This window comes from Hyperoodon ampullatus, assembly GCF_949752795.1.
Source record: "Hyperoodon ampullatus genome assembly, chromosome: 8".
NCBI lineage: Eukaryota > Metazoa > Chordata > Mammalia > Artiodactyla > Ziphiidae > Hyperoodon > Hyperoodon ampullatus.
In genome coordinates, this window is record NC_136921.1 from 86,706,946 (window position 1) to 86,828,841 (window position 121,896).

Consider the following 121,896-nt stretch of genomic DNA (forward strand, 5'->3'; position numbering starts at 1 on the left):
AGAAAGACCACAAAACCAGTATGAAATAAGTTTCAAAGGAATAGGATTGGAAAGATGTACTCAAAGATCTTGTACCAACACTTTACACGTAATGGAAGTGTATGTCTCTTGTTTCCAAAGTCTGTTTCCTCTGCCTTATAAACTCTGGCCTTAGTACCTTCTGACCATGTATTAATAACTGGTAGCACTTATTGAGCATTTGCTACATGATTATACACACACTTTCACACACACACATTCTCATCCTAGCTCCCCTATAATGTGGGAACTATTGTGATTACTAAGTTAAAAAACAGAAACTAATTTGCACCAATTTCTGTGGTGTAAATGCTTCCACCATGGCCAATAGCAGACTACCAGTGTGATGTCACTGAACATGGAGTTGGGAAGATAAACATATAATGGGCTCTCATTGAGCTGGTGCAAACCAGGTCCAGCATATTGTCACTGTGCTTAGGGACATTAATTGACTCACAATCTAGGAACTGCACCTAAGCAGTCTGATGATACAGTTGTGTTCTTAAACACTATACTACACTGCCTTTATGATCTTAGTCAGCAAGTCAGTTTTTTACTCAGATAAGCCTACATACAGTGCCACAGGCATAGAAGACCATAAGGTGTTGTAACTCTGTAAGAAACAGAGGAATTAGGGTTAGTCTTCTGGCTTCTAGGAACCTACAAAGTGATTCTAGAACTTTCTGTTGTCCTGGTTGACTCAAACTTCAGGAAGAAACAAATTAGATATGGAATGTAAGTGTCCACTGGCTAAAGATGGTAGCTGTAAGTGACTTAACCTACAACTGATCAGGACTTCCTTGTGGCATCTCTATTAACAAGGACTCCGCCTGAAATCCACTTAGCAATCACTACCTTTCTCCTTCCTAGGTCCTCCCCTAACATTTTCAGGGCCTGAGGCAATAGGTGAAAATATTTTTACATAATAAAATCAAGCTAACAAGATATTAAATTATGTTCACAACAACATGCACAGACAGCTTGGATTTCAGAATTCTCAAGACTTCTCAGAATTCCATGTCAGAAGGTGGCAGCCAGGAGACAGCCAGCCCACAGCCCATTCCTCTCCTCTTCCACCGCTCCATCTCTTACGAGCCACTAAGGAACATTTGTGGATTCTTCAGCCTACATGCCTAAGTTTTATCCCCCTGCAAATAGACACCTCTTGGCCACCCTTAGATATTAGGGTGCGTTTTTGGGAAAATGGGCCTGACTGGAGAGGCTCATGCAGGCCATGGAAGCAAGACTCCCAGAGTCTTGTGGGTAGACTTCCTGCTAAAGTCCTGAATGCTGTCAGCAGAAACTGCAATCCTTTAATGCCTTTCGATATTCTTATCTGCCTCTTTCCTGTTAACCCCCTAGTCATAGAGGTCCTGCCTCAGTACTTTGGGTACTGCTGGAGAGAAACAGGTTTCTCCTGCTGTGTTCTACATCACTGGGGTAGTTGGGCACTCACTCACTGCTCCCTTTTTTCCCAACAGAGGTTGCCACCGCTGGATAGTTCAGCCCCAGGCAGTGTTGCCTTGGAGGTGGGGGGGCAGCACTGGGAAAGTCCCTCAAACTGCCAACGAGACTTGGGTGTTTTTTGTTTGTTTGATTTTCCTTCTCTGATGGTGGGCTGAAATCTCCCCTTGGAAAGTCTGGATTTCTGTAAATTTTCTCCTAACCATGTGTATCTGCCCAGGTCAGCACTCTCCAGGGTTTTTTTCTGACTGACTGGACAAGAGGGTTTGGGACAGTGTTGCTTGTTCCACAGCCCGTTACTGGATTAACAGGTCAGTGAGACTCCTTCTGGGTCCCTTGACATATGGTGCTTGTTCCCACAGCAGTGCTTTTGTTTGTGGATGGATGTCTAATTCATTGTTTAAATGGGAGGGACAAAAAGGAGGAATGTCTTACTCTGCCATGATGCTGACCAACTGATAGTTTTTAAGATAGTTCTATTGTCTCTAATCTTTCTTTCATTGAAAGTAAAATTGGTTATTACTGAATACTATTTTATGACCCCAAGAGTGTTCACTGCTAGGATATGCTTTTGAGTATCAATAGGTTCATCACAAAATTGTGCATACTAGGAAGCAGAGTAAACAGCTGATATTTCAATAATTCCTTGTAAATAATACTTTTCATGAATGGCTAGTGGTACAGCACATTTTGTAACTATAGGACCAGCCCAGGAGCCACTGCAACACTAGTTCTTTTCAAGAAAATTAACTGGAACAAAAGGAAGGCTACAGAAGTTTTTGTTCTGTTGCTTAACATGGTAATAGTGAGATTGGATCAAGATGGCAGGTGGAATCAATCCTAAATTCCATAAGGTGCTAGAGTAGAACAAGAAAATCTGCTATGGCACTGAAAAATGAGAGGGCTAGCAATGGAACTGAAATTTTGAGGAATGCCAAAAAGATAGAGAGCCCATGGGATCAAAGTTATTGGCAAATAAAACAAGATAAAATCACAACACAGAACAGGTAGACTACTGCAAAGGGAGGAATGGTTTGGAACCCAGAATCAATAGATGCAAAAAAGCAGGAGGGTGTCCATGGATGCTGGGCAGGGTGAGTCATTAGGGAGCTGACTGAGAAAAACTAAACAAGTCCCATCCTCCAAACATGGGCCAAGTTGGGGGTTGATGGGGTGTCTGTACCCAGCCTATAACATAACAGTGGGTGAAGCCAGTGGAGCTGGAGAAGTTGGGCAGTGCTCCCCAGGTACTTGCTTACCGTCAAGAAGAAAAGAGAAGCCTATACCCATAATCAAAATACTGATCTATCCTTACCTGGCAGCACAGCCTACCTCTCTCATCACTGTCTTTGATAAACAGAACAAGATCCATAAAAAGGGGCTCTCAAATACAAAAATCACATACTAAATAAGCAACTAAACAAATTACAACTATGAATTGCCAAAATAGTTCAAGAAAGGCCCAAAGAAAAACTTTGAAAAAAAAAAATCCACAGAAGAGGACAATAAGTGTATTTGATATCCCAAAGGCATAGAATAAGATATAGCCATTAAATAAAAACAAAAGACAGGCTGAATGGTAGAGGGATACATCTTAAGAGCAAAGCTGTGAGCAGGATGATCTGGCAAGACTCTCATTACACAACCTAGAAGTACAGATGGAGAAAGTATCAAGGAAAGCTAAAAGACACAGGGATAGGGCCAAATATTCCAATATATGACTAAACAGGAGAAAAAAGAATGTAGAGAGACAGTAGAATGGATTTTTTTTTTCTTTTTTGTCTGAAAAGTCTTAGAATTAAAGGGTTCATCTCCATATGTCACAGAACCAGATGAATTTTTAAAAGGAAAATTTCAAAATAACAATGATTAACAAATCCTAAAAGCTGCCAGGTGCCAAAAAACAGGTTATGTACAAGTTAACACTGTTGTCATCAGGCCTCTCTTTGATAATTATGATGACAAAGCAAATTGCTTTGACCCAAGAATTCTAGACTTCCAGTTTCCAGTCCTGCATGTAAGAAGGTTATACATTGCCAGTCCATCATAACAGTGAGTAAACAGCTAACAAACTGAAAGTAACTCCTCCTAGATCTGTAAGGGAAGTAAAGTAAGGTCACAGGACAAGGTACTGTCTCCAAAATTGGAGAGACTGACAGGCATATACAGAAAACCACAACATACTGGAGCAGTAACCTCTGTGGGAACCAATGCTGGGGGTAGGGAAACCTGAATCATAATTGACAAATTGCTGGAGGTTCAGTGTGGACAACTCTTGAGTTTAAAACTCCAGGGGAACCCGTGCGCCTAGAGCCCGTGCTCTGCAACGAGAAGCCACTGCAATGAGAAGCCTGCACACTGCCACAAATAGTAGCCCCCGCTCGCTGCAACTAGACAAAGTCTGCATGCAGCAATGAAGATCCAACACAGCCAAAGATAAATGAATAAATAAATTCATTTTTTAAAAAAGTGGGGCTTCCCTTGTGGTGCAGTGGTTGAGAATCTGCCTGCCAATGCAGGGGACAAGGGTTCGAGCTCTGGTCTGGGAAGATCCCACATGCCGCGGAGCAACTAAGCCTGTGCGCCACAGCTACTGAGCCGGTGCTCTAGAGCCTGCAAGCCACAACTACTGAGCCCATGTGCTGCAACTCCTGAAGCCCGCATGCCTGGAGCCTGTGCTCTGCAACAAGAGAAGCCACTTCAATGAGAAGCCTGCGCACCACAACAAAGAGTAGCCCCTGCTCACTGCAACTAGAGAAATCCCATGCACAGCAACAAAGACCCAACACAGCCAAAAATAAATAAATAAAATAAATTTATTTTTAAAAAAAAGAATATCACGTAAATGGAATCACGCAGTATGTAACCTTTAAAAAAAGATTTTTTTTAAAAAGTGGAGGAGGAGTTACAAGATGTTGGAGTAGAAAGACCCTGAGCTTCTCTCACGGGCACACCAAAATTACAACTATTTACAGAACTATCAATGAAAAAGACCAGAACCTACCAGAAAAGATCTATAAAGAAGGAACCACAACAAAACAGGTAGGAAGGGTGGAGTCGTGGTATAGTCAAGACACATACTCCCGGGTGGGTGACCCAGAAATGGGAAGAATAATTACTATTGCAGAGGCTCTCCCTCAGTGAGGGTCTGAGCCCACACATGAGATTCCCCAGCCCAGGGGTTCTGCACCAGGAAGATGAAACCCCAGAACATTTGGCTTTGAAGACTAGTGGGGCTTTAATTTCAGGAGATCCAGAAGCTATGAGAGATAGAGGCTCCATTCGCAAAGGGTACACACACAATCTCACATACTCTGGGACCCAGGGCAGAAGCAGTCATTTGAAAGGAGCCTGGTTCAGACCTACCTGTTGATCTTGGAGAGTCTTAGAGAGGAAGGTGGCAACTGGAGCTCACTCTGGGGACATAGATCAAGGGATCAATCCAAGAAGAATATATAACAATTGTTAACATATATGCACCCAAAATAGGATCACCTAAATACTTAAAGCAAATATTAACAGACATAAAGCGAGAAATTTATAGTAACACAATAATAGTAGGGAATTTTAACACCCTACTTACATCAATGGACAGATCATCCAGACAAAATCAATATACAAACACTGGCCTTAAATGACACATTAGACTAGATGGACTTAATAGCTATATATAGAGAGAACATTCCATCCAAAAGCAACAGAATACACATTCAAGTGCACATGGAACATTCTCCAGGATAGACTGATTCCAGGCTAGGCCACAAAACAAGCCTTGGTAAACTTAAGAAAATTGAAATCATATCAAGCATCTTTTCCAACCACAATGCTATGAGACTAGAAATCAACTATGAGAAAAAAAAACCCCGCTAAAAAAACAGAAGCATTTGGAGGCTAAACAATATGCAACTATATAACCAATGGATCACTGAAGAAATCAAAGAATAAAAAAAATACCTGAAGACAAATGAAAACACAATGATCGAAAAACCTATGGGACACAAGAAAAACAGTTCTAAGAGGAAAGTTTATAGTGATACAAGCTTACTTCAAACAAACCTAACCTTACACCTAAAGGAACTAGGAAAAAAGAATAAAACCGAAATAGAAGGAAGGAAGAAAGATCAGGGCAGGTATAAATGAAATAAAGCTTTAAAAAATAAAGATCAATGAAACTAAGAGCTGGTTCTTTGAAAAGATAAACAAAATTGATAAACCTTTAGCCAGACTCCTCAAGAAAAAAAAGGAGGGGGGGCCAAACCAATAAAATTAGAAATGAAAAAGGAGACGTTACAATCAACACCACATAATACAAAGGATCATAAGAGATTACTGTGAACAATTATATGCCAATAAAACGGACAACCTAGAAGGGATGGACAAATTCCTAGAAATGTACAATCTCCCAAGACTGAACCAGGAAGAAATAGAAAATATGAAGAGACCAATTACCAGTAATGAAACTGAATCAGTAATTAAAAACAAAAATGAACCCTCCCAAGAGATAAAAGTTGAGGCCCAGATTTGCTTCACAGGTGAAGGAACACTTATGAACTCATTCTATGAGGCCAGCATCACCCTAACACCACAACCAGACAAAAATACCACACACACATGCACACACACAGAAAATTACAGGTATCACTGATGAACATAGATGCAAAAGTCTTCAACAAAATATTAGCAACTGAATCCAACAATACATTAAAAGGATCAGACCCCATGATCAAGTGGGATTTATCCCAGGGATGCAAGGACAGTTCAATATCTGCACATCAATCCATATGATACACCACATCAACAAACTGAAGACTAAAAACCATATGATCATCTCAATAGATGTGTTAAAGTTTTTAACAAAATTCAACATTCATTTATAGTATAAACTCTCCAGAAAGTGGGTATAGAGGGAACACACCTCAACATAATAAAGGACATATATATGACAGGCCCACAGATAACATCATACTCAATGGTGAAAAGCTGAAAGCATTTCCTCTAAGATCAGGAGCAAGACAAGGACGCCCCCTCTCACCACTCTTATTCAACATAGTATTGGAAGTCCTAGCCACAGCAATTGGACAAGGAAAAAAATAAAGGAGATCCAAATTGGAAAGAGAAAACCAAAACTGACACTCTGCAGATGACATGATATTATACATAGAAAATCCTAAAGATACACCAAAAAACTATTAGAGCTAACCAATGAATTCAGTAAAGTTGTAGAATATAAAATTAATACACAGAAATCTGTTGCATTTCTATACACTAACAACAAACTATCAGAAAGGGAAGTTAAGGGAACAATCCCATAACATCAAAAAGAATAAATTACCTAGCAACAAACCTACCTGAGGTAAAAGACCTGTAGAAAACTTGTAAGACACTGATGAAAGAAACTGAAGATGACACAAACAGATGGAAAGATAAACTGTGTTCTTGGATTGGAAGAATTAACATTGTTAAAATGGCCATACTACCCAAGGCAATCTACAGATTCAATGCAATCCCTGTCAAAATACCAATGGCATTTTTCACAGAACTAGAAAAAATAATCTTAAAATTTGTACAGAAACACAAAAAAGACCCCAAGTAGCCAAAACGGTTTTGAGAAAGAAGAACAAAGCTGGAGGAATCATGCTCCCTGACTTCAGACTACACTACAAAGCTACAGTAATCAAAGTAGGATACTGGCACAAAAGCAGATACATAGATCAATGGAAGAGAATAGAGAACTCAGAAATAAACCCATGCACTTATGGTCAAGTAATCTACAACAAAGGAGGCAAGAATATACAATGGAGAAAAGACAGCCTCTTCAATAAGTGCTTCTGGGAAAACTGGACAGCTACATGCAAAAGAATGAAATAGAACATTTTCTCACACCATATACAAAAATAAACCCAAAAGTGATTAAAGACCTAAACATAAGACCAAAACCCATAAAACTTCTAGAAGAAGACATAGGCAGAACACACTTTGACATAAATTATAGCAATATTTTTTGCATCAGTCTCCTAAGGCAAAGGAAACAAAAGCAAAAATAAACAAATGGGTCCTCAAACTTAAAAGCTCTTTCACAGCAAAGGAAATGATCAACAAAGTGAAAAGACAACATACTGAATGGGAAAAAATATTTGCAAATGATATGACCAATAAGGGAGTTAATATCAATATCTATATCTATAGATATATAGATATATACATACAGCTCATACAACTCAATTTCAAAAAATAAACAACCCAATTAAAAAATGGGCAGAAGACCTTTTTCTAAAGAAGACATATAGATAGCCCATAGGCTCATGAAAAAATGCTCAACATCACTAATCAGAGAAATACAAATCAAAACCATCCTCAGGTATCACCTCATACTGATCAGAATGGCTACCAACAAAAAACACAAATAATGAATGTTGGTGAGGATGTGGAGTAAAGGGAAACCTTGTACAATGTTGGTGGGGATGTAAATTGGTACAGCCACTGTGGAAAACAGTATGGGGGTTCCTCATAAAACTAAAAATAGGACTACCATATGATCCAGCAATTCCACTCCTGGGTATATATCTGAAGAAAATGAAAACACTAATTCAAAAGGATATACTCACCCCAATGTTCATAGCAGCATTAGGAAGCAACCTAAGTGTCCATCAACAGACAAATGGATAAAGAAGATATGGTATGTATACATACATACATTCATACATACATACACACACACACACACACATACATAAACACCTATGGTGGAACAGTACTCAGCCATAAAAAAGAATGCCATCTGTAACAACATGGATGGACCTGGAGGGTATTATGCTTACTGAAATAAGTCAGAGAAAGACAAATACTGTATGTTATCAGTTATATGCAGAATCTAAAAATAAAACAAACTATTTAATGTAACAAAAAGCAGACCCACAGATACAGAGAACAAACTAGTGGTAACTAGTGGGCAGAGGGAAGAAGGAGGGGGAAAGATAGGGGTAGGAGGTTAAGAGGCACAAACTAAATAAGCTACAAGGACATAAACTACAGCACAGGGAATATAGCCAATATTTTATAACTATAAATGGTGTATATATAATCTATAAAAATTTTGAATCACTGTTATACACCTGAAACTAATATAATATTGTAAATCAACTATACCCCAATAAAAAATAATTTTTTAATAGTGTGCAAAAAAAAAGTGAGGGAGAGAAAGTTTTTCTCAGACAAACAAAAATTGAGGTAATTTGTTGTCAGTAGACATGCCTTGCCAGAAATGTTAAAAGAAGTTCTTTAGAGAGAGAGAGAAAAAAAAGTGATACAGGTCAGAAACTGATCTACATAAAGAAAGGAAGTACATCTGAGAAAGAATAAGTGAAAAATCTTTATTTTTCTTATTTATTTTTATTTATTATTCTTAATTGATCTAATAGATGTTTGTTCAAAATAACAGCAACACTGTACTCAGATACATGTATATATAACACACATATAGATATACATGCTATGCATGCTTATGTACAAGTGAAATGCATGACAGCAATGATAACAAACAAAAGGGAGGAATTAGGATTATTCTGCAATCATAAAATACTCTCACTAGATTAGCTGTAAATTTACACTACAAACACTAGGGCAACAACTAAAAGAGTTAAAAAATTTTTTTTAAATAAAAAGAAGTATAACTGAAATGCTAAGAAAGGAGAGAAGATGGAATCATACAAAATGCTCAAGTAAAGCCAAAAAAGGCAGAAAAAGAATGGAGATGGAGGATGAAGATAGGAACAAATAAAAAGAGCAAGAATTAGAAAACAGTAACAAATATGGTAGGTATTAATCCAAGCAGATCAATAATCACTTCAAGCATCAGTGGTCTGAATGCACCAATGAAAAGAGAGTTTGTCACACTGGATCAAAAAATAAGACCCAACTATATGAAAACCACTTTAATATCAATAAGTAAGAACTCCACTTTAAATATTAAGACATATATGGATTAAAAGTAAACAGGTGGAGGGAATTCCCTGGAGATCCAGTGGTTAGGACTCTGCACTTTCACTGCCAAGGGCACAGGTTCAATCTCTGGTCAGGGAACTAGGATCCCGCAAGATACACGGTGCAGCCAAAAAAAAAAAGTAAATGGGTGGAGAAAAATATACCATACTAACACTAATCAAAAGAAAGTAGGGGGCTTCCCTGGTGGCGCAGTGGTTGAGAACCGGCCTTCCAATGCAGGGGACACGGGTTCGAGCCCTGGTCTGGGAAGATCCCACATGCCACAGAGCAACTAAGCCCGTGCGCCACAACTACTGAGCCTGCACATCTGGAGCCTGTGCTCCGCAACAAGAGAGGCCGCAATAGTGAGAGGCCCGCGCACAGAAACGAAGACCCAGCTCAGCCAATAAATAAATAAATAAATAAATAAATAAATAAATAAATAAATTTAAAAAGAAAGTAGGAGTAGCCATATTAATTTCAGACAGAGCAGACTTCAAAGCAAGAAAAGTTATCAGGGATTAAGAAGTGTATTACATAATGATAGCGGGGTCAATTCTCAAAAAAAGATATAATAATTATAAATATTATGCACCTAACAACAGAGCATCAAACTATGTGAGGCAAAACTGATAGAAATGCAAGGAAAAAAGATGAATCAGGGACTTCCCTGGTGGCACAGTGGTTAGGAATCTACCTGCCAATGCAGGGGACACAGGTTTGAGCCCTGGTCCGGGAAGATCCCACGTGCCGCAGAGCAACTAAGCCCATGTACCACAACTACTGAGCCCGTGCTCTAGAGCCCAAGAGCCACAACTATTGAGCCCACATGCCACAGCTGCTGAAACCCATGTGCCTAGAGCCTGTGCTCCGCAACAAGAGAAGCCACTGCAATGAGAAGCCTGCGCACCACAGCAAAGAGAAGCCCACGCACAGTAACGAAGACCCACTGCAGCCAAAATTAAAATATAAATAAATAAATTTTTTTTAAAAGATGAATCAGGGCCTCCCTGGTGGCGCAGTGGTTGAGAGTCCGCCTGCCGATGCAGGGGATACGGGTTCGTGCCCCGGTCTGGGAGGATCCCATATACCGCGGAGCGGCTGGGCCCGTGAGCCATGGCTGCTGAGCCTGTGCATCCGGAGCCTGTGCTCCGCAACGGGAGAGGCCACAACAGTGAGAGGCCCGCGTACCACAAAAAAAAAAAAAAAAAAAAAAAAAAAAAAAAAAAAAAAAAGATGAATCAACCATCATAGTTGGAAACTTCAATACTCCTCTCTCAGAAGTGGACAGATTCAGTAGGCAGAAAATCAGTAAGGACACAGTTAAACTCAACAGCACCGTCAGTCAACTGGATATAATCAATATCTATACACTACATCCCACAGCAACAGAATACACATTGTTCTCAAGCTCACACTGAACATTCACCAAGACAGACCACATTCTGGGCTATAATATATATGTTAACAAATTTTAACAGATAGAAATCATATAATGCCTTCCCTCAGACCATGATCTAATTAAGCTAGAAATCAATAACAGAAAGGCAACTGGAAAATCCCATAATACCTGGAAATTAAACAACATACTTCAAGTAACACATGGGCCAAAGAAGTCTCAAGAGAAATTTTAAAATATTTTGAATTAAATTAAAACACAGGGCTTCCCTGGTGGTGCAGTGGTTGAGAGTCCGCCTGCCAATGCAGGGGACACGAGTTCGTGCCCCGGTCCGGGAAGATCCCACATGCCACGGAGCGGCTGGGCCCGTGAGCCATGGCCGCTGAGCCTGCGCGTCCGGAGCCTGTGCTCCGCAACGGGAGAGGCCACAACAGTGAGAGGCCCGCATACCACAAAAATAAATAAATAAATAAATAAAATAGCATGTCATTAAAAAAAAAAAAAAAAAAAATTAAAACACAACTTATCAAAATTTGTGGGATGCAGCAAAGCAGTGTTCAGAGGGAAATTTATAGCATTGAGTGAATATATTAGAAAGGAAGAAAGATCTAAAATTAACTATCTAAGTTTCTACCTTAGAAAACTAGAGAAAGAAGTGCCAATTAAATCTGAAGTAAGCATCAGAAAAGAAATAATAAAAACTAGAGCAGAAATTAATGAAATTAAAAACAGGAAATTAATAGAAAAAAAATCAATGAAACCAAAAGCTATTTCTTTAAGAAGGTCAATAAAATTGACAAATTTCTAGCCAGGTTAAGAAAGAAAGAGAAAAATTATTAATTACTAATAACAGAGATGAAAGAAAGAACATCACTAGATATCCCAAGGACATTAAAAGGACAATAAAGGAATACTGTGAACAACTCTATGCCCACATATTTGATGATGAAACCTAGATGAAATAGACTAATTCCTTGAAAGACACAATTTGCCAAAACTCACAAAAGAAACAGATCATCTGAATAGGATTATATCAAAGAAATTGAATCAATAACTAATAACCCTCCAAAAAAGAAAGCCCCAGGCCCAGAAGGGTTCACTGGTGAATTCTACCAGACATTTAAGGAAGAACTCATACTAATTTTCTACAATCTCTTTCAGAGGATACAAGAAGAAGGAATATTTCCTAACTCATTCTATGAGGATAGCATTACCCTAGTACCAAAGCCAGACAAAGACATTACAAGAAAACTATAGACTAACATCTCTCTTAAATATAGATGCAAAAATCCTCAGTAAAAAACATTAGGGGGCTTCCCTGGTGGTGCAGTGGTTGGGAGTCTGCCTGCCGATGCAGGGGACATGGGTTTGTGCCCCGGTCCAGGAAGATCCCACATGCCGCGGAGCGGCTGGGCCCGTGAGCCATGGCCGCTGAGCCTGCGTGTCTGTAGCCTGTGCTCCGCAATGGGAGAGGCCACAACAGTGAGAGGCCCGCGTACCACAAAAAAAAAAAAAAAAAAAAGGAAATCAAATTTAACAATGTATAAAAAGAATTATACACGACAACAAATTGGGATTTATCCAAGGCAAGACTGGTTCAACGTTTGAAAATCAATGTAATCCATAACATCAACAGCTTAAAAAGAAAAATCACATGATCACATCAATAGATGCAGAAAAAGCATTTGAAAAAATCTAACACCCATTCATGAGAAAAACTCTCTGCAAACTAAGAAGAGAGGGGAACTTTCTCACCTTGATAAAAAAAAAAAAAATCTACAAAAAACCCTACACTAACATCATACTTAATGGTGAGAAACATGAAGCTTTCCCATTAAGATGGAAGAGGAAGAGCTTTCCACTAGGAGGAAGAAGGCAAGGATGCCCCCTCTCAGCACTCTTTTTCAACACTGTACTAGAAGTGCTAGCTCATGCAATAAGATAAGGAAAGGTATACAGATTGGGAAGAAAAAATAACACTTGTTTGTTTGCAGATGACATGATTGTCTATGTAGAAAATCTGAAAGAAGTTGACAAAAACAACAACAACAAATCTCCTGGACCTAATAAGTGACTACAACAAAGTTGAAGGATACAAAGTTAATGTACAAAGGTCAATTCCTTTCCCATATTCCACACAATTTGAAATTAAAAACAAAATATCATTTATATTAGCACTCCAAAATGAAATATTAAGGTATAAGTTTAAGAAAATATGTATAAGATCTATAAAAGGAAAACTACAAAACTGATAAACAAGATCACAGAACTAAATAAATAGATATTCCACATTCATGTATAAGACTATATTATCAAGACATCAGCTCTACCTACTTTGATTGATAGATTCAATGTAATCCCCATCAAAATCCCAGTAAGTCGTTTTGTGGACATTGTCAAACTGATGCTAAAGTTTATATGGAAAGGCAGAAGAAAAATAGCCAACATAGTGCTGAAGAAGAACAAAGAGGACTGACTTCAAGACTTACTACAAAGTTATAAAGTAATCAAGACAGTGTAATATTGGCAAAAGAATAGACAAACAGGTCAATAGAATAGAATAGAGCCCAGAAATAGACCCACATAAGTATAGTCAACTAGATCTTTGACAAAGGAGCAAAAGCAATACAATGGAGCAAAGATAGTGTTTTCAACAAATGGTGCTGGAACAATTGAGCATCCACATGCAAAAAAATGAATCTAGGCAGAGACCTTATAGCCTTCACAAAAAGAAATTCAAAATACATCATAGACCTAAACATAAAACACACAAATATAAAACTCCTAGAAGGTAACACAGGAGAAAACCTAGGTGACCTTAGGTATGGTGGTGACTTTTTAGATATAACACCAAAGACACAATCCATGAAAGAAATAATTAAGTTGGATTTTATTAAAATTAAAAACTTCTGCTCTCTGAAACACAATGTCAAGAGAATGAGAAGACAAGCCACAGAATGGGAAAAAAAATTTTTGCAGAAGCCACAACTGACAAAGGACTGTTATCCAAAATATACAAAGAACTCTTAAAACTCAATGATAAGAAAACAATCCAATTAAAAAATGAGCCAAAAATCTCAATAAACACCTCACCAAAGAAGATATACAGATGGAAAATAAGCATATGAAAAGAAGTTCCACATCACGTGTTATCAGGAGAATGCAAATTAAAACAACGAGATACCACTACATACCTATTACAATGGCCAAAATCTGGAATACTGACAACACCAAATGCTGATGAGAGAGTGGGGCAAAAATAACTCTCATTCATTGATGGTAGGAACACAAAATGGTACAGCCACTTTGGAAGACAGTTTAGTGTACAAAACTAAACATACCCTTACCATACGATCCAGCAATAATGCTCCTTGTTATTTATTCAAAGGAGCTAAAAACTTCTGTCCATACAAAAACCTACACATGGATATTTGTAGCTGCTTTATCCATAATTGCCAAAACTTGAAGGCAACCAAGATGTCCTTTAGTAGGTGAATGGATCAATAAACTGTGGTACATCCAGACAGTGGAATATTATTCAGTGCTTAAAAAAAAAAAAAAAAAAAGTGTTCAAGCCACAAAAAGACAGGGAGGAATCTTAATTGCATATTACTAAGTAAATGAAGCCAATCTGACACACTATGATTCTAACTATTTGACATTCTGGGAAAGGCAAAACTATGGAAACAAAAACATCAGTGGCTGCCAGGTATTGAGGGGAGGGGACATATGAATACGTGGAGCACAGAGGTCTTTTAGGGCAGTGAAAATACTCTGTATGGTACCATAATGGTGGATGCATGTCATTATACATTTGTCCAAACCCACAGAATGTACAATATCGAGAGTGAACCCTAATGTAAATTACGGACTTTGGGTGATAAAGATGTATCAATGTAGGTTCACATCGAGTGTAACAAAGGTACCACTCTGGTGGGGGATGCTGATAATGGGGGAGGCTGTGCATGTGTGGGGACAGGGGGTATATGGGAAATCTCCGGACCTCCTAATTTTGCTGTGAATCTAAAACTGCTCTGGAAAAAAAATTAAGTGTTTTTTAAAATAGTAAAAACAAAGAAAGGAATTAAAATGGCACACTACAACATACTTATTTTACACAAAAGAAAGGAGTAAAGGAGGAAGACAGGAACAATGACAACCAAAAGAATTGAGACATAGGAAACAAAACCCAACTATCAAAACTAACAAGCGAGTTCAGCAAGGTTGTAGGATATAAGGTCAATGTAGAAAAATCAGTCATATTTCTATATACTAACAGTGAACAATCTGAAAATAAACTTAAGAAAACAATTCCATTCATTAAAATATCATAAACAATAAAATCCTTAGGAATAAATTTAACAAAAGAAGTACCAGACCTGTTCACTGAGAACTATAAAACTATAAAACTGAAAATACTAAAATTATGAAACATGAAATTTTAAAAGATCTAAATAAGTAGAGGGAGATTCCAAGTTCATGAATTGAAAGACAAGATTGTTAAGAAGGCAATTCACCCCAAATTGATTTATATATTCAACAAAATCCCTATCAGAAGACCAACTGGCTTTTCTGAAGAAACTGATAAGCTAATCTAAAATTTATATAGAAGTGCAAAAGATCCAGCCAAAACAAATTTGAAAAAAAAAGCTGGAACACTTACACTTTCCTATTTTAAAACTTAATATGAAGCTACAGTAATGAAGGCAATGTGGTGCTGGCATAAGTATAGTCATATAGATGAATGGAACAGAACTGAGAATTTATAAATAAACCCTTACATGTATGGTCAATTCATTTTTGACAAAAGCACCAAAGCAATTCATTGGGGGAAGGATAATCTTTCCAACAAATGGTGCTGAGACAATTAGACAGCCACATGCAAAAAGATAAATTTAGACCCTTCACACCATACAAAAAATTAGCTCAAAATAGATCATAGATCTAAATGTAAGAGCTAAAGATAAAATTTTCAAAGAAAACAAAGGAGAAAATCTTGATGACCTTGGTTTAGGCAGAGTTTTTAGATGATACTAAAAGCATGATCCATAAAATTTAAAACTTGATAAATTGGACTTAATCAAAATTTAAAACTTCTGTGTTTCAAAAGACACCACTAAGAAAATGGACTAGGAGAAAATAATTGCAAATCTGATATAGAACTCATATCCAGAATGTATAAAGAACTCTTAAAACTCAATAATAAAAGGGCAAACCCCAATTTAAAAATAGGTTGAAGACTTAAACACAAATATCTACAAGCACATGAAAAGATGCCAACATCTTCAGTCACTAGGGAAATGCAAATTGAAACCAAAATGTAGTATCACTTCACACCCATTGAATAACTATAAGATAGACAATAATAAAGTGTTGCTGAGAGTGTGGAAAAACTGTAAATTCATACATTATTGGACTATATAAAGTAGAAATATAAAATGATATATTGTACTTTGGGGGAGGTGATGGAAATATATTCAATATTAAAATTGGATTGTGGTGATGGTTAAAGAGCTCTGTAAAGAATACCTCAATAGAGCTGTTAAAAAGAAAAATTAACTTTACCACTAAGCTAACTTCCCATTTATAGTACTGGAACAAGTTAGACAACACCACAAGGAAATAATCAGATATAAAATGTGGGACATTATGTAAGACAATGACTTACAATGTTAAGGACAAACAAGCAAGGGATTATTCCAGAATTAAAGACTAAATGTACACAGCAATCAAGTATAATGCATCATTCTTGATTAGATTTTTGCATTGGAAAAAACAAAGACATTTCTGGTGTTGTTGAGGAAGTTTGAATTTTGACTATTAGATGATACTATGAAATTATTGTTAAATTTTTATGTGTGATAATGGTATTGTTCAGGTGCAGCATGTCCTCATTCTTATGAGATATACGTGGAAATATTTAGGGATGAAGTACTATGTGCAACATACTTTCAAATGGTTCAGCAAAAACAAATATGTATTTATAAAGATAAAGCAAATATGGAAAAATGTAAATAAGTGAACCTAGTTGAAAGGTATCCAAAAAGTTCATTTTACCTCTTCAAACTTTTCTGTAGGTTTAAAATTTTTTTAAATAAAAAGTGGGGAGGAGACCTTCAAGATGGCGGAGGAGTAAGACGTGGAGATCACCTTCCTCCCCACAAATACATCAAAACTACATCTACATGTGGAACAACTCCTACAGGACACCTACTGAATGCTGGCAGAAGACCTCAGCTTCCCAAAAGGCAAGAAAATCTCCACGTACCTGGGTAGGGCAAAAGAAAAACGAAAAAACAGACACAAAAGAATAGGGACAGGACTCGCACCTCTGGGAGGGAGCTGTGAAAGATGAAAAGTTTCCACACACTAGGAAACCCCTTCACTGGCAGGGATGGGGGGTGGGCAGGAGGGAAGCTTCAGAGCCATGAAGGAGAGCGCAGCAACAGGGGTGCGGAGGGCAGAGAGATTCCTACACAAAGGATCGGTGCTGACCAGCACTCACCAGCCTGAGAGGTTTGTCTGCTCACCTGCCAGGGCGGGCAGGGGCTGGGAGCTGAGGCTTAGGCTTCAGAGGTCAGATCCCAAGGAGAGGACTGGGGTTGGCTGCATGAACACAGCCTGAAGGGGGCTAGTGTGCCACAGCTACCCAGAGAGAGTCCAGGAAAAAGTCTGGACCTGCCAGAGAGGCAAGAGACCTTTGTTTTGGGGTGTGCAAGGCAAGGGGATTCCTTCCCAGTGTGCCCACAGAAGGCAGAGCACTGCACAAGCGAGCTCCAGAGACAGGCGCGAGCCGCGGCTATCAGCTCGGAACCCAGAGACGGGCATGAACCTCTAATGCTGTGGCCGCTACCACCAAGAATTCTGTGTGCAAGCGCAGGTCACTATCCACACCTCCCGTGCCCCCGCCAGGAGCCTGTACAGCATACCACTGCCAGGGTCCCGTGATCCAGGGACAACTTTCCCAAGAGGACACACGGCGTGCCTCGGGGTGTTGCAATGTCAAGCCTGCCTCTGCCACCTCAAGATCGCCAAGCATTCCAACTATGACTACTGTACTCCCTCCCCAGGCCTGAGTGAGCAAGAGAGCACTAATCAGCTTCTGCTTTAACCCCCTCCTGTCTGGGCGGTGAATTGACTCCTGAGGGCAGTCTACACCCAGAGGTGGGACCAAAACCAAAGCTGAACCGCAGGAGCTGTGCGAACAAAGAAGAGAGGGAAATTTCTCCGTGCAGCCTCAGGAGCAGCAGATTAAATCCCCACAATCAACTTGATAAACCTGCATCTGAAGAATACCTGAATAGACCATGAATGTTCCCAAAATTGAGGTGGTGGACTTTGGGAGCAACTGTAGACTTGGGGTTTGCTTTCTGCGTCTAATTTGTTTCTGGTTTTATGTTTACCTTGGTTTAGTATTTAGAGCTTATTATCGTTAGTGGATTTGTCTATTGATTTGTTTCTCCCAGTTTTTTTTAAATTTATATATATATATATATTTTTTTTTTCCTTTTTCTCTCTTTGTGAGTGTGTGTGTGTATGTTTCTTTGTGTGATTTTGTCTGTACAGGTTTGTTTTTACCATTTGTCCTAGGGTTCTGTCTGTCCGTTTTTGTATTTTTTTTTTTAATCTTTCTTCCTTTTCTTCTGAGCCCTGTGGTCTTGGTGCTCTGGCTGGGTGTTGGGCCTGAGCCTCTGAGGTGGGAGGGCTGAGTCCAGGACACTGGACCACCAGAAACCTCCCAGCCCCACTTAATATCAATTGGCGAGAGCTCTCCCAGAGATCTTCATCTCAACACTAAGGCCCAGCTACACCCAACGGCCAGCAAGCTCCAGTGCTGGATGCCTGATGCCAAACAACTAGCAAGACAGGAGCACAACCCCACCAATTATCAGAGAGGCTGCCTAAAGTCATACTAAGTTCACAGACACTCCAAAACACACCACTGGATGTGGCCCTGCCCACCAGAAGGACAAGATACAGTCCCACCCACCAGAACACAGGCTCCAGTCCCCTCCACCAGGAAACCTATATAAGCCACTAAACCAACCTCACCCACGGGGGACAGACACCAAAAATACCAGGAACCTGCAGCCTGCGAAAAGGAGACCCCAAACACAGTAAGTTAAACACAATGAGAAAACAGAAAATATGCAGCAGATGAAGGAGCAAGGTAAAAACCCACCAGACCAAACAAATGAAGAGGAAATAGGCAGTCTACCATTAAAAGAATTTAGAGTAATGATAGTAAAGATGATCCAAAATCTTGGAAATAGAATGGAGAAAATACAAGAAACGTTTAACAGGGAACTAGAAGAACTAAAGAGCAAACAAACAGTGATGAACAACACAATAAATGAAATTAAAAATACCCTAGAAGGAATCAGTAGCAGAATAACTGAGGCAGAAGAACAGATAAGTGCCCTGGAAGATAAAATAGTGGAAATAACTGATGAGGAGCAGAATAAAGAAAAAAGAATGAAAAGAATTGAGGACAGTCTCAGAGACATCTGGGACAATATTAGACACACCAACATTCGAATTATAGGGGTCCCAGAAGAAGAACAGAAAAAGAAAGGGTCTGAGAAAATATTTGAAGAGATTATAGTTGAAAACTTCCCTAACATGGTAAAGGAAATAGTCAAGTCCAGGAAGGGCAGAGAGTCCCATACAGGATAAATCCAAGGAGAAACACACCAAGACACATATTAATCAAACTATCAAAAATTAAATTCAAAGGAAAAATATTAAAAGCAGCAAGGGAAAAGCAACAAATAACATACAAGGGAAACCCCATAAAGTTAACAGCTGATCTTTCAGCAGAAACTCCGCAAGCCAGAAGGGAGTGGCAGGACATATTTAAAGTGATGAAAGGGAAAAACCTACAACCAAGATTACTCTACCCAGCAAGGATCTCATTCAGATTCGATGGAGAAATTAAAACCTTTACAGACAAGCAAAAGCTAAGAGAATTCAGCACCACCAAACCAGCTTTACAACAAATGCTAAAGGAACTTCTCTAGGCAGGAAACACAAGAGAAAGAAAAGACCTACAAAAACAAACCCAAGGGCTTCCCTGGTGGCGCAGGGCTTCCCTGGTGGCGCAGTGGTTGAGAGTCCGCCTGCCAATGCAGGGGACACGGGTTCGTGCCCCGGTCCGGGAGGATCCCACATGCCGCAGAGTGGCTGGGCCCGTGAGCCATGGCCGCTGGGCCTGCGCGTCTGGAGCCTGTGCTCCGCAACGGGAGAGGCCACAACAGTGAGAGGCCCGCGTACCGCAAAAAAAAAAACAAAAAAAAAAAACCCAGAACAATTAAGAAAATGGTAATAGGAACATACATATCGATAATTACCTTAAACGTAAATGGATTAAATGCTCCAACCAAAAGACCCAGGCTGGCTGAATGGATACAAAAACAAGACCCATATATTTGCTGTCTACAAGAGACCCACTTCATACCTAGGGACACATACAGACTGAAAGTGTGGGGATAGAAAAAGATATTCCATGAAAATCAAAAGAAAGCTGGAGTAGCATTTCCCTTTTCAGAGAAAATAGACTTTAAAATAATGACTATTACAAGAGACAAAGAAGGACACTACATAATGATCAAGGCATCAATCCAAGAAGAAGATATAACAATTGTAAATATTTATGCACCCAACATAGGAACACCTCAATATATAAGGCAAATGCTAACAGCCATAAAAGGGGAAATCGAAAGTAACACAATAATAGTAGGGGACTTTAACACTCCACTTTCACCAATGGACAGATCATCCAAAATGAAAATCAATAAGGAAACGCAAGCTTTAAAAGACACACTAGGGACTTCCCTGGTGGCACAGTGGTTAAGAATCCACCTGCCAATGCAGGGGACACAGGTTCAAGCCCTGGTCTGGGAAGACCCCACATGCCATGGAGCAATTAAGCCCATGCGCCACAACTACTGAGCCTGCACTCTAGAGCCTGAGAGCCACAACTACTGAAGCCCGTGTGCCTAGAGCCGATGCTCCGCAACAAGAGAAGCCACTGCAATGAGAAGTCCATGCACCATAACAAAGAGTAGCCCAGCTCACCACAACTAGAGAAAGCCCGTGCGCAGCAACGAAGACCCAATGCGGCCAAAAATAAGTAAATAAATAAATTTATATTAAAAAAAAGAAAAGCTGCCCATTCATTAAAAATCGATCAATCAATAAATAAGACACATTAGACCAGATAGACTTAATTGATATTTATGGACATTCCATCCCAAAACAACAGAATACACTTTCTTCTCATGTGCTCATGGAACATTCTCCAGGATAGATCATACCCTGGGTCACAAATCAAGCCTCGGTAAATTTAAGAATATTGAAGTCATATCAAGTATCTTTTCTGACCACAACGTTATGAAACTAGATATCAATTGCAAGAAAAAAAAACCTGTAAAATATACATACACATGGTGGCTAAACAATATGCTACTAAATAACCAAGAGATCACTGAAGAAATCAAAGAGGAAATCAAAAAATACCTAGAAACAAATGACAATGAAAACACGACGACCCAAAACCTATGGGATGCAGCAAAAGCAGTTCTAAGAGGGAAGTTTATACCAATACAATCCTACCTCTAGAAACAAGAAAAATCTCAAATAAACAACCTAACCTTACAGATAAAGCAATTAGAGAAAGAACAAAAAAACCCCAAAGTTACCAGAAGGAAAGAAATCATAAAGATCAGATCATAAATAAATGAAAAAGAAATGAAGGAAACAATAGCAAAGATCAATAGAACTAAAAGCTGGTTCTTGGCAAAGGTAAACAAAATTGATAAACCATTAGCCAGACTCATGAAGAAAAAAAGGGAGAAGACTCAAATCAACAGAATTAGAAATGAAAAAGAAGTAACTGACACTGCAGAAATACAAAGGATCATGAGTGATTACTACAAGCAACTATATGCCAATAAAATGGACAACCTGGAAGTAATGACAAATTCTTAGAAAATTACAACCTTCCAAGACTGAACCAGGAAGAAATAGAAAGTATGAACAGACCAATCACAAGCAATGAAATTGAAACTATGATTAAAAATCTTCCAACAAACAAAAGCCCAGGACCAGATGGCTTCACAGGCAAATTCTATCAAACATTTAGGGAAGAGCTAACATCTATCCTTCTCAAACTCTTCCAAAATATAGCAGAGGGAGGAACACTCCCAAACTCACTCTACGAGGCCACCATCACCCTGACACCAAAACCAGACAAAGATGCCACAAAAAAAGAAAACTACAGACCAATATCACTGATGAACATACATGCAAAAATCCTCAACAAAACACTAGCAAACAGAATCCAACAGCACATTAGAAGGATCATACACCATGATCAAGTGGGGTTTATCCCAGGAATGCAAAGATTCTTCAATATAAACAAATCATTCAATGTGATACACCATATAAACAAACCATATGATGATCTCAATAGATGCAGAAAAAACTTTCGACAATATTTAACACCCATTTATGATAAAAACTCTCCAGAAAGTGGGCATAGAGGGAACCTACCTCAACATTATAAAGGCCATATATGACAAACCCACAGCCAACATCATTCTCAATGGTGAAAAACTGAAACCATTTCCTCTAAGATCAGGAACAAGACAAGGCTGCTCACTCTCACTACTATTATTCAACATACTTTTGGAAGTATTAGCCACAGCCATCAGAGAAGAAAAAGAAACAAAAGGAATCCAAATTGGAAAAGAAGAATCAAAGCTGTCACTGTTTGCAGATTACATGATACTATACATAGAGAATCCTAAAGATGCCACCAGGAAACTACTACAGCTAATCAACGAATGTGGTAAAGTAGCAGGATACAAAATTAATGCACAGAAATCTCTTGCATTCCTATACACTAACGATGAAAAATCTGAAAGAGAAATTAAGGAAACAATCCCATTTACCACTGCAACAAAAGGAATAAAAGGCCTAGGAATAAACCTTCCTAAGGAGACAAAAGACCTGTATGCAGAGACTGATGAAAGAAATTAAAGACGATACAAACAGATGGAGAGATATACCATGTTCTTGGATTGGAAGAATCAACATTGTGAAAATGACTATATTACCCAAAGCAATCTATAGATTCAATGCAATCCCTATCAAGCTACCAATGGCATTTTCCACAAAACTAGAACAAAAAATGTCACAATTTGTATGGAAACACAAAAGAGCCCGAATAGCCAAAGCAATCTTGAGAAAGAAAAACGGAGCTGGAGGAATCAGGCTGCCTGACTTCAGACTATATTACAAAGCTACAGTAATCAAGACAGTATGGTACTGGCACAAAAACAGAAATATAGATCAATGGAACAGGATAGAAAGCCCAGAGATAAACCCACGCACGTATGGTCACCTTATTTTTGATAAAGGAGGCAAGAATATACAATGGAGAAAAGACAGCCTCTTCAATAAGTGGTGCTGGGAAAACTGGACAACTACATGTAAAAGAACGAAATTAGAACACTTCCTAACATCATCTACAAAAATAAACTCAAAATGGATTAAAGACCTAAATGTAAGGCCAGACACTATAAAACTCTTAGAGGAAATCATAGGCAGAACACTATGACATACATCACAGCAGGATCCTTTTTGACCCACCTCCTAGAGAAATGGAAATTAAAGCAAAAATATATAAATGGGACCTAATGAAATTTAAAAGCTTTTGCACAGCAAAGGAAATCATAAAAAAGATGAAAAGAAACCCTCAGAATGTGAGAAAATATTTGGAAACTGAGCAACTGAGAAAGGATTAATCTCCAAAATATACAAGCAGCTCATGCAGCTCAATATCAAAAAAGCAAACAACCGAATCCAAAAATGGGCAGAAGACCTAGACATTCCTCCAAAGAAGACATACAGATTGCCAACAAACACATGAAAGGTTGCTCAACATCACTAATCATTAGAGAAATGCAAATCAAAACCACAATGAGGTATCACCTCACACCAGTCAGAATGGCCATCATCAAAAAATCTACAAACAATAAATGCTGGAGAGGGTGTGGAGAAAAGGGAACCCTCTGGCACTGTTGGTGGGAATGTAAATTGATACAGCCACTAAGGAAGACAGTATGAAGGTTCCTTAAAAAACTAAAACTAGAACTACCATATGACCCAGCAATCCCACTACTGGGCATATACCCTGAGAAAACCACAATTCAAAAAGAGACATGGGGCTTCCCTGGTGGCGCAGTGGTTGAGAGTCCGCCTGCCGATGCAGGGCACACGGGTTCGTGCCCCGGACCAGGAAGATCCCACATGCCGCGGAGCGGCTAGGCCCGTGAGCCATGGCCGCTGAGCCTGCACGTCCAGAGCCTGTGCTCCGCAATGGGAGAGGCCACAACAGTGAGAAACCCGCGTACCGCAAAAAAAAAAAAAAAAAAAAAAAGAGACATGTACCACAATGTTCATGGGAGCACTATTTACAATAGGCAGGACATGGAAGCATCCTAAGTGTCCATCGACAGATGAATGGATAAAGAAGATGTGGCACATGTATACAATGGAATATTACTCGACCATAAAAAGAAATGAAATTGAGTTATTTTTAATGAGGTGGATGGACCTGAAGTCTGTCATACAGAGTGAAGTAAGTCAGAAAGAGAAAAACAAATACCATATGCTAACACATATATATGGAATCTAAAAAAAACAGAAAGGTTCTAATGAACCTAGGGGCAGGACAGGAATAAAGATGCAGATGTAGAGAATGGACTTGAGGACACGGGGAGGGGGAAGGGTAAGCTGGGACGAAGTGAGAGAGTGGCATGGACATATATACACTACCAAATGTAAAATAGATAGCTAGGGGGAAGCAGCTGCACAGCACAGGGAGATCAGCTCAGTGCTCTGTGACCACCTAGAGGGGTGGAATAGAGAGGGTGGGAGGGAGGTGCAAGAGGGAGGGGATATGGGGACATATGTATATGTATAGCTGATTCACTTTCTTATACAGCAGAAACTAACATACCATTGTAAAGCAATTATACTCCAATAAAGATGTTTAAAAAAAGACATTAAAAAGACTTAAATAAGTGATAAAACATGTTCATGGATTAGAAGGCCCAATAGAATAACATTAATTCTCTCCAAATGCCCTGCAGAATCATGGCAACTCCAATCAAAATCTCAATGTGTTTGGTTTGTTTTTTTAGTTTTGGGCAGGAAACTGACAAGCTGTTTTTAAAATGGATATGGAAGAACAAAGAACCAAGAAGAGCCACGAGCTCTTGAAGAACAACAAGGTGAAAGGACTTGCTATACTATATATCAAAACTTTTAAAAAAGATATAGTAATGAAGAGAGTGTATACAGCACAGGAGAAGACCAATAAAACAAAATTAAAAGTCCAGAAATAAATCTTTGCATATATCAATGCTTAATATATAACAGAGAAAGCACTTCAAAGCAGTAGGAAAAGGAAGGTTTTTTTCAACCAATGGTGCTGGGACAACAGACTAACCATATAAAGAAGCAAAAAATAATAATAATAAATTACCTCATACCACATGCCAAAGACAGTTCCAAGTAGGATGAAACTTCTGTGAGAGGCAAAACTAATAAAGCATTTAAGAAGAAAATATCAGCCATATTCATAACCTGGAGAGAGAAAAAAATTTTAAGTGAAATATGAACCATGCTACCATAGGGAAAATTGATGTATTTGAACATATTAAAATTAAAACGTTAATCAAAACATTGTGAAAAGACAAGCCACAAACTGGGAAAAGATTTTGTAACACCACTCATAAAGGAATAGTATCCAGAACATATAAAGAACCCCCTGCCAATTATTAAGAAAAATGGACAAAACCTGAACACACATTTCACTCACCAAAGATGAAATCCAAATAGCCAATAAACTTATAGGCATTCTCACATGCTATGCGGTGGAAAGTAAATTAGTAAAGTCTTTTTGAAGAACAATGTGGCAATATATATGAACATATAAAAGGCGTCAGCTTCATTTGATATAAGGAAAATGCTAATTAAAATCACAAGATAACATTATACACTCGACAGATTGGTAAAACTTAAAGAGCCAATAAACTCTTGAAGGAATGTAAATCAGTACGAGCATCTCTGGGAAATAGTTTGGCATGATCTAGCTAAGTTGAATCTTATAAACCTTGTGCCTCTGTGGTTCTGCTCTTAGGTATATATCCTTTTAAAAATGCATACTCCAAAACACACATACAAAATATCCAGAGCAGCACTGTCTGTAATATACCCAAACTGGAAACAACCCAGATGTCCAGAGTAAAATGGCAAAATAAATTGTAATATATTCATACAATGGAATAAGCAAATCATAGCTTATATAGCAACTTATAGGGATGAATCTTATAATGTTTAGAAAAGGAAGCAAAAGTATACAGTATAATTTGATTCACATAAATTTCAAAAACAGGAACTAAATAGTGTGTTTGGGAATGTATATGTGGGTGGTAAAACTATAAAGAAAAGCAAAGAAATGAAGAGCAGGGATGGTGTTAAAGACAACAGCAGGGGTTATAATGGGAGGATCCTGTGGGGGAACTTCTAAGGTATTAGAAATGTTCTCTTTCTTGACCTGGGTAGTTACATGGGTGTTCACTTTATGACTGTCTGTTTAAAAAATATCTATGTGTGTGTCTGTGTATACATATACACATAGATGTTTCATGTATTTTCTGTATATCACACTCTAGTAATAAGATACACAGATAGTAAATATGGAAAGACATTTGACCTCACTAGTAATTAGTAAAATGAAAACTAAAACACCTATCACGATTTGCCTAAAATGTAAAAGACTGACAATATCCATTTTTAGCTGCAGTTGCAAAGAAATAGGCATTCTGCATATGCTGTCAGAAGGAAAGTAAATTAGTAAAGACTTTTTGAAGAACAATGTGACAATATATATAAAAATGTAAAACCCATTATCTCGTGAAGTACCAATTCCAATTTGAAATATCCATCCTAATGAAATACTAGCACCATGTACTCAAAATACGTGTACAAAGATGTTTACTGTTCACTGCAGCATTGCCTGCAATAGTGAAAAAAATGAATAAATGTCAAAAAGGGAGTTTTTGTGAAAACTCCCTTATTGACATTTAACCCATACACTGGAATACTATGCAGCTGTTAAAAATTAATCTTTGTGAACTGACCTGGAAAGATCTTAAAGACTTCAAGTGAACAAAAGCAAGTCACAGAACAACACATACATAGCATAATCCTGTTTTTAAAATATAAATATGTACATACATTTATATACATATATATGTATGAAAAACAGACTACAAATTTATACTCTAACCTGTTAGCAGTGATTACCTCTGGGGCAGGGAGGTTAAAGGGAGAAGCAGGGTAAAGAGGGTACTTTCACATCTTTCTCTCTCTCTCTCTCTCTCTCTCTCTCTCTCTCTCTCTCTCTCTATATATATATATATATATATATATATATATATATATATATATATATTTTTTGTCCTGAATCTTTTGTAAGAACATATCCATGGACTACTTGCTTACTTTTAACCAGTGGTAATAGCAAAACAACTGTATTGCTATTTATTCCATTCCAATGTGAACAGCTGAATACATTTGGAAATAACTTGCTTTCGAAGCGAATTCTTTTGTTCCTGGAGGGCCTCGAGAGAGCCTATAGTGTGTTACAGGGCTGTCAGCCATCAATTGATGAACCATGTGTAGGATATTAAGTGACTTGGTCCAGCTCCAGGCTCACTCCTTGAAAATATTTGCATACATTCTCATATGCCGGCTCATTGGCAATAGCAATAATGTTTTCCCAAAGCACTTTGCTAAAGTAAATAAATTCTGATGCTATACATCAAATCACAACCAGAGCAAAGTGTTGATGTGGCTGTCAAGATGCATGTTTAGATCTAAATTAGCAATCACACCCTTGGTGAGTGACTTTTGGAATAAGTTTGTATTTGGATTCATAACGAAGAGCCTAGACCCCACCGAATTATGAGATAGAGCTTTTCTCTTTCTTCTGCACTCCTCTCACTCCACCACAGCCCTTTCCAAATCAAATGATGTCCTATAAAAGTGGGAAAGAGAGAAACCTGATCATTAGTTATTGGGAATCGGTAGTGAATCAAAATAAAAAGTACTATTGGTACCTTTATGAAGGAAAATCCAACTCCATGCATACATTTTGGTGTGCATTTTATTTTTGATTGGAATCATATCCATATGAATGAAAATTGCCAAAGTATTCTTTACTCTTTTGAAAGCTAGGCCCTTGCCTTGCTGTGTCAGAGGAAGGCAAAACTAAGCCAGTAATGCTGGAGACATCCCTGTTTCCATATGCACACGGGCAGGAGAGGAGCTGTCTAGGAAATGCCTTTTGATTGATGAACACAGGAGAATCTATACACACATGAAACATAAATGGAAACATATCAGCATACACACAAGTCATTAACCTGGTCCTCCGGCATCCACTGGCATGCATCTGTTCCAAAGGGTCTCTTCTTCAATGGTCTCAGCACTTTGCCTCATTACACCTCTTATCAGCAAATACCTTTTTATTCCAGAATGGAAAACAAGCTAGGAATTAAATACATCCAATACTGAATGCTTTATTTCAGTTAAGTCACCAATAAGAGAATGAATTTAATTTTAATACATTTATTTTCATGTGATTCTTAATAAAGCACTTTCAAAACATTCTGTACATTTCAAGCCACTCAGAACTGCATTACATTCTATAAATGTGATTTGTCGGGATGAGGTGCCAAGATGTCTCTGTACAAAGATGTACAATATGTACAGTCACTATAAGTGCAAGCTGTGCAAAGCAGTCTAGGACAGTAATTCATGCCAAGGCTTAGAAAACATTTCAACACATAAAACTAAGATTCAAACTGCATTGTATTTTTTTTCCTGGGCAAATGATTAGTTTATAAACAAATATATGTATATGTCATATAGAAAGAATAGTTTGACCCCTCAGCTCAGTCAGCACCATGCAGCTGACTGGATGCGTTACGGGGCTGCTCTCCTAGGCCTCTCTCTAGGGCGCCATTTTGCCACACTCGATGGTTGTCTCATCACTGAGCTGCCGCCGCCACCTTTGGCTGAACGACAGCAACACTAGGAGGTTTAAATTTGGGGAGATAAAGGCCAAACTTGTTTTCGATGCCAGCAAAAGTGGCTGTGGCGAGTCTGTATCCACCGATGTGGTCGGGATTGGCAGGAGGAAGGTCTGCGATGCGCGACTTTGGTGTTGGTTCTGAGCCAGAGGGTTTGCTGTTGATAGGGAAAGCCAATGGTTAGTGGGCTCGAGACTGATAAAGATGGAAAACTACTGAACACTTTCAATCTGACCCACGTGCCTCAAAGAAGAGTGTCTGTCCAATGAGTTCCTTGTCATTTATGCTGCATTAGTCATTATTTACAGCTACTTTGAAAGCAACACATTCACATATTTGATTAAGAAGAGAAATGGCCTCAATTTCATATACATATATAGAACCACAGAAAAGAGACCAGAAAAAATACACTCAAATATTACCACTCTGGGAAGTAGGAATATGGATGATTTTCTCTTTTCTATTTTTCTGTTTTCCCAATCTTTTTACACTAAGCATAAATTAATCATAGAAAATTTACATCTTTCTTTTATTTTGACATAATTTTAAAAGCTTTTTATGTAATAGACTCACGAAGGTTATTACTAAAATTACTTAAATAGATATAATTCTTACTTTTCCAGGATGTAAAAGTATAGAAAAGCCTGGAATTGTGAGACTACTGTTCTTACTTTCTTTGTGTTAAGTCCCTCTACTTCTTGGTTCAACAGCTAATTCCCTACTTGGCTTCTGAGCAGGAAAGGGGTTCACAGGTTTATGAGGAAAAGACTCAGATACAGAATTTGATCTTCTGCTGAAAAGCTGGTAATTGCTTCCTTTGGGTACAACCTTCGCCAGCAAATTCAAGTGATTCCTCTTGTCCACAGCACAAGCTTCAAGTACTAAGCTTCAAAAGGCTCAATTTCTGGCCTAAATGTCACCAGTGATTTTGTCCATGGGCATAACCTCTCTTTGAATTTTTTTTTTTTGCAGTAAATCAGTTCTAAGAATGTCTATACCTATCGAATAATAAATTATGGTGAATAATGAAATCTTGGGGGTGTGAAAGGGCTTGACTGAGTCTTAGAAAGTTTACAGAAGTGTAACTAATACAAATTTATATTACTTCTGGAGAAAAGGCCATATATAATAAAATCCAAATAAGGAGCTAAATCCATGAAGCTCAGTATCTGCTTACGCTTAGAAGACAGTTATTCACATTACATTTTTTTTTTTTTTTTTTTTGCGGTATGCGGGCCTCTCACTGTTGTGGCCTCTCCCGTTGCAGAGCACAGGCTCCGGACGCGCAGGCTCAGCGGCCATGGCTCACGGGCCCAGCCGCTCCGCGGCATGTGGGATCTTCCCAGACCGGGGCACGAACCCGTGTCCCCTGCATCGGCAGGCGGACTCTCAACCACTGCGCCACCAGGGAAGCCCCACATTACATTTTAATTTGCTACCTCCCTAAACTTTCCCCAAGTAGCTGCTTAATACTTGTACGATGTCACCCTGCCAAGGTCTTACTCCTCCGACACTGAAGCTTCTCAAGTCCACTGTCTGTTTTAAATGTATTGGTCCTACAGGATCCTCTGTCCTGTCAGTTTCTGTTCCAAAACTGCCTTAGTAGGCTGAACAAAGACCTGTTCTGGGTTTTGGTGCTTTCTTTATAAGGGAGTTGAAAAGCTGCACTTACAGGCCTCCAAAATCAATGTAAAACCACCGCTGGAGAAGTTCATAGGTGACCAAAGTAACACCAAACTGGGGAGAGGATCGAAACACTCGAGCTGAAAGAGAAAGACTGGGGCAGTTAACAGCAGGATGACTATGGCAAAGACAACCAGTGGGTAATGGGACCAGGACCCCAATGCCAGCCTTTCCACATGGCCCCAGCCCCTACCTGCGGTCCCTTTCCAAAATGCAGAGGGCCCTTCTTCCCGGAGTATCTTCCTGAAACAGTCGATGACACCACTGTAGGTCGTTTGGCCAGCGCGGGCGGCCACCTGCAGTCTTGTCTTGATGACATCAGCAGGGGTCACCAGAGAAGCGGCAGGCACACCTTTCAGGAGAAAGGCACATTTAATTCATCCAAAGTGCCTTAACAAAGGATAGACATACTGCTAAAACTAACAATACAATTAGCAGCTTTAACTCGAGGCTTCTTAAATAGATACCTGGGCGCTAATGGAAAAAAGGATCTATAAGCCTATTAGCTGCTTCAATGGGGTCAGAGCAAAGCTCTTTTTTTTTTCTTTCTGAATTAGGAGAATCACTCTATATTGCATGATCCTGAAGAACTGTGAGAGGGAAAAAATGCAGCAGTGTTACTAGGACAATCCCCAAGTGTTCTCCTTTAGGTTTCAATTATTTTACCTCCTTTCTTTTCTTAAATAAGATACAGTATTTTCATGTATAATAGAAAAAATGAGGATAATGCCAATTTAATGAGCTGCTAAATATATCTGATACCAAGCTGTAGTGTTTTTTGCTGATTCCTGTCACCTTACTGTGCAAGGTGAATATCAACACTCATATATCCACTCACCCGTTTGAGGGGCTAACCTGAGAGTTGACTGTGCCCTTTTCAGACATGCTTACATGACAGAAGTCATTACAACTGAAGCAGAGGCGGCCAGGCAAGCAGTTAAGGAACGTAATGGAACTGATCATCAAAAGGCCTTGTCATCCGTCCCCTGTGCCCCAGCTCCCCGAGGCCATGTTAAGATTCATCAGCAGCAGGACACACGAGATGGATTTCACAACCACACCTTTCACTTATAAAACAAAACAGGGAACAAAGGAGCAAGATGATCTTCCTCAGGGGAAAGAAATTCAATTTGGCCTGAATATCACCGAATGGTCACTAGGCAGATGGAGCTGAGACTCTGGGGGGCGGGGGTTCTGTTAGAGACGATGCAAACATCCCCCCCCAGAGCCCTCTACATTGTTCAGACAGAACTAGGTAAACTGCCGCCTTTGGAATGTTCTGAATTCTGAATGTTCTCAGTGCCTGCCAGCAAAGCTTTACAGGTAAAAATTAGAACAATTCATCTCTCATTCTGAAAACTGACATCGAATGTCTGTGGGCAAGAAGCTGGTGCTGACAGTTCCATGAAAATGTTTACTTGGTTCCATCAACCACTGGCAAAATGCCTGTCCATGATTAGACTGTTCTTTGCTGCTGCCTGGACAGCAGAGAGGAAAGACTGGGGGGAAGATTTGCTGGCCCTCACTTAAAATGGGGAGGCTTGCATAGCACAGGGAGATCAGCTCAGTGCTTTGTGACCACCTAGAGGGGTGGGATAGGGAGGGTGGGAGGGAGGGAGATGCAAGAGGAAGAGATATGGGAACATATGTATATGTATAACTGATTCACTTTGTTATAAAGCAGAAACTAACACACCATTGTAAAGCAATTATACTCCAATAAAGATGTAAAAACAAACAAACAAACAAAAAATAAATAAATAAAATAAAATGCATCTTTAAAAAAATAAAATAAAATAAAAATAAATAAAATGGGGAGGCTTTGGTGAACACCCAAAAGGAACTGGATGAACACTCGGTGCCAAGACTGAGCAGGCAGCTTTACTGGCTTTCAAAATTATAACTGCAAGTGACTGCCCCAAATAAGGGCTCAAGGCTCCCTGGAAGAGTTTCTTGATCATCACAAGTCATTCCCTGTCATCGTGGATGAGAAGAGTAACATGCCCACCCAACACCCCTGGAAGCAAGGGCCACACACCACACTCCAGGGAGTGCTCGGGCTATCCTGCTGTGCTTAGCCAGCAAACCAGAGGAGAAGGTACCCAGTGAGCCACACGGCAGTGCCAGGAGCCAAGTGGTAAGAGCCACCCTAAGCACCTGGGGACAGCCCTGGGTTTGTGTTCATTCACCATGCCTGTTTCTCTCCCTGATCAGCTGTAATGGGGAGCAAACATGCGCCCTTTCCTTCTTCTGTCACATCTGAGGGCTGGTGCAATAAAGGACGCCTGGTCCTCCCCTGCTATCCCGAGTCAGCTCCCTCACAGCTCAAGAGGAAGGCTGGAGCGTGAGATCAGGAGGAAGCGTCTTAGTACCTTCCTGCACTTGTTGGGCTCCTCTTTCAGATGGAATCTCTTCTGTGCTTAATCTGGTATCTTAGACCAGATGAAGATTTTCATTCGTTCTGTTAACATTTACTGAGCTCCTATTATTACTATGTTGGCCATGTAGGGAAGGCAAGGATGAACAGAATGAAACCCCTGCCCTCAAGGAGCTTCCAGTCCAGTACAGAGGGTAAAACTTATGCAAACCACCATTAATAAAAGACAAAAAGTGTTAAGCGACAGAGAAGAGATGCCAACGGAGTGCAAGGTGGTGTGCTGGGGAAGTATGGCTCACTTTGGTCTCATGAGGACAATGGCAGAAGGAACAGGAACAGCTTCCTGAAGCAAACTCAATTTTGAGCCAAATCGTGTTGATTCCAATATACAGAATTAGAAAGTGAGAGCATGCTTAGACCTGTGCGTCAGGATGAGGTACAACAAAGCAACTGGTTTGATGAAGAATTTTTCCACCTTAATGCTTAGCTTGGCTGCACCCAAGGTTTCAGGGGTAGAGGAGGCTAAGAAACATGTTACTGATGAAAGCCCAATTGAGATGGGCAGAGCTAAATTGGCTCTGAGTTGCTACGCGGCATTAAGCTGTTTATCCACATTATGCAAATGTAATTAACTCTCATCAGAATTACAGCACACCTCGCAAAGGAGAAAAAGCGATCATATTTAAACTAAGTCAGATACAAACAATAACCTTTCCAGAAATAAAGGGGGAAAGCACATACAGATTTCGTACTTCTTAAAGAGAATGTAGGGGGAGGAGGGGACTCTTCTGGTTTAAAAAAAAAATTGTAGTTACCTGCCATGGCTCCAGCTGTAAGGAGATATATACCTCCCACGTGTCCGTTTTCATCAGCCAGAAGTAGTTTGCAGTGAGCATAAACAGGAAAATAGATTGCAGAGAAGGGAATGTCTCGGAGGAAGCACGCTTTGGCACCCTGTCACACAGTGAGGAAACAGTGCAAAACAGTTGTGTAAACAAGGTGTGAATGCCCACGAGGGATCCAGGGTGACAAGCCTGAGATGTCCCTCAAACAGCATTGGGACTGATGTGGAAGGGAAACGGGAGAACCAGCCGGGCACAGGGAAATAGAGACATTGCTCAAAGTTTGAGAAACACTGGTGGACCCAGGAGTCCTAGAGTTAGTTAACTGGGTAATGATGGTATTCTGACAACTAAGAATTTTCTGGCATTTCCAGTATAGATTCAGATTTTAAGGTTAATAAAAATTCAGTGCTCAAATCTCTAGGCTGCTTGTTCTGTTTGGCTTTGGTGAGTGCCAGGGGGAGGGCATGTGGGTGGGAATAGACTTAGAAACCCAATATTAATAGCTTGATTTCAAAGCAACCAGCAAAGGCAGCCCCCAAAACTAACAAATTACCAATTCAACCCACCTCAGCTTTGAGTCCCTGAAGTACCAGGTAAGAAGCTATGGACAGGAGCAGTGGAAAAGGAAAGTGACTATTTTAGGGAAGCAGAAAAAGAAACCACCAATCTTCCCTCCTCATTCCCCGTGTCCTAAACAGCAGAGGACGGGGGAAACCCAGACCAAATATATTAGCAGGAAATTTCCGTGGGAGTAGAAATCCAGCCAGGTACAGCTTGTCTCAGTGACTGAGGTTGCAATGAACACCTTCCTCAACCCCACTGTTCTACTCCCCAGGCTTTAGCTAGCCAGGCAAAAACTCCGTCTTTGGTACTTGTTTCCCCGATGGCTCTGTTTTTAAAAGACAAACTCAAACATTAAAAAAAAAAAATTCCTGGGACTCTCTGAAAGATGATACAGAGAGAAACAACTTTAATAAAATCAGCTCTCGGGCTTCCCTGGTGGCACAGTGGTTGAGAGTCCGCCTGCCGATGCAGGGGACGCGGGTTCGTGCCCTGGTCCGGGAGGATCCCACATGCCACGGAGCGGCTGGGCCCGTGAGCCATGGCCGCTGAGCCTGCACGTCCAGAGCCTGTGCTCCGCAACGGGAGAGGCCACAGCAGTGAGAGGCCCACCGCAAAAAAAAAAAAAAAAAATCAGCTCTCAAAGGGAATTCCAAAAAGGATGGAAGTTGGGGGCGGAGGGGAGGGAATATGTACAAACCTCTCTCAGGATAGGCATCATTGGTTTACTGGTCTCCTAAGAGCCTTGTAGCTGTGTGATTCTAATCTAGAGAATTTCTGATTTCCAATTTGTAGCTACAGAAGCCAATTTATACATTTCTACTGTGATGGATCTATAAATAAATCAGATGCTGTGGAAACACAGTTGTCTATAAAAGCTAAATTTACGTATACTGCCTTTATACCAGGCAAAAGAATAGAAAGAAATATTCTTCCTTGTTTAAGAAAAATAATAGCTTCTGCTCCATTACATCTGATCTGTAATGATGGGAGTAAGTACACCTGTGGGGAAGGACTCTGTTGACTGGCATTTTGCTGAAGTACAGCACACCCTGGTTTGGTTTGGTTTTGTGTTTTTAAATGGAATTCATTATTGACAAATCCCACCACTTAACTTCTTAAAGACCTGAATCCTACCAAACTCTACTACTGTTTCACTGTGGTCAAATTATTAAGACAAAGAGAAGCTCCTACTGGGAAGATAACAATAGAGATAACTCAGACTCAAAATAAACGTAAGACTATTTTGAAGTCCTAAACCAGCCCAAAAAAGAACACCAAAGAAACTTCCCAAGCCCACCATCAAATAAAAGGCTGTGAGCCTGCAGCCAGCGGGTCTGCAGGGCTGGCCTCCCTGCTGGCAGCTTCATAAAGGCCTGAAGATGACAACAGGAGAGCGTGTTTGTATATCCCACTGCCTCTAATAGAAGTGTCCTGGTTTTTCCTTTTTGTTTGGTTTTCTACTCCAGGGACTACCCTGCTGGACAAGATTCCTTTTCCATTTGGCGGGGGAGAAGTCTGGTTCCACATTTTTTCACATTTCTATTGAGTACATTACAACCTCTCTACTGAGATAACCCAAGGGAATCTACCCACCTTGTACAGACCAAAGAGTCCCAGGTCCCGGAGCACATTCAGGGCACTGACCCTGGGTCCTGTGGTGATCTCTCCAGCTACCTGCAGGCGAATCTTGACTATCTCCAGAGGGTTAGTAAAGATGACCTGAGAGCCGCCAGCCTGCAGGCAAGAAAGGAGAGATAGAGCAGATTTCCAAATCAGCCCCACTGGAAGTACAGGCAAGAAAACTCCGGAGATGCCTCCACATTGTACCACTTTACGCTTCCCTCTTCACGGGGGAATGAGAGTCCGATGCTTTGGCCCATGCTGGAGGGGCTCACAGGGATGGCCCGAAACTCTGTCTCAAGCTTTGTTTCTATTTGAAAGGTCAAGAGTGTTTCCCAGAGCAGTCTTTCCAGGGTTAACCCAGCCATATGCAAAATGGCAAAACTAATAAACTCATTTGGAAAACAAAAGTGAAGCCAGATGTGGCAGCATGAGAGCCAGTGAAAGGGAAAGAGATGGTAGAAGATTGATTGGTATCTTTTACCAAGCTGGAGCTAAAATTCGGATCTACAACAGTTTCTTAGCAAGCGTTCTCCTCAGCTCAACCACCTGCTTCTGCTTCACTGGACTGCAGAGCAATTAACACAGAGGTGTTTCTGCCCCACAGAGGTGGCTTAAGTCAAAGGGAAAAGTCTCCTCTAGTTCAAATTCTAAAATGTACTATCCTGAACAAAACTCTGAGACAGATCTACAACTACACCCACACAAAAGAAGATAATTTGGAAGGACAATTGCAGTATCATTTCAAGACCAAACCAGAAACACTGTTCAAAGACAGAGCTGGGAAATGGAACATCTAGTTACCATGAGAATGAGAGGGCAAATCAAAGCCACACTCCACACTCCCTAGCGGTGGGTGGGTGACTGACAGAGATATTTGAATTTGGCTAATGAAAGTGTATTTGCACCTGAAATCTGTTAACTAGTTGGGGGGAAATGTTTAACAAAACTGCTACCAACTCCTTTTTTGGTTTCTGTGAGAAAGAAAAAAAGTGTTTATGTGTATGTGTGCACATATGGATATATAAAAATAAATAAAAATTTAAAAATATAAATATATATACATCTCCATTCATGAAGTGAAAAAAATCTCATTTGCACATCTTCATCTCAAGTGTAGCTGTTTACATTATATAATCAGAACCACATTCGTATAATCATATTACATTATATAATCATAACTTCACTGTAATAGCGTGTCACATGTGAAACAGGAAACAGGTACCTCACTGGTGATTCTAATTCCACAGGTATGGGTGGACTACAAACAACACCCATAGAACTCACAAGCAGGGGCTTCCCTGGTGGCACAGTGGTTAAGAATCCGCCTGCCAATGCAGGGGACACGGGCTCGAGCCCTGGTCCAGGAGGATCCTACATGCCGCAGAGCAGCTGAGCCCATGCGCCACAACTACTGAGCCTGTGCTCTAGAGCCCACGAGCCACAACTGCTGAGCCTGCGTGCCACAACTACTAAAGCCCATGCGCCTAGAGCCCGTGCTCCGCAACAAGAGAAGCCACCACAATGAGAAGCCTGCCCACCACAACGAAGAGCAGCCCGTGCTCACCACAACTAGAGAAAGCCCATGTGCGGCAATGAAAACCCAACGCAGCCAAAAATAAATAAAATAAATTTATAAAAATTAAAAAAAAAGTTATAAAAAAAAATACTCACGAGCAACATTCAATGCCACTTCATTACTCTACCTTCACCCACATTCCCGTTCAATTTTTCTAAAACCCACAGCCCTCCCAGACCCCCTTTTCCAAGGGGGAGCAACAAGTCCCAGCCCATTCTCCTAACTGGCCAGGGGCTATAAACCAACTAAATACTCTTGCTCCAATTCTGATCCCTTATTCCTATCAACATCCACAACTGCCAACAGTGACACAAGATTCCTTCCCTCTTTGTGAACCACTTACTGTCTTGGATTCCTCAGGGCCCTAATCCTCTTTTTGTCCACCAAGCACAGAGGGTGCAGCAATTTGCTGTCTCTCTGTGGACTTCCTGCGACTCCCAACTCGACACAATCCAGACCACTGGCACACAGGCCCCTGAATGATGACTGACCCAATTTTACGTGTTGGTTTGCCTGTGTTTCTCTCTCTTTTAATCTAGGGCACTGCCGGCAGGAGGAAGTATTTCAATGTTTGTTTCAATCGAAGCAAACAATACTTTCAAAAGGATTGCTGGGTGAAAAATTATGTCAAAATGATAATCCAAGTAATTGCTCCCCGTAGCTAGCATTAAAGGCCAAACAAATAGAAAAAGTTTACTACTTCCCTGAAATCTCTTGTTTAAATAATTGTTGCAAAGGCTGTCTTTGGGAAAATGCACTTTATGCTCTAAACTAAAGCAGATTAAATTTTAAAAAGAACCAATTTTTATTATAATCCCCCAAATCTGCCACCACCAGATGATGTCAACCCCTGGGCGCTACTCATTAAACGTGGATGTTATGTTTAAATAAATACAAGGTTCTTTCATGTTTTTAACCATTAGTAAATTATAACATCCTGCAGAGCAGGAATACTCCAACTAGCACTCCCCCCAGCCACAGCTCCCTCCTCCTCCTCGCTCTCTCACAGACCCTTTTGGAAATAACTGCCAGTTTACTGAGGTTTGTATTTCTTTAACAACTCTTCAAATTTCTTTCTACGGGTACATGTAATAGGCTTTCAGTTAAAACAGTACAACTAAAAGAAAGAAACACAAACACATTAACCACTGCATGCTTTGAAGATCTGTTACCCAGCACATATACTAAGTCCCAGCAACTCAATGGAAACAACCACAAAACTAAACCTATATATATATATATATATATATGAAATATGAAAAATGAGTGTGTAAACAATGAAACAATGACACTATGATCAAGGCACACACCGTGAGTTTGTTTCACACCTATGTATGTACTCTACTATGATTGAAGGAGAAAATTTCTACTAATTTCACCGTCTGTATATGCTTTAAAAATTAATAATCATTTTTAAGAACTTTATGATAGACCTAGGAATATGTAGATAAATACTATTCCAGATGAAATGGAACAAGACCCCATGGGGCACTCCTAGGTAAAAATCCTTTCTGGGTCCCCTGTTTCTAGTTTGTAGGCTTCATTCAGCCTCCTTGACCTTCCCTTAGTTCCAAAGGGCAGATTCAAACAGTTGCTTTTCAGGGAAGGGAGGGAACACAGAAACAAAGCAGGAGCAATCAGGAAACAATACTGCAGCCATGGGGCAGGTTCCTGATGCCTCCTCAAGGAATATACGTAACAAAATACCTTTGAGTTCTTCTGCAGGAACTAAGGCCCCTACCCAGGTGGAGGATGGTAACTTCAGGTTGAGCACAGGATTCCTGGAATACTGCCTGGTTATCTCACCACCAACCAATCAGAAGAAAGGTACACAGTGGAAGATAAGGAAGACTCTGACCCCCTCCCCAAATGATTCACCCTTTAAAAACTTTCATGGTTGAGCAGAATATTTGAAGGTGGTTTTTGGACACGAGTCTGCCTTCTGCCCAGACTGCTGGCCTCCTAAAGCAACCTTTCCTTTTCCAACCAACACTTGCCTCTCAAGGTACTGGCTTTCAAGAGGGGAGCAGCTGAACCTGACTTCAGTAATACAGAAACACTGAGTAATAAAGATTGCTATCTAATTTGTTTAAAACTTTGGATATTTTATAACACTTGAAGGAAAATATACAAGGCAAATACAGATTGTCCTTTTTTAAACGCTGAGGTTAACCACTCTCATACATATTAAACTGGGAACAGGGGGCAGGGGGAATAAGATCTGCAATTAATTCAGTCACTCTGGTAAGAAATGTAGTGACAAAGAACAAGGATTATGATGTTATCACATCCTTAACTTTTTCCCCTCTGAGAAACAAACACCAGGAAAGTATCATTTCTCCTCTATATTAAGATGCTACTAATTGTTAAGTGATATCCTGAATTTAATAACAGCTTTCCACAGGGAAAAAACACTACTTACAGTAAATATAATCACTTAATACACAGAATTTCAGAAATGTTAAATTGTGAAATATACAGTAACTTTTCAATAAAAAAGTACCTGTATTTTTACAAATATGCTAACGTTTGCTATTCTAAAAAGCAATAAAATTAAACAGAAAAAAAATTTTAAATGCCCATAAGTAAACAGTTAAGTAGAAATAATTATATGCTCTTAATCAGGCAATAAGATTAGGTAATAAATCATGCCAAGTGACATAAACAGAACATAAAGTATTAGGTACCCATTGATTACAAATATATCAAAATTTACCTAAGTTTATCAAAACCAGAATAGCTTTAGAGATGAAAACATTGGTTGCTCCCCTGGAAGGAGAAATAAATAGCTAGGAGAAAGAATTTGCAAAGCATATGCTATTATATCTTTTAAATTCTGAATCATATGAATGTATTAACTATTCAAAAACAAAAAACAACCCCCCCATGAGCACCACAAATAAGAAACAGAACTGGCCTTAGAAACAATGGCTCTTTTTACAGACTAGGTCCTCTCTCACACATTCTTTCCCATGGTAAACTTGGTAATTCATACACTTTAAATGAATTTTTAAAAACTAGTTAGCACTTGTTATCTGTGGATCCAAAACTTTTAAAAAGCTTATCAACATATACATATATGAACATCAAAAAAATCTAACCAATTAAAGCTAGTGATCTGAAATAATAGACACCAAGATAAATAAAATTTCAGGTTAAAGCATGATGATATGCAACTATGACATAAATATATATGGACGTTTAATGTGTGTGCATATGTATGTGTGTTCATGTTAAGTATGCAAGCATAAAGTTAAGACCACACTGGTTCCTGGGAATGGGAGCTGGAGAAACTATTTCCAAACAGCTCTTTACAGAGATGTGCAAGCTCAGCTTGCCAAGAAAGACATGGCTTAGGGAGCTGGCTAGCTACCAATTGTGGCTCCCAGGATTAGTAAATGCTCCAACTAACAAGTGGACCTCTTGCTGCACCTATATGGGCATGGGTATGGGTGTGTGTGTGTGCCCATGTGCACATATAGGCCAAAGACAGAAGAGTAGAAAGATTCCAGGTTTGGAAGGCTGTTGACCTATATGGTTGTTAGCTTTGTAACCTTAGATAGGTCATAACCTTTCCATTCCTTGTTTTCCTAATATGACAACAGAGATTCCAACAACCTCACAGAGTTCTTGTGCACTAACCTAAGGTGAGAGCGCTATGCAGATTGAAAGCAAAATACCAAGGGAAGGGATTTGTTCTCCAGGAGGTATGTTCATACAGGGCTATGAAAACACCTGCAGCATAATGGGGTTACATCAGTCCTTTGTTGAGCAATAAATACATTTTGAATTTTATGACTTATCCATTCAGAAGTATCTACTCCCTGAAAGAGGTAATGTGATCAGTCAGGTAAGTGCTCTGGCTAAATTTAACAACATAAAAACCAGAGAGATGATTAAAAAATACATGTAGGTCAGTCCCTTTAGACTTTTAAACTTCCTGCTTTGCTGACTCAGAAAGACATTAAATTTTTTCCCACTTAGGTTTATGAATGTGTCTAAAAAACTCTACATCATCTTTTTCTTTTATAAAACCAACACAGAGACTATTAAGATAATTAATAGGCAAGTCACAGCCTGGGAAAAATATTCATAACACATACACCTGACAAAGGACTGTATCCATGATTTATAAAGAACTCCTACAAATCAATAACAAAATATGAATAACCTAATAAAAATAGGCAGAAGACTGGAACAGATACTTCACTGAAAAAGACGTAAAAAGCCAATAAACACATGAAAGGATGCTCAATACCTTTAGGCATCAGGGAAATGCAAATTAAAATCACAGCAAGATATCACTTCACACCAAGCAGAATGACTAAAACAAAAAGACTAAAAATATCAAACATTGTTGAGGATGTGGAGTAACTGGAATATTTGTACACTGCTGATGAGACTGTAAAATGGTCCACCCACTTCAAAGAACCAACAGGCAGTTTCTTTTAAATTGAACATACATCTACCCTAGTCTACTCTTAGTCACCCAAGAAAAATGAAAACATATGTTGACAAAAATATTTGTACAAGAATGTTTATAACAACCTTATTTATAATAGATAAAAACTGGAAACAACCCAAATTCCATCAATAGAAGCATGGACAAGCAAATTGTAGTTAATTCATACCATGGAATAATGCTCAGTAAAATCAAAAACAAATAAGCAAAAAACCCAATACTGATACCCACACAATAACAAGGATGACTCTTGAAAACACTCTGTTAAGCAAAAGAGGCCGACCATAAAAGAATGCATTTTGTGCGCGTTGTTGATATGAAATCCAAGAAGGAACAAAACTGTTGACAGAAATCAGAACAGTGGCTGCCTGGGGGAGGGGAGGAATGATTGACTGGAAAGAAGCATGAATTAATTTTCTAGGGTGAAATGTTCTTTATCTCACTCTTGAGTGGTGATTTCATGGGTGTATACAATTGTTAAAACTCATTAAGCTGACAGCTAAGTTTTTTTTAATACATTAATTATACCTAAATAACATATATGTGTATATATATTCAGATATATGCTAAATTTCTATGATATATATCTATGTAATATTTTAAAAAAAGAAAGAAAAGCCACTACAAATTTGAATGGGCTCATCTAGATTTATTTTGACACATGGAGAAGGCCTTGATTTGATTCCCTAAGAGCATTATAGAACAAAAGGAGTTGGTCTTTTCTTTAAAATCAAAATATTTGGGTGTACATGAAAACTGCAGCATATATTAGCTGTGTGATTTGGGATGAGAGTTAGCCTGTCTGAGCTTCTGTTTCTCATCTACCCATTTTTTTTTTTTTTTTTTTTTTTTTTTTTTTTTTTTTTTTTTTGGTACGCGGGCCTCTCACCGTTGTGGCCTCTCCCGTCGCGGAGCACAGGCTCCGGACGCGCAGGCCCAGCAGCCATGGCTCACGGGCCCAGCCGCTCCGCGGCATATGGGATCCTCCCAGACCGGGGCACGAACCCGTATCCCCTGCATCGGCAGGCGGACTCTCAACCACTGCGCCACCAGGGAGGCCCTCATCTACCCATTTTATAGGAGGTGGTAATAGTGCATGTTAAAGTAACTGGAAAAATTCTAAGTTGACAACAAAGTATTGATATTATTCCTGCACACAACAGATACCATAATTAAACACTCAATTATATATATATATTTTTAAATAAATTTATTTATTTTCATTTATTATTTTTTGGCTGTCTTGGGTCTTTGTTGCTACCCACGGGCTTTCTCTAGTTGCAGCGAGCAGGGGCTACTCTTCATTACGGTGCGCGGTCTTCTCATTGTGGTGGCTTCTCTTGTTGCGGAGCATGGGCTCTAGAGCACGTGGGCTTCAGTAGATGCAGCTCGTGGGCTCTAGAGCACAGGCTCAGTAGTTGTGGTGCACGGGCTTAGTTGCTCCACAGCATGTGGGATCTTCCCGGACCAGGGATCGAATCCGTGTCCCCTGCATTGGCAGGTGGATTCTTAACCACTGCGCCACTAGGCAAGCCCTAAACACTCAATTATATTTATGTCTGATATGGACATGTAATATATGTATGTGTAACATATATATATACATTTATACATATATAAAGGGAGGATGCTCATAAGCAACCATAACAGATATTTACTGAGTAACTGTATCCAAATGCATACACTCTTATCTCATCCCCACCTAAAGAAGGGTGGAGAAATTATTAAATCTAAAGTTCGAGTTACAGATACAACAACAAAAAAATCATATCACATCTAAATCATAAATTCTGAACTATTAAGTCTTTTTTGAGAAGATTTTAATATAGATATAAAATAAGTTTGGTTAATGTTCCCAATGAAGATTTAAAATTTGAAAACACACACTCTGTTTATAATTCTGTTCCCAAAGGTTATATCTATTTCCAAAGTGAGAAGCTCTGCTGTGATTTTCTGCTGCCCTTAGAAAGTGAGAGCATTTCTAATCAGGAAGTCAGAGCCAACAAAACTTCCATCTGGTTTAAAAAATAATGTGCATGATATGGTCACCTTATCTATGATAAAGGAGGAAAGAATATACAATGGAGAAAAGACAGCCTCTTCAGTAAGTGGTGTCAGAAAAACTGGACAGCTCCATGTAAAAGAATGAAATTAGAACATTTCCTAACACCATACACAAAAATAAACTCAAAATGGATTAAAGACCTAAATGTAAGGCCAGACACTATAAAACTCTTAGAGGAAAACATAGGCAGAACACTCTATGACATAAATCACAGCAAGATCCTTTTGGACCCACCTCCTAGAGAAATGGAAATAAAAGCAAAAACAAACAAATGGGACCTAATGAAACTTAAAAGCTTTTGCACAGCAAAGGAAACCATAAACAAGAGGAAAGACAACCCGCAGAATGGGAGAATATATTTGGAAACTGAGTAACTGAGAAAGGATTAATCTCCAAAATTTACAAGCAGCTCATGCAGCTCAATATCAAAAAAACAAACATCTGAATCCAAAAATGGGCAGGAGACCTAAATAGACATTCCTCCAAAGAAGACATACAGGTTGCCAACAAACATGTGAAAGGTTGCTCAACATCACTAGAGAAATCATTAGAGAAATGCAAATCAAAACCACAATGAGGTATCACCTCACACCAGTCAGAATGGCCATCATCAAAAAATCTACAAACAATAAATGCTGGAGAGGGTGTGGAGAAAAGGGAACACTCTTGCACTGTTGGTGGGAATGTAAATTGATACAGCCACTATGGAGAACAGTAGGAAGGTTCCTTAAAAAACTAAAAACAGAACTACCATATGACCCAGCAATCCCACTACTGGGCATATACCCTGAGAAAACCACAATTCAAAAAGAGACATGTACCACAATGTTCACTGCAGCACTATTTACAATAGCCAGGACATGGAAGCATCCTAAGTGTCCATCAGCAGATGAATGGATAAGGAAGATGTGGCACACGTATACAATGGAATATTACTCAGCCATAAAAAGAAATGAAATTGAGTTATTTGTAGTGAGGTGGATGGACTTAGAGTCTGTCGTACAGAGTGAAGTTAAGTCAGAAAGAGAAAAACAAATGCCATATGCTAACACATATACATGGAATCTAAAAAAAAAAAGGTTCTGAAGAACGTAGAGGCAGGACAGGAATAAAGACGCAGATGTAGAGAATGGACTTGAGGACATGGAGAGGGGGAAGGGTAAACTGGGACAAAGTGAGACAGTAGCACTGACATATATACACTACCAAATGTAAAACAGATAGCTAGTGGGAAGCAGCTGCATAGCACAGGGAGATCAGCTCAGTGCTTTGTGACCACATAGAGGGGTGGGATAGGGAGGGAGGGAGGGAGGGAGGGAGACGCAAGAGGGAGGGGATTTGGGGATATATGTATACGTATAGCTGATTCACTTTGTTATACAGCAGAAACTAACACAACATTGTAAAGCAACTATACTCCAATAAAGATGTTAAAAAATATATATAATGTGCGTGCATACGTGTGTGTGTGTGTGTGTTTATGTCTGTACATGCACAAAAGCACGTCTATAAAAGCATTAGGAGGAAATATACCGAAATGTTAACAATGAAAAATAAAACTTTCATTTGGTAATATCTCTGCTCAAAGCAAAACACTGGAAAAAATTAAGGTTAAAAATTTGTGTGAAAGATCAAAGACCTAAATGTAAGATCTAAAACTATAAAACCCTTAGAAGAAAATAGAGGTATAAATCTTCATGATCTTGGATTAGGCAATGACTTCTTAGATATGACACAAAAAGCACAAGCAACAAGAGAAAATATAGATAAGTTGGACTTCATTAAAATCAAAGTCCAGTTCTTCAAAGGACACAGTCAAGAAAGTGAAAAATATTTGCAAATCACGTATCTGGTAAGGTACACTAAATACATACAGAACTCTTGTGTGTATACAGAATACCCTAAATACATATAGAACTCTTACAATTCAATAATAAAAGACGAACAGGGCTTCCCTGGTGGCACAGTGGTTGAGAGTCCGCCTGCCGATGCAGGGGACACGGGTTCGTGCCCCAGTTCAGGAAGATCCCACATGCCGCGAAGCAGCTAGGCCCGCGAGCCATGGCCGCTGAGCCTGCACGTCCGGAGCCTGTGCTCCGCAACGGGAGAGGCCACAGCAGTGAGAGGCCCGCGTACCGCAAAAAAAAAAAAAAAGACGAACAACCCACCTAAAACATGGGCAAATATTCTGAACACATTGTTCTCCAAAGATAAACAAATGCCAGTACATTCATGAAAAGATGCTCAACACTGTCAGTCATTAGATCACAGTAAGATACCACTTCATACCACTAGGATGGCTATAACGAAAAGACATAATAATAAGTATTGGCAAGAATGTGGAGAAATCAGAACCCCCATACATTGCTGGTAGGATTGTAAAATGGTGCAGCCACTTTGGAAAACAATCTGGCAGTTCCTCAAAATACTAGTTAGAGTTACCATATGACCCACCAATTCCTCTCCTAGGTATATACACAAGAGAAATGAAAACATATGTCCACAAAACTTCTTACATGAATGTTCATAGCAGCATTATTCATAACAGCCAAAAGGTGGAAACAACCCACGTGTTCAACAATTGATGAATGGATAAAAAAAAAATGTGGTATTATCTATATAATGAAATATTATTCAGCAATAAAAAAGGCCTGAAATACTGATACATACTACAACATGAATAAACCTTGAAAACGTTACACTGAGTGAAAGAAGCCAGACACAAAAGGCCATATATTGTTTGATTCCATTTATATGAAATGTCCAGAAATGGTGAATCTATAAAGACAGAAAGTTTACGAGTAGTAGCCTAAGACTTGATGGGGAGAGGGCGGGAAAATTGGAAGGCAATAGCTAAAGGGTGCTAGGTTTCTTTTGGGGACGGGAATGTTCTAAAATTGACTATGGTGATAGTTGACAGCTCTGTGAATACACTCAGAACTGCTGAATTGTACACTTTAAGTGTGGGGAATTGTATGATATGTGAACTCTTATCTCAATAAAGCTGTTATTTTAAAATTTTTTCCTGAAACATAGCAAGCATTTGATGAATGAGAGAATGAATGAAAGACTGAACGAATGGAAACATAAACTAAGTATGAAAGAATATAGATTAGCGACAGAAGGGGCTTGAATCTCAATTTTTCCATTTACTAAGTGCTTGATTTCACTGAGCTTTTAGTTTCTTCGACTCTAGCTGGGAATAATAATGAGATAATGCCTATAAAGTGTTCAGTCCAGTGCAAGAGGCTCAAGAAACGGTAGCTATTATTACAATGAATTATAATCATAAGCACATATTTTCTTTGGTGACATGTAGAAATGAAGCAAATAACGATAAGGAATTCTACTTTCAAACTACCACAGTGGAATATGATTAGATACAAGATTAGGTTTTATCTGGTGAGAATGGTCAGAACTACCCTTCTTCTATGAGATATAAACATTTCCTAAGTCTAGTTCCTTGCACAGGAAGAAACTCTAAATCCTTCTCAGCCTTGACAGCTTGTTGGATGAGAATGAATAAATGGAAGAAAGAATGAATGAAAACATACCAAATATGAGTTAATAGAGATTTGGAGACAAACGTGGTTTGACTCTCAACTTTGCCATTCACTAAGTGCTAGATCTCTCTCAGGTTTTATTTTCTTCAACTCCAATTGGGAATAATAATGACAGAATGCCTATAAAATGTTCAGCCCAGTAAGAAAAGTCCCTACAGCTCATTAGCATTCTAGCAGATTAGAGCTACAGTAAAAGCAAAAACCAGCATCAATGATAATAGTAATACTGTAGTTAAGCTGAGTGGTAGGCTCATGGATGCTCATTTTATTATAACTTTTTGTTTATATAATGTGTTCTCTTTTACATATATCTAATATCACATACTTTTAAAAACAGATCATAAAATAAAACAAACAACAAAAAAACACATAGTGCTTAAGGACTGGATATTTTCATTTCTTGGTCACCTCAATGATCTAGTTAGTGTACATCATATTTCCTAAAGGACGGCACAGTCATTTTCAGAGCAGTAGAATTTCCCTCCCATATGTAGGGAACTCAAGACCCTAGTCCTAGCTGATTCTTCTGCTATGGAAAAAAAATCTATAAAGTCAATACTAACTGCTCAGTTTGAGCCATTTCTTCTGAATTAATCTGCATTAGGTCAACACATTAGGTATTGGGTTGGCAAAAATGTTTGTTCAGTTTTCTCCGTAAGATGGCTCTAGTAGCACTTAGTTGCCTTTAACGTCACTCAAAATAATTTCGTTAGATTGTAAGTGACAGCTGTCATATCAGCATGCATTTAAAAAAAGACTTATCAAAATTGGTGAATTTTTGTGTAGGCATTTTAATATTGAAGATGGAAGAAAAAAAGCAACATTTTCGGCCTATTATGCTTTATTTATTATTTCAAGACAGGTAAAAACGTAACTGAAACGCAAAAAAAGATTTGTGCAGTGTATGAAGAAGGTGCTGTGACTGATTGAGCATGTCAAAAGTGGTTTGCAAAGTTTCGTGCTGGAGATTTCTCTCTGGACGATGCTCCATGGTCGGGTAGAGCAGTTGAAGTGGATAAGATCAAATCGAGACACTGAGAACAATCAACATTATACCATGCAGGAGATAGCCGACATACTAAAAATAACCAAATCAAGCACTGAAAATCATTTGCACCAGCTTAGTTATGTTAATCGCTTTGATGCTTGGGTTCCAGGTAAGTTAAGCGAAAAAAACCTTCTTGACCGTATTTCCGCATGCAGTTCTCTACTCAAACGTAATGAAAACGTTTGTTTTTAACACAAATTGTGATGGGTGATGAAAAGTGGATACTGTACAATAATGTGGAATGGAAGAGATTGTGGGGCAAGCGAAATGAACCACCACCAACCACACCAAAGGCCAGTCTTCATCCAAAGAAGGTGATGTTGTGTATATGGTGGGATTGGAAGGGAGTCCTCTATTATGAGCTCCTTCTGGAAAACCAAACGATTAATTCCAACAAGTACTGCTCCCAATTAGACCAACTGAAAGCAGCACTCGACAAAAAGCATCTAGAATTAGTCAACAGAAAAGGCATAATCTTCCAACAGGATAACGCAAGACCATATGTTTCTTTGATGACCAGGCAAAAACTGGTACAGCTTGGCTGGGAAGTTCTGATTCATCCGCCGTATTCACCAGACATTGCACCTTCAGATTTCCATTTATTTAGGTCTTTATAAAATTCTCTTAATGGAAAAAATTTCAGTTCTCTGTAAGACTGTAAAAGGCACCTGGAACAGTTCTTTGCTCAAAAAGATAAAAAGTTTTGGGAAGATGGAATCATGAAGTTGCCTGAAAAATGGCAGAAGGTAGTGGGACAAAAGGGTGAATTCATTGTTCAACAAAGTTCTTGGTGAAAATGAAAAACGTGTCTTTTATTTTTACTTAAAAACCAAAGGGACTTTTTGGCCAACCCAATACATCTTTAAAATTGAGTGATGTTTGGAAAAACAGCTGCACTCCTCTCACCTGGTGGCACTGACAGCATTCAGCCAAACACCCACAGGACACTCCACATTCTATCACCACCCGTACCCAGGATCCTGAGGGTTGGGTTCTCCTGATCAGCCTCATGGGCAGCCACTCTTCCTAGTGTTTATCTGGTGGCTGCTTACCATGTTTCATTCAGCAAAAAGAGTATTCCTATATTCCACGGTGCCTGATATTCTATCAGCAGAGACTCATCCTTTTTGTTTAAGGTTATTCTCTGTTGAAATATGTAGACTTTCGGGAGAAGTAGCAGATTGTGCTTTAACAATCATTTATACTGTAGTGTGATTGAATTCACCAGTAGAAACTCAATAATTTACATTTTCTTTCCTCCCTGAAATGAAGATATGTAGAGGAAAGAGGGAAGCAGAAAGTGTTTGTGGTGAAGAACTGCATACAACCTAATCATCCTCCTATAGCCCAACCTGCCTATTTTTCACGCTGTCAATTTCCAGCTAGACAATCCATTGAAGCGTCCAGAAATGAGTCAAAGCTTCCAGAAATAAATCTCTTAAGGAAGAGATTTAGACTGTCAGCACAACCCTCGAGGCACCCCAGACTTCAAGAGAAATTCCCAAAGTTCAAACCTAGAAACAGGGTCAATACCTAGGAAGAACAAAGGAACCAAATACCTGATTATAATTTAACCACTTAGGTCACATGTCAGACAAGGGAACAAGTCAGGCTCATGGGCAAAAACCTCTGGATATCACAAATGGAAACAAATAATTAGCTACATGGAACACAGAGAGCATGACTTGGAAGATTTCTGACAAATGTACACAGTGTTGCGGCAAAGCTGAGTTAGGAAATTTCTTAACCAAATTAAAACTAAAACCACTGAGAAAAAGAATATTTATGATACGCAATGGTTCTTTCATTAGAAGAAAAACACTTACAGCATCTAATTGGGGCAAAGGAAGAGGAGAAACAACAGTAAGAACTAAGCAAAGGTCTTAGTCTATGTCCATTATTTGTCCTCCATGAAAAAAGTTAGCCAAAGACATGAGTTTTCTCCCTGAGAATGCACTTGGGCATGTGTGCAGGTATAGCGGCAAATGCACAAGTACACACCTGTGTGCGCACGCACACACACACAAAGAGAATGCGCCAAGCTACCTCTTCCATAAGAACTTTGGTTGCAGAAAGATGAGGACCCAGGTATGTGCCAGGCTGACAAATATCATGAAGGAGAATCCAGAGCACCCTCTCTCTCTGACCCTCAGGGAATCTCCTCTGAATTAAAAGCTGCAATGGTCACTGACCTCATCACCTCAGGTTCCACAAGCAACTGAGGAGGGTTTAGCCAAGACTGTCAGCCAAGTCAACTGGAAGTCATTAAGGGTTTCAGGGACAAAATGGACTAAATAAATCTTTAAAAAAATCATGTACTACCAAATGTGAAAGGAACACCACAAATAAGATGAGTTGAGCTGCAAACTTAGATTTGAGAATTAGTCTAAATCCAATGTCATGCTCACACTTTAAAGACAGAATCTCTGAGTTCAGAATTGTCAATAGCTTCAACATAGTTATGGTTGTTTGCTCTGGTCCCTAAAAGGAGGAAAATTATAATCATACCACAATGGCTTACTCAATCCTACACCTAAAATACAAGGGTCCAATTAATCAGTCACCTCACACTTATTTTAAAGTTCCAGTCAATATAAATATAGGGTAACTTTATCCACTATTCTGTTTTCTGTGGTATTTAAAAAGAAACAGAATTAGAACTCTAAAAAGTGTAAAAGGTAAAGTTTTAGGAGCTTCTAAGAATACTACCTCTACAAAAATACCTCTTTTCTGCCTCAAAACCAGTGAGATTATGCAATGAAATTTTAAAAATCATTCCTTATTATCACTGAGAAAATCTGCTTAGAGTCCCTTGAGTTCAGGGGGCATGTCACTCAGATAGTATATCCAGTGTGCAAAAATCCTAAGGAACATATTTGCCATGAGAAATCATCAGTATTAATACTTACACAACCTCCAGCAAGGATTTCTGCTAAAAGTGGAATGGAGCCATCTCTCCTGGTAAATTTGTCCCGGACAAAATCATTGACCTAATTAGAAAGACAACATCAGTTAACCAGAATTCCCAATCATTACCTTTAGTGGTACATTACTGGTTTTCCCAAATCAGCAAAATATTTGTCTCATATAAAATTTAAAATTAGCAAATGACTACAAATAAGTTTAAAATTTTACAAGTGCCTTGATAGTGTGCTAGTCTTACCAGCATAAGGTTTCACTTTTGGCTTAATGATAATCTAAACAAATGACATAAATTCAATGAGAAAGAAACTTACAGTCAGTTTAATGGCCTTTTCTGGAGCAACCCCTATAAGTTGTGGTATCAGACCTAGGTAAACAGAGAGAATTGTTAGCAGTATAGAGGTACTAGACGTGAATATACAAGCCCAACAAGGTGGTTTTCCCCATATTATTTACCCATCAAACATTTTAGGGTTTTTATTAAAATGGGAAAAGTGGCTTATCCTAAAAACTATGCATATGTATATAATAATTATTCATGTCAAAACAATGTTATACTTCTTGAGCCTATAAATCCTTTTCTTAAGCATGCCTCCTTTAAAGCCTGGTTATCTAACACTTCCCAAAAAGTATGAGGAAGGAATGGAACACATGGATCTTGTCTACTCCCAGAACACTGCCAATAGCAGTGAAACCAGATTACCTCCCTTTACAACCAACAACATACTAACATACACAGACACTTTAGAGAAGCCAATGTTGTATGCTTGGAAAAGCTCTGCAAAGTGTCCTGTTAAGTAGACCCAGATTTTGCCACAAATGATGCTACCTGCGTAATAGCATACAGTGGCTTGGCTATTACAGAAAACCACTCCCATCATTTTCTCTTTACAGAAACCCAGAATTCGGTACTCATTTATTTAAAAGAAAGCCAAAACTGCAAAGAAAAATGCAGTTTTAAGTAACATTTAATGGGTATCTTCTACAAGCAAAAACAGCCCATTGTTAGCCTATTTGCTAATATATGTCAAACTTAAGACATTTCAAAAGATTTCTCCTAAAACAAAGGAAATCATTATTCTTAGAAAGTTAAATTTTCCAGGCTGGCTGCAAAAGAAAAAATATATAAACAACTTAACATCTGTAGCTATTCATAGGGCTCAACTTTCTAAAGCACACAGATTATCCAAATCGTTAAAATACATTTTTTGCATACATCTTTTAAAGATGCTAACAATAAACATACTATATCCTTTAAATCACCCAGCCAAGGGGAAGTTATGTATGTGTTTGCATGCTCGCTGCTGATCTTAAGCCTACTTTGAGGATACTGCTGAGTGATTTTCTACAAGTTGAGAGCCAGCAAGTAATCGTACATACAGCCTACTGTCAGTCAAACTGAATTATCAGTGACAAACACAAATGTGCACACACCTTTAATGGGTAGCAAACTGATTTAAAAGAATAAATCAGCAGATGGCAGTCTTAACTTTCTAACTCTCATGATTATCAGGCCCTATTACTTTTAATCTGACTCCCATACAACGGTGTCAGCATGTGTGTTTGTTTTACTACTTGCCTCAATAAGGCTCACGGAATTTTAATAAAGTACTGATTTATGTCATTTTATCATTGTTGACTATAAAGAAATTTAGGCTAATCTGTCAATAATTTTGTCAATCATCTGACAAAATAATGGACCACTTCTAAGCAATATATGACAATCTCAACAATCACAGTGTTCAGGTACAGGACTCCTACAATCTCTCACTTAAAGGACTGATTTTATCAGCTCACATTCTGAATCAAGCTAATGATCCCTTCACACCCTCCACCCCCAACTTGCTATATTGGACCCATTTAATTAACATGATATCTCTCCCAAATGAAATCTTCTGTAAGCATCCATCCATTGAGAAGGCTAAACTGTGTGGTGTATGTCTAGGTTCCTTCTCTTTTAAAGTATACCAAGGAAGAAGAAAGATTCTTACTCAACAAAGAAAGACTGGAGATGTCAAAGAAGAAAACCACCGTAGTGCCACTTAACCTTCAGATTCCCTATTAAATAAAATCTAGATATGCAGTGTTTAATATTGTCTAAAACAAGCACTCATATGCACAGATCTGCATTCTAACAATGCACACCTCTTCCCATGGAGTAAATGTCGTACAGCTAGAATTCAGACGGGCTAGAGTTCTGCATATCTGAATAAAATTCATCACATTCTTTCTCAGGGGCAGGGTATTGAGCCTAGTTTGATTCCAGAACAACTCTCTTCTCTTGTTCTATACACAGTGCCCAAAATGAACATCCTCAGGACCCTCTCCTGCAAGTATAAGTATATTAGAACTACATTTTCACTTGAGTATCTGCACATAATGCCAATCAGAAGTGTTTTTCCTCCTGGTCATGAGCATAAAGCTTTGCTCAGGCCCAGTTTTTCTTTCCGAGGAAGAGGTTCTAAACCAAACAGTTCAGCAGAGCTCAGAATGAGCTCAGGATTAATGGGACTGTGTGTGCAAACAAACAAGTACAGTAAATTACATAAATGCCCTGGAATTGAGCATGTAGAAAGTTTTTCGAAGAATTCTAAGTGGTGCCCAAAGGGATTAAAAAATTAATCTCCCTCCCAAAGGAAACCCTAAATTCTAATGTGAAAACATGTACATGAAAGTCTCCCTCTCCTAAGAGAACAAGTTCCTACAAAGCCGATGGGGGTGGGGAGGATTCTGCATGGGGCTTGCTGCCTCTGATGCTGACAGCAGTGTGCTCAGCTTAGAGTTGGTGGTAACATTCCCTGCAAAAGAAAATCTCTCTGCTTCCACTCAGTGCCTCTGAACTACAGGGAGAAAAGGAGCAAGAATGAGACTTGGAGCAAAAAGGTTTTCTTTTCTTTCTTTCTTTTTTTTTTTTAACCTTCAGATGACTCACTGGTCTCCTTGGAAGAGACAAAAATGTGCAATATTTCTTTCAGGTGAAACAAACAGATAGAGTGTACACTCACCTTCAAGTGGCAGCCTGGTTTCTATTTCACAGAGGAGAGATATATTTCTCCTCTCTAATTCTTTGAGAAAAGAAGCTCTCTATTTCTTAGCTGTCATCCTCGTATTCCACCTGCAGACATGTGCCTTAGTTTGTAAGAGCATGGTGACCACCATAGACCCATGCTGGGGAAAACGCAGGCTTTAGATTGCAGGAAGAAGAAATAAAGAACTTGTCTGCAGACTAATATTGCTAGTTACCAGCAAGAATGTAAAAAGGGAAATGAGCAAGGAGGAAATAAAAAGAGAGAAACAGCCCTAGTCTGTCTGAAAAGGCTGCGCACTGATTTTCACAATCAGTTGAGTCTGAAACCTGCTGCTGGTGAGATAAACTCACTAACTTCAGCAGCTGAGATCTGCTTGCTCACCCCGGTAGAGTCCAAAGAAGCCCTCATAACGCAAGACTTTCTTAAAACAGTCAAAGCTGTTTTTGTACATCAGCTCCCCGACAACGGAGCCGGTGCCACGCTGATTCTGCATGCGGGTCTTCACCAGGTCTATTGGGTACACTGCGGTGGCTCCCACAGCTACAAATGAAACAATTGTAAGGCTTAAAAGAGAGCACAATTAAACGGAGAATCTGTAAGGACAACAAATCTCTAAATCAAAGGACTAGAAAACAGAACACAGTATATATCCTCGCAAAAGAGATTTTACGTAATTTTCCCTTCTTCCATACACAGCTGAAGGATCACAGGCTAGCAACCACCGGGATCCATAAAGACAGCTGCTTCAGAGAACAACTGTAATGGATTTTCAAGTCATCACCAACATTAGATAATCAACACTCAATTTCCTTTAAAAACATTAAACTCTTATATATAACACATTTCTTTATATTTTCCATTAAATGCCTACATATTATACAAGTTACCTCTTAAAATAACTATATATCTACACATAGGTGGCTGCAATTTTAAAATTTAGTTTACTACAGCATTTTGGTAAATTAACCTTAGTTACAACTATAATATTGGAACCAAATCTCAACATGACCCTCCCCCTACTTACAGCATTCGGTTTATAAAAAAAAAAAAAAAGCCCAGGCTTTAGAATTTCTCAGGGACTGAAAAATTTATAACATGAATTAGAGTATTATATTTTTCAACTGTTGAAAACTAAAACATGCTTTACAACTTCTAAAACAGATTGAAAAGTAAAAATAATAGTTTCATCAGTTTAGGCTTCTTTTGAAAAATCATAAGTATTTTAATCACACTACTAGGTTCTTCTCAATAAAGCAACTTCAGATTTTTTATACATTTTCTATGGAGAGATTTAAGCAAAAAAAGCCTCTCAAATTTTGCCCAGGAGCAGGGAAGAGAGGTTCATTTTAACAAATAACCTTCAAGTCTAGATATTCTTCAGCCAGTAAAAGATGAGGTAGGGGGGAAACAAGCAGAAAAGCAAAAGCGAATCACTTTGAGAGGTTGTTTTATTTCATAAGGTTCTGGGATTTGTACCCCAAATCTTGATCTCTTACCTGCCCTCACTCCTAACACCAGAAACACAGTCTTATTCTCCATTTCTTCGTACTGGCTTTAACCAGTATAATTAAGGGGAGTGCAGCACGCATCCAAGACTTTCACATGATTACAGAGGTTTTGTGTTGAAGACAGACTGGAGCCAGAGGGGGCATGGCCGTGCTATGACAAGTCCTCTGATCGTAGGTAAAAATAAAGAATACTTCAGAAAGCCCTGCAGTCGTGACCCTTGGGAACAATGAACTGAACCTTTGCTGATCTGTCCCGGTCTAGTGAGATAATATTACATGAACGCAAGCTTGAAACAGCACATAGACATGTCACTCACCTCCAGCAATTGAGCCCAGAGTGAATCTGTAAGCAGACTCGGCAATCTGGAGCCAGACAGGCCTGCCTAAACTGTGAGATTGCTGTGGGGAAGAAGAAAACATGTAAAAAATTTTGGAAAAGCATATGGCGAATGAAAAAAACTATAATTTGGCTGTGTTAAGATTTTGAAATAGATACTTCTATTATTAGCATTTAAAAACCATATCTGGCCAAATAGACTCAGTAGCTTTTTCCCCCCATTTGCACGAGCCTATTAATGCCTCATTTATCTGCTACTACTTGGGAATACACTATCATCCTACAGAAGTGAATCTTCCAGGTAAGTAAATATTTCAGGTTTAAAATCATTTCCCCCTTCTTTAACCAACTTAAAATTTTAAAATCTTTCTAAAATGTATAAAAACTATCGCGATTACTAAATCAGATAATATTGATCATAATTTTCCACCTCTAATGACTGAAGGTCAACATATTCATACGTCCATCAATTTCTGCATCAAGATCTAATGCAGCTGTTTGTACTATCTTCCCACGCTTGACAACTATTACTTCTTTTACCAACAGCCTCCTAGTTTGATTTTGCCGCTTCTCATCTGTCAGGGCTGGAGAAATCACATAACTAGAATTGTGAGGATTATATGTAAAGCAAGGTCAAGGACTTCTCTTTTGGGCTAAAGTGAAAAACTTCAATAGCTGCTATTTCAAGGGTTCAGAGCCTTTGCCCCTTTATTTGTGGCTTTGAAGCTCAACCACTGAGGTTATCAATAGATAAGTATAGTATTTCTCACCTATGCTACCGAGCATTTGCTCTCCTAGACCTGTGTATTCCTCAACTCTGCCTACGCAAAGGAAACACCTGAGGGACCTTAAAATATATATCCCTGAGGCCTGGGGTTTATAAATTTTTAAAAGGCTTCAAATCATTCTGCTGTGTAGTTAGGTTGAGAACCACTGTCCTAGCCACATTTGTAGTTCTAACATAAAATCTATGTTGAAAATAAAGCTAATGGGAAAAACCTATTGTGGTTCAGAATGTTATTTCACTGGTATCCCACAGCATAAAGGACTTGAAATAATCTGTCTATAGTAGTGTGTCAGTCTTGTTCTTTAATATTTTCATTATGAAAATAACAGTTATGTGTATAAACAGTCTGAAATGAAGGAATAAAATACTGCTTTATCATAAGAAAACTTGAAAAATAGCAACTTGAATGAGCTTTCAAAACACAGCATAATAAAAATGTTTAGATACTCTCACTAGAATAATTTAGAATAATTTAATGGAGAGGGACTCCTTGCCTAAAATCTAAAGGAAAGAAAAAAGTAAGCTAGTCTACTCTCATTTGCTTTCATTTGTACAATCTCTTCAGAGTTCAATTAAGGAAGCTAAATATGGCAAAACCAGATATTTATAAACAATTTGGGAAGCAGCCTATAGAAAGGTTTTATCTGTCTTCTTGTTTTGTAAATTTTGCACCACAGTAAGCATCATTTCTCTTTGAACAAAAGCATGTGATATCTAAATATTTAATGTTTGATTGTGATCTCCGTAGGCAGAGACCTTTAAAAGCTCATTATGCCTGTCATAGTGTTGTGGTTCAATATATTCTATAGTGAAGGAAAATAAGTAATGTTTGATGAAAAGTCAATAAGAAACCCTTGGAAAATCTGGCAATTAGTCAAACACCATTACTTCAAACAAAATCACTACATATTTTATAAATGTCAACTGTCCCAATATACCAACTTTATTATAATGAAATTAGGTGAAAGCATACATCTATCACATCCAAAACTGAATTTAATACATGGAAGAAACCATCATAAAAAAAGGCGAAAAACTGCACAAAGACATAATCATGATTTTGTAGGGAATACATTTTTTCCTAGCAAGTTAGCCCAAGCAACTGCATGGCCATCCATTATGTTTGATCTACATGCTGTAACAAAAGTGAGCAATTAACAATTTAATATTGACATTTTATTTGAAATTTAATAAGGGAAAGAGTAGAATATTTTAACAAAACCTTGAGTATAAGCCTAATTTTGACTCATTCACAGAACAGCAAAAAATATGCCGTCCACAAAGATATTTTTTGTTCCATTTATTACTATGATAATAATACTAACTTTAGACTGTTTAGAGATTTGTTGTCCCCCAAAAGGTGAAAGTACTTGACCAAGCACTCAGGACTGTTGCCCTGATGCAGCCCTCAGGGGTCCAGTGTTTTTCAATCTTCTGTAAATAAATTCCCTTGTGAGACCATGGAAGGATGCTTACTCTCAGCAATTTCTACCCACAGTGAGACCACACTGTACTATTTTGCCAGTCAGTCCATTATACATACAAAGGTAAGAGGGCCACACTATGGACAGGACAGGAGACTTGCCAAAGGTCTCACTGTGAAATAGGGAATAAGCAGAGCAATGGCCCTTGTCACTCCACTGCATTCTCCATTATAACTGAACACTCCTGCCAGGCAAAGATTGTAAGCACTTAACTCCAATATATGACTTCATTTATAAATTATATGCATGTTTTACTGTACTAATTATATACATAAAAATCTAATATATATTATTAAATTACATATAATATACATCTAAACATACAAAAATAGAAATTATAAAAGAATGAGATGAAATAAAATGATTTTTTAAAATTTTATTTTGCATTTATTAATGCAAAACCCTTCTCGGTATCGCTTTAAAATATTATATTAACTGAATATGCTTCAGTTAGTTTTTCAAATATTGATTGAACACAATGAGGGTAATGAGTTAATTCTGATACTCTGTTTCAAAGACAATCCAGTTGAAAACGAACGCAATCTGTATCTCTGAGGTAAAGATGATGTTCAACATCACATTTTTTTTTTACATCTTTATTGGAGTATAATTGCTTTACAATGGTGTGATAGTTGCTGCTTTATAACAAAGTGAATCAGTTATACATATACATATGTTCCCATATCTCTTCCCTCTTGCATCTCCCTCCCTCCCACCCTCCCTATCCCACCCCTCTAGGTGGTCACAAAGCACAGAGCTGATCTCCCTGTGCTATGCAGCTGCTTCCCACTAGCTATCTATTTTACATTTGGTAGTGTATATATGTCCATGCCACTCTCTCACTTTGTTCCAGCTTATCCTTCCCCCCTCCCCGTGTCCTCAAGTCCATATTTTAAAGAAATTCAAGTTATGGCATTTTGGCTTAGATTTTAAAATCTTTTATAACCAATGCGGCTGTTATACTACCTATATAGTATATATGTTTTTAACTTCTAAAAATGCACACATAAAACTTTTTTTCCGAAATCGAAGTTTCTCAGTCACAAAACTGGGTGAAAATAAATCCATTCTCATAGATTATGAATTATTTTCACTCATGACTTCTTTCAAAAGAATATGTTAAATTTAAAACTCACTGACTAAAAAGAGCTATGGTCCCAAATATGAATCAAATATTGGGGAGGGGCAAGATAAGGGTATGGGCCATATGATATCACTGATATGTGGAATCTAAAATACGACACAGTGCCTTCCCTGGTGGTCCAGTGGTTAAGACTCCATGCTTCCACTGTAGGGGGCACAGGTCTGATCCCTGGTCAGGAAAATACGGTTCTGCACACCGTGTGGCACAGCAAAAAGCAAACAAACAAACAAACAAAAACCCCGAAACAAATGAACATTATCTACAAAACAAAAACAGACTCACAGATATAGAGAACAGACTTGTGGTTGCCAAGGGGGCCGGGGGTGGGGAGGGGCGACAACTGGGAGTTTAGGATTAGTGGATGTAAACTATTATATATCAGATAGATAGAGTGTGTGGGATAGTGTGGTCTTTGTGAGCTTCCACCATGGCGTACCAGGGCCAGGGCCAGAAGGTGCAAAAGGTGATGGTGCAGCCCATCAATCTCATCTTCAGACACTTGCAAAATATATCTCGGATTCAGGTGTGGCTTTAAGAGCAAGTGAATATGCAGATACAGGGTTGTATCACTGGTTTTGATGAGTATATGAACCTCGTATTAGATGATGCAGAAGAGAGTCATTCTAAACCAAACTCAAGAGAACAACTGCGTCGGGCTTCCCAGGTGGCACAGTGGTTGAGAGTCCGCCTGCCAATGCAGGGGACACGGGTTCATGCCCCAGTGCAGGAAGATCCCACATGCCGCGGAGTGGCTGGGCCCGTGAGCCATGGCTGCTGAGCCTGTGCATCCGGAGCCTGTGCTCCGCAACGGGAGAGGCTAAAACAGTGAGAGGCCCGCGTACCACAAAAAAAAAAAAGAAAAAGAAAACAACTGGGTCGGATCATGTTAAAAGGAGATAACATTATTCTGCTCCAAAGTGTCTCCAACTAGAAATGATCAATGAAGTGAGAAATTGTTGACAAGGCAATGCAGTTTGCTTAGGTGTCCTTTGTTAGAAGTGTAATTCTAAAGCATTTATTCATATTGTTTTGCTCACCTTTATGTTATTAGCAGATGACAATAAATGCTGTGGGATTGTTTTTATTTTTTTTGTTTTTGTTTTTGTTTTGTTTTTTGCGGTACGCGGGCCTCTCACTGTTGTGGCCTCTCCCGTTGCGGAGCACAGGCTCCGGACGCGCAAGCTCAGCGGCCATGGATCACGGGCCCAGCCGCTCCGCGGCATGTGGGATCCTCCCGGACCAGGGCACGAACCCGTGTCCCCTGCATCGGCAGGCGGACTCTCAACCACTGCGCCACCAGGGAAGCCCTGTTTTTATTTTTAAAAAATGGATAAACAACAAGGTCCTACTGTATAGCACAAGGAACTATATTCAATATCCTGTGATAAACCATAATGGAAAAGAATATGAAAAGGAATATATATATGTATAACAGTCACTTTGCTGTACAGCAGAAATTAAACGCAACATTGTAAATCAACTACACATCAACGAAATTTTTTAAAAAACTAAAAACAAAGGCAGGGTAAGTGATTAAGAGACACAAGCTACTATGTATAAAATAAATAAGCAACAAGAATATATTGTACAGCACATGGAAATATAGTCATTATTTTATAATAACATTTAATGGAGTATAATCTATAAAAATACTGAATCACTATGTTATACACCTGGAATGTAATATTGTAAATCACCTATACCTCAATTAAAGAAAGAATCAAGTAACCACTAATTCCCTTACTCATACAAAAGCTTTCTCCTGTATTCAAGAACATATATTTTCTTTATATGCTCTTCCTTTAAAGAATGTTTATAAGCCCTACAAAATCCTGTGAAAACTGTAGGATTATACTGTCTTTAATTCTTAGCTAAAAACATCTCTAACTATAAATACCCAAATGCCTTTTGAAAATGCCACCTCTGCCCTTATTAAATTGCATTCTATTTTTTAAAAAAAATACAATATACAGTCACTAAGGGGTTTTTTTTTTAGGCTTAGCTATCACTATAACTTATGGTTCACTTATATTCAGGTATGTAAATTAATATAATTAATGCTATGGATTTCATTTCATGAATATTCATAAGTAGAATGCTACTGTAGCTGTCATCTCTATTAATGACTGTGTACTGAATTTTTTAGCATTTAGGCTGAAAGAAAATCTCAGCACTAAGAAGATCACCTACCGTGAGCAAATGGGCCAAAGGAAAAGGCACTCTTTTCCTTAAGGTTATGATTATGATCATGAAGGTGATATTTAACAAGATTAATTAAGTGTTTTTCAAAGCAAAATAAGAGTTGAAAATCTTAAATGATTTTACACCTGCTCCCTAAGCGTATGTGTATGATAGGAAATGAGGAAATGGCTCGAGAGCTCATTGAAACAGGAGAAAGTTCTTTTACTTGGTTGTTAAATGTACCTTATCCTATAAATGAGAATTAGATAAGGCAAGATCATGTCAGTTAACAAGTCAGGCACCCTGCCCAAATCAAGCCGCTTCATGGAGTATGCCAACCCAACGACGAGAACTGCCTCTTCCAAATGGCACGCTATTGATGGACAGAAGAAAAGGAAGGAAAAGCTAAAGTCTTTTATACTGAGCATGGGTTGTGACAGGAGAGGGGAAGGCTAGACTTTACATCAACTAAAATGTACGACTGTAACAGCAAAATAAGCTTAGGGAAAATAAAATTCTTTTGTCTGCAAATCACATCTATGAATTTAATATGCCTGAATTTGAATTCCATACTCTTGGCCTCATAAAACAAGATTAAAACCCAAAGCTGTGATGATATATACTTTTTTCTCAGTGAGAGGTGAGGTTAAATTGTGTTAGAGACTGTAATAAGACTTTAATTCTAATACTTTAAATGAGGTAAATGGCTAATAAATACATAAATAAAACTAGTATAGAAACCCAATCTCCTCCTTTTTGAGAATAGATTTCCATTTATGGTAAAACTATTGCAGATGACAGAGGTTAAAAGTTCCAAAAAAAAGAAAAGAATTAGTAAGTGGATTTTAACACTTTATCTTTACTCATGAAAACAAAGTTCTCAAGAAGGTCCATTAGAATGCAAAACACACAAAGAGACAAACTCCTATTTGTCTAAGAAATACTATATAGAAAACAGAGAGAAAAATCATTCTAATAATGTTCTGATAGAACCCAAGCCAGCTTATATTCCAAAAGTTCTTTGTGTGAGTGGTCTGTAGCTTGAATGTAATTTCCCATAGAAACAAAACTTAAAAGAAAAAAGTATTTATATGCCCAAGCAGGTCCATCATAGATAATTTACCCCATACAGTTGAAAAAGCAATTACGTAGTATACAGTAAAGAAAAAAAAAAGAAGTTGCCTACCCATTCTCACATTGGGCTAGATAGAATTGGTCTTTAACCTCCAAAGCACTTCATGCTTCAAAAATGTCACATCCTCTTCTCTCTGCAACCCACCTCCTTTTAGTTAACCCATTTTACCCAATTGAAAATTTCCATTTTTCTCATTGGTCATCTCTATACCACAACATATTTACCCATTCTACTATGGACACTTACTGCAAATAATGCTGCTATATACATTGTTGCATGTTCCTTTTAATCAACATATGTACTTATTCCTGTTAGGGACTACACCTGGGAGAGGAATTGTCAGGTCACAGGATATATGTCTCTTCAATTGTAGTTGATACTCCCAAATAGTTTCCAAAGTTGTGATGCCAGAAGTTTCTGACAGTTCCCATTCCTCCACCTCCTAAACAACACTTGCCATTGTCAGAGTATAATATTGGCCAATCTGGATAGTATAAAACAGCATCTAATTGTAGTTTTAATGTGTATTTTTTTCTGTTTACTAATGATGCTGAACTAACTTCCCATCCCCTCCCCTCCCCTCCTCTTCCCTTCCCCATTTGGATATCCTTTATCTTTCCCTTTTGTGTAGCCTGTCTTTTCACCCTTTCAGTGATATGTTTTAATGAACAAAGGTTCTTAAATTTAATGAAGTTCAAGTTGTTAATCGTTTTCTTTACGACAGGTATTCTGTGCCCTGTTTGTGAAATCTTTGCTTATCTCTCGATTATGAATATAATCTCCTATGTTATCTTCTCTAAGCTCTCAAGTTTAGAACATCCCAACTGGAACGTACTTTTGTGTACAGTATGGTGTGGGAATTTTTTTTCTATATGATATAGATCAGTCATAATTTTAAAAAAATACAACGTAGAATTTCAGCCAGCACAAAAATTTTAAAAGCAAAACATTTCAGGCAATAAAGAAGAAAATACAAAGATATAATTCTTCCTCACTTCCCATCCCCTTCCACCTAAGGAAAGTGGATGAAGGTGGATGAAGCAGTTGTGTCATGTCTATATTTGAGCCCAACTTGGAGTTTGCTCAGATAGCTTTTTCATATTTAACAACAATAACAACAACTGTAATAGCAGTTGACATTTATTGCATGCTTAGTAGGTGTAAGTGCATTATCTCATGTAATTCTAACAATAACCCTATGAGATGGATACTACTGTCTCTTCTTAATAAATGAGGAAACTGAGAAAGGAAAGATGTTACATAATCAGTCCCCAAGTTCTTAACGTCTGCCTCTTCTACTTCTGAACTCACAGATTCTCCATCATGCACATGTGCTTTCATAACAACTTTCATAGATTGAGATAACAACAAAACATGCCTTCCTTCCTATTTTTTATCTAAGTTTCAAGTAAATTCCTATAGAGGAACACTCTACATACAAAATGTAAATAATCATGTATTCGTATTTGGTAGTATAGAAAAAATAAGAGAATCAAAAATGTCTTCTGGAAGTGACATGGAAACAGTTATGGTTAGCACTAATGTAATTCTGTGGCTTAGAGAATTTTCAAAAACAAGTCAGTCACTAAAATTGAAGTCTATGTGGCTGCCTTAGAATGCCTCATAAATCTAAACTACGTTAACTGAAAAAACCTGTTTCTAGACTGAAAACTGCAGAAAGTTTATTACTTTGTTTGCTATAATAACTTAGGCATATTTTTATATTATTCTACTTGGGTCCTAGCCTATATTCCTTACATAGCTTTTAATGCTACAAGGAAAAAGGAAGATACATTAAAATTTTTGAAAAAGAAAAAAATCTATTGATTCACGTAACTTTTGCAGAATGCAAGAACTTAAAGGATTCTTAGAAATACCTGCAGGTACTAATTTTACTAAAGGAGAAAGTGAGGCCCACAGAAACTTGTACCAGATGCCAAGGACAGTAAAGGTCAGAATTACAATGGATGTAACTAGGGATATTAACTTGAATCCCTCTTAAATAATCTTCATAAATCTATTTCTAAGAAATTCTAAAAATTATTTATGAATTCTTTGAGTTTTATTTTCCCAGGTGTTGTTTTTACCCTAATTTACAGGAAAAAAATAGATTTAAAATCTTCACTTTATTTCTCTATTCCTAACCCTCAGCAATAAGACTACCCAATCTAGCTGATATGTGAAAGGAAAAATAATACAGTCTCTGACCTTCCTCCTTTGAGACCAATGTAAGAACACCCAGGATCTCTACATGCTCTCTGGAGACTGCAGATCCCTGCGCCATCCTACTGTTAGAGAAAAGGCAGAGAAGGCACTCTACCACCATCCTGGATGCCAATCAGAAACAAACGGTAAGAAGAGTTAGTAGTGGTTTTTATCACTGCCCATTTTCTAAGTATCTGACAAGAGGTTTGAGGCCATCCATGCCAGCATAAAAAGCACCAGTGCTGCCACTGAAGGCAAATCATCTTCGAATCTGTCTTCAAAACCATTTCCAACAGTATCAGAATTACATCACCTTCCTAAGGAATCAGAAATATGAGCGATGCAGACTTAGGGCGCCAAAGATTACAAAAGCAACTTTCATTTATGGCCTCCAGGAAAATCGCTAGGGGCAAGAAAGGCAGGTGAAACAAAAAAGAGTGGCAGAAAGGCTTAGAAAGGAGGAAATGAGTGGGTTTTTTAATTCATCACATTGTTTTTAATAAGCTAAATGAGATATTCCCCAGTTACAAATATTAAGGACACCCCCAAGGAAAGCTCTATTAATAGACCTGTAACACTAAAAAATATCTCCTTTTGAAATGCAATTTTTCAAACTTCAAGAGTAAATGTTTATAAATGTGTACTACAATATATGAAATTAAATTCAGTAAGAACTCTTTAAATATTTCAATACATCTCAAATTTTAAATAATTTTATTAAATTTTACTATAAATCAATGAATTGGAATAAATCCATCTATTTTTTTTAAAGGATCTGAGAACGTGTAATGAAAAGAAACTTTGTTGTCAGCAGATAAGAGTTTTTTGCTACTAAAGAGGCTAAATCACAGTGGGTTACAGATATATTTTAATTTACAGGAAGCTTTATTACACACCAAGCAAAGTATTAACATAAAATGTAGATATAAAAGCAATTATTTTACATTTTCAATTTACTTACCTGACTACAAAAGTTCTTGTTTATTATACAAAGAAAAGCTGGAAATTCTCATTTGTTTCAGAGGCAGAATCATCATTCCATGGAGTTCAAGTAGAAGGAAGATTTGCTACTGAAACTTCCCACAGTGAAGCACACTTATATACCTAGATCTTTCACTAGCACATGTGGCTATTCAACAGTGTGGCAGCAGTAAAGAAAACGCAGACGTGGTCTCTTTCCACGGCATATGCCGATGGAGCTTTTTTCTCTCTCTTCTTGTCTCCGGTCTTCATCCCCACTCTCCCCACACCCTCTCCATCTCTCCTAGCCTCATAGGGCATCACAGTCTCCTAAAGAATCATGAGGGACACGGGTCTCATGTGTATTAGACAAGGACTAGCCCTCCTATAACCCTCACCGCCCCCTCCCACCAAAACTATATGACCATTGCTGCAACTGAGGCTTCCTCCAAATGCTCCAGAAGGAGGGCTTCAGTGTAAATCAGATTTTTAAAAAACTGCTCCATTCCACTATTCAAGGTAATATCATGAGGTTTATTTTCCTACCAAGACAGTATTTTTGAAACCAGAAATAAGACTGCATTAACTTTATAGGACTCAGAGCTATTGTTTTTATCACTCAAACAAAAACTAATATTATCAAAAATGTAATAATAATCAAGGTTTTCCTTCTGGTTCATTAAGTAGACAGTTTTCCTGTGTTATTGTTGTAATCTGTAAGACACATTCTCAGTGAAAGATTTATTTCAGTAAAGGAATGTTTTGTATTTTAAAAACCCTATAAATATCAGTTTAATGATACAAAATGAACTTAACACTTATCTTTAAGTGTCACTAGACAAATAAAAGGAAAAAACTGCTACTCCTAGGGGGAGGGAAGCCAAGCCCATGTATGTCTACACTCTTATTTTCCTCATCTTAATAAGCTAAAAGAAAAAAACCACAAACATAAATCTAGTTGCTCCATAAAATACTCTGTGAGGGTAGGGGTAAAAGTTCTATAAAGGTAGTCTTTGAGCTAAGTTAAGTCTTTCTGTAAAGCAGTTTTTAATTTTCATAGATTCAGGAGCCTGAGGCTGTCATGTACATATTACTTCGGCATTTTTGAAGGTGATTCTGTTTATGAGACTCCTCCTACCTGTCTCTGAAGTTCTGCCAGGTTGAAAGGTAAGGCCGCCTCAGCCAATGGGGCTATTCTCTCAATATCTGCCAAAGTCAAGCGCCTTCAGGCAAAAACACAGGAAAGAAAGAACTGTTAGATACCAACAAACTCCTCATACTAAGATCATCTTTCTTCAGAAAAAAAGAGGGTAAAAAAGAGCTATGGTTTAAAAGTAGTATTTCTCTATTCACACAGATCATATTAGTGAGAGAAAAAGAAAACTTCAGGCGCTGCTTGCCACACAAAAAGCAAAAGACTCTAAAGAAATAATGTGGAGTACATAAATTTCATGACTCCAAAGACAGATAATAAAATTAAAGAAATAATTCTTGCCAGAAGCAAAGTATAAACATTGACAGTTCATACACACTAAATATATTCCTATAGCATACCTATTTATTGCATAAGTGCAAAGTCTCTTGAGAAGGATAAAAATAAAAGTGATAAATACCGGTTGCCTTTAAGGGGGAAAGGGAGAAGGGTAGAAGGGAGACATTTTTATGGCGTGCTCTTTTAAACTCTTAAGAGTTTTGAACTACGTGAATGCACTACTGTTTCAAAAAATTTTTACTTTAAAATAAGTACATCCCCTGAACTAGCTAGTACGTCACGTCAGATCCAGTTTTGAGAAGCACTTTTTGAAGGCATTTATTATCATGGAGGTACAATACCTTTACTAAAAATGTGAATTCTAGATGGCTGAGACATGGCCTGATAGTTCATGTCAATCACCAAAGACGGGCTGGCTTATCCAGTATCATCTCCAGCTCAACAATTCATTATGTAGCATGAAGGTAATAAATCATCTATGTACACTCAACTTCTATTAGTCTTCAGTTCTAGGGTTAAAACCCATTTTTTTCAGATATGCCTACACTTAAGTAACTACTACAGGTGACTAATAAAATCTGACCACTCAGCAGATCACACAGGTCCTACTGCATGCCCAAAGACAAGGGTTTTTCATCTGGATTTGCATGAGACTTTGCAAATTAAATTCTCTCTATGTGCTTTGGGTTTTCTCAATCTATAAAACAGAGGCATAAAACATCTGAGCTTAACTATGATGATAACCATGATGATAATGTCACAGGCATATTTCAAGAAAATGATACTCTCCAACACAAAATGGTATATACTGTTTAGTAAAATCCCCATTCACAATGAATCAAAAAGATTGTAAGATTCCTGAACATGTACTTCAATTTATTTTAGAAATTTAGGCAAATGTTCACAAATCACTAAAAATTCCTAACACCTCTAGAGTCCAGATTAAATCAATTTTTCTGTCCCTCTCTTACTTTTTGTCACTTCCCTCTCCCCATCCCCTATCATTTTTCTTCCTTTCCCGTTTCCCTCTCTCACACCTTACTCCCTTTCAACCCCTTACTCCCTTTCTTTTTACCCTCTCTCTCCATTTCTTCCCTCCCTTTTTTCTTCCCCTCCTCTCTCTTTTTTCCCCTCTTGTCCTCTTTCCCTTTCCCTCCCTCCATCTCTCCCTACCTTTAGTCTGTCTTCATCTGTCTCTCCTTCCTCCCCTGTTTCTCATATCTGCCTGTCTCTCTTTCTTGAAATGTATATACTGAATAAACTATTGTTTAAAAAAACACCACTGCGTCAGGTTAAAATAACTGTCCTAAAAAATATCATGAAGAATTATTGGAATAGTTACCCTGTAGCATTATATAAGTCTGAAAGCTGGTACAGGATATCAATTTCTAGTGGGGTGACTTGTCCATAGCGTATGGCACTCTGGGCAAATTCCTCTGGAAGAAAAAGAAAATATTTTAAAATCTTAAAAGATTCTTAACATATAACAAACTTCTACCTTAACCAACTATTATTTGAAAGCTAAAAACATTTCAGTATTATTTTAAAAGTCTAAAACTGAATTTCAATATCTAAGTTCAATTAGATAGAAATAACCACAAAAGTATGAAAGCTGGCAAAAGATAAAATGTTAAGATGACGAAACAGTAAAAGCAGATAAAGATAAATTAACTTCAGAGATAAAACAATCTCTTTAGGATCCTCTCTCTTGTCTTGTTTATTTGATTTGGTCTCCAGAGTTACAAGACAAAAGAACTGGCTCTTCTCCAGTCACCTAAAACTTCCCACTACAATTCAGCAAAAGGAGTAGGCTTGCCCATCTTTCTGTGGCAACTCCTTCCTCATACAAACAAGCCGCTGCCACTAACATGTTTGACAGACTGGGCCAAGGTTCTTCTCAAAACTGTCAAAGCCACTTTTCCATTCCTGACCTCAGCATCCCATTAAATCCACCTGGATTTCTGGAGACCATTATGGCTCAAGTGAAGCATACATACATGGTAACATACTTTCTAGATCTGGCTTCAGAGTAGTAAACTTAGACCAACCTCATTCCCTAGATAAAGTGAAAATGCTGAGATTCGAATCAACGTATATTTTTAAAATCTTACCCTTTGTGACTTCAACATCTTTCCTTGTGCCAGCTAGAGTGCTATATATCTTACGAACAAGCTCCATGTTATTCAGTAAGGAGTTAAATGCATTGAAGTACGAGAAGCTAACCTGGTGTGAGATACTTCCTCCAGCTGCCTAGGAAATGACAACACAGAAAGTTAAACAAACAAACAAAACCAAAAAAATACATTTATGGACAGTGAACTTTTCTCAAAGAAGATCCAAAGGAGTCTTCATTACTAAAATGATTAACAGCCAGTCCATAAATACAAGGAAGGTATCGCGCTAAAACACTGTCAGTGTGTTTCATGCCCTCAAGGAAGCCTATGTAATTTAGGTGTTAAGGAAGAAAGCAACATCTGGAAGTTGGACTTCATGGTTCATCTACCTATAAGGTCAAAAACAACAAATACAATTATCACAGATCAAAACCAATGATTATTTAAACAGGATTTCCAAGACCTTCAACTATGGAACTCCTGCTAGTTCTGGATAATCCAAACCTCAATGTACAATATGAGGAGCATTTTTTTAACTTGCTTTTTTTCCCCACACACATATACAAAAACCAGTGGTAACTTTAAACTTTAAGACTATTTCACTATGTCAGCTCTCCTAATCTTTTCCTTTTTAAGCTTATTGTTATAGGTAAGATATAAAACAGTCCGTGCTAGGTTCTGAATCTCTATCACAAAAAGGTACAACTACCAAAAGCTCCAAAAGGTGTAGAGAAAATCTAGGGATACAAATCACGTCTTTAGTAGAATAGTGCTAAAGAGGCTCTCTCATGCCTGGGGAAGGATGGGGGACAATATGGCCTTCATTACCTCTACAGGGTGAGGAAGTAATTTCTCCCTCTGTCCAACACTTGGACATAAACTCAAAAGTGAATATTTTTCATAGCTTGCAAAAGCCTAATTTCTAAGCCAAGAGGCAGAGGAACCCAGATGATTAAAAACATTCTCTATTAAAAACTCAAAAGAAATACTCATAGAAATACCAGTGTGACAACCTTAATCATAAAGGTCTACATTAAGGACAGTATAGGTAATGCAGGGCATATGTTCCCACCCCCACCATCCCTCACACACATGCATTAACCTAAATATATATGATATTTGTATTAGCCTGAATTTGGACACCAGCGACCCAAAAGCCAGACTCAAATTATTTAACACATTCCTCCAGAAATTGAGATGGCATTTGGTAAACTGAGGCTGTAACAGGTCTATCTAACCCAACTGGAAAAGATTAAATGGGTCCCATCACCCCAAGGCACTAAGTCCTTCTCTCTAGGATTCTCTTTCCTTCTTCCCTCCTTCTCTCCCTTTCTTTCTTTCCTTCCTTTCATTTTTTGGCTGGGGTACGAGGTGAGGGTAGGGGAGTGGGAGATGGGTGTCAAGGAGGTGAAATGTGTAGGAGAAAGTGACATGCTCCATGTTCAAATTCACTGAAGAAAAAGAACAGAAGTTGATCTTTCTACCCCCGGTCTGAATCAGGGATAATGATCTTCAGCTGAAACAACAAAAGCACTCATTGGCTTCCCTCCATTTAAAACAAGCAGCAATCAAAAACTTATACATAAGTACAACACATGAACAAGAAAACTGGTAAGTGAGGACAGTTTCACCATTCTTTGTGAGGAAGTGGATGACATCACTTTGCTATTGGTCCAGATGATTGCTTTACAGAGATTAGCAGTTTAGAGAACCAAAAACTGTCTGGTCCATGCAGACTGAATGCACAGGTGAAGGGGCAGAGAGAGGAGTGAGCCACAGAAGCTGACGCCCACATATGTCCTCCATACCTTCTGCCACAGCCATGGTTATTAAAACAGTGTAGAGGCCAGTGATGATCCCTCTAGCAAACAGCACCCTGCTGGCAACAAAGGAAGGAGCCATCCTTATAGCAAGGCTTTGGGAGCCTGGTGGGATGGAAAGAGGCCAAAGGTGAAGGCAGTAGTGTCTGAGAGAAGTACTGCCCACTGGAAAAAGTAATTGCACACCCTTGTCTACAAACTCCCCTGTTTTCTTTAGGGGGACTCTGTAAATGGAAATAAACAATTTGGAAATACATGAGAGCAAGATGGTGGTGCTGAAAAAAGCAGCTATGATCTGGGGAAAGACTATTCACTATCACCCCCCCACACCTCCCTTACACACACCCATTTACCTACTACCAACCAAGCATAAAGTTAGAATAGTTGAGAGTGAGATAGGCCCAGGGATGCAATCCAGGACAATGGTTTCGAAGCTATAAGGAAACAGAAAGTTGAAGTGGTTGTTTTTACTTACTGAAACTAAGTTCTCCTCCACAAAGGGAGTAAGCATGTGAGACCGAATGGTAACCATGATGTCACTGAAATCCAGACCAGAAATCATGCCACTTTTGCTTTTGTCTTTCAGTGCAAAGGCTTGTCTTGCATGTTCCAGCTGTAGTTCCTGGAGGGAAAGTCAGAAATGGGGCCTTAGGTTAACTAAAGCACATCCCGAGTGTATGTTTTAGAAAAGAAGGATAGACATCCTTCCCCTACATGCATTTACTACAAAAATGAACAATATACAGCTCTGAATGTACAACAAAACTCTTCATTTCTTTTTAAAAAGCACGTTTTCCTGAAAATGTACTACATGTTACTCCTCAGGAAAAGTGAATCACAGAATGTCAATAAAGAAAAGGGAGGAAAAACAACCTTTGTTTACTTGAGAAGTTTTCATCACTGAAAACTTTTCAGAGTGTCTTTTCAGCGCTTTAAGTTCTACCTTTAAAATAACTAGTAACTCTCCTGCTTGAAGGCATTCTTATCATCCAAGAGTACTTCTGAATTACAGCTGGCTCTCCACATCCGAGGGTTCCGCATCCGCAGATTCAACCAACTGAAGCTTGAAGTTCTAACGTGAAAGTTATGAATAACAAACTGCATAAATACTGTTCAGCTATCACTCTGTGTGGCTTTGAGTGATACTCATAAACTGTAGAACAATACAGAAGATCTCTGAACTTTTAAATTACTGGGCAGCTGACTTTTGTAATAGGTGATATCAAAAAAAAGGTGCCAGTAATACCCTAAGGACTATATAAAAGTCAAAATTTAGAGCATTTCTGCCCTGAGGACATAGGACATAATCCAAATAAATCTGTTATCACAACATAATAATAGTGCTATTAGATGTCATTTTCACACTATTTGCAACTCTGGAAATAATATTCCTATCTAAATATATAAATATTATTCACAGATAAAGTTAAATATTGTAATTTAATATTGTAAATATTGTAATGGCAATTTGCATTGCCATTCATTTATAAAAGCCTACAAATCAATGTTGATTTACACTTTTCTGACATTTAAAATAGCTTTTGATAGAAGTTTCACCCTTTTACTAATTAATTATATTTTTCTATATCTCAATAGTAATTCAAAGACATTAAAATTGCCTTAGCAGGTGTTTGTCTCATAATTCATTAAGTTATACATTTGTTTTATATGGTTTTCTGTATTTGTATGATATTTAACAATAAAACAAGTTTTTAAAATATTTTTTCTTAGCAGGTTGATAGGCTAGAGGCAAGTATATCAAACCTACTAAATCTTTCAATAATCTTAACTTTTAAAAAATTTAATAACAACATTGTGGAAAACATCTAAACATTTTAACATCCATCATCACACGTGTAAATATTTGAATTTGAAATATTTATACATATTCAAATATTCTATTGGTCTTGAAAAGACCAATAGAAGTAGAGAAACTAAAAGTCAACTGGTAAAAATGTATGAAAGATAGGGTACAAAATAAACAACCAGCATGATTTGACAAAGTTTTCTTTCCAACCCCTTCTGCTTTTTAAAAATTTCAACTTATTAAGGTGTAATTGACAAATAAAATTATAATACACTTAAAGTGTACAATGTGATGATTTGATATATGTATATATTGTGCAAGGACTCCCAGCATTGAGTTAATTAAACACATCCATCACCTCACATATTGATCTTTTTTTTTTTTGATGAGAGCACTTAAGTTCTACTCTTAGCAAATTTCAATTATACAATACAGTAATATCGTCAGCATGTTATACATTAGATCTTCAGATCTTATTTATCTTATAACAAAGTTTGTGCCCTTTTTCCAGCCTCTTCCTATTTCTCCCACCCACTAGCCACTATTCTCCTCTGTTTCTACATGTACAACTTCTTTTTTTTTAAATTCTACATGTAAGTGATACCATGGAGTGTTTGTCTTTCTATGTCTGGCTTATTTCACTTAGCATAATGCCCTCCAAGTTCATCCATGTTGCTGCAAACGAGAGAATTTCCTTTTTTTTAAGTTGAAAAATATTCCATTGTATGAATGTGGAATAATATACGTATATACATACATATATATACACACACACACACACACACATATATATACACACACCACATTTTCTTTATCCATTCTTTTGTCAATGGACACTTAGGTTGTTTCTACACCTTGGCTACTGTGATAATGCTGCAATAAACACAGGAGTACAAAAAAAAAAGTAAACACAGCAGTACAGATAATCTCTTTGAGATGATGATTTTATTTCCTTTGGATATATACTCAGAAGTAGGATTGCTGGATCACAGTAGCTCTATTTTAACTTCCTGAGGAACTTCCATACTGTTTTCCATAATAGCTGTGCCAGTTTACTTTCCCATCAACGGTGTACACGGGTTCCCTTTCCTCCACATCCTTGACAGCATTTGTTGTCTTTGGTCTTTTTGATAACAGACATCCTAAAAAGTACAAGGCGATATTTCATTGTGGTTTTGATTTGCATTTCCCAGATGATTAGCAATATTAAGCAACTTTTCATGTACCTATTGGCCATCTATATGTCTTCTTTGGAAAAATGTCTATTGTGGTCCCTTGCCCGTTTTTAAATTGCGTTTTGCGGGGGTTTTGTTTTGTTTTGCTACTGCGTGGAATGAGTTCCTTGTATATTTTGGATATTAACCCCTTATCAGATATGTAGTTTGAAAATATTTTCTCCCATTCCATAGCTTGCCTTTTCTTTTTGTTGATGGTTTCCTTTGCTGTGCAGCTTTTCAGTTTGATGTAGTCCTGTTTATTTTTGCTTTTGTTTATTTTATTTTTAAATTTGATGTCAAATTCAAAAAATCATTGTCAAGATTGAAGTTAAGGAGCTTACTCCCTCTGTTTTCTTCTAGGAGTTTAAAGTTTCAGGTCTTACGTTCAAGTTTTTAATCCATTTTGAGTTGATTTTTGTGTATGGTTTAAGACAGGAGTCCAGTTTCATTCTTTTGCCTGTGGCTGTCCAGTCTTCCCAACACCATTTATTAAACAGACTACCCTTTCTCCACTGTGTATTCTTGGCTCTTTTGTCAAAAATTAATTGACCATATACGCATGGGTTTATTTCTGGGCTCTCTATTCTGTTCCACTGATCTATGTGTCTGTTTTATGACAATATCATACTATTTTGAATACTATACCTTTGGAATATAGTTTGAATTCAGGAAGTGTGATGCCTCCAGCTTTGTTCTTTCTCAAGATTACTTTGGCTATTTGGGGTCTTTTGTGGTTCCATACAAATGTGAGGATTGTTTTTTTCTATTTCTGTGAAAAACGCCTCTGGAAGTTTGATAGGGATTGCAATGAATCTATAGATCACTTTGGGTAGTATGGACATTTTAACAATATTAACTATTCCAATCCATGAACACAAAATATCTATTTATTTATGTCTTCTTCACTTTCTTTCATCAATGTCTTATAGTTTTCAGTTTACGTATCTTTTACTTCCTTAAATTTATTCCTGTTTTCTTCTTTTTAATGTTATTGTAAATGAAATTATTTTCTTAATTTCTCTTTCCAATAGTTTCTTGTTAGTGTACTGAAATGCAACTCATTTTTGTATACTGATTTTATATCCGACAATTTTCCTGAAGTCATTTATTAGGTCTAACAGTATTTTGTGTAAGCGTAAAGTCTTCAGGGTTTTCTACATATATTATGTCCCCTACAAGCAAGGACAATTTTAATTTTAATTAATTTAATTAACTTAATTTTTTCTCGTTCCAACTTGGAAGCCTTTTATTTCTTTTTCTTGTCTAATTGCTCTAAGGACTTCCATTATTTTTTGAATAACAGTGGCAACAGTGGACATCCTTGACTTGTTCCTGATCTTAGAGGAAAAGCTTTCAGCTTTTCACTATTGAGTATGATGTTAGCTGTGGACCTGTCATCTACAGCCTTTATTATGCTGAGGTATATTCCAACTACACCTAATTTAAGAGTTTTTATCATGAAAGGATCTTGAATTTTGTCAAATGCTTTTCCTGCATCTATATCTATTGAGATGATCATGATTTTTATCCTTCATTGTAATGTATTAATGTGGTGTATTAGCATATGTTGAATCATTCTTGCATCTCAGGAGTTAAGTCCCACTTGATTATTGTATATGATCCTTTTAGTATACTACTGAATTCAGTTTGCTAATATTTGGTTGAGAATATCTGCATCTATCTTCATCAGGGATACTGACCTGTAATTTTCTTGTAGTGCCCTTGTCTGGCTTTGGTATCAGAGTAATACTGATCTTGTATAATGAATTTGGAAGAAGTATACCCTCCTATTTTTTGGAAGAGTTTGAGAAGGATTTATATTAATTCTTCTTAAAATGTTCAGTAGTATTCATCAGTGAAGCCATCTGGTCCTGGACTTTTCTCCATTGAGAGGTTTTTGCTTACTGATTCAATCTCCTTGCTAGTAACTCGTCTGTTCAGAGTTTCCATTTCTTCACGATTCAGTCTTGGTAGGTTGTATGTGTCTAGGAATTTATCCATTTCTTCTAGGTTTTCTCATTTGTTGGTGTATAACTGTTTATAGTAGTTTCTTACGATCTTTATCAGTTGTAAGGTATCCTCTTTCATTGCTGATTTTATTTGACTTCTTTTTTTCTTAATCTATCTAAATGTTTGTCAGTTTTGTTTATTTTTTTCAAAAAACCCGTTCTTGGTTTCATTGATCTTTTCTACTGTCTTTCTAGTCTCTATTTCATTTATTTCTCCTTTGATCTTTGTTATTTCCTTCTACTGACTTTGGGCTTATTAGTTTATTCTCTTTCAGGTTCCTTTAGGTATAAAGGTAGATTGTTTGAGATTTTTCTTTTTTCTTAATGTAGGTGTTTATCACTATAACCTTCCTTCTTAGAACTGCTTTTGCTACATCCTTTAAGTTTTGGCATGCTGTGTTTCCATTTTCATTTGTCTCAAGATATTTTTTGATTTTCCTTTTGATTCCTTCTATGAACCATTGATTACTTAGGAGCATGTTGTTCAATCTCCAATTTGTAAATTTTCTCCTCTTCTACTTTAGTCATTCTCCCTAACATACTCCAACTTTCTATCACCCCAGCTCCAACCACATCACCCTTCAAATGAAGCAGGAATTTTTTATCTTTAGTTCAGCCTTAAAATATGGTTGAAAGTGCTCTCCAAGGAAAGGATATTCCTAAGCAGCATCAGAAGCACAGAGAGCTTCACTCTATCTTACATAGACTTTCCCTTCCTCACTCTTTTTTTTCCTCCCTATTTATGCCTTTGTTATGTCTTTGTCTTTTCCATGCACGTCTTAGACTCTCAGAAATATCCAGTGGCAACCATGGGCATGATTAAGCCTTGTTAAGTGACATTCAGTACTGAAGAAAAGCAGAATCCTCACTACAAGAGTAATGCAAGAGTAATGCTGGAAGAATGGATTTTCTATTTTCTATTAGGTCAATAGCTGAAGGACTCCCCTGTATCTTTTAAAGATATATATTTGAAGTATCACATATGAAACTATAGAGTGTATGGGATTGGCTCCCAAATGCTCCAATAGGGAACAGAGTGGAGAGTATAGATTAAAAAAAGACTGGCCAACATTTAATAATTGTTGAAGCTAGTTGATGGGTACATGGGGGTTCATTATACTATTCTATTTTTAAATATATTTGAAGTCTTTCAAAATAAAAAATTAAAATTAAGGACTTCAAAAAGAAGCCACCAAAGGAAAAACGTTCTGCATATAGAGCTCCCCATTTATGTAGTATAATCAAAACATCAGGGTAGAATAGATACTGTGATCACGCTAATGAGAAAAACAATACTCTGGACCTATAAAAGATAAAATAAAGATATTCTAAAGAGATAAAAATACTCTAATAAATAAAAGATAAAATAAAATAAATCTGCTCTAGATTGAAAGGGTGGGAAAGGGGAAATGAGGGAAAGGGTAAATATAGGAAGTTATGTTAAAGCTAAAGACCTTGTGTTTTTAGAAATGCATCTCATCTAACTATGGGATGAAAATAGCAGGGGTTCAGAAATACTGTGTCTTTGGATGAGACCGAACCAGTACATTTAGCTCTGTTGTCTTTCAAAACTCTACTCTTCAATAAAAATCACACTAAAGAATGAAAAACAAAACAATACAGAAACTCAAGGACAAAGAGAACAGAAAAGAAGACAGCAACTACATTTTTAAGATTAGAGGGACTTCCCTGGTGGTGTAGTGGTTAAGAATCCACCTGCCAATGCAGGGGACATGGGTTCGAGCCCTGGTCCGGAAGATCCCACATGCCGCAGAGCAACTAAGCCCGTGCACCACAACTACTGAGCCTGTGCTCTAGAGCCCGCGAGCCACAACTACTGGGCCCGTGTGCCACAACTACTGAAGCCCACACACCTAGAGCCCATGCTCTCAACAAGAGAAGCCACCGCAAGGAGAAGCCCACACACCACAACGAAGAGTAGCCCCTGCTCACCACAAGTAGAGAAAGCCCAAGCGCAGCAACAAGGACCCAAATCGGCCATAAATAAATAAATTTACAAAAAAAAAAAAAGATTAGAGGGCAAAAGAGCAAATGACAACTGGCTTAGCAGGCCCAAGAAAACCAGAAGTGAGGAAAGCAAAAAAGCAATCCAATGTACATGACAGAATTTGCCAAAGACTTGTGAATTGGCTATACTAGTACCCCCAGAAGTAATGGTGAAGGTGAAGCTGAGAACAGGAGGCTTAGATGGAAGCCTGTTTATACAGCAATTAGTTACCTGCTATACTCCACCACAGCCAGTCCACTAGCCCTTTCCCAACCCTGGAAGACAACTAGGTGAGCCTAACAGAGGATCTCCGGACTAAGGGAGACCAGGCACAGATGAAAACAGGTAATTAAACGAAAGTCCATCTCCATACTGAATCTTGCAGACCTCTAACCCTTTTGTCTTACTCAGCAACCAGAATATCAAAAGCCAGATCTAATACTCCAGATGGGTGGCCAAATGATTATTCTGATTCCCCAATCCAAAGTAAAAGACCTGAACATACAGGCATTAGAGAGTCCCTGGAAAAAGAGCCCAGCCAGAGAACTTTACAGTAAGGTCCAGTTAATAAATCCTGCCATGAACCCAAAGCTCCCAATAAGCCTCAATCTTAATTTTAATATGAGCAGAGGACCAAGAACCATCAGACATAGGAGAAGAGCTACTAACATGAAAAAGAGAGACCCAAACAAAGAGAAGGAAAGTAACTTGACAGAAACAGACACTTTGCAGGGAGAAGAAAATTAAAACAAACAAACAAACAAAAAACCCTGCCTCTAATATGTTTGGAGAAGTGAGAGAAAATATTACATCCATGAAAGAAGAACAGTATGCTATTTTTAAAAGAAATATTTAGAAAACCAAAAAGAACTCTTGAAAATTAGAAATATAACAAAAGAAACAATAGAAGGTTCAGAAGGAAAACAGGAGAGAAAACTAAAGGATCATACATTTATTACATTTACTAGTTATAGACAGGAAGAAAAAATAGAAGAAAAGTAGAAAGAATATTTTCAAGAATTGAAGTACATAAGCTTTCAAATTAAAAGAGCCCCTGAATGCTCAGCACAATGAATAAAAATAAACTCACATCAAGGAATATCATCATGAAATTTCAAAATGCTGAAAAGAAAAAAATCTTAAAACCCTCCACAGTGGGAAAAAAAAAAGTTTCAAAACAGAATCAAGATTAGAATGGTACTAGACTGCTCAGTGGCAACACTGGAAGCTAGAAAACAAAAGAGATATATTTTCAAATTAGGAGGAAAATAAATTACTAAAATTCTATACCCAGCCAAGCTAAAGGTAATGATAGAGCAGAGGTTTTCATATATCAAGTCTCACAAAAAAATTATTTTACTTTCCTTAGGAAGCCCCTGCAGTAAGTATTCTACCAAAAAGAGGGAGCAGGGACTTTCCTCGTGGTACAGTGGCAAAGAATTCGCCTTCCAATGCAGGTGACGTGGGTTCAATCCCTGGTCGGGGAACAAAGATCCCACATGCCACGGGGCAACTAAGCCCGCGCACCGGGACTAATGAGCACGCACGCCTCAACCAGAGAGCCCGTGTGCCGCAGACTACAGAGCCCATGCACTCTGGACCCCCCGTGCCACAACTAGAGCAAGAAAACCCACATTCCACAACTAAAGAGAAGCCTGCGCGCCACAACGAGCGCCGCAACGAAAACTCCCACGTGCCGCAACAAAGACCTGACACAGCCAAACAAATACATAGATCAAATAAATATTAAAAAAAAAAGAGGAAGCAAACTGTAATAAAGGAAGAGATGAAATCCAGCAAATGAGAGGTTCAACATAACAGAAAAGCAGATGGACTCCCCAGGATGAAGGTGAAGGGAGATCACAAGCTGACAGCTATGTAGTAAGTACAAAGTCCAGTATCAGACAGTTCCAGAAAATGGTGTAGGGGCTGTGGCAAACAGTCTGGCAGTTCCTCAAAAAGTTAAAATTACCATATGACCCAGTAATCTCACACCTTAGGGATATACTCAAAAGATTTGAAAACAGGTATTCAAAAGCATACATGTATACCAATGTTCATAGCAGCACTATTCATAACAGCCAAAAGGCAAGAACAACCCAAGTGTCCATCAACTAATGAATGGATAGACAAAATATGATATATCCATACAATGGAATATTATTCAGCCATAAAAACGAATGAAGGACTAATATATGCTACACACAGATAATCCTTGAAAACACTATGCTAAGAAAAAGCCAGACACAAAAATTCATATTGTATAATTCCACTGATATGAAATATCCAAAATAGGTAAATCCATAGAAAGTAAATTGGTGGTTTCAGGAGCTAAGGAAAGGCAAGAATGGGGTGTGACTGTTTAACTGGTACAGGGTTTTCGTCTGGGGTAATGAAAAGGTTTCAGAATTAGAGCTGGTAGGACTTCCCTGGTGGCACAGTGGTTAGGAATCCGCCTGCCAATGCAGGGGACGCGGGTTCGATCCCTGGTCCAGGAAGATCCCACATGCCGCGGAGCAACTGAGCCCGTGCGCCACAACTACTGAGCCTGCACTCTAGAGCCCGTGAGCCACAACTCCTAAGCCCGCGAGCCACAACTACCGAAGCCCGCACGCCCAGAGCCTGCGCACCGCAACAAGAGAAGCCACCGCAATGAGAAGCCCGTGCACCACGATGAAGAGTGGTCCCCGTTCGCCGCAACTAGAGAGAGCCCGCGCGCGGCAACGAAGACCCAACGCAGCCCCAAAATAAATAAATAAATTAAAAAATAATAATAATAATTAGAGCTGGTGGTTGCACAACACTGTGAATGTACTAAACTGTGCACTTTCACATGGTTAATTTTATGTTAAGTGAATTTTACCTCAAATTTTTTTAAAAAGAAAGCAAGCTTCTGGATTGCTCCAAGAGGATGAAATTGACCAAACACCTACTCTGTTTTAAACATATTAAAATGAGATTTTAGTAACTGAAGCCAAGTCTGAGAATGAATTGGCATTAATATACAGAAAATGAAATAATAAAAATTGGAATCGCTAAGAAAATCATTTTAGTCATGCACAGTGTTTACAAAATTGTGGTGATTCAAATATGGTTACCAATCTAAGCAGAATCATGACATAATTATATGGAGGGAGGGGAGAGAAAATGTCCAAGCCTGTGATAGAGAGGGAAAGGTGAAAAAGCTAGCTCCTAATCTTCCATAGTTCAAATTAAATAAAAAATACCTAAAAGTGAAAAATTAAAAAGTAGAAGTGCCAGCACATGTTTATTATTTAAAGCTATGAAAGTAAACACCGAAAGAAACAATTACGAAAATTTAAATAAGTTGCCTCTGGGAGTGAGAAATGAAAAATGGGGGTGAAATGCCACAGAGGATTGCTATTTTTTGTAATAAACCTAATAAAGCTAAAAGGGAAGGAGATGGAGGAGGAATGGTATATATTTACGCTGGTCATGAAAAACTAAGCTCACCTGAAGAAATTGTGTGAATTCTGTGTAGTTAAGATGCTTCTTCCGATTATGCCCAAAATGCAGCCGGATAAATTCACAGTCCCAGTTAAAAGGGATATGATGATGAATAGTAGTCTGTCCAAAAATTTCTTTGACATTTTCTTGAAAGGGAAAACAAAAATAAATAAATTATATCTGGAATAAGTAGTTTAGTCCACTGCAATGTTCCTACAGAAAGAAATTAAGAGAAATTTAAAAAGTCAATATTATCTGCTTCTACTAACATTAGCTGCAAAATTTTTGTGCTCAGAAACCCATGCACAGGAGCACAATTGATACAAAATATAATTTTACAGTTAAGATTGTGTACCAGTACATATAAGGCCATGAGATTTTTAATTTCTCTTGATTTAATTTTAATTAGGAAGTGATTTATATCTTGCATTATAAATGGCTGCTACTTTGCATTCCAGTATAAAATCAATAGTGTTTTCCCGGTTCCTCAAGGAGTCGAATTAAGCCCTTTATCAGAAGCATGAATACCTAAATTACAGTATAATGCAATATTTGTCATACTAAGTATGGCTTGATTGAGGCTTGATTATTACATTCACACTAGCCTGAATATGTCTATTGAAGATAGGTATAAGAAATACTATCAAAAGCATATCATTAGCTCAGCAGCAAGCACCTTATTAAAAGCTTCTGATATTGTCAAAAATATGGTCTTGACACAAAGCTTCAAGATCCCCATAAAAACCATGATTATTAGTCTCAGCTATTAAAATATTTTAAGATAAGTGAAATTAGTGATTCACTTTTAAGTAAAGAAGGACTAAACACAGTATACTAACTTTTAGATAGGAACCAGTCACACTGTGTAATATACAACCAAAACCCTCTGACAGCTTGTCTTCATGCACTACAAAGTCATTCGCTTTCTTTCACCGTTCTACACTTACTATGAAAGTCAATTCACAAATGACTGGTACTTTAACAAGCATAGACTGGATAGACTAATTTAGAAGCTCATGCCAAAAAAAAAAAAAATCGTGAACAAAGTTAAGAAAGCAGGAAGCCCGTTTTACTGATGTCTTAAGAACAAAATTATTTTCAAATTTAAGCCAATTATATTAGTGAAAGGATTTTACTATCTATAGCTATCAATTATACTAAAGAATTAGTAAATACAAGCTTAATGTTTTATAATCTCCAACTATGCTATTTTACCTAATTTCTGCAAATTCTTTGAGTAAGATATAAATCTCATATTGTAAATGGTTTAATGGATTCCCTTTAGTTTTAATATACTTTTTTTTTTTTTTTTGATAAAAGCATTGTTATGCTGGGGAAGCAGGAGGGAGTGTAAGAATCCTGAACTGGAAATCCTACCAGTCTGGACTCAACATGACAGCTCTGAATAGGTCACAGTGATTAGTCAGTTGGAAGGCGGCATTGGATGTCACTGGGGAGATGGGATTCTCATCTTTTCTTTCAAATGGAATGTAGCATTTATTTCTGGCCTAAATAGCAACAGTATTTCAGAGTTTTCAAATTATGTCAATTATTTTCATCTTCCATAAACACAAATTAAATATGAGTTTTTGTTTCTGAAAACAAAGAATTAACGCAATACAGCAAGTCATGGGATCCTAACCAACACAAAGGATTACCCTTGAATCTATATGAAACTTCAACAAGTTGTAAGATATGTTAAAGTTTACAAAATAATTAAAATAATAAGGATGGCAAAAAACTATTTAGAGTTAAAAGTATTATGGCCGGTTAGCAAAGATTTTTTTAGGATCCTCCTAATTCAATTAATTAGTTGCTTCTCTTTCCAAATTAATTAATTTGATTTCTTATTTTAAGTGTTAAACTAAGGGACTATGAAAAAATTAATGGAAAGCATATTAGGATAACTTAAATTACTACATATATTTAAGTAACATTAAGATAAATTATTAAAGGGAATGAGTTATTTTATAACCTTTATTTTAAAGGTCACAACTCCCAAAACTCAACTATTTGATAAGAAATATACGTATTGCTAACTAAATAAGTTTTATATAACAGTGGAATAAAACTGAATTCCCTTTGTATGACTGGAAAATATCAGAATCTCAAGTACAAAACTATATCAAATAAAGCCAAAGATTAAAAAGCTTTCAAACTTATGAAAATTTAATGAACCATGAAAATTGTCTTCTGTTATCACAAAAAGGATATTTATAAACCAAAATTACAATGTATAATTTACATTCAGGAAAATAGTTCTAAAATAAAAACTTTTAACTAAAATCTTATTTTGTAAACTACTTAGCAACCTTTAAATAAAATCTTACAATACCTTTGAAACAATTAAAATGATGGCTTAAATTACTCATAATAATTTCCCCAAATATATAAGTGTCATTTTCCATGAATATTTGTTTAAACATTTCTCCCTTCACCCAAAGTGGTCAGTTGACAGCTTTGTATATGGTTTTATTATGACCATTATTATATGCTGTGGTTTATTAACTACCCCCAGACACTTTTAATTATTTTAGCCATGTCACAGGCTACAAAATTTCAAACCTACTTTGGCACCTCTTGATATTCCACTTCCCTTCTGTTATTATTTCCACTACACAACTGCCTAAGGCTAAATCAGGAAGCTTACAGAAATAATTAGTACAACTATTGTTTTGAAATCAAATTCATAATTACCACTTTACTTTTACCAGGATATGTTTACTAAAAAAAAAAAAAAAAAAGTTATACAAAAGCTCCAGAACTGGAGAGCTTATACTTGTGTGAGGCAATAGCCCAAAGAGCTGATGATCTTCTTATCTTACCCAGTTTTATCAGGTTCTGTACGACATGAAAGGGAGCACAAATAATCTCAAATATACCCAGTATATCTAACTGAAACTACACAGCAAGTTTCCCCCCAGAGAGAATCCCGTCTTTCCAGTGGCAAACAAGGGTCTTTAGCTCTCCAAGGAGTGCTATTTCAGTGGCCACAGTTCTGGCTTGGATGAAAGGGATATGATAGTCACATCTTATTGGCAACAAGATCATGATCGAGTGTTTTATACTAGGTTGGCACTGCTAAGGGAAATAGGAATCCATTTGTTTTCTGACATATAGAAAACAAAAGACCACTTTTTCACTTCCTGCAGAGCATGGGCTCATGAAAGAGATGATTTATAATTCCTCTGAAAAGGGAATCGGGGCCAGATACAAAAGTAGCCTGCCATTATGTTCTCTTTGCTTAAAGGAGAGGAGCACAATGATTTGTCAGGAGGGCAGGTAATGGTGACAACTGTGATTAAGTAAAAATGTTCACAGACATATAACATTAGTCAGTTTAGCTGTATCAGTCACTTATGATGATTGTACTAGATGAAATACATCGAAGCATATATATTATGTAAATATGTCTTAACAGAGGTTTTAATTTCCCCAGCAGCCCACACTGTGTCTCCCCATCTCATCCACCCTCATCCCTCCCCTGGTCCTTATGGGAGCTTCCTACTGGTCTTGTTCACCTTTCTGCAGTACAAAATTACCTCTGACCGGGGCTAGCACTCTTCTCCAAGACTGCCGCCATGCCTGTTCCATGAATGAGCCTGGAAGGAGCTGCTGTACCAACGGTGTGGCCAGAGAACTCCTCCTGTAGGTATACAAGCCATCAGCCCTGTGACACAGCCCACCTACCATCAGCCCAACGACATCCTGATTTCAAGGATTCCAGCCCAGCAGGAGCCACTCCTTCAAACTTATAGGCTTGAGATCAAACATTTTTATTGTCAGGGAAAAAAAATGTCCTCAATAGCTGAGTTTCACCTGCACAGTTCTTAAAGTGAAGTCAGAGAGGCTTTTAGAAGGACTCCCACCAGGAACAATGAATATCCTTTTGTATAACTGAACAAAAACAATGGCAAGACTTGCAGAAGTAAAGAGTTTCTCAGTGAGGGAAAACTTGGGGGGAAAGAAGAGGAACAACTAAGAAACTAAAAAAGAAAAAAAAGGAAAACAAACAACAACAAAAAGATCAACAACAGGAGCTTGTAGAAGGAGTCCCAGCCAACCCAGCATGTCAGGCCAGACTTCTAGGTTCTATTTCCAGGTGGCTCATTAGTGTCCGGGGTGACCTCTTCTATTTTACTGAGGGAAAAGTATTTCTATTAACCCTTTACCTACCTCCAAAAGGGACTACTGTACAATCAGTCAACAGAGTAGTCCTGCTGCCAAATATATGTAAAGGTCCACTTCTCAGGAAAAATGAGTTTACATTTAAAGAGCATCTATTACTATAGAAGTTAGATGCTTCAACAATCTATCACCAAATGGCATAAAAACAAGTAAAACCATGTCCTCTTTTTACCTCAAATTCTAAGCTACTCTATAGCCTTGAATATTAATGTGACCTTCTCTGCGATATCTGAAAGCAGTCTCAAAAAGTATTCCTGATTTAATTTGAACACCCAAGTGAAGCTCTCATTCTTACCAAGTTAAACTAGGCATTTATTATCATTAGAATTTCATATTATGCCATGTCTATAGCTTTGTTTCCACTGAGAGGATATGACATTTTTCATATCTAGACTTCCATCTCCTAAATCTTTTTAACAATAGCAGTGGTCATGCCTGAAACAGCCCAGATTATTATTCCCTTTAGGGAAAAAGAGTCTGTTTTAGAGGCACAAATGGAACACATTTTTATTTGTTATACATAATGATGGTCAAACATGGTACAAAATCAAAAGGAATCCCTACTTTTTGAGGGTTCTACAGTTGGGGTAAAGATGTGCCCCTGGAAAAGTTTTCTTCAGAGAGTTCCCATTCCCAGGCAAACACTTTGGAACACAATGTTGATGAGATTTTTAATAGAAAATTTAGAATATATAACATGTTTTATATTCATTTATTAGTTAATAGGTTAAGAGTGTTGTTGGGGTTTTTTTTTAGAATGATTACATCCCTGTTAAAGCAATAGGCTTTTTTTTTTTTTTTTAACTTGGGACAAATGCATGGCAACTATTGACAACACAATGTAGAATAGCTGGTTATCTAGGGTACCTCAATCTAATTCTATTGAGCAGAATATCCAGTACACTAGTGGACAACGGTGAGACCAAGGCAAGTTTACACGATATCTAGCACACACCAGTCATGCAATGGCCCCTATAAGGCTCATGCCACCAGGCAGAAACAGATATACAAACCATTAAGTAATCATCCACAGCATGCATTAGAAGTTTTACTAAAAGAACACCAAAGAAGAAACAACTAATGATTTTATTCACTCTTTTAAAAACTCCAAAACCCTCTCTTGAGCTTGTACATTCTAAAATGGATGACCAAGGTCTCAATGTAAGTCCTCTTGCCCAGAGCAGAGGTATCTCTAATTAAAAAAAAAAAAAACTTGTCCAGCATTCAAGTAAATGTTGTTCAATGCTGATATATATAAATATTTGCAAAGATACACACAATTTAAGTACACAATTTGATGTGTATAAAAAGCATATCTAAAAAAAAAGCATAGATAAGAATATACACAAGTACACAGATAACATCATCATCATAGTCCATGAGATATACTGACGGCGTAATAGTCTTTCCCCACTCCATTACACCTTGCATCCAATATTCTCTCCCACCTTTCTCTCCTGATGTGCACAAGAAAAATCTATACTTTAAATAAGCTCCAAACTAGAAAACATAAGGCCACCTGGTGAAAAGGATTTAGAGTTAGAATGTATCTAAATTTTCCTTTTACCTAAACATACGTCTATAAATACAAAAGCACAATTCATTTTATTAAGTGAGTACAAACATGAAAACTGACCTTTATCACAGATCCAAAATCCTATTAAAACAAACTCCAAGTTAATTATTTCCTTATGTTGAAATTCTGTAGTCTCGAATACAGCCTGAAATGAGTGGGCCTTAGAAATTTTGTTAAATGGCATCTGTAACAGTTTCAATGCTTTTCTTCTTTTCTTAAGAATATAAAATTAAAATTTCTCTCCTTCATTATGATTCTTTTCATTTTAGTTAAGAAAGTTTGTCTAAAAATGGATCCTCAAAATTAGGGATGTAGGGCAGGGAGGGGAAATGGTCAAGGTCCCCAGCAAATAGGTGAGCACCATCAAGAGAACCATCCAGTTGGCCAGGGACCACAGGAACAATGTCGAAAGGGAGCTCAATTTTATCTTCCGTAAGAATCTTCCTAACTCTAGATTATGGAGCAGCAGAATGAAGGATTCTGGAGGGTTTATATGCTCTTCAGTTCATAACAGGTGCTATAAAAACTAAAACTGATTTGTTCTAATTTTAATCCTAATTATATTTTCTTGAAATTTTAACTCATAAATCATAGTCTGAGGGAAAAACAAAAGATCTATAAAATGCTAAAGTTGGAGTCTAATTACTACAAGCTTTCATTTGCATGAAATAATGTGTGTATAAACCACTCAGCTACTTCCTACACATTTTAATCTGCTAATCAACAATGGCATGAGTCTCTATTGTTAGTCTGTTGAATAAACTATCTTGAGTGACTTATTTTTAAAATAGAAATTGGAAAAAGCAATCAAATGGAGGAGACACAAAGAATCATGATACCAAGGTAAAGGGGACCAAAAAAAAATAGAATTTGGTTTTGGGAAATCTAATTCTTAAGAAATGGACACATAACAGAAGCACGGGTATACTGTCACTAAGGCAGATATTTATATCGAGTTATTTCCCAAGCATCTGTGCATCACATTTGGAAATAAGGTATATGAGCATGTGTGATACCTATTGAAAATAGAAAATGCAGCATTCTCAGCAGTACAGGGTTAATGCTGAATGATGAGATGATAAAGGCTTTATGCTTTAAACTATAAAATCTAGGTGTTTCTGAGGAAAATCAACATTCTTTAGGAGGCAGAATGGCCAGAGCTTGCTCCAAAGCAGAGAGAATGCCAAGATAAACACAGACACCTAAAGAGCTCTGCATAGGTATTTACTTGGGAAAATCTTCTGATAACAGAAGACAACTGGGTCAGTGGGCAGAAGGAAGGAAACAATCAATGCCAAGCTAGAACATGTGCCCACTAAGATGACAGCAAAGGTACCACTGGTCCTTTCAAATACCTGTACTTTCTCACCATTCTCACCATAGTATCGATACATCTTCCTTTGGGTATAACTAGAGGATATTTGTTTTATAACCAACACTACAGTGAATAAATATTTAGCACTGTGGCTCAGGGGAAGCCTGATTTTCAAGAGTTTCTCTACCACATATTGATTCCAATTCACACCACTAAAGGGGTTCAAGTTCAGTTTTACAAGATGAAAAAGTTCTGGAGATCTGTTTCATTACAATGTGAATATACTTAACACTATTGAACTGTATGCTTACAAATGGTTAAGATGCTAAGGTTTATGTTAGGTGTTGTTTTACCACAATAAAAAAAATCCAAATATTAAAAAAAAGGGAGGAGTGCTCTAGGTCCTTGATAACACTACATTATTTTTATTGAAAAGCCTCTTGCAGGAAAAATTAGCTGATACTCTTACTAAACACATACTAATTTCTGCAAGTAAGCCTCTTCAAAAAACTAATACATGGCTATAGATAGAAATCCTAGCTTGTATGCTTTGAGACATCCACAATGTGCTAGATTATGTGCCTACCAAAGGATTTAAATTGATTTTCACATCCAATTCAAATGGCAATTTTAACATTCTAGCCTTGTTGCCTAAAACCAAAAATCTAAAATGGGGGTTCAGAGAATGCTAACTATTCTTGCCTTAACTCCCTCCTTCAGTTCCATTCTTAGGTGTTAAAATGACATAGCAGCAATTTTCCAAAGATGCTCCAGAGAAGCTCTGAACTCTCTACCCCCAAATTTCTGAAGGTATGAGATGATTAATCCACGTTGTTCAGTATGTTTCATAAAAAATGTTGCCCAGGCTGGCCCAGAACAAGATAAGTTTACACCACCTACTTTAGGAATGTGAAAGTGTCAGAGAGTCAAAGAGTTGAAGCAACAACATTTCTAAATTTCTTAATTTTTTGCAATAGTCTAATGCTTAAAAGAAAATAAAGCCATTTTAATTTTATCTATGTAAATCTTTTTAGGAAATTAATACTTCATTTTTTGACTAGCTCTTAAATAAGCAGCAATCTATATGCAGTTACTAAATTTAGCAATTAAAAACTGAACCAGCCTCACTAACTTCACTTAAACATATAATCTTTTTTTTTTCTTACCAAATGTCACCTCTCCATTTCCACTCTTGTCAAACAATTGGAAAGCCACCATGAACATGGAATCTGGAGCACATAAAACAGATTCAAATGCCAAAAACTCTTGATAGGAGATCAACCTGGAATAAAATATAAAATATTATCGGCTGGTAAGCTGCCTTTACAGTATGAATTGTAGCTCAGGGTAACCAAATAACTGATGAAGGGAAGTGGCTCTTTATAGTGGTATTCCAGATAAGAAAGAAAGAAGGAATGATAGAATGTTACCGTTTTGTAAACCCTTAACTCATTAATGGACCTGGGTAATAATCAATAGCCTCTAACATGGCAAGAAGAAAGAGACTAGACTGAAAATAATTGAACCTGAATCTGATCAAGTCTCTAGATCATGGTTTCTAAAGCTTGGCCCTCAATCGTGCCATTTGAAGCTGGATAACTCTTTGCTGTGGGGGGCCTCCTGTGCATTGTATCATGATTACCAGCATCACTGGCCTCTGCCCACTAGATGCCAATAGCACTCGCCCCACTGAGAACCACTGCTTTAGATGTAATCAACAATTTACAGAAAAATACAAAGGACAAAGGAACATCTCAAATTAAACATTACCACAGAAACACAATCAGCAAAAATGCAGACTGTGGGAAACTACAGAGTGAACATTCTGTATATGAAAAAAAAAAAAGAACTTTTAAAGAAGATACGGAGGAGAACCTCATTAAAGACCTAAGAGATGTAGCAATTAATTACAAAGATACAGATCTTATTTGGATTCTGATTAAAGCAAAGTAAAAAAAGATGTTTTTTTAGTTTATAAGAAAATCAGGAAATGGAAATACTGTTACAACACAAATGCTTGATGATATTAAGACATCAAAGTTTTTGAGGAGGTTTTGTTTTGTTTTTGGTAATTTTTCTCATCTTCTAGAAATACACACTGAGATATTTACAGATGAAATATGTCACCTGGAATTTGCTTCAAAATACTCCAGAGGATGGAGGAATGGGTGGAGGTATAAGTGAAACAAATTTAATAATTATCTTAATAATTATTAAAGGTGGGTGTATTCACTTCATTAAAGTGAACCCTAAGATGAACTGGGGACTTTGGTGATTATGATGTGTCAGTGAAGTTCATCCTTGGTTAAAAAAAAAAAGGTCTTAAAAAAGAATTAACACTCAGGGTAGACATTTTTGGCAAAACTTTTATTTCACTTTTATATATGTATACATATTATATATGTGTGTGTGTTTGTTGGATTGTGATGTAAAATGTACTTTTTAGGTCAAAAAAGTTTGCAGGCCACTGTGGTTAAATTATACTGGCAAATAAAAGCACAAACTAACCTCAAAAAAAAGTGGGCGATGAGTATGTTGCATTTATTATACTACTCTTTGTTTTATATATGTTTGAAATGTCAATAATAAAATTTTTAAAGGAAAATTCAAAACCAAAAGGAAGAAAACTAAAACTTATTTCATCCTATAATACTCAAGGTTGTGAAATTAGCCAGTGGCCAAAACTACACTGAAATTGCCTTCAGTGATCTTATGGAGTAGGCACATGCTAGTTTAGAGTCATCTTCCACAACAAATCTTGCTGCAAATATTTCATACCATGTTGCTGCTACTGATAGTGACTAGTATCCAAGTGACAGTATATATCCAAGAAACACATATAACAGTATCTCAAATGGGCTGATTTGGACAATACATTTACAGCCACCCTATCCAAAGGAACAAACCTAATTCTTAATGTAGCTTCTAGGCCCACAGGATCTGACTTCTCCATATCTCTTCCCTGCTCTCTGCACTCCAGGCCATTCATTTTATTTTATTTTATTTTATTTTATTTTTTTTTGCGGTAGGCGGGCCTCTCACTGTTGTGGCCTCTCCCCTTGCGGAGCACAGGCTCCGGACGCGCAGGCTCAGTGGCCATGGCTCACGGGCCTAGCCGCTCTGCGGCATGTGGGATCTTCCCAGACCGGGGCACGAACCCGTGTCCCCTGCATCGGCAGGCGGACTCTCAACCACTGCGCCACCAGGGAAGCCCCAGGCCATTCATTTTAAGCTCCTAAAACAATGCATGCTCCTTCCACTCAGGGCCATCATTCAGCAATTCATTTTCCTTGGAATGATCCCACCATCTCCAAACTTCTGTCCATTTAATTTCCACCCAGTCTTTCTTTCTTCCTTTCTTCCTTTCCTTCTTTCCTTCTTTCTTTCGTTCTCTTTCTTTCTTTCTGTATTTATTTAATTATTTATTTATTTATTCATTCATTCATTTATGGCTGTGTTGGGTCTTCGTTTCTGTGTGAGGGCTTTCTCTAGTTGCAGCAAGCGGGGGCCACTCTTCATCGCGGTGCGCGGGCCTCTCACTATCGCGGCCTCTCTTGTTGCAAAGCACAGGCTCCAGACGCGCAGGCTCAGTAGTTGTGGCTCACGGGCCCAGTTGCTCCGCAGCATGTGGGATCTTCCCAGACCAGGGTTCAAACCCATGTCCCCTACATTGGCAGGCAGATTCTCAACCACTACGCCACCAGGGAAGCCCCAACCCCAGTCTTTACATAGCTCATCTCAAATATCATTTCCTCAAGAGAATCATCTTAAAGTCCCCAGATGACTTCACATCCCCTTCACACCTTACAGCAGTACTGTACTTTTTTAGTGCCCCTCACAGAATTCTTGTTAAAGTAATTATGTAACTCATTGTTTAAAGTCCAATTCCCCGCTAGAAGGTAGGCCTGTCAGAGCACAGGCTTGATTCAGGGTAGGAACTCATAAATCTGTTTGAATAAACCCAATTTAGAATACATGACTTCTTAGAGATACCTGTTTTCCAACATGGTATTAAGAAAGTGACTACATTTTACTTTTCATTTTATGCCCTTATTCATCTAAGACATATTTTACATTCAAAGTTACATCTTCTATTACTTAAAACACTTTGAAGTATGTTCAAATTACACAAATTACATTATAGCCAAAGCAACGATGTACACTATGCCTTTGCCCTTTTTTGAGGGAAAGAAAGGCTTTGTGGTGGTAGTATTCAGGGCACTGAAGACTATGCCCTCACTGTGCCCACGCTGAAGAATCCTTGGTGAAATTAGGAGCTTGAGTGCCTAATGAATCCTGGGAGGAACAATCGAAACTGTTTATCAGGCCACATGTTATAACACACCTTATGCATTACTAAAAAATACAGTAAAACTCAAAAGTATGATTATCAGTACACAAATTTTAGGGTAGTAAAAAAACAAAGAAGTAACAATGTATCAGGTATCATCATGACTATGCACACACTCCTAAAAAGCAATGAACAATATGTGGTTTTAAGCTCTGAACAAAACTAAAGATCAATGAGAATGTATAACACAAATACAATAGTGATCTAGGAAATGAGTTACAGTAGACTTTCACTTTCTACGTTATGCAATTCAGAAACATTTGAAATTTTTATATTTATAATAAAGAATTAGCATTATTTCTTCTTCTCATAACATTAATTTAAAAAATAAAAATTAGAAGTAGCTAGGCTGATTATAGAAGGGAAGAACAATGCCCAGCATCTTGGTTTTTCCAAAACAAGTCTCAGGAATTAGACATCAAAAATACAAGTACCCTGAAATACAGAATATGTAGCTTTAAAGCATATTTCATGCTCAGTAGTAAAACTTTCTGTATTTATGAGAAGAGGTCAAAGACCTTTTCCTTAACTAACAAAGGTCATAAATAGTTGGCTGGCAGACTGAATTTGGCCCACCCATATGTTTTCTTTAGCATGTAAAGCATTATTTTTTTAGTTAGGTTTGTTGCCAACATTAGGAAATCCTAAGATTTCACATAAATATCCAGTTTTCTGGCTTCTCTTGATAAATTATGAACTTGGGCAACAGGTTTCTGGTTCCAAGTAGCACCAGCTTCCTGGAGCCTAGCAGAAGCTGCCTTCTTCAGAGAGACCAGGACCTGCCAGTTATCTACACCTGCCCCTGCAGATGTGAGACTCTTGCAGCGTAGATTTCCAACTAAGTGCCACTTTGTTTAAAATATAAATTCTATGGACTTTATTAAATATCTACATTTTTATCTACCAGTATATTCAAAAAGGCAAATCATATATTCATGAAATTTAGAGTCAGAAGGACCCTTAGAAAATCTGAAGAAGTGATCTGTCCAAAGACATTCAGCAACCCAGTGGGCTGCGTCAAAGACTCAACTCCTGCCTTCGATCCAGTGTTCACCATCCTGCCCCCCAACCCCAAATTTAAAGTTATAGTTGAAAAATAGAAAGGGTATCTGGTATCTATAGCAAGTAGAACATTATTATAATACTCAGCCAACCCTCAACACTCAGAGTTACCTTTGTTATACAGTGATTTACTTAAAGAAAGAAAAGTCAATTTAGAAACACAAAAGCAACTTAAAAATAAGTCATTTTATATTATTCAGCCTTAAAAAGGAATGAAATTCTGATACATCCTGCAACGTGAATGAATCTTTAAAACATTATGCTAAGTGAAATAAGCCAGATGCAAAAGAGCAAATATTGTATTGTCCCACTGATATGAAGTACCTAGAACAAATTCATAGAGACAGAAAGTAGAATAGTGGTTACCAGGAACTGGGTGTTGGGGGAGAATGGGGACTTGTTTAATGGGTATGGAGTTTTAGTATGGATGATGAAAAAGTTCTGGAGATGAAGAGTGGTGACAATAGCACAACAATGTGAATGTACCTAATGCCACTGCACTATACACTTAAAAATGGCTAAAATGGTAAATTTTATGTTATATATATTTTAATACAATAAAAAATAATAAGTCACATGGGGTTTCCCAGGTGTGCATATTTGTCAAAACTCAGGAAATGTACCTTTAATATTTATATTTTTCACTGTGTGCAAATGTTACATCTAAAGAAAAAAACCTCAAAACAAATACTAAAATCTAGTTAATAATATGCATACTGAAATATTTAAGAAGAAGTGTATCAATGTCTGCAATTTACTTGAAATGTGTAAAAAAAATAAGATGGACTGATGTAAAGATAGACGGACAGACACATGAAAAGAAGTAGAGAAAGATATTAATGGTAGAATACATGTGGTGGGTATATGGGGTGTTCACTGTAAAATTCTTTCAACTTTCCTGAATGTTTGAAATTTTTCATAATAAAATATTGGGAGGAAATGGGGAGTGGGGATAGGCCACTTATTCTCTCTGATATGCTCCTTATCTATTTTTAGCCCACAGGCATTTTATGCCACATTGTAATGTAACAATACTTTTCAGAAAGCAAGAAACAGTCTGCTTATTTGGCAACATAAAGCAAACATGTTCCAGAATAATTTTTAAAGCTCTTTTTCCTTTATTCTGCCATGGATTCTCCTATCTATAAAAGAACCTGATCAAGACTTCAGCAGAACAAAGGCAAACCACAAGCCACTAACTGTGGAGTGAAGAAACCGTTGCTTACTCCACACTTTGATAAATAGTTTGTTTCCTTTTCTTTTTTTTTTTTTAATTTATTTTTGGCTGCGTTGGGTCTTCTTTGCTGTACGTGGACTTTTCTCTAGTTGCTGTTGTCTTCATTGTGGCACACGGGCTTCTTGTTGCGGAGGCTTCTCTTGTAGTGGAGCACGGGCTCTAGGCACGTGGGCTTCAGTAGTTGTGGCTCTCGGGCTCTAGAGCGCAGGCTCAGTAGTTGTGGCGCACGGGCTTAGTTGCTCCACAGCATGTGGGATCTTCCCGGACCACGGCTCGAACCCATGTCCCCTGCATTGGCAGGTGGATTCTTAACCACTGCGCCACGAGGGGAGCCCATAGTTTGTTTTCTTTTAACGAGGATGAGGGGGCACCTTCACTTTTTACCCTACCTGCTGTTTGACTTTTTTCAAAGAACATGTATTCATTTTATAACTTTGAAATAATATATTTTATTAATTTGATGTGTTTTAAAATTTTCCTAGAGTTCCTTTTTAATTTACTGAATGGAAACTAATAAAATTTCAAAACATTAATATGATAATTTTGTAATTTTTAAAACAACCAAGATTTCTTCATTAAATGTTTTTCTATATGCATGTAGAATATTAAAGGAAAATACTTGTGAAAAAGAAAGGAAGGAAAACTAGAGTTTTCCACATTATAGGAGAATAGGGCCTCCTGATGAAATTCTGACTAGAGCTAAATACAGAAACTATGGTTCTAGAAGTTACAGTTTCAAACAAGAAACTGTCTAAATATTTCAGATTAAATCACACAATAATGGTCCCTGAGATCTGCAATTAATGCACAAAATAATTTTGCTTTCATTATACAGCCAGAACTTCAAAGTTTAAGCCACAATCTCACAAATAATGCTTGGCTAATGGCTTTTACTTTTAGACAGCCCATCATGCTATTTATACTATACAATGGTGTTTCTACATGGCTCTCCATGGCAAGCACCTGTATCAAAACACTCCTGCTTATTTTACTATCTGTTGGAGGAAAGGGAGCGGGGAAGAAGAGAAAGGGGGCAGTTTACGTGCTAAGAAAACATGGAGGGTAAGGGCAGAGCATGGGGCCACATTGGACCACTCCCAAACCTCCTTTTCCGATACACTTAACTAAGTCACTCAAACTTGTTTATGCTAGTTCTATTAACTGAGATTTGGTCTGGGGTAATTATAAACAATATTATGTGATTCTATTTCAAGTTATATATCTATAGGACTCATCATCAAAAAAAGTATAATAGAATCAAGGAATACCCCTTGGAGCTGGAAGAAAGACGGACCAACTGAACTATTCTAACTTTTCATCATTGCCCTGGGTAAAGGGGTGGGAAACAGAAAAATGGGGAAAAGATAGTTTTTTTAATTAAGAGACCTTAATCTTGTATTATTGGGGAAGTCAATCAACCTCTCTGGAGCTCATTTTCCTTAAACGTTAAATGAGGAAGGGTTGGCTACTTGGAATAAGTTAAACATTATCAAAGCCTCTGATTTTCTTAAATGTATTAAAGAAACTTTAACAATGATATTTAACTTTTTTTAACATCTTTATTGGAGTATAATTGCTTTACAATGGTATGTTAGTTTCTGCTTTTTAACAAAGTGAATCAGTTATACATATACATATGTCCCCATACCTCTTCCCTCTTGTGTCTCCCTCCCTCCCACCCTCCCTATCCCACCCCTCTAGGGGGTCACAAAGCACCGAGCTGATCTCCCTGTGTTATGCTATGCCACTAGCTAGCTATTTTATGTTTGGTAGTGTATATACGTCCATGCCACTCTCTCACTTTGTCCCAGCTTACCCTTTCCCCTCCCCGTATCCTCAAGTCCATTCTCTAGTAGGTCTGTGTCTTTATTTCCGTCTTGCCCCTAGGTTCTTCATAACTTTTGAAGTCATAGACCCTTTGGAAAAACCTGTGATTTCTCCCCAGAAAAATGCAGATGCAAATTCACTCATTTTGCATTATATTTCAGCAAGTTCAGGGAACTCTGAAGACTATCCAAGAATGGGAGGTTAAGAATCACTGTGTTTCTAGGGCTTCCCTGGTGCCGCAGTGGATAAGAATCCGCCTGCCGATGCAGGGGACACGGGTTCGAGCCCTGGCCCGGGAAGATCCCACATGCTGCAGAGCAACTAAGCCCGTGTGCCACAACTACTGAGCCTGCGCTCTAGAGCCCACAAGCCACAACTACTGAGCCTGTGTGCTGCAACAACTGAAGCCCGCGCACCTAGAGCCCGTGCTCCGCAACAAAAGAAGCCACCACAATGAGAAGCCGGCACACCGCAACAAAGAGTAGCCCTCGCTCGCTGCAACTAGAAAAAGCCCATGCGCAGCAACGAAGACCCAACGCAGCCAAAAAATTAATTAATTAATTAATTTAAAAAAGAACAAAGAATCACTGTTTCTAGAAAATCCCACCTTTCTCTGCTTTTAGAAATAATCTATATGTTTCATAAACATATATTTATCATATATTTATAATTTTTATGACCTAACTCTATGAATCAGATTTCCTACCCAATCTCAATCTGATTTATTCCAAGGAGAGAGGGGAAAAAGGAAGTTTAAGATGTTTTTAAAATTTGAAATAGAACAGATTTACCTTTTCAAAAGAGAAACAGTTTTTGGTTTTTTTTTTTTTTTAAGTAAACACTATTCAACAGTATTAGATTCTTTACTAGCCAAACCCATTTTTGATCTATCCTACTCTGGCAACTTAAACACTTGATTCCACTTGACCACACTTTAACAACACAACTGATTCTGGCAGAACCACATGAAGCTTCAAATAAGATAGACAAGTAGGATGGATCAGAGCAGACGGTCACAAAAGGAAGCATCTGAAAAGATATGGATATCTGAAAGCAAGTCTCAGGCCAAATTAATGACAATAAATACTCTAATGAAAGTTTCTAAAAGAGCTTTAATAAATTTGAAGAAGGAATTCTGATTAAATATGATTAATTATTATATGCCTTACTGTCTAATCACTATTGAGAGACCCAATGACTGAATGGTCCACAGTAACTCAGCAGTTCATTTGACTTTTTTTAAGAGACAGGGCACAAAATGTATACAAGTTCCCCGATATCTGCCATTGATAAATTATACAAAATCTTTCCAAGATATAAAGTACTCATAGTAAATTTCATGCACTGTGCTAGATTCTGTGAGAAAATACAAATGAATACAATAATCCAGGATTCAAAGAACTTAGAAACCAACACTTCTACTTTAACTATTACAACAGCCTTCTAAACGAACTTCACTGCACACAAGTCTTGTCCTACTCTAACCTTCCATTTTTCTAAAATCTGATCGTATTTGTAATAACAGAAATAAGGTTTAAAGACTTAAAACTAGTTTTGCCTAGTTTTTCAAAGTTTTTCACACAAGCACCTCTACAGGTAGGAAAAAGAAACTGGGCCCTTGGAGGCCTGGGGCTGTAGCTTGGAACTCACAAAGCAAGGCATATAAATATTCCATTCCCTCCATAATACAGTCATACTTGATTTTAATATAAAAATGCTGTTTCCCCTTGATTTGAGTAAACTTGACACTCTAGTAAGATGCACCTTGTAACTTCTGTGACTGCACACATGTATACACTGCCAGGCTAAAAATACCTCCAAGTCTGAGAGTCACAAGCCTACAGGATACAAAGCTTAGCACATGAGGTCCCCAGCTGCACTCCAACCGCTACTCTGACAACAACAAAGTAATGCCACAGCCGCACCGAAGTACTTATAACACAACCTCCTCAATGTGTACGTAGCAGAGACATGCAAGTGGCCCTTGATGTTTCATGCCACTGTTGTTCCCTTTCCTGGAATTCTCCTCCCTATTTGTCCAACCACCAGCAAGCTCCTTTTTGTCTTGCCAGATTTCACTCAAGCATCACTTCTTCTAAGATGCTCTCCTGACCACAGAAAACATAGTTAACCATGCTTTCTTGGGTGTCCTTTGTATGTTTCATATGGTTCTACTATAACACCTTATTCCCAAAGTATTACTTTTTTTTCTTTGTTTACTGATCCTCTTTCTCACTAAGCCATGAGCTTCTTCTTATGGTCAGGAACCTCATTTAATTTGTTTGTATTTCTAATGTCCAACAGTGCCTGGCAAATGGTAGTTGTTCAATAAATATTTGTCAGATAAATGAGTACACAGATAAATGAATAAGTACCACTCTCTAAATTCTTCCCTGATTTATTTTTCTTCATAGCAGTTATAACCACCTAATGTTATAATTTACTTTTTTTTTAATAGTTTTTTAAGGCATATATACTTTTCTTGTGATTCCTTAATTTAACCAATTTTCAACTAACAGTTCTTTTTTTTTTTTTTTTTTGAAGATGTTGGGGGTAGGAGTTTATTAATTTATTTATTTACTTTTGCTGTGTTGGGTCTTCGTTTCTGTGTGAGGGCTTTCTCTAGTTGCAGCAAGCGGGGGCCACTCTTCATTGCGGTGCGCGGGCCTCTCACTATCGCGGCCTCTCTTGTTGCGGAGCACAGGCTCCAGACGCGCAGGCTCAGTAGTTGTGGCTCACGGGCCTAGTCGCTCCGCGGCATGTGGGATCCTCCCAGACCAGGGCTCGAACCCGTGTCCCCTGCATTAGCAGGCAGATTCTCAACCACTGCGCCACCAGGGAAGCCCCATAATTTACTTTTAAATTTTGTTTATTGGTTTTCTGTGATTTATTCACTGATGGAATTCTAGTACTTAGAACACTGCCTAAAATATAGTAGGTACTCAATATTTACCGAATGAATGAATGAATGAATGAATGAAAGACACTTAGTTACCTGAAAAACATTCTGCTCAGATTATTCAATATAAAATACGGCTTTTGCACGTAATTTTTTTTTCAAAAAAAGAAAAAAAAGAAAGAAATGCTAGTATATTTGATAATGGCACTAAATAACAGTTTTTATAAACTTCTAAGAAAAGATATGGTTTATTAATATTAAAATTCCAGATGGTCATGGGTAAATTCATGGTTTTCCTATTTTTTAATATAATATGGAAGAACATTAGTTTTTTTTAAAAGTGCATAAAGGTTCTTACCCATCCTTGGTTTGATCAGCTACTCCTGCCAAGAGCTGCACAATCTTCGGATTGCTATTTGGATCATTATACAGTCCAAGATAGCGCTGGACAAAGTCTTCCGGGGTCATGTAATGTTCTCCATTGACCTCAGTACTGGCATACTAAAAAATAAATAAATAATGTATACTTAAAAGTATTCAATATCATTTCGTAGCCAAGAAATGTTTTCTGAAAAGGTAAATTAAAAGCCAGTATCATAATCAAAATAAGAATAATAAATGCAGATTTTTCTCTGGATGGTCAAAAAACAGACACCCAGAGCCTGAGTTAAGAACGTCAGTAAGGTACTGATACATGCTACAATATGGATGAACCTTGAAAACATTATAAGGTAAAGAAACCACACAAAAGGCCACATACCACATGATCCCATTTATATGAAATGTCCACAACAGGCAAATTCAGAGCTTCAGAGAAAAGAGTAGTTGCCAGGAACTAGGAGGAGGGGTGAATGGAGAGTAACCACTTTACGTAGGGGGTTTTTCTTTGGGGTTGATAAAAATGGTCTGGAATTAGATAGGGGTGATAGTCATACAACATTGTAAATACACTAAAAAACACTGACTTGCATACTTTAAAATGGTAAATTTTATGTAATGACTTTTATGTCAATCAAATGTATGTATAGATATATATGAAAAAATATGAGAAAGACGAAGAAAGCTGGAACAGCAGCCAAGTGAGCAAGATGGAAAGTGAGAAGATAACATCTGGAGACTTCCTGCCTGCAAGAGTCGGGGGGTGGGGGTGGGGATGGGGACACAACCTGCCAAACCTTGAATGACAACAGCATAGCAAACAAGACCTGCCATCATAGGTGCTCATTCTAAGTTCCAGGAGAGAGAAAAAACAAAAACATTCTGCCTTTTACATCAATAATTTTAGTGAATAAAATAATAATAATACCTGCCTATCATATAAATGCCTCTTTATACATTCAGGGTTTTATGTGCTATGGTGTGACCAAACATGAACAACCAAAGCCTTCATCTTTGGGTTGTAGTTGATCAATTTAGCTACTTCAGTCAACTATCAAAGTAGTAACATCAGAAAATTTGTCAGAATTGAGGAATACGAGGGCCCACTAGTGCCAAGCACAATAAATTCAAACAAACAAAACAAAAACCCACACCAGAGCCTGGCCCATCATCATAAAATTACAGAACATCGGGATAAAGAGAAAATCTTAAAAGTTTTCAGAGAGAAAAAACAGGTCATATATAAAGAATCATGAATCATGGAACTCAATGTTTCCCAACAGAAACAGTAGAAGCTTGAAGACATTGCAGTAAGGCACTGAAAATTCTAAGAGAAATGATTTCTCACCTAGAATTCTAAACTGAGTCAAACTTTCAACCAATTGTAAGAGTAGGTTAAAAGTACTTTGAGATAGCCAGGTTCTCAAGATTTTTTTTTCTCCCTTTATGTACCCTTTCTCAGGAAGCTACAAGATAATTTGCTCCATCAAAAAGAGAGCATGGACCAAGTAAGAGAAAGACAGGGGATCCAGGAAACAGATAATCAAACCCCGTAAAGTGGCCAAGGGAAATCCCAGTACAACATTTGTGCTGCAGGTCTCTGGAGTGCCATTCCTGGCTGGGGCAGACAGAGGGCTCCAAGAGGGCAAGCCACTGGGGAAACTGGAATGTCAGGGTATCCAAGGCATTTGCTATGTGGAAAATAACATAGGGAGGAGCTTAAATCTTTACGCAAATGCCCTCCTCTCAATGAGACCTACTCTTCATCAGCCTATTTCGCATCACCACCCATGCCTCTATCATGTTCCCAATTCCCCTAGGGTGCCCTGCTTTTTTTCCCCCTGGCACCTATCACCTTCTAACATACTATATATTTTACTTCTTTATTATGTTTACTGTATCTCCCAACTAGAATGTAAATAACACAAAAGAAGGAATTTTTGTCTAGTTTGTTCACTGATGTATCCCCAAGCACCAAGAATAATACCTGGCACATGGAAGGCACTCAGTAAACATTTGTTAATGAATTAGTACTAGGTACACAAATCACTAAGTAAATGAAAAGTTAGGTAATTTTTAACTCTATAAAAAAAGTAAATTATGAATAAGTACTTCTTTTGTATAAAAATAGAAAATATTATAATACATGACTTGGCTGAAAATAAACAGAACTTAGTCATAATAATGTAGATACCAAACATTAATAACAATTACAAATATGCTCGTAAGAATGGAGGGAGAAGAATGGGGGAGGAAGTAGTATAAAGAAGCTAAGTCCTCAACTGCTATAAAAGAAAGTCAATAGTGTCTAGAAACAGCAGTATAGAAATATGGGGCTTTCCTGGTGGCGCAGTGGTTGAGAGTCCGCCTGCTGATGCAGGGGCCACGGGTTCGTGCCCCGGTCCAGGAAGATCCCACATGCCGCAGAGCGGCTGGGCCCGTGAGCCATGGCCACTGAGCCTGCGTGTCCGGAGCCTGTGCTCCGCAACGGGAGAGGCCACAACAGTGAGAGGCCCGTGTACCGCAAAAAAAAAAAAAAAAAAAAAAAAAGAATAGAAATATGAAGGGAAATATCAAAATGAATAGCTAGAAAAATTACAAGAGGTTGCTTCTAGGAAACAAGATGAAGATACGAAGGATAAGAGCAAAGGACGGTTGGTCTGCTTTTTGGTTAAGCATTTCAAATGTCCTCATTTGTGAATCTGTCTAAACCAAGCCACTAGCTCTTTCAATAAGGAGAGAGTTAAATTTTTAAATGTTTCCTTTGTTGTACCCTGAAAAATACCATAGAGGCTATCACAACAAATGCTCTATCAGCCTGCACAAGAAGCAGCCCAAAGGTGGACACATTTTTACTAGCTGGTACTACCAAAAGCACCTTACTAATATCACCCCAAAATAAAGTCATGTTCTGTCTACATGCTATAAAAGTCATTCCTGAAAGGGTCCTGGGTTTATATCCTGGCTCTACCACTAACTCGCTGTGAGTCCTTCAACGATGCCATTCTCCTCCCAGACCTCTAGATAAAACACGCATCTGGGGCTTCCCTGGTGGCGCAGTGGTTGAGAGTCTGCCTGCCGATGCAGGAGACACGGGTTCGTGCCCTGGTCCGGGAAGATCCCACATGCCGCGGAGTGGCTGGGCCTGTGAGCCATGGCCGCTGAGCCTGCGCGTCCGGAGCCTGTGCCCCGCAATGGGAGAGGCCACAACAGTGAGAGGCCCACATACCGCAAAAAAAAAAAAACAAAAAACACGCATCTGTAAAATGGAAACTAAATAATCTTTGAATTTTAAAACAATACACATGCAAACACAGGATAAAGAAAAAATAAACTGAATGGCATTGATAGTGATAGTGAGTGGATTCTACTAATTCTAGTCAACTGCTTCTTCTCCTCCTTGAAGTTCTTCAATGTATAACATAACATTGTTATGCTATACATTGACATGTATACCCTGACATGTTTACCAAGATACGAAAACCACCAGAGTTAAGGACAGGCAGGAGTGGGGAAAGGCACAATGTCAGGGAGACTACTGCAACTGGAAAGAGGGATCAATACAAGGAAGTATAAAAATAGAATTTTAAGAGACTGACAAGTCAACAACTAACTAGAATGAGTGCCAAAGGTATGAGAAACAGGGCTTCCCTGGTGGCGCAGTGGTTGAGAGTCCGCCTGCCGATGCAGGGGACACGGGTTCATGCCCCGGTCTGGGAAGATCCCACATGCCGCGGAGCGGTTGGGCCCGTGAGCCATGGCCGTTGAGCCTGGCGTCCGGAGCCTGTGCTCCGCAATGGGAGAGGCCACAACAGTGAGAGGCCCACGTACAGCAAAAAAAAAAAAAAAAAAAAAAAAAAAAAAAAAAAAAAAAAAAAAAAAAAAAAAAAAGGTATGAGAAACATACACTGGGAACCAAAAATAATGATTCATTTTGTGGATAGGTGGGAAGGGATTGGTGGGAGGGAAAAGAAAATAATGTTTAGACTAGGCCTTGAAAGTAAAATTTAATTTCAACTGCAAATGGAGAGAAAGGGTATTTCAGGCTTAAAAAAAAAAAAAAAGCAAACAAATACAGAAATTTTAAAAATATATTTATTTCTTTTTGGGGGGAGGAGGAGTTAGTGGGGGAAGGAAATGGTAACAAAGAGAGGGTATACAAAGATATGTAGAAGAAAGTGAAGCTGAAAGGCAGTTTAAGACCAGATAGTGGAAGACTTGAAATGCTAAACTGAATAGTCTGTACTTTATCCTGGCCATGGGAAGCCACTGAAAATTTTACGACAGGAGAGAGACATGATCTGACCTGTGCTCTCTCTGGAGGCAAAGTAAAAGATGGACTAGAGAAGAGAGAAACTGACTGGGGGCAGGGAGGCCAAGCAGTGGCTACTGCAATGATCCAGGTAAAAGAGACTGAGGCCTGAACCAAGGCAATGGGAGTGAAAATGAAAAACAATGGGGACCTTTCACCCACTGCTAGCGACTTTTTGTTTTATTTATGATTTTAATATTGTCAGTTCATACCATTCAAAATTCAAAAGGATATACAGTGAAAAGTCTTCCTCCCACCTCTGTCCCCAGTCACTCAATTCCTCACTCCAGGGGCAATCAATTTCTTGCATATACTTCCAGAGATGTTTTGTGCATAAACAAGTAAATTTTATATATAAGATATATATATATGTGCCAATATATATACATACAAATATGTATGTATGAATATTCTTATCCATTTCTTTTTTACACAAATGATAACATACTGTTTACATTGTTCTATACACCTTGCTTTTTCAAATTCAGGCCTTTTAAAAAGTGATTTAGGGCTTCCCTGGTGGCACAGTGGTTAAGAATCCACCTGCCAATACAGGGGACACGGGTTCGAGCCCTGGCCCAGGAAGATCCCACATGCTGCGGAGCAACTAAGCCCGTGTGCCACAACTACTAAGCTTGCGCTCTAGAGCCTGCGAGCCACAACTACTGAGCCCACGTGCCACAGCTACTGAAGCCTGTGCACCTAGAGCCCGTGCTCCACAACAAGAGAAGCCACAACAATGAGAAGCCCACGCACCGCAACAAAGAGTAGCCCCCGCTCACTGCAACTAGAGAAAGCCTGTGAGCAGCAGTGAAGACCCAACACAGCCATAAATAAATAAATAAATAAAAATTTAAAAAGTGATTTAGCAATGTATATGTACATACACACAAATATACATACATGTCATATATAAAGAACCACAGAAATGTTCATATTCTTTGACAAAGAATCCTGGGCCAACTTTTACGAGAAATTTAAAAGAATTAAGAACTAAATATAAAATAAGAAAATACAAGAGATGGGTTATGGTGATCTTTGTTCTCTCACTTCACAATTTGAGTGTTGCTTTCTTTAATCAGCAGATGTCAATTTTCAAAAGAAACAATATGAAAACATTTCAGAGTTAGTATTAACAAAATACAGCAACTAATTGTTCATTTCTTTTGTCACGGAGGTGTCTAATATCTAATACTAATACCTGAATTTGATTGCCAGGACTATCACCACTATATACACAGAACACAAACACACACACACACACACAGAATGTATACTGCACTTACTGAATCACCAGGATTTCACAACATTCTTGACTTTAAAACTATCAGGAAATAGAGCAGCCTTAGCACAAATCACCAAGGACACAGTGGCCAACAAGGAAAACAAATGCTTTTGTTGACATGTACTTGGAACAGGCTTTGCCAGTATCTTAGGTTATAAATGATGCCAGGAGAATCACTTACCCTGAGGTATTTTGCTAGTGTTTTCCCCAACTCTCCTAGTCTATTTTAACTTGATTTTAACTGAAAGATAAAGTGCATAGCTCAGAGGAAAAAAACACAAGTCTTCTCACCTACAAGGAGTCAGTACTTGACTTCTGCGGGAGACAGTTAACTAATTAACTCATTAAATTAGAGACAATTACTTGGCAATGTCAGTGAGCCTGCTGCCTGAACAGACAAAACAGAAGAGGGAATTTAGAACTGAAACTAGAATCTACTCAGTCAGTCAAGAGACTAAAACATTTTAGGTATTATGTTAACAAAGAAAAGCAGGTACCTCAAAAACAGGTGATATGTTTAAACCAAAAAGTATTTTTTAAAAGAAGACTGACCTGTTTATTTTAAATAACTTCATTGCTTCCAACATTTATTTTAATTGACTGGATAATAATGTTTAAACAGACCAAAAAAAAAAAAAAAAAAGGAAACATGGCCTAAAGTAACACATACAGCTAGAAATAGGAAAAGGTTAAGTGGCCTTATTGAGACCTTCTCTTTCTGCTAACCAAAATGACTTGCATGTTTACACTAAAAATGATAAAAAGCAATTAAAAAAAAAGTTTTGGATCTCCTAGGCTACCACTTATGCTAAAATTTTAATATATTAAAGTAATTTAGTAGTTTCACAATATCATTTCTTTTTTTTTTAAGTTTTTTTTTTTTTTTTTTTTTTTTTTTGCGGTACGCGGGCCTCTCACTGTTTTGGCCTCTCCCATTGCGGAGCACAGGCTCCGGACGCGCAGGCCTAGCGGCCATGGCTCACGGGCCCAGCTGCTCCATGGCATGTGGGATCTTCCCAGACTGGGGCACGAACCCATGTCCCCTGCATCGGCAGGCGGACTCTCAACCACTGCACCACCAGGGAAGCCCTTTTTTTAAGTTTTTAAAAAATTAATTAATTTATTTATTTTTGGCTGTGTTGGGTCTTCATTGCTGCAGGCAGGCTTTCTCTAGTTGCGGTGCACGGGCTTCTCACTGAGGTGGCTTCTCTTGTTGCAGAGCACGGGCTCTAGGTGCACAGGCTTCAGTAGTTGTGGCACGTGGGCTCAGCAGTTGTGGCTCACCGGCTTAGTTGCTCCGTGGCATGTGGGATCCTCCCAGACCAGGGGTTGAACCCATGTCCCCTGCATTGGCAGGCGGATTCTTAACCACTGTGCCACCAGGGAAGTCCCACAATATCATTCCTATTTTGTTCCTATCATTTCAAAAACTGAACTGACTTTAAATGAAATTAACCAAATATTATATCCATACTCCAAATAACTTTAGAATTAATCATTTGCCATTTCAAATATGTTTCTTAAGCAGTCATAAATCCCTCTTGGGCAAGAAGTCAAGGACACATGAAAGACATAGACAAGAAGTAGCTGACAGTATCTGAATAAAAATAGGTAGTCTATTCTCTCGATTAAACTTTTTCCTAACATAACGCAAGTATTTTAATGTAAAAGTGCACATAGCTTTGACATTTCCAGAAATATTTGAATTTACTTTGAGTATAGTTCATATGTGTTTGAAAAAGCCTTGACATTCTGAAGCTTGAGAAGGAAAATGGATCTTAATGAAAACTTAGAATCTTTATACATTTATTCAAAATTATTGCTGATAAAAGACAGTAGGATTTCATATACAGATTTATGTTGTACTGGCACTGAACTACCTCTAGCACCAAGTGATAAGATCATGTTATCTAGAAATGTTTTGCCTATCAAGCCTACAGATCAACACATCAAGACCTCACTTGACTGTAGTAAAGTGGGTAACAGTAACTCCTTTGCAATTTACCAAATTTAACCTTAAGTAACCTTTAGAATGTATGCAACCTACATCACAGGTTAACTATAAAGTAGACTTTATGTAGTCTATACACAACCCTAAATTTCCATTGAGTAAGGAAAAAAAAAAAGGTTAACTTAAAATTCAATGACATGAATGAGTAAACCCAAATAGTCTAAATGATATTAAATTACCTGTTTAAATGGTTTAAGTTCAAAAACAGATTTTATTTGATGTTTGATATTTCTAAAAGATTTTCCAGAGATTATAAAGGAAAATTCTGACAGGCTGTGACTAGAAAGTTGGTTACTTTTAAAAAACTTATACAGTGTGTCAAGATAAAGGATTTTCTTTTTTCAGTAATACCAAAACAAGGTAATATATCTAGAAGCACTACTTATTAAGCCGAAAATCTGCTTAAATCAAATCTTTCAGGTTACTTTGTTTTCACTTTTAAAACATTTATCAAGCACCAACTTTGTGCTGGGCATCAGGCCTGGTACTAGGGATGTAGAGATCAAAAAAACTTAGCTCCAGCCCTCAAGTTGCTCAGAGAGGATGGCATGATGGACACTGAAACTAAGGTCAGAAAACAGGGACTAAGCCTAGGTTGTTAACTAGTAGAGATTTCTTGAGCAAACACATAGCTTCTCAGAGTCTCTTTGACAAGAAGTTACAGAAAGATAGGTATTTTTGTAAGGGAGAAAATGAGATCTTGAACACCAAAGTACTTGGAAATTGTAAAGCTAATGCATATTGACATAGTTATTCTAAAATGCTTAGAAAACACAGAAAAGCAGAGGATCCCAGTTTCCCTCCTTGCGTATTGAATTTTTCTGCTTCTGCTCGAACATGAAGGAGTTACTCTTCTAACTCCTCACCTTTATCCAAACCAAGGTTTCTTTGGGGTTGACTTCCACTACTCTTGGGTTTACCAGAAAATCAGTCCTGACTGGTCTAGGCAGCTTCATCTCTGCTCAGCCAACATGTGGCTGTAATATGAGTCAAAACACACTGTTCCTCCATGACTGCTCCAATTAAGATACACATTAAGATCTGACATTTTCAGATCTTAACATCCTTGCGATTTCAGTAATTCTCAAACGACAACGTCACAAAGTTCAGTAACTACAAATATCACGTAGAGCATTTCCCATATAGAAAAACGAATTACATGAACAGTGGAGGAGAAAGACAGGTACCAAGGCAAGAGCTGAGCATATGAAGCTAATCCTCTTGCTGTCCTTCACTATCATTACTGCTCTTACTCCTAATGGAAGCCAAATTTAGTCAGGAATGCATGCCCTTTCACTACACAAGCACTCTATGCAACAAGCAAAGACCGCAACAGATCCAACAACACAAACCCTGTTACAATAGTACAATGTGGAATTCATCTATCATAAATAATATTTTAATGAGAAAAAAAATTTTTAACACATATGGTCACATAAATTTTAACAACTCTATTGAGCCACATTAATTTTTTTAAACAGAGATTTTAATTAGTGACACAAAATGTTTCTGATATTTACTAAAATCTACAAATGCATTAGGAAAAGGCAGTTTTATACATCTAATTAGCACTTTCAGTTGCATATTTCACATATACTAGAAACAAAACCTTATAGTTAATTTTGCAAAGAAAATTCTCCAGAAGTCTGCCTTTCTCACTCTGATTGCTTCATGAAATACTATTCTCTTTTTGCTTTAATATATGTATTTTTTACTGTCCATTACAGCAAGTCCTACTGTCAGCTACTAAACAATGCAATTTCTAGAATGAGGAGGTGTAAGATTCTCGTTAATCACTGAAATCAACTAAAGCTACCATAATAAACTAAATCTATCAAAACAACCCCTAAAAATGGCCGAAAACCTTGGAAATAAAATAATGACCCCAGACAAGTCAATAACTGGAAGTAGAATGCTTCTCAGGGCAGATTAAGTTGAATAATTAATTTGCATTGTTTTTAAAATAAATACTTCAATCTCTTGGTCTAAGTAACCATGGGGACCTACAAGGAGCGTATATACTTATAAGCCGGGGCAAATCACGTTTGACAATCAAGGTGCAGCTCCTAGGAGTACAGAATGCTTTACTGTTGGTAAGCCTTGATTAAATAGCAAGATTTTTGCCATGGAGAAAGAAGGCCCTTTATCCTGGTAGGGAGCAAAGACAGATCAACAAAATGCAATGTAGGAACCTGGCTTGGGTCCTGATTTTAAAAAAACAACTTAAAAAAAAATCAAACAAGGGACTTCTCTGGTGGCGCAGTGGTTAAGAATCCACCTGCCAATGCAGGGGACACGGGTTCAAGCCCTGGTCTGGGAAGATCCCACATGCTGTGGAGCAACTAAGCCCGTGTGCCACAACTACTGAGCATGCGCTCTAGAGCCTGCAAGCCACAACTACTGAAGCCTGTGTGCCACAACTACTGAAGCCCGCTCACCTAGAGCCCATGCTCTGCAACAAGAGAAGGCACCACAATGAGAAGCCCACACACTGCAACGAAGAGCAGCCTCCGCTCGCCACAACTAGAGAAAGCCCGTGTGGCAGCAATGAAGACCCAATGCAGCCAAAAATAAAAATTAAAAAAAAAAAAAGTTATCTTAAAAAAAAAATGAAAGAAGCATGGAAATTTCAACAGTGAATGGAAATCCATGTGGTTAAGGAAAAATTTTAGGTGTGACAACGTATTGTGGTTTGGTTGGTTTTTCAGAGTCATCATCTTTTAGAGACAGACACTAAAGTATTTATGCATGCAGTGACAGGAAGTCTGGGAATTGCTTCAGAATAATCCAGTGCAGCTGCAATATAGATGAAGCAAAATTAGCTATGATAGTTGGTGAAGATCAGTGATGGGTACATAGCAATTCATTATGCTACCTTCTTTAAATTCGTATGTTTGAAATTTTCCATAATAAAAAAGACTTTTTAAAAGGTTACAAAAAAACAATGAGATGATTCTACACTTACTACCATACCTGTATTGCCATACAATATTAAGTAAAAAAGGCATGTTGTATTAACATACATAAAGCAAGTCTCTTCCATTTATCATACAACCTTGAGGAGGTTGCTTAACTGTTCTGGGGCTCAGTTTTCTCATCTATAAAATGGGAATATTAATGGCACCTACCTTATAGAGTTGTTCTGAGGATTGCATATGATTTGTATAAAACACTTAAAACAGTGCCTAAGACATAATAGTAAGCAAACAATAGCACAGTTCTAGAAGCCCAATACTGGCCATGGCACTGGTTTCAGTGAACGATGTTTCAGAAATTTCAGCAGCTCTAAGTAAAAGAGAGCTGGACAGAACAGGGAGATGATGATTTTTTTAAAATTACACACATAAAGAATGAATTACAAGTCTCTCTTTCACATCTGTGTCTTGGTATTTCTTGGCTGGACTATTTTTCCTTCTCTGATTCAGAAAGAGCAACTGAAGGGTCAAAAGAAAACTCTGCATGTATCTTCCACAGTCTCCCAGTCTTAGACCATGGCTGCACCCCTTCTCAGAACCTACAGACTTGTGAGAAATTACCTCTTACGGTGGTATTTCTGAATGTGGGGATTTGTGAAGATCTTCAGATGTATATCTCAAGGATGTGAGTAGGACTTCCCTGGCGGTGCAGTGGTTAAGAATCCGCCTGCCAATGCAGGGAACATGGGTTCGATCCCACAGGCCGTGGAGCAACTAAGCCTGTGCGCTACAACTACTGAAGCCGGCGCACCTAGAGCACATGCTCCGCAACAAAAAGAAGCCACCGCAATGAAAAGCCTGCGCACCACAACGAAGAGTAGTCCCCGCTCACCGCAACTAGAGAAAAGCCCGCACACAGCAACGAAGACCCAACACATCCAAAAAAAAAAAAAGAAAAATGTGAGTAACTGATTAAATGTACATAATCATAAACACTTACTAGCATCTTAGTCACTTTATAGGTCCAGCACAGTTATCTGGGGAACACAAGGGACTGAGATCCTTTTCAGGAAAGAAAAGTCCTCACCTCAGAAGAAAAGGAAGGGGACAGAGAACTAAGCTTTACTAGATTCTCCATGTGTCAGGCACTATTTACACATTACCTTATTTATCTTTATAACACCCCTACATGCTAGATATGGTTACTCTTTCTTAGACAGATGAGGAAATAGACTCCAAAAGTAACGTAAACACCTAAGGTCATATAGCAAAAAGGGATCAAATAAGGATTCAAGTTCTGGTTAGATTACAAAGCCCATGTAGGTTCCAGCTACACTCTGTTGCCTCCTGGATGAAAAGGAGCCAACCAAGGCCCAGCTCAAGATATTCTAAGAATGCTGTGGACAGGAGGAAATTGAACTGAAAGAATCACAGTCTACTCAAGGCAGTCATCCACGAGAAAGTACAGAAATGTATGAGAAAGCTTACATTTCAATATGATCTATCTAAATACAATGTATTTAAAATATAAATTGAATCATTCCACTTCCAAGGTGAAGGACCTTTAGCGGTTTCCACGACACTCTTTATAAGAAGAATCCAAACTCTTCTTCATGGCCTACAAACAAGGCCCTGCTTGGCGTGGCTCCTTCAGCCTCATCTCTTACTGGCCCTGCACCCCCTCACTCACTGATGCTTCAGGCACATTGGCCTCATTTTTGTTTGTTGAACATACCAAACCCTATCAACATCTAGGCCCTTGCACTTGCGGAACTCTCTATACCTACCTTTCAGTTCTCAGCCCTAATATCACTTCCTCAGGGGCCTTCACTAGCCACCATCTTGAAAAACAATCACCTTTTCCATCATTCCATTTATTGGACTTGTCACAATCTGTAGTTGGTTTTGGTTTGTTTACTTGTTTCTCAGTGTGTGGGCTTTGTTATTGTCTGTCTCACCCCTACCTAGAATGTGAGGTCCTACCTTCACTAAACTCCTCTATCTTATCTACAAAGGTAGAACCACGCATATGGCTGGCCTATCACATAGAAGACAATTAAAAATGTATTGATTGGTAGTAGAACATAGATGGCATTTCATAACACATTTTTTCATCTTTTCAATTATTTTTTAATCTGTCTAGTTGATTCAAGGATAAAGTCTTCACTATGTTGCTAGTATGCCCTTAATGCCTAACACTTTTTTATTAATGAGAACTCTACATAGTTTACGGCAAATACTTTATAAACTAAAGATAAAGGTTATCATCTTCAATTCCTATAGTCTGAAAAACTGGTGAAAACCTGTTAATCGGTGTGGCTAAGAAAACTATAGATCTCCTTCTGTGTGTCTCTTACTGGGTTCTACAACCCAATTTACACTGCGAAGTCCTTTTTTAACTTCAGGTTCTGAATTACTAAGTTCTTACTTTTTAAATTGTTCACTTGCTCAAAATTTAATACATATACATTGAAATTTTGTTTTTATTTTGCCCGAATTCTTTCCCCAACCAAGTTAACATTATCTATCCTTCCATACCTTTCTTAATGCCCATTAAATTATATCAAACATATATATGTTTAAATATACATACAACATATATGAAGTAATGTTTAGAAAAGTAGAATCATTCTACATAAGCTTTTTTACATCTTTCTTTCCTCATTTATAGTACATTGGAAATCCCTCTAAATCAGCTGGAATAAGTCTAACTCATTCTTTCTCGTATCTGCATAATTTTCCATGTTATGGTTATTTCATAATTTTTCTACCGCTTCCCTTTGATAGCATTTGTCCCCTCCCCCTTTTTTTTTCTATTTTTTGAGGGACAATTGAGCGCTGCCACTAACAACCTTGTACATATATTTTTTTATGAGTATTTTTATTTCTCTGGGATAAATATCCCAAAAGTAGGACTGCTTGTTTAAGTGGTATCTTTTTATTTTAAACCATTGCCAACTGCTTTGCAAAGAGTCTTTGTTTCCACAAATGCAGTATGAGAGCACCTTTTTTCTCCACATTTGGCCTCAGTAGATGTTATCATCTTTCAATACTTGATAATCTTATTAGAACTGTAATACTGTGGTACACATTCTACACTTTGGAAAACATAGTCCTAACTCATATTTCAACAAAATAGAAAAGTCTCCTGCTAAAAGCCCTGCTTAATTCCCTTCTCAGCCACAGGTTACTGCCAAAAGTAAATAAATACGTAATATATAAACAAATATTTACTGAATAAAGGACATTTCTTTCAATCAAAAATTTATGTTATCATAAAAACCCTAAGGAAGAATCACTCTTTGCTTTACATTAGCAGCAGCATCTTCTATACCTACTTTCTAATGTAAAATAAACAAGATAGAAAAAATGCATTTTCATAATTTTATATGGGATATGATCTTCATTGTTACATTGGTGATAATGAAAAAAAGAACAGGATCAAAATAATATTTGGTTTAGCATATATAACGGTACAGTCTCAACATATATTGCTTTTATCACAGAATACATTGGTAAATGAACAACAGAAAATCTATCAACTAAAAAAAAGACAGAGGGCTTCCCTAGTGGTACAGTGGTTAAGAATCCGCCTGCCAATTCAGGGGACACGGGTTCGAGCCCTGGTCCGGGAAGATCCCACGTGCTGTGGAGCAAGCCCGTCTGCCACAACTACTGAGCCTGCGCTCTAGAGCCCACAAGCCACAACTACTGAGCCCACGTGCCACAACTACTGAGACCGCGCACCTAGAGCCCGTGCTCCACAACGATGAGAAGCCCGCGCAACACAAAGAAGAGTAGCCCCTGCTTGCCACAACTAGAGAAAGCCCGTGCACAGCAACGAAGATCCAATGCAGCCAAAAGTAAATAAAATAAAATAAATAAATTTATTTAAAAAAAAAAGACGGAGATCTTGAAAAATCATTCACTTAAAACAGTTTTTTGTTTTGTTCTGGTTTGGTTTTTTTGGCCCCACTGTGCAGCTTGCGGGATCTTAGTTCCAAACCAGGGATTGAACCGGGGGCCACAGCAGTGAAAGCGCCAAGTCCCAACCACTGGACAGCCAGGGAAGTCCCTTAAAACAGTTTTTTGATAAACCTACTTTGCCACAAAGCACAGACCAAACCAGATTAACTCTTCATTTTGAAATTCGTCAGGCTTATAACAAACAGCCTGTGACATTCCTGTTGTCCTCACCTCACCTCCCTCTTCATTGTTTCTATTGTCTCCTTTTGCTACTGTATACCTCTGATGTAGCAAATTTGGTTAAATGATAGTGTGTGGGTGAGAGAGGTAAAAGAAGGCATAAATCAAGAAATGACAGTTGTAAGGGTAGCAACAGTAAAATATTGGCTTGACAGCTGGTTGTAAAATTATAGCTGTCTAACACATAAGAATTCATAGCTTTGCTCCAATTTTATGAACCTGGGTGGCAGGAAAAAGCAGAATCCTAGTGAATATTATTGTTCTTTTTTAATTAATAGAAAACATAGCTCATCAAAATTTGAGAAACAATGAACACAGACAAAATAAACCTATTTCTCTATACTCAGAACCATAATGCTTTACTCTCATGAACTTGCACACATCATTCCATTAAACATAGATACAACAGCACTTTCAAACAGGAATATTTTGCTGTTTACAAAACAAATGATTTTTTGAGCCACACCGACTATTTGTGAATTTAGACAGTTAATGCCACAGATCTAAATTTTACAAAAGAGAGCTTTCAGCTGCATTCTAACATTCAAAATTAAATCTTCTCTTTAAGTAGCTCAAATGACCCTGAATTCAAGTGACCCCCAAATCCTACCAAAACCATATTATACTAATAACAGAATAATCTAGATTTTAGTCTTTGACTATACTCTTTTTTTGAAACTCTAAACTCCCATGGGATCATTTTCCCTAGTTCCCCTCCTCCTCCTTCCACTTCAATTGAGGATATCACTTATAAATCAGTCCCTTATTCCCTGTCTTGTTTATTTTATAAGTAATCCCCCTAACCCAAGGATTCATCTACCACCTGTACAAATTTGTATCTGACTTTTACTTACTGGGACACATTTATTTAGCAACCAAACTTCAAACCGCCCCCCCCCAAATTCCCAAAATAGATGCCTTATAAATTAACATCTATTCTAAAAATGCCAGATTCACTACTCCTTCCTTTACTTTCATATTTAATACCAAATTCAATTGATTCATCCCTTCCAAAGTCCTTGGTATTGTCCTTCCATTCCATTTCCTCAGCCATCAGCCACTCCAGGTCATTATCTCCAACATGAATTATTTCAATAGCCTCTTAACTGATCTCTCTACCTACTTCCAACCTCTCCACACTTTATCCAACATACAAAAAGAGCTGCCAGAATTCACCACTTCAGTTTGCCCACTCAGAAACCCACAGTGCCTTCCTACTGTTGCAAATCCAAACTCCTTGGCCAAATGTTCTAGGTAGTCACAGTGTAAAGGTACTTTTCTTCATCACCTAAGTAACCGGATTTTTTTTTCTTTAACTTCTTAACAAACACAGCTGCTGTTAGACCTTTACATACCTCTAGCTTTCAAAAGTCATCCCATTTCGAGATCCCACAAGTGGCAGAGTATAAGGGTTAAGAAGATGGATTCTATAGTTTGATTTGAATCCAAATCTCTACCACGTATGAGCTAAGTGACATTAACCAAGCCAATTAACTTCATCTGTTTAACAGGGACATTAATGCTATCTCCTAAGGTTGTTATGAAAATTAATAAAATACCCTTACCTGAAATATTGTAAATCAACTACGTCAATTAAATTTTTAAAAGAAAATTAATATAATACCCTTAAAGGACTAGGTCAATACCCAGCATACTACAGAATGATCAGTAAATGATAGCCACTGTCATTATTATCACATGACCACAACTATCTGGACAAACCAACTTGACTGTCATACCAGAGGCTATGCATTTGCCTTCATTATTCTTGACTCCCTCTACCAAAAACTGTCGGAGATGGAACCCGTCTCAAAGAGGAGCTAGTCACATGTCCATTACCATTCAAGTCTTGGCTCAATCCTCCCCTGTAATTATTCAATATACTAAACTAAATACAAGTGTATACATGGCACACAAATAATCCTTAGTAAATATATGTAGCAACATTAAGTTGTAAAGAAATGCATAGTTAGCATGTATTTTTGCCTGCTATTACCTCTAAAATATTTATAAACCATATGTATCTAAAACAAAACTTTCTAAATAATGTCCTACAGCTTCAAGTAACTATAGTTTGAAGTATTTCAGACAGAAATTTAAAAATCTATGTTACTTGCTAACTGCCCTCAAACTGATTCAACTAAAGCTGCTTCAGCTACTTGACGGTAAGTTATCTCCTCTGTCTCTTATCAATAACTCTTGGGTCAGTGCTTTACAGTTAGTGCTAAACATGCAATTATAAATTCCACAAATTTTCAGTATAAAAAATAAGGGCATCATCAAAATAATGTGTAAAAAGATAAGATTTAAAAGTTTTCAAAAAGCTAGGCACAGTCCCAGCTCTCTCTCTCTATTTGCATTCTCCCCTCTCCCCAAAAACCAAATCCATACAGAATCACAGATTTTTTCCATAGAATTTTTAAAGCTGAAAGGACTTCAGTTCACATTCCCTTATGGCCCAATGAGTCCCACATGAGAAGATGAAGCCCAGGAAAGCCAGATAATTAGCTTACAGGTACCACAACCAGATAGAGGCAGGGCTGGCAACTGAACCCAGTGTTCCTAACACCTGGGTCAGTGCTCTATTCATCACCTCCTGCAGCATTTCAAATGATTTCTTCCATGCCTACTTAATTTAGAAAATAAAATTAACTATATCACATGAACTCCTCATAAAACAATTGAGTACATGGTGTGGTTAACACTGACATATTTTTGGTTATTTTCAAGAACAACTGTGAGGAATAAAGGTTTTGAACCAAAAATAGAGCATTTCTATCACAATTACTTTTGTTCTGGAAATGATGCTTCCCTTCATCAGATTTTATAAAATTTAAGATTCTCGTTTTCACTAATTGTTCATCTGTGAAACGTGCTCCCCAACAATAGCTTAAGCAACTCACATGTCTCAGATAAAAATGTCATCTATTCCAGGCTGATCAGTATATGTTAGAGTCTGTTCCTAATATAGAATCATAGACTTTTGCAGTTGGAAGGAACCTTGGAGATCACCTCTCATTTTACAGAGGAAACTAATACCCAGCAGGGACCTGCCCAAGGTCAAAGTTTCTATACGAGAACCAGCCCCAGAATAGAAAGTTCTTAAAAGAAGATTTCAGAGAAAAACACAACATTTGTTAGAACACCTTAGCTTGTCTCCCTTTATATGTACTTAGGTACAATTTCCTGCATGCAGAACTTTTGAAATTTAAGAAAAGAAAGCAAAACAAAAAAACTAAACCAATTTTTTAGAAGTCTACAGCAAGTCACTGATCCTAAAAACTTAGCAGAAGTAAAGGTGGATCCTTGCAAGAATCCCAAACAGTAACATTTTGTAACACAACCCCCAATGCCCATGGATATAATATAAATAAACAGAGGGAGAAAACACACACAAATTAAGAACAGCTATAATATTCTTATCTCTGTAACAAATTACACAGTTGCTTAGAAGTAGGAAAACTTTATAAACACACAACTTTCAAGGAAAAGAAAAAGAATTTTAATCATCATACCTATCAATTGCACAAGAGTGTCAATATGTTTTGAAATTTTATTTTGGTCACAATGGTTAAGAGAAGCTGGAAATTCTTTTTAGTGTTTTTTTTTACATGTCTTAAGTCATGTTTAAAAAATAATGTGAGGGAAATCTTTTTATAAAAACTTAATAAGAGACTTATAATCTATATTATCTATTGTCATGTTCTTAAGAATACATGAAAGTAAACATTCCTGAAAGTTAAGGCCTAAAAAGTACTTGACTTACATCTCCCCCACCAAGAAAAAGCACAGCACGTAAGCCGATTTACCTGTAGGAATATGTTTCTTAACTCGTGAGGATCACCTCGCTTGGTTGTCTGCACCTGTAAGAAAAAAAAAAGCCAGTTAATGCTTCACTAGAGACCAGGCAATCTCTTGAGATTACAGTTCACAAATGCCAGCAATCAATGCTCTTATCTTTTATAAGGGCATTTAGCTTAAAACAAACCAAAAGCACTAATACTGATAACAACTGTCAAATTGGAGCTCTGTGACCATAAGGTGGAAAGACAGGTGTGAAGAGCCTAAAATATAGCAAATCTACCACATAGATTTCCCCTGGACTGGAAAGGGAAGGCCATGAGAATCAATCCCCTACCTTACTCCACATCCACCAGCAACACATTTGGCAACCACCCACCTTCAAATCAAGAGGCCATTAAGAGTAGAGACAACAGGAAAGTTGAAACTCCCAAATTAATCGCATGGCCTACTGGCCTTTCTTCCCGTGGAAAGCAATCCAGAATATAATTATCTCCACGCCCCTCTCTTTCTCCACCCAACCTAAAATAATGAAAACCGCTGCAACGTTTCTAAGTACTTTAGCCATCCTGCCACCTGCAGCTCAAATGCCAACCACTGCCCCTGGCTCCAGAGGCCCCCAAATCCTGTTACTCACCCCCTCCCCCACCGCGGTACACAGATGCCTTAGGCATCCCCGGCTATATATGCCACTTCCTCCCACTCCCTTTCTGATGCCCTCCAACCCCTGGCTCACAATCCCATGTACCCAGGGCAGGATACTACGCTTCCTTCACCGACCTGTGGTCCTTACAAGCCCCTCCAACTCACAATCCCTCCTCCTTCCCCTCCCCCGGCCAGGCATCCTCTCCCTCCGGTCCAAGCCCCGCACGGCTCTCCCTAGATGGAACCCCAGGACACGCTATCTAACAACCAGGCAAAGAAGTAAATAGGAAGAGGTGAGGGGCTGCAGGCACAGTCCCCGGAATGTCTCTTATGAAATAAAGGCAGCAGCAGAGAGTTAGAGTCACCTTGACCGCCATGCTGTGCTCAGAAGCCGGGGACGAGCGAGTGAGCGAGCAGGGCCGAGCTGTCAGGGCACGCGCGCGCCGCCTCCCCGGCCGCGCCCGCCCGCCCGCCCTCCCTCCCGCTCGCCGGCGCCGCGCGCGCCTCTATGCAAATGAGCCCGGGGCGGGCGGGGCCGGCACAAGGCCCGGCGTACCGGCTAGAAAGAGCTGGCCCGCGGCGCGGAGGGGGACGCACCTCCCGCCAGGGAAACTGGGGGACCAAGCCGTGGGATTCCGGCGTGCCGAGTGGTTGCCGGCAGCTGAGTATCCGCCAGGAAAGCCCCAGGTCTCTTAAGGCCTCTTAGTGGGTGTGGCTTTGGGAGCCGACTTCAGCCAAAGTGGTTTTCTCCTGAGACTTAGAGCAACACTTGGGGCCTAGATTGAGCAAGATTTCGAAGGATCAAAGAACACGTCCCATTTAAAAGAATAACAGCAAGTGAATTGATGACAACTAAAGGGAAATACTGACAATAAAACAGATTGGGAACCACTCACTCTGGGGAAAGCCTAAGTAAACATAACGAGAAATAGGCCCTTAAATTGGCATGCGATGAATACGCTTAATATACTTGTGCTTCGTGTACTGTTATAAAGCTTTATTAGTAGACTCCACATTCCTAATCACCCAAATCCTTTGTGCATGAGGTGGGGCACAAATGCCTAGGGGGGAAAAAATCCATTTGACAGGACTGGCACTGAATCCTGGCCCAACTTGCCTCTACATAAACATTTCCCGCCCGGTCTAAGAAAGGGTAGCTCTACTTTGAACCAAAATAATGTCTCTCAAACTGAGACTTGCCATTATGACTATATTGAGCCGAATATTGAGTCACTCAACAAATGTTTGCTGGGCATCTATTATATGCCAGATACAGTCCTGCTTATAAAGAATACAAAGATTAATAACATATAGCCCTTACTGTCTAGGAGTTTACAGATGGTCAGTGCTTCCCCACAACCCCAAACCTAAGTGTATTTTTTGTTTGTTTGTTTGTTTGTGTTTTTAAACCAAGCAAGCTTCCT

General features: G+C 38.1%; 1 protein-coding gene and 1 pseudogene across 2 annotated transcripts; one reads left to right on the forward strand and one right to left on the reverse strand.

The window, feature by feature from the left end:
* Positions 1-28,989: 28,989 nt before the first annotated feature.
* On the reverse strand, positions 28,990-120,851 carry SLC25A12 (solute carrier family 25 member 12; the record flags this gene model as incomplete). The annotated part of the gene is made up of 18 exons (XM_079710727.1): positions 120,838-120,851; positions 119,836-119,889; positions 101,278-101,420; positions 90,710-90,825; positions 82,471-82,610; positions 72,431-72,577; positions 70,133-70,271; positions 69,364-69,457; positions 67,668-67,752; positions 56,614-56,695; positions 55,170-55,328; positions 52,074-52,126; positions 51,747-51,827; positions 36,094-36,234; positions 33,907-34,045; positions 30,908-31,066; positions 30,704-30,794; positions 28,990-29,188 (listed from the first exon to the last, which is right to left on the reverse strand). The coding sequence occupies exons 1-18, from the start codon at positions 120,847-120,849 to the stop codon at positions 28,990-28,992; spliced, it is 2,034 nt and encodes a 677-aa protein (XP_079566853.1). The 5' UTR covers positions 120,850-120,851.
* Positions 60,476-60,979, forward strand: LOC307056946 (small nuclear ribonucleoprotein E-like; annotated as a pseudogene). The gene is made up of 2 exons: positions 60,476-60,720; positions 60,907-60,979. The product of its transcript is annotated as a small nuclear ribonucleoprotein E-like (transcript).
* Positions 120,852-121,896: the final 1,045 nt, after the last annotated feature.